The sequence below is a fragment of the Citrus sinensis genome, chromosome 4 (genome assembly GCF_022201045.2).
Source record: "Citrus sinensis cultivar Valencia sweet orange chromosome 4, DVS_A1.0, whole genome shotgun sequence".
In the NCBI taxonomy this organism is placed as follows: domain Eukaryota; kingdom Viridiplantae; phylum Streptophyta; class Magnoliopsida; order Sapindales; family Rutaceae; genus Citrus; species Citrus sinensis.
The window spans coordinates 294,105-423,159 of NC_068559.1; the positions used below are offsets into that span (position 1 = coordinate 294,105).

Sequence of the window (129,055 nt, forward strand, 5' to 3'; positions counted from 1 at the left end):
AAACATCTAATCTTTGTTGAATTTACTCTTTTTTTTTTCCCATTTTTGTTAAGTGTTACATTTACAATTTGACATGGCATAATTTGATCCTTTTTTTCTTAATAAACATAAATTTCTTTCACTTCAAGTATACAGACTATAAAAACAAGTTTACAATAAATTTATTTCATGAGCTATAATTATGACATCTTTGTTAATCTAAAAATTAAATAGTACTAAATAAATTTAGGGAAAAAAAAAATAAGGATGGGGGTATCACGGGGAACCCGTGAGTCCGTAGGGGATCAAAGCATTTGCTATTGCTACGTGGCAAATTGGCAATAATGGAATCTGAATCTGTTGAGTGACGTGGCGTCATTGCAGATTCGGCAGTTTAATTGTCACTGTCCTCACTGTAATTTCGCCTCCTTTAACGGCAGTCTTCATGTGCCGGTAACTAACGCCTCTTGATAAAAGTGTAAGCACAGGTCTTCCCTCGTTATAACGCCTGTTATCCCGGACTCCAAACTTTCGTACGTTGGATTTAATAAATTTTCCCGCTAAAACTGGTGGACTGTGAAAAGAATATAGAAAATTGGAAAAAAAAAATAAATTGAAATTTAATTAGGAATGTGCGCAGTGGGGCCTTTAGTAAGTTCCCTTCTGAAAATGACAGCACATTAGTCATCAGGAAGGCGGGAACATATTTTTCATTTCATTTCATTTCTTTTTTTGGAAAAATAGTGACAATAAATTGATTTGATGTTTGATTGGATGGGATGAGTGATGATTTAAAAAAAAAAAAAAATCTTTTTTAATTATTTAAACAATTTCCAAGCAATATATCAGCATCACATGTTTGCCGCCCACTCTGTACAAACTAACTTCCATACGTCAACTGTGTGAGTATGTGTGCGCACAAGCATCTCGTCTGGGTAGGGTAAATGTAAAATCTCTTTATCCTCGTAATTTTGGGACCAATTATTTTTATTTTTATGAGAAAATTATAAGAGGCACATAATTTTTTTTTGTTTTAGCTTAATTATCCTTGATCTAAATAATATGTATTACATTAATCTTATATGATTAGGAATATATAATTATTACAACATCATCTTAAAATCTAAACATTTACATTCTCTTTAATATTTTTCTCTCAGTTTAATTTTTATAAATAATGATTTGGTAACAACTATGAAAAATAAATTATTATTTCAAGCAACTTTAAAAATATTTTATTCCATATAAAACCTTTAATGTAACACAACATTTATTTTTTACAATATACAAATAATTATTATTATGTGGACGTAAGTTAAGTTTTTTAAGATAGGATTCAAAAAAATATAATTTATCAATATAGGGTTTATTCTTATTTATGATTAATCCAAATTAGGGCCAAATTTTTTTGTAAGTATAGAGTACCACTATAGGGAGGTTTTAGTGTCTATCAATTATCTACCAAAAGATTGAAATATCCTTAAAAATAACCAAAACTATAATATCTGTGTGCTTATGTTTTATCATTTTGTGAAGATAATTTTATCTTTCTGGTGGATGATTGATACACATCGTAAATAATGGGTACAAAATAGAACAAATTCAAATTTTTGAAACTTTTTTTTTTCATAATAGAGTAATCTTCTAGTAGATGGTTGATAATTTCCATAACACACACATATAATAGAGAGAAAATGATATTTGAACGCATAACTTGCATAATTTACAGTTAACACTTTTATTTTTCATTGTTTTCAAATTTAACATTCAAATTATGTTTATAAATAAATATTAGGCCTATTTGATATTGCGGTTGAAATACTATAAGCAGCTTATTTAATAGGTTTTGATAAAAAAAATGTTGTTTGATAAATTTTTTAAGAGCTGTTTGTTTCATAATTTCTCCATTTTAATAGCATCTTTTAAAAGTATATAAGAGATTACTTTTTATAAGCAATTTATCAAATAAACTATCACATCTTTTAAAGTTTTTATTAGAGGTGGCAAAATGAGTTACAACATGATTTGTCAGTATTTGTGTTGGTAGATATATAACATGATTGATAAGTGTGTTGACATGACACGATAAAGAAGTACGTCGTATTCGTAGTGAACCACCTCGACATGATTACATGTTTATGACACAAATATCAATTAATATGTGGTAATATATATATATATATATATAAGTCTTGTTAAATTATGGTTACTGTAACTTACATCCCATACAAAAATTATGCGAGCCCTACTGCATGTTGCTACTTTTTGCATGTTTTTGTGTAGGATGTAAGTTACAACAGCTGTAACTTAGCAATTGCCTATACATATATTGAAAAAAAAATTAACTATTCATATCATATGCATATTGTGTTATACATTTATTCATGTCATATTTGTGTCGCATTAGTTTATTAATTTGTGACATATTTTTAGAGATAATATTGATAATACTTGTTTTTAAACTCACAGCAGCAATTGTAAGAGCACAATTTACTAAACACCGAACTGTTTTTTAATCAACAATTTATTTTTATCAGCATAACAAAAATAACTTATTTGATCAACCACCATCATCCTAAATTGACCCATTGTATATATGAATGAAAATAAATGCACTACATTATGTTAATCTTAATAAAATAAATATTCTTATTTTAATTTAAACAGACGAAATTTATCTACAAAATATTACTTGTCTCCTCAATTTCTCGAGGAAAAAATTGATTTACACGAGAAAATTGTCATAACTTTGACTTAGCAAAGCAAACTAGCGGCAATGTCGTCCAAGCGAACTCACATTCCGGAGTCAACATCAGTTTCCGAAAAGAGGGATCGAAACCAATCATACCAAATATATGTTCACTTAAAAGGTTCGAGTGTTTGTTTTTCTCCCTCCTTTTAATCAATCAAATATGTGTTCACTTAAAAAAAAAAAAAAAAAAAAAAAACCCAAATATATAAAATTAAAATAAAACAAATATCTTCATTATGATTTTCGTAGAGAATCCATGATTGTGAAGTGTAAACAGACCTTTGCTTTTGCTTCCCGCAAAATATTTTGAATCTCCCGCCGAAAGTCCCACTCAATCAACCGTCACTTTCAAATAACTACTCAGCGTGAAAAGACAGAAATATTTATTGTTTTTTTTTTTGTGGGGATTTTAGTTTTGTTTCTGCTTGTTGATTTTTTACTGTACTTCTCTTCATTCGAAATTTGAACTCAACGGTAATTTTTCTCTTTTTGGTCATTAGAAGCCAAAGTCCCCGTGCGTTGCCATGCTTTGTTTTCTTGTTGCCGCTGACCTTTTTTATTTATTTTTTTACGGAACAATGCTGACTTTTTATATAAAACAAGAAAAGAGCCAGGTAAGATTTGCTGTAAATCTCGTGGGCGATTATATGTTTCAAATTTTGAACAATTTAAAGGTTAGTTTGTTATGGAGGTAATCAACACAATACAGGGAGATAATGACGTATAGAAATGTTTCAATGAGATTCATGTACTCGATAACGACTACCTAACATAAAACTATAGTGACTTTGACGGAATACATGGCCGATTTAATGGGTTCAATCAAATAGCGATAATGAGTCTAAAAGACTGAATCAAACTTAAAAGGGACGGATACGCGTAGACTTAATCATAAATGTACAAATCACTTCTATTAGGGAGCCTTTAAGTTACAATAATTGTACCATACATCTCTCATGTGAACCACACAAAATTATAGGACCCACAATTTGTGTGGTTCACATGAGAGATGTATGTTACAATTATTGTAACTTAGCATTTGCCCTTCTATTATACTTCGACTCAAAAATATGTGTATCAATATTCTTACTATGCTATCTAAATAAAATGAGAGAATACTTCATCACATAACCTTCGTATGTATGGCGGTCAGTGGTGAAACTGCTGAAATTAGGGACTAAGGTTGAAAGCCTCGAGCTCTACTGCCTTACTAATTGATTTACCGCATAAGCAAACAAGCCTAAAGAATAAAAATTTATGCCATTGCATTTAAAAATGTTATTTTGAATTAATTTTGATAAAATTTTAGGTTTATATTGTAAAAATACATATGTATTTAGATTCTCAAATTACCACCACATATTTTACTATTTAATATACTTATAGATTGTAACAATTTAAGGGAAAAAAAGCCTAAAAATTGTTCCATTGAATTTAGCCGTTGATGTGACAGGCTTATCTAAAATTCGACACTAGATCTCGAACTCCATTTAGTTTTTGGACATGCACATTTCACACGCACAATGAATCTAAATCAAAGTGTTTTTTTTTTTTTTGATTACATGAGACTATTGCTCAAATAACAACTCATATACATGAGACTATAACTGATATTTACAAATCAGACTATTACTGAGATCGACTTACATCAATGCTAATGGAGCTCTGCCCAGATTTTAATCATCACTAATATTTGAGGGATGTCTACTCCTCACTCTTAGGTAAATAAATACCCCCACATTGCACTTGTGGGGGTTCGAACTGCTGTCCTCCAACTTGGAGGGCAGCAACCCTGACCACTTGCCCAAAGGCCTCAGAGTGTTTCTTTTAGAACGGCAGTTCTTGGCGCATTATTATTCCTTATAAGGATTGAGAATGTTCATCAATCTGGCTTAATGAACTCGGACTTCAATTTCTCATCTGAAGAATATCATATAAGACAGAGATGCATGTTTCAAGCGGACGACATGTTCAAGTCTTAAGCTTCTGTCTGGAACGCAAGCAGCAAGCTTATGTGCTTCCAACTTCCAAGTCGTAAACTGATTTGTTTATGTCCATGTAGGACTAGATTTAGGCCTCGTTTGAGATTTGCTTTTGGGAGGGTTAAAAGTGATTTTAAAAATCTAAAAGCTAATTTTGGTGTTTGGTAAAAAAAAAATCAAAATCATTTTTGCCAGAATCAGCTCTTCCTACAGCTGATTTTGAAAAGAAGTGAATAAGTAACTTTTAGATTCTGATTTTGAGAATCAATTTTATCCTTTAATATAATTTCATAAATATCCTTACAATTATTACTTAAACCCGAAATTATCCTTATTTAAATTGGAAATAAAATCAATATTTTAATATTTTTTATTATAATTAACGCACACCTTTCGTTTACCCTATTTCTTCATATTTTGTGTTCTATCAAAACTTCTCTAGTGCAACAAAGCAAGATCCAGTACGTGTTCCTAGTTATGTTTGTTCCAATTTTCAACAAAGTCCGACCCAACCCTTACATTTTTTTATGTTTATTCTTGGAATACCTAGTTATACTTTATTTGATGTTATTTAATGAAAATTGTAGTTGATTTTTTAAATATCAATTGTTTTAAGATTTAAAAAAATCACTATAGCATAAATTTTATTTTTAGTTAAAATTATTATAATACACAATTAAAGATAATAGCAATTATTTTAAAATTAGTTAAAATTATTTTGAATTCTTCACTTTGAATCAACAAAACATATTTCTTATAACTATTTAGGTAGCTTCTTTTTTAAAGTATGATACAACGAAGTAGATACATTGAATTAGATAATGTGGGAACCAAACACGTTTTGCAGGTTATCAATAAAATAATAGGCTTCCTTGACCAAAGAATTTTACTTCAGAGATATTATAAAGAGTTAACAACTGGGGAGCTGAGGCAACGTGTCATAAGGGAAATTCCTTCAACTATCAAGACACTTCGTTTTCTCCATAAGAATAGTTTGTGTAACTAAAGATACTGGACACAAAGCTATAGAAAGTGCTATATTTATGCTACTTGGCAAGAAGTTAATATGCCAATTCCACATTTTGATTAAAAAAAAATTGTTTGATTCAACGAGATATTGTACGTGTACATTTTTATATGTATAAGTAAATTTCATCCTACATTATGTACATTTTAGTCATTTATTTTCTTACAGCAGTTTAACAATAAGATTTACTAAACACTCATAACTGCTTTTAAAATTCACAATACTTTTGAAAATAAAATTTACCAAACACTTAACTGATTCTCTTCACAGCTGATTATTTCTACAGTACAGCTAACAACAATTATTTTAAAAGCTGCAGCATTACCAAACTGGCCCTTAGTGGATCATGTGCATGCTTCCTGCTTTTTATTTTTTTAACCTTTGTAAATTGGAAGCACTTTCACCGCTACAAAGTGATTGTGGTTTGATTAGTTCCATTGGATGAGTTTGATGAGAAATTTGGTCTGTGGAGAGCAACCTAGTACCATTTTTTATTTTTTATTTTATGCTCCTAACTCATGTCTATCCGTCTTGTGATTGGTGCCATTAATTTTTGTAGGCAAAACCAAAGTTCACAATTATAAATCTGTTGATGCTAAGTCTTGATCCTTAAAACTAATCATTATGAGCGTAACTTGAAAATAATATTTCATTTATGCTGGGCACAGATTGGTTCGATTCAGATTTTGACGACACCCATTGAAATCGGTTATTTTATTAAAAAAATCGAACAAGAACCAAATAAACCACAATAAGAGGCAACTTAATATACAGATAACATGTTATTAAATTCATTTTAAAACAGTAAATCATTACAACAAGAGTTAATATAATAACAAAGTATCAATATAAATCGACAATGAAGAGTATTTGAAGAAACTAAATTGCAGCATGCCGACTATAAAGCACACCAAGCGGTGAACGTACAATCAATCATCAATGGCAGCTAGAAGACAGAAGCTGTCACTTCTTGCGCAGTGAGTACTAAGTAGAATCTAAGAGCTGGGGCCGCTGGCCAGAAAAGAAGCAGCCGACGGCAGCAACGGCGGCCGTTGAGCAGAATAGATTAGCATAAGCAATTGTTCTTATTTTGAGGCCATGTTTGGTTGGGGGTAGAATAGTGGGGAGAGGAACATAATTTGATTTTGTTTCCACTTTCTACTGTTTGGTTCGATCAAATCAATGGGTAAGGATTTCAAATTCCCCACTATTACAATGGAAAATTTTCAATAGTCCTTTAAATAAAATTAATTTTAAATAAGTTAAAGTACGATTAATTTATATTTATTTTCTTAAATTAATAGGATAAACTTATTTGAAAATAAAAATTAAAAAAATGAATTGCCGAACACTCATCAAGTTTCACTGAAAACACGCTTCATCATCAAAACTGGTATCAATGGAATCCTCATGAGCCGATCTACAACTCTGTGGACGTAGAAATGCTAATATACGTTGTTATTTACCTCAAAATCTTGTTTAAATGTTTGAGAAAATTCTAACTCTCATATTTTCAACCATATAGTTTATTTTCAGTACAATTAACATTTTCAATGAGTAAATCATCTATTTCTAATCATTTTTATGTATTTAATGCGAAAAAAATGGTGATCAATGGAGGTCAACGGCGCCGCAGTGGTCAACAGTGGTCGAAAGTGGCAGCAACGGCAATTAACTACTGTCCATGACTTGATGCTGTAATTTTTTTAAAGAAATTAAAATTTCTATTTAATTAGATAATTTCAATAGCCTAATATATTATTGTTTTCAACAATCATAAATGCTTAGAAACTAAATTAAATATATAACTAGTCATGCAATGTTTGTTATTTTGATTATAAAATAATAATGAATTAATTAAAAATATGATATGAAATTAAATATTTTGTTGTTAATTTATTTTCTAGATTCAATTAATTCATAATTTAATTAATTTTTAGTTATTAATAAGATTAATATTTTAACACTAGAGACAATGGGTATATTTGTCCAAATAAAAAATATGTAATTTATTTTCCTTTCGAATTTAATATGAAACTAAACAATAACAATTAATTTTTACACTCCTCTCCTCTCATCACCTTTTCACTTCTCTCTTTTTTTTCTCCTCTCCTCTTCTCCCTTTTTTTAAAACCAAACACCAGCGCAGTCGTCGGTTGTAGTTAGGATGCACTAGAGGAGTGAATTAATTTTTGATTTAAAGTGAGCATATGCATAGAGTTTTTCTCTAGTGAGAACATTCTTACTTTGTTAAAGTAAAGATGTCATTAAAATTAAAAAAAAACCATAAATTTTAATACATAAAAAACTATACTTTTTGTTATTACCTTATTAAAATATGTGTTTTATTATTTATTGGTGGCATGGTTAAAGTGAGTATATACTCACCAAATGATTATATATATAAAAAAGAACGAGATTTTGTTCTCCTCCACTAGTTGTTCACTATAATAACCGAAACATGAAACCTGTTTCTTGCTCTATCAATATTATATAGTTTTTTTTTTGTTCCTTCCCAACCCACACATTGAGAAAAGAAAGCTATGACATTCATGCTGCGTTTACTTTTTGGATTGGAGTGAGAATCTTGAGGAGTGGAAATTTTTGGATTAGGAGTGTGGAGTGAAAGTGAGAGTAGGATGTTTACTTAGACTAAATGAAAGTATGGATTGTCAATCAGAATCTCAATTATTTGTTTACTTTATCTTAGATTGAGAGTAAATTATTTTAAATTACAATTTTATCTTTATGTATAGAATTATAATTTGTAATTAAAAAATATATTTGGAAAATAAAATAAATATTTTATTATATTTATAAATTAATAATAATTACTAATATTCTTAATTATGTAAATCATAATTTTTTATTAATTTAAATTTAAATTATGTGGATAAAAATTATTAATAATAGCAACACAAATGAAATATTATTATTGATAATATAGTACAAAATTAATATTTTTTTAGAATAAAATATTTATTATTATTAATTAAATAAATAATATTATATTTATTAAAATTAATGTTTAATATTATTAATTTAAATATAATATTTATTTTATTAAATTTAATAAAATAAATATGATATAATTATTATTTTTAATAAATATGATACTATTTATTTTATTAAATATTATTTATTTATTTTATTAAATATTATAAGGATAAATTGGGAAGAGGGGGGAGTGGATTCCCACTCCCACTCTTCCCTTTTTTAAGGTAAGTAAACACTGGAGTGGGAGGAATTCACACTCCTCACTCTCACTCCAGCAAGTAAACACTACCTCAAAGTAGTCATTTAATGGGTTTAGTAAGAGGAGCAGGGGATAATTATTCAGCCAAATGAGGATTCGGTAGGCATTTACACCAGGTAATGGGGTCTGTGTATGGAGAGACATGTCTAATTGTTCTGCGGGAAATATCAATGCGTACGTCGGGGAGCCTTGTTTTCTGAGAGATTCTTGAAATATGTTATGTTACGTCCTCCACTAACCAAAAAGAGGAAAAAAGGAAAAAGAAGGCTACATCACCAATCCGACTCGTGACTCTAATCTTCCATTTCTATGCCCATAACACCACCATCATCACCAAACACTACCGAATTAAATATTTCCTAGTTTATGATACTTTTCTGAGTCCTAAAACGTTTGAAGTTTAAGAATTCTCTAGTGTAAATTTGAACATGCATCCCTCAGCAAACTCTTAAATTCTTGCATATATCGAATCATAGTACAAATATTCAATAAACGAAATCATGCCACTCCTTTTTTTGTGTAAGTTCATCAAACTACTAAATTAGTTTCTTCCCCACACAGTGATCTCACAAAGTTACAAGTCATGCAGAATTTTTAAAATTAGAGCGTGTTTATGAAACATAGAATAATATACACTTCAAACCAAAAAAAAAAAACGAAAAGAAAGAAGAAGAAGAATACTATACATAAAAAATGTACATCCTAAATTTTTATGTGACAGTTGATTAAAACAATGGACACGAGTGACATGACAAACATGCATCATCCACAGAGCGCTAGTGCTGGCAGTTGCATGCTGCCAAAAAGTTTCCAAGGCATTTTTTGGTGCGTGGTCCTGCAGGTATGAGATATGCATGCAAAGCAAATATACTACAGATGAAAAACTTATATTACCCAAGTTGTAAAACTCATGTTTATCATATACCAATCTATTTTGCACTCGACAAACTACAGCTTCCATTTCACAACAGCTGAAACTACAAAATAACAGCACCTCAATAGCAAATAGAGCCTAATTATTGTGCAGTACTGTGATTATGGTACTCTTCCAATTTGAATCACTGCTCAAGATTGTGATACCATGCAACCTATGTGTAAACGGTCCCTCTCACTTTTTCATTACAAAACTCAAGTTTTTTGTCACAAGTCCCAAATTCTACAGATCCAAAGTTTTCCGGTGCATAACCTCAAGTTGTGGTTAATATAGAAACTATGTGACTTGTAATAGAAAATGCGAGGGGCTAGATTCTGTTGTATGGTAGACCAACCCTCATACTCATATTCTACCAACATACTAGAAATGTAAACAAAAGAAACAATGATAAAATCAGAACAGCAGCATTTACCAAAAAGAAAAGCAAAACAGAAACTTGCAAAAGAAAAGTGGCAGACTGAGAATGAAAATAATCAATCTTTAACTCATTTAGATGAAATCATACAACTGAGTTTTAAGAATTTGCTTAATGACAGCAAAATACAACTGCCCCTTCATTGATGGGCAAAAGAATACACAATTACTTGTATAATAATTTATAAGAATTATGTGTTAAATATACATTTAAAGTAAGCTGAATACTTACAAGCAACTGCTAGCAATCTGAAGGAAGAAGCCACATTAACCTGGTTAATGCTGAAGCAAATACTATATATTGTTTTGTCGTATATGCAAAGCATAATGCAATATACATGTAGGTGGTCAAATTGAAGTGTAAGAATTTATACAAAGGAATTGGATCTACTTCTCGGTCTTCTCCAGAGATATCTGTAAGATGGACATATTGAATCCAAAAGGCAATTATTAATACAAGTGCCTGATCAAATCTTTATTTTATTTTTTAATTTTTATTTTTGAGTTTATTGGATATTTGGCAAACAAAATTATATAGGCACATCACAACAAGTTATAGCACAAAACTAAGGTACTTGGACGCAATGCACTATGGAGCAGTAGGATAGCAAAGACACTTACCAGAAGAAGATCTTCGTCAGTACCAAAAGATTTCCGGGCTTCTTCTAGGCACTTCAATGTGACCTTCTCACGTTTCCTGCTCAAGTTTTTCAAGTTCATGTAAGCTAAATAAATTTTCATGAGCAAATTTAAAGAAATTATTATTGGTCAAATCTCAAGAAAAAGATTTAAGCCTCTGAGTATAATGATTCCAAAAATCTACCTACCAACAGCAAAAAAATGTGAATGTTTGTAAAATTTCCTGAACCCCATTCACAGGTCAAAACAAAGATGGTTCATTGTTGCACATATAAAATATGACTAATTTAGCCAATCAGCTGCATCCTGAGTAATATTTCTAGCAGAAATAGTGATCTCTATCAGTTTATCCATTTTAAAGAATGATATTAACCATAGGTCAAATTTGGCCAATCTGCTGCATCCAGAGTGATATTACTGGCACTCTCAAAAAAAAAAAAGAGCAATATTACTGGCAGATGTAGTGATCTCTATCAGTTCACCCATTTTAAAGAGTGTTTTTAAGCTTTACTTTCGCATCAAAAAAAAAAAAGGAGTGTTTTTAAGCTTAGATATTTAATTGATAAGCACGAATAACAATAATTCCCTCTCTTAAGAGTATACTTAGCTGGGTGCTGTAATTGATTCCTTAACATGAATACCATACTAGGGCAATGTATTGCAAGTAGATCTGGTCACTTAAACCAAGAACATCAGCACACAAGCTCTTACTTTAACATACTGTTTGAGAAACTGGATTTGTTTGCTTGGTAAGTGCACATTGGCAATATAGTTCATACATTAAGTTTACCATTCCAAATAACCCTGAATGCTCTAGTCTTTTACATACCGAAAAGATAAATGAATTTCAATATTAAACGCATTGAAAACACATTCATTTCTAAAGAGTTTCCTTTTCTGTGGCAATCAATGTAAGGGAAGTCAGAAATGAGAACAAAAAAGATAAGGGTTATACCTACAACTGGCAGGATCTCTGATTTCAAACTCATCTGAGTTGGCATCATAGCCACATATCAAAATATAGTGACCTAAAAAGACACAACATCAATCAATATTAGTTCCAAGCGTGGCATACACGTAAAAGACGGACAATGTACAATTGATTAACACCCCTCACCAGTATACCCAGAGTCACTGCCATAAAAGCCTGGGACAATGACATCCTCCATCCATGAGTGACTGCCATACAGAATTCGGCCGACCATTTAATTTAATATAACAGCATAATTATAATTTAAAGCCATAAAAGACTTAGAACAGCAAAAGAGATTCTTTTCCATTTTTTCTTTGGTTCGAGAAAGAAGAAAACACATGCATGGATACCATCAAAAAATTGTGTCAGTGAAAGGTAAAGGAGAAAGTACGCAGTCGTAATAACAATAATAATATAAACAAATGAATAAAAGCACAAATAGAAGAAAGATATCGTAGGAGCCTACCTTAATTTGTACTGGTCAACTAATGCAATTGCAATATAATTCCCTGACAATATCATGAGAGAGATTTCTACTCCACTGATTGATCCGCACTGTAGAAAGGAGGAGGTTCATAGGCTCATCCCAATAAATAGTTAAATCCCAAATGAATAAAGAAAAGGTAAGATTTTTGTTCGTCATAGCTTTTATTTTTTGAGTATTGCATTCCAAAATTGCATCTCAAATAATGAGTTATTCATTCACCCGTTGGTGAGATAATGTAATAATTCACTTACAATTTATGAGAAATCATCAACCACTTAATGAATGAAAAGTCACATGCCACGTCACTTGGGATGAAATTTGGGATAAAATTTTGGAATATTTATCATTACTGTTATTGTTTTACCAGTCAAACATTTTGACGCTCAAACAGACCAAAATACAAATAAACACTAGGGAGACCATCTTTTGTTTCCGCCAATTTTGCAGAAAAGAAAAACATTTTATGTTGCAGATGATAGTGCATTCAGATGACTGGATCACATGAAAGTGCATTCAGATGTCTAGATCATATGAAAGTGCATAAAGATGTCTGGATCACATGAAAGCACATTCAGATGACTGGTTCATACCTCTATTTTAATTCCAGCACTTCTTGCCTTCTGGAATAGCATATCCACTCGTACCAAATCAGTAGGCAATTGCTCCTGGCATAATGATAAGAATAATCCTCAGTTACAGAGGGACAGTGACACTCAACTAAGTTGCAAAAGGCAAAAGAATCATGGGAAGGCCATAACAAATACAACACAAATACAACTAGCAATGATTCAAATAGCAACAGGGAAGAAAATTTAATCCTGTTATTTTTTTTACTTACTAAATACTGCTAAAAGAAGCAGCATATAGTAACAGAGGTCTCATCCACTTGAAGAGTTGATCATCTTAGATGATATATGTCATCCATAAGCAAAACATAATTATCAATCAACTGAACTGCAATTCTAATCTGGCACAGAACCAATATGATCTACTTAAAACATGAGATTAAAATTGCATTTGGATTGACAATAACATCTGATCAGAAATATGACAACAATGCTTCCCAAAGTTTAAGCAAACAATATTAATGCCTATAATTGTTGGGGTTGAATAGGCAAAAAAAATTTCAACAGCAAATGAATTGCATAGACCAGAAATCAGACCTTGTAAAACGTCTCAACAGAGTAATTTGGGTTTGCTCCTAATGTTATTGTGAAGTAGGAAAAACCAACATTAAATTTCTGCAGTAAATACGCCAGATCAACGGTCCAAATGCTGAAAATAATATGTCAGAACAAGATTCATCAAAAAGTTTTCATGTCAGCTCATGATGAACTTATAATGGACTATCTTTGCATAAACCTAAATTCAAAAAGCAATCCACAGAAAACAGCAACCAATTTCCAGACTATAAATAGAAGAAGATACCTAGTCGTGCAGCATTGTTCCGCCAAACCTTGAATATTGCAATTGTTGATTCCAATTGTTCTCAGTACCATCAACACACATGCCAGACCACAATCCCAAGAAAATAGCTGATTTATGTGTGGGACCTACAAACACCAGCCCAGCTAACTGATCTATACATAAGTAGTAACAGATTATACATTGGCCCAAACTAAAGTTGTCATTCAGCATTACGAAAAGATAGGGTAAGAACATAATCGAGATTCGCTCACTTCAACAAAGTGTGCAGAGGGCAAGATTGAATCACCGCATTTCCGACCGCTTGGTGACTGATCGGATGGGCAGCATTCTACCATGTTTGCACCGTTCACATTAGCTACTTGATCTTCTTCTTCTTCCGTTCTAAGAATCTTGTTTAACAGAAAATAGATAGGCCACATCAATGACCAAATGCTCAGTAAAGCCTATAACCTAGACACCAAATAAGTGCAAGTAGTAGTAATGCACTTGTCAGCTTTGCCAGCAAGTCTTCCTGCCAATTCAGGTATTAGATACAAACAATAAGAAATCGGACTGAAATTCAACAAAGATTACAATTCCATGTTTCTCAATATTGAATAATTCCATGGAATTATCATTTCGTGAATTTACTACAACCTTATCAACAGCTTAAACACTGAATTTCATTCACTCCAAAAAAAAAAAAAATTCCAGTTGCATTTACAATCAGAATGATCAAGCCTCTTATCATGAAAATTGTCAATCAACGCCAATTACACAAAGCCAAAATTGAAATAGGAACAGCTTGATTTTGATGGAAACAAAGCGCTGATCGGGTAAATTAATGGTTGCAACAAGAAGGAATTCAAAGCTCAAGTTGCTTCACATACGAAAACAAAAATCATTATTAAGTTAAAATCTGGATCAGTTGAAGCATTTCTCAGCCAAAAGAAGTTGTGTTTGAAACATCTAGGTGACTATAAAAGGCAAACTTTTCATTAAAACGACAGCGCTTCAAGTATCAAATACGAATGAAGGTATTACGAACAATAACAACAGATTACAGAAATCGATCAAATACTAAGGATGAGAGATGTCAGCACAAGTGAATAATTAAGATCATAAATAATGAATATTCTTCAATTCAGTGATCTAAAGATATAATCCGAAGCTTTTGAAAAACATGTAAAAATAATAAATAATCGATCAAAAATTGTAAAAGTTTTTCTTACCTTTCCTGTCGTGCGGAGTGGGAAGAAAAATTGCTTTGCCTGCTTGTGCGACAAAGAAAATAAGCCTTTTCTTTTATGAGGAAATTATTATTTCGTTAATTTTTTCTCCGCTGACTATTTGACTTTCTAACTCTGTCTGCTCTGCGCTTCTTCTTGAACTTAAATGAAATTGAATTTTTTTTTTTTTCGTTTTTCTTGGTTAAATCCGTTCGCTCTTCGCCACCTCGGCTTCCACGTTTTTTTATTTTTTATTGATTGGTAGTCAATAGGAGTTAAAATGAGACAAAAAAAAAAAAAAGGAAAGAAAGTTATATGCATGCATGCTTCAAGTTCAGCCTTATCTAAATCTAAGTTACAGCGTATTACCTTTATTTTCTTTTTATCCGAACAAGGTAGTCTTAAATATATCTTAATTATGAAAGATATTTTTAAGTCGATACGATAATTTAAATTAATTTTTATTAGAGTAAAGTATTAGATAAAATAGTGACTCTATATAAGAGCGAGATTTGAAATTTTTCCTGATTTCTCTTAAAGAACGAGAGTGTCAAATCACTTACACCAGTCAACTTTAAATGTATTACCTTTATTTAGAAGACACACTCATACATACATACATACATACATACATACATACATACATACATACATACATACATGAGGATGCACGTATGGATGAGTATAGTATTTGGTTTTGGTTGGTCAATATAGGTGAGGTTGTAGCCCAAATACTTCACTGATTATTATTGCACGTTTATTTATGGGTGGCAAACCTCAAGAATGAGACAGAGGACCAATAACATCACCCCAACGCTGGTTCCACGCCGGCCCCATCTCTTCTCTTGATGCAATTCACTTCATCATGTTGGTTAATTTATGCTGAATCAATTCGGATCCAGGTCCGGATGTAGGTGCATCCGAATCCGGATCTGAATTGATATTTTTATATTCAAATCTACATTCGGATTAAAAAAAAAATGCGGATTCAAATGTGGGTACTATCCGCATAGATTACAGACGAATATTTTAAATGTCCGAATCTGTAAAAATTAAAATTCAACAATTTACCTAATAATATCAAATAAAATCCCATCATAATTCAACAATCAACAATTTAAAACCTAGAATAACATACAACACCGTAAGTCACAAATAAAAATACCACAACATAAATCAAACATCAAGAATAAATAAATTCAAGTCTAGTATAACCATAAATCCACAAATAAAATTATAAAAAGACCACAAATCCACATAAAATAATGTGGATCCTAATATATTTCTTAATTTAATTTAACTTCTATATTTTGTAATTAATCCTGTTATTATTTTTATTTAATTTATATATTTTTCATTTAATTTTAATTTAATAAGTAATTTAATTAAAAAATACTGATCTGGATATCCAATTTTTTATGCATCTGGATCTGGATCTGAATTTGCATAGATCTTAATTTTAAAGGATGTAAATGTGTATTTTTTAATATGCACTTTTCCAGACCCACATCTTTAGGGATCCGGACCAGATCTGAATATTTTTGCCAGCCCAAAATGGAGACTCGTGGGATATGAGCAAAGTGTTAACAACGGACCTCCAAAACGGAACCCTGGAAAATGGAAGGCCCATCATCGCTCTCAACAGCCGTCTGTTGTATGCTTAGTTGCATTGGTTGAGAGCGAGAGAGACATTATATTTTGTTTGTGTCAATACGCCAACAAAAAGTCGTAATTTCTGTCAGTCGACAAAACGGTAGATTGCGTCCGCCAAAAGCCTTCATTAAAGAAAGAAAAACAACCTCAGAGTTCAAATTTAATTGGCCGAAGGCTGTATGCTCACAAGCTTTGACCATACCACGAATCATCATTGAATTTCGAATTTGAAACCTAACCCACTTCAAGTTCAACATTTTCTTCCAATATTCAAAATTGGCCTTTGCAAACCTCACACTACATTCCTTTTCAAAATTTTGACGGTCTGTTGTCACCTATCTTGAACCGACACAATAATAATGCTCATAATCAAACAGAGAAATATATTTAGAGCACTTAAAATCACTTATCTCAAATTACTAATTTTATATACAAATGTTGATTATGATGGTTCACATCATATATACTATAAGAATGTTCTGAATAATCATACCTTATTTTCTTCTATACATATATATATATTAACATATTCTAATTTCCTAGTTTAGTTTTTCGATTATGTGAAGTGATCATGACACCCTCATATAGTTGCACAAGTAATTGTCGTAATTTATTCAAGTAGTTGAAGAAAATGTTGCGCTGCTCGAGTTGGTTCAAATCTTTAATTAAAACTATAAGCTTTAAGGGTTCTTATACAAAAGTGGTCGCCAATTAAATTATATCAAAATAGTATAACTGTTAACTGAGTTAGTGAGTTACTACTCCCAAAAAAAAAAAAGAAGAACAACTCGAAAGTTGAATAAACACATGCATTGTCTTGTTCACGTTGCAACGAATTAAAGTTGAATAATAAAGGCGGAGTAAGAGAATGCGAAGAATAAACTTTAGTGAGGGAACGACCATCACCACTCAAGTCACCATAACAGAAGTCAATAGTTATTATTTCGCTTTTACTTTATCCTCAAAATTAAACTTTTTTATCTTGGGTTTTGGTCTGGGATGTCAACAAAAGCTTGCTAGCCGTTGTCGTGGCTCATCTTTTTCTAGTTGGAAGTTGGATACAGAAGCTTATACACTAGTGGAAGATATATATATATATATATATATTACTGATATTACATCTGACATTATAATTAATATTTACAATCATATTATATAACTAAGACCATCGTCATACATTGACACACTGAAGTACTTGTCCAGCCTAGATATTTTAAACCCTCTCTAATATTCGATGGGTGCCTACTCTACTCACATATCGTAAGGGAGAGGCTGTTTTCACTCACATATTGTAAGTGAGAGACTGTCTTCACTCAATTATGTTGATAATTGAGAGAGTATTGAAATTAACCCCCATAAAATTTTTATGGAGGTTCGAACTCTTACACTCAATATTATAAGTGTAAGGTTTCTGCCATTAGACCAATAGCCCATTGCTCTAGTGCATGATATTTAATTTTGAAGTTCCAAATGATGATGATGATTATTATTATTATTTTGTCAAACTAGAATTCCACGTCTTGATATAAGTTTTTCTCTGTAAAATATAAATGAATGACTGGTCGTGAATAATTAAATTAAAATAAAAGAGTAATTGAGTTTCTCTTATACTCCGTTATTAATGAATCTGTAATATAAGATATTTTAAAGCTGGTGAAAGAAAAAAGAAGAGGATCATAATTAATTGTATATCAGAAACCTCAGCAGATCACCTTGAACGTTGTGGGGAGGATCATCAATTGACTGCCATTGAGTATGGTTGGATGGCCTAGCCCCAAGCGCACACTTGAAATAAAAACTAAAATAAAGAAAGTTTTTAATTTTATTAATTAGGGGATTGGTGTAAACTTGAAAGTTCAACCACTTCAAATAATGAGGTGTAATCATTTGAACGATGAATTGGGGCATTGAGAACTTACCAAGACAATAATCTTTGCTCCGTATTTATTTTTGAAAAATGCTTAGTGAAGAGAAGCATTTTTCAAATAAGAGAGAAATAAAGAAGAAAATGGTAGAGAGAGAGAAGACAAAATTCTATCGTCTTTCCCTCGTGCTTCTCTACACCTAACACTACTCTTTATTTATACTCAAAACTACAAATGAAAGATTGACGGCATGCAAAGTCAAAGGTATGTGCGCGCGAGCATGTGTACGTACACACGTGTATGTGTGCACGCACGTGCGTATGTGTGTCTAAAAAGATTCTTAGATGATAATAATAAAATACAAATTTCGTGCAGAAATAGATAAAAAACAAAAATTAAACATTGAAATATGTACATAAAATAACCGTGTTTAGACGAAATTCATACTTTAACATCATTATATAAAAGTTTTTATACTAGGGGCTAATATATTATCACTTTTAACTAAAATTCGAGTTCAAATTGTTCGAAAGTCTCACTTTTCGAGCAACCAAAACTAAAAAGACTCATTACATGATTAAAGAATAGAAATTCTATAAAAATCCACGAAAAGTGATAACTCATCAGTTCGTGCTTTGTGAGATATCTAACTGTTAATTAATGATTGTAAATTTTTAAAAAAAAATCTGTATTACTAATAACCAACTTAATAATATAGCAATAAGATTTGCTTTTTTAATGGACCGTTGTCCGTTGGTGTTATAATCATTGTGGGCCTCATATAGTTGAATATATGTTAAGTATTTGGCAACTGGCAAAAATTCAACTTGGACCTAACGTACCTGTTCCATTAATTCACCCCTTTTCCGCCTTTATTTTTAAAAATCATATTTTTCGTAAGCGAAATGGACAACTATAGTGAAAATTAATCTTTACTTATTGAAAAAACTGACGTGTTGTAAAAAATTATACATTTGTCAATTTAGCAACAAAATCTTATTGTTATTATCTTTTCAAAAAAAGAGTAGATACACACTTTTGGTTATTTATTTGAAGACATCTGAACTCTATTTTTTGAGATCAAATATCGATGAAGGAACGTGGGGAGCTGCACTGATAGTATTTTTCATGTCGCCCCCAGTATGTATATTAGGGAAAACCTTGAGGGCCTGCGTGTGATTTTCCATCTTAGACAGTGAATACGTGGCAGCGGCACGAGGTGGGGTAAAAATGTAATTACACGTATAGAGTATATGCACGCGCATACTACGTTCGCCAAAAAGCAAATGTACAGAAATATTTTATTGAAAATTTGAACGTGTACGACGACTACACTTTGTGATCAGCAAAGCAACCACTTTATTTTTATTTTTTTATTAATAATTTGAACGTATCCTCTACTCTGACAATGAAAGTGAAATAGAGACGTTGCTCTACATGCTTTGGTTAATCTCCTGGATTACACTCAAAATTTTTTTTTTTTGAAACAAGGGGAAGAATCAAGCTGTGTTGCATGATTTTGTTGCCTTTCTTGTATTAAACTTATCACTAGCCATATTTAATTTGATTCGCTTTCCATGTCAATGCTCACATGGAAGGGCACGTAGCTTAAGCTTAAGTCAAAACAATATCCACCCTCTTGTTTGTTTTAAACACTTCCCATTCAAAAATCAAATTTCATTTCGTTACACCACCAGCATCAGCAGCTACAAAAGTCTCATGTTTCTTTGTGAGCATTTACTGAGCTGACTGTTTAGCTTTTTGGTTAAATAGATTTGCTTTAATGGGGAGTTTGGTGGAGAAGAGCACGAAGACTGAGTCAGGGACCGAGTCAAGAGAGAACAGTAGTAGCTCAAGTGGGCCTGGTTCAAGCTGTGATGATTCAATTGAGCAAGTGAAAAAAATTGGTTCTTTTCATGCTCTTTTCGGTTGGCCTATAAGGAAAGCTCAAGTGTCCAAGAAAATTTCTCTTTCTGATGAAAAGAAAGCTGAAGAAAAAACCCATTTTCATGATCTCAAGTTCAAGAACGCAGGTGCAATGATTTCAGGTTTGATTTTTTTTTTCCTGATTTTGGGCTATTGGGTGTGTTTGGTTACTGAGAAAATGTGAGAAAGGAGCGAAAAGGAGAAACTTTTTTTTTTTGAATTAAATTTTGTTTCAGTGAGTCTAAAATGTCAAAAAGGTGAGAACTTTAAATTTTGAATCTAAAGAGGTGCTCCATAACGATTACATAAAAAAAATCCAAACTTTTTGATCTTTCAAATTTTCCCAGGTAGCAAAAAGAGTAATTTACTATTTAATGTTTTCAACTGTTTGTTGTTGTGACTTGTTGGTTAGGTGATCACTTACACTTTTTTTTTTTAATTTGATTTTTCTTTTTTCTGCCTTGTGGAATAAAATAGAGACTGAGATGATGAAGGAGAGGTTTGCAAAAGTTTTGCTTGGTGAAGACATGTCAGGTTCTGGTAAAGGTGTTTGCACAGCTATGGCTATCTCTAATGCAATTACAAATCTATATGGTATTTTCTCTTTGCCATGGTTATTTTCTTTAGAATTTCTGTTTTGCTTCTTCATTCTTGTAGTTTGTAATGATTTTGTATATTTTCAGCTACCATTTTTGGGCAATTGTGGAGATTAGAGCCCTTACCTTCTGAAAAAAAATCCATGTGGAAAAGAGAGATGGAGTGGCTGACTTGCGTCAGTGACCACATTGTCGAATTCTTACCTTCTTGGCAAACATTTCCTGATGGAAGAAGGCTTGAGGTATTGATATTTCTAGTCCCATTTTGATTCAGAATCACATATTTATGCTGCGTGTATAAATGTTTGAATTGTATAATTTTTTTGTCAAAAAACCCCCCCCCCCCCCCCCCCCAAAAAAAAAGAACTTTGGAACTTAGTTGTCAAAAATTCCCAAACAAAATTAAAAATAAAAATTGAACTTTGGAACCAACCATTTTGTACCTGAAATCACCAAGAACTCCAATGAGTTATGGCTTTTTGGATTTGAACTTAATAAGCATATTGCATATTTGCAAAACATGATTATTATGTTGAGTAAAATGGGATACTGGATCGTTGCTTATTTAATCTGATGCCTCTTCTCTTCAGCACCCCCCTCTACTTTTGTTTTTTGACCATCTGTTCTGCATCTTTTAGGTTATGGCTTGCAGGCAAAGGTCAGATCTTTTCATCAACCTCCCAGCTCTGCAAACACTGGACAATATGCTTATTGTAAGATTTAATTTTGATAATTCATATTCCGTTATTCTTAGACTTAGAAGTCATTTTAAGTTTACCCTCTGGTTTATACTATGACAGGATGTATTGGATAGTTTTAGCAACACTGAGTTCTGGTATGTTGATCAAGGGATTATAAGCCCAGAAGCAGATGGGTCAGCCTCTTTCCGCGAAACGTTACAACGACAAGAAGAGAAGTGGTGGCTGCCTGTACCCCGTGTTCCGCCTCGTGGTCTTACTGAAAATTCAAGAAAGCAACTGGATCACTTGCGAGAAAGCACAAACCAAATCTTGAAAGCTGCAATGGCCATCAACAGCATTGGCTTAGGAGAAATGGAAGTGCCTGAATCATACTTGGAAACTCTGCCAAAGGTTCGGACATCAAACATTGCTCATAATTTATATAAGCAACATTTTATAAGATTACCCAAATTAGTTCCTATGGAATCTGAATTAATTTTCATTAATTTGTTACTAGAATGGGAGAGCATCTCTTGGGGAATTTATTTACAGGTATATTACATCGGATCAGTTCTCCGCTGATTGCCTACTGGATTGCCTTGACCTATCTTCTGAACACATTGTTCTTGACATTGCAAACCGTGTGGAAGCCACAATATATATTTGGCGTCGAAGAGCTCACTCGAAGCCCCCTCTCCATTCAAGTCGATCCACTGCAAAATCATCATGGGGGATGGTGAAAGATCTAATGGTCGATGGAGATAAGAGGGAAATGCTTGCAGAAAGAGCAGAAAGCCTCTTGCTTTGCTTGAAGCAGCGGTTCCCTAGCCTGCCTCAAACTACATTAGATACCAGCAAGATCCAGTGCAACAAGGTTCAATTTCTCTCTTCAAGTATTAACTTGTTACTCATATTATTGCATTTGGTTTTTCACACATTACATGTAAACTTTACAGGATGTGGGAAAATCAATTCTTGAGAGCTATTCAAGAGTTCTTGAGAGTCTAGCATTTAACATTGGGGCTCGTATTGATGATTTAATATATGTGGACGACTTGACTAAAACTACAGAAAAATTGTCATCTGTTCCCACAAAGAGTATGATAGCTCATAAGAAAGTTTCAATCCCATATAGTGTGCCGGTCTCAAGCACTCCATTTAAATCAACTCTTGCATCACCAAACTGCTCACTGGGATCTCTCATTAGTCCTGCAAGAGGGGAGAGAACTCCATTTCTCCACAATAGCAGCAGCAATCAGAACAAACCCCAGCGCCGTGGATTGGGGGTGAAGAGAGTCCTGACCAATTATCTTGGTGCTGAGTCAAAAGCAAAGATAAGTGGCAACCCAACTGAGGATTCATGTACAATTCCAGCAAATGGTACTGAAGATAAGGAGAATCAAAATAACTTATCGGCACACCCAAATGGCACAAAAACAAGACAGAGTCAGCCACGATATATGGTCACTTGAGATAGTCAGTTCACTACCCTTTTTTTTTTTTTTAAAGGGGAGGAATGAAAGAAGATTGTGAGAGTCAGGGTTGTCAATGATAGAATTTATTGTTGTGATACGTACTCATGTGTTATATGAATTCAAATTTCATACTTTTGCCAAACCTCCTTGGCTTAGCGGTTGGTTGTTGACAATACACTTTTGCGTGGCTTGCGTCTTGTATTTGAATGTAATTGATACCGGATTTTATGGATGTAATAAGATCGTTACTTCAAGTGGATCTTCAGTGTGGCATTGTATCTGAATGCAGAAAAATGCTCGGAAACTGCAAAACAATAAATGATAGGGGGCATTCCGAGAATTCAACTCGGGACCTCTCGCACCCTAAGCGAGAATCATACCACTAGACCAAATGCCCCATAGTCAAATTAGGGTACTTAGCAACATTGATTTTTTTTAAAAAATTGAATACCAATTGCATGAACTAGGAAATTTCAAGATGAAATAGTTAGAAAAATAGATGTCTACATAAAATGAAGAGTAATAGAATCACAAACATGAATTCAATGTACTGCTACCTTTGACCTTTTCTTACGGCCACTCAAGCTAGTAGCCGGGTGGTAAATAACATCAACAATTCCCTCCCTCATGTTCGAGGTGACAAGTTCAAATTTCTTTTCTTCGAAATTTAGTTGTGAAGGTAGATAGATATATTCTCTAAATCATTTGAAGTGTCGATATTTGAAGTATACCATCACACAACCATAAAAATTTACTTGTTTATTTTTTATAACTTATGTATTATTTTTAGACATTTACATCTGAATAAAAAAGATAAACTTTTGTGATTTTTACCTGAACGAAAAAAAGAAGTCTAAATGTGAAGTAAATATCATATCTTAAAAGTATCTCTATTAATTACATTTATTTTCCTAAATTATAAAATATAATTCATTTTTCATTTTGTTTAAAAATGACATAAATGCCCACTAATTATTTTTTAAAATATTTTTTTATTCATAAAAACAATCAAGATGTTAAAAAATATATATATTATTCAGAGAAAAATTCGTATTTAGATTGGAGAAAAATTAAGACACGTTAAGATTTTAACCTTTCGAAAGAAAAAATACAGATGACCTTTAGTTCGCTTAAACAAATCTATTTATTGGTCTAACAGAGCACAGCAGTCGTTGTAGTATAGTGGTGAGTATTCCCGCCTGTCACGCGGGTGACCCGGGTTCGATCCCCGGCAACGGCGAACTTTTTGAATTTTCCTCGAAACCTCTTTGTGCGAGGCTAAAGGCTTGGGGAAAAGGAATAGCTTTTATTAAACACCTTCTCTTTTCCAGATCTTTAACTTACAATAAAATAACTTCATCCCCACGCTTTGGCCCTTCGATTCCAATTAAGAAAGCAATCAACTTTAGCATTGTCTTCTCTGGATTTTTTTCGTTTGATACCTCGTCCGATCTCCACGAGCCGCCATTTGATCGTTTGAACAATGACAACGAGCATTCACATCACGGCACTCGACGGCATCGTGAACGTGAACTCACTCTTCACACTCGCCGTCTTTCTGGGCCTAACTTGGAACCCTAGAGACCCCAGCAACTCCCTCATCTCGGACGCCGCCTGCAACCCGGACCCACACATAGCTGAGGACATGATCGCCTTCCACGTGTACTCCTTCAGCTCCTTCTTGTTCTCCAGCCTCATCGCTTTAAGCCTCAAGCAAGCCATTCGCCTCTCCAAGTCCAACAACTCGGACTTACCCCATTTTCTGGGTTTGGTCAACAAAGGTCTTGTTCGGGTCGGGATGTTGGTTTCGGGTCTCGGCTCGGTCTCCGGGTGCGTGTTTCTGATGTTGGCTTTGATTGATGTTGTGCAAATTAAGCTTGGGACTTTGTCCTGTGACACTGGGAGTGGCCACAGCCTCGCTGCTGTTGTGCCTTTAGTCATCCTGGTCCCTGCTGCTCTTTTGATTTATATTTCTCTTGTTTTGTATGCTTTTTTCACAAGCTAGTTTGTTTTCCCCATTATATGTTTTGTAATGCTTTTGGTAGATACGAGAGATTTTGATTTTGATGTTGATTTGCAGTATGTGTGGAATTGAAGCGATAAGGCTGCCAGACAAGAGTTTGTGTTTGTGCAACACTATGAATCAATAGTTGTTGTGCAATAAAAAAAAATCATTAATATAAATCTTAGGTAGTTAGTAAATATTAGCTGTCCAGCAAAAGTTTCTCATTTATCAAACACTTTTGGTGCCATTGCTTTTAATCAATAGCTGCTGGTAATAAAATCTCTAGTCATCGATTATAATTCCATGAGTAGTTGGCAACTCTAGTTGTCAAGCAAAAGTTGGTATTTCAAAAATATCTGTGTAGTAAAATCATTTGTTGTCCCATGAAAGTAAGTGGATAATCGGTAACCATTAGCTACCATGTAAAAGTTGACGATTATCAAACACTACTAGTTGAGCAGAAGCACTACAGTTAAAAGAGTCATGCTCAGCAAAGCTATTTGGCTTTGTTTGATTTTCAAGATAATTTCTAAGAAAGCTCCTCAATGTTAATCCATTTTGAATTTTTTCGGTGCAATTGTCACTTTCTTAGAGGCTAGAAGCTTATGCTTTCTACTAGATTGGTAATGCTACCGCGGTTGGTTTGTGCCACAAAATACTTGTGTTTTGCACAAATGTGTTAACATAGCTTGGTAGATTTCTGAAATAATCCATTGCTATGCTGTCAAATGTCAATTGCTCTTGAACGCTCTGCTTTGCACTTTGATTTTTAAGGATAAAAAGTTAGTGGAGTGGAATGGTGGCAAAAACTTTTTTCAAGCACTAACCGTCATTGGCTTAAAATAGTGAGGTGATCTTAATTTTTAACTATGAGGGTGTTGGTGAAGGAATAAACAAAACGACTTAGTGCTTCACCCACTATGATTAGTGGCTTTGACATGTGAGCATCCTTGAGCTCGTTGTTCTACTATAAGTACTACCAAATTGTTTAGTCTATGAATTGCATTGTAGAAATGGGAGCTGCAATGAAATACACTTGCATTCTAGTGTTTCTAGTGATTCTGGGCTGTGCTGGGTTCAATGGAGTTATTGGTGCTGGTGAATGTGGAAAATCTTCCCCTGATAGAGAAGCTTTCAAACTGGCTCCTTGTGCAATGGCGGCACAAGATCCTAATGCTGATGTTTCCAGCCAGTGCTGCATGCAGGTACAGAAACTTGGCCAGAATCCAAGCTGCCTCTGTGCTGTTATGCTGTCTAATGTTGCTAAGAGCTCTGGTATCAAGCCTGATGTTGCAATAACCATCCCCAAGCGCTGCAACCTTGCTGATCGCCCGGTTGGTTACAAGTGTGGAGGTATACAGAGATACTGCTACTGTTTCTAATTAAGCTTTTGATTCAGTTTCCTTTTTTTTTTAATTATTATTATTAATTTTATTTTTAAAGCTTCAATTGCAGCTTCCAGCAATTGACTGAACTGCTTGTTTCATATTTCAGCTTACACATTGCCTTGAAGAGGAAGGTTGCAAGTATGGTGCCTGTGTTTTTCAAGAGCGTAAGTTGTCTGTTATGTACTTACTGTAACATCCAAGCGTCTGAATAATATCTAATAAACGCTTTCTTGTCATTTGGTTTACTCCCTGTGCTTATTTCTTTCTGTATTACTCACTCTTTTAACTCCAGAATCACCCAGTAAAAGGCGATGTTGCTGAAACTGATAATGAAACAAAGTTTATTCCAATTTTAGATTTCAATCAAGGGATGCAATCTGCATATTTAACTGTTAGTTGCACGAACATGAACGGGCATGATTATGTGTACAAATCCCACATTAATGAATTAAGAATTGGTAGAGAAAGCCATTTATTTCAGTGCTGAAATGTCAGAAACATAGTTCCAACAACACAGAAAAGTGATGAGTTAGATTACAAAAGAGGGATTTTGTAATTTGTATACAAGATACCACATAGGGTGATAACGTTACATGAAAATTGATTATCAGCTCACACAAATATAATTAATAAAACTTGCCCAAATTGTCTAGTTGGAGAAAAGAATCCAACATAGTGCAGCAAGTTTTTGGCGCTTCTATTATCTAATAATACCACCAATCTTTATTTCCTTGGTATGAAAGCTTTATATTAGTGTCACCGTTCCTGCAAAATATTCAAACAAACCACTCTCAAGCAACTGAACAAAAACAACAGGCACAAAAGAAAGAACCCATTATCTTTAGGCATGCAAAGGTATTTTACACCATCAATCCCACCATACAAGTACATCCACAATGGTCGACATCAGGGTCATATTAAGGCATGCGTTAATTAAAAGGTACGCGTGAATACTAATTGTTAATGTTGAAATTTAAATGCGCAATAGTTAATATCCATATCATGATAAGGTATATATGTGCTAACAATTAGAACTGTGTAAAGCCAATTGTTGATATAGATAAGAGCATTGGTATATCTTTTTAATAACTTCGGGACCACGACTCTCTTTTAGGATGCACAATAATCAATATTAGGGACCTATTAAGGTATGTGTTAATTACGAAATCACATACAAAATTCATAAAGTAATGACGTTGATCTATATTAGAGAAATCACATACAAAATTCATAAACAATCAACTAAATTATTGAAGGATTAAATTAGAATATCTTACCATATATATAGGTGGTGAATTTGCATTATCATTTTGGGGGTAAGGTGTCAGTAATAGAGCGAACCTGCGTCATTAAGATAACAAATATTAATTACATGATTACTTTAACCAATGGTTTTTTGACAACTTCAATATATATATATATACTGAAGATTCTACAAAACAGCATACCCTGCCACCAATTCCCTCTCGAAGCACTGTTAGAATTGTTTCCGTTTGGATCATCCTCATCCCCATCTTTCTTAACCTGATAATGAAAGCGAAAACAGAAAAAAAAAAAAAAATTCTATTACAATACTAAATAGTTAAAAAAGAAAAACAAATAATTAATTGAAAAATAATACCAGTTTAATTGCTAATTTATTTATTTGGCCATATGTATATATTTTTTTAATGCTTAATGCATGCACGTGTAACTATTTCATAATATAACAGGTAACATGCTATACTCACAACATGATGATGAGATTCAGTAGTGGCTTTGGTTCTCGGAGAGTAATTTTCTTGGCCGCCATAGTAGATTGATGAGCTAAAATAGCAAGGCTCTGCGCTTTCACTCTGATAAATTGAACTCTTGTCTTTGCTATTAAAGATATTGCTCTCACCACCTTTGCTGCTTTCACCTTGCTTTCTCAGTGACCCTATTATTGATCCACTGTGGCTCGAGCCTCTCCCTTGCACCTAATTTTTTTTTTTTTTTAAAACGAAAAAGCCCTTAGAACTTTCCATGTAATTCATGCACTAAAAATAGTGGAAATGGATTCTATATATAGCTATGCTTATCTGTACAGAGCAAAATATAAAGCTGAGCTGTTGCCTAACAATTAATATACTGATGATGTAAATAAATGTACATGCAGTACGAGATCTTTTAAATTCTAATAAGCATGGTGCGGATCAGCACGAGATCCAAATTCATAAAATGTAACAATTGTTTTAAAGAAATCAAATACCGCTGTTGGTGGTGAGAAAATGGAGCCAAAACCTCCAGTTGTGGCAGATGAAGAGGAGTCCTTGGGGCCAAAAAGATGATCAAAATTGATGGGTGAAGAAGAAGAAGAAGCACTCTCTTGCCTTTTGTTTTCCATATGTATGTGAGAGAATTTAGAAGCTAATTATAATTAAGGCTTAGCTTTCTTTGTCAACCAACGAACAAAACTACTCTTTTGATAGTTTAGGCTTTAACCGGAAACGACCACACTAGCTCACTGACCAAAAGAGACAGACTGCTTTACAGAAATCTTATTAAACAGCAGTGGATAAGATTGCAGAGTTGCAAACAAACAAGAGAGCACGTGAAGATTGCAGATGTTGTTGATATTGCGATGAAACGGTTCCCTGATATTTATAGACCCCAAAAAGGAAAAAAGATGCAGAGTCTCTCTTATTAGGTGGCTGAGTGCTAACCCCCCCACCCCATGTGGGTTCATTCAATTTTCTCCATTGTGACACATGGTTGCTTTCTCTTTCCCTGATCAAGTGGATTTGATGCCAGCTTCTATCCCTTGCTGCCACGCGTCCCCGTCGCCATCCTTGTTCTTTGACCCAATTTCCAGTAATAAGATCATTATTGAAACTTTGTCTCTGATAACAAGTTGTTAAGAGATTTGGTTAATTATTGGCGTAGCTTTTTGATTCAGAATATTAAGATTCTCTTGCACAATCGAAGTCTTCTGTATGAGTCATGACCACCCCATGTGCAAACTCTATTTCAATTTTTGGACCTATTTGTTTTGATATCAGCTTTTAATGCAAGAAGCTTTTTAGTTTAGTGGCTTATCTCTCACATATTAATTAATTATTTGAACAAATTAATAGTTTTAAGTTATGGTTTCAGTTACTTTCATTGCGGGTGTTTGAAAGTTTTAAAGAAGTGCTTAGGCTCTACTCTACGGCTTTTTAGATTATTACAGTCCCTGCGAAGATAAATGGATAAGGTCGTTTGCTTTGCTTTATAGCAACTTGGTCTCATGGGGATATGCTTTGATTTCTCCCAAACAGTTGACCCCTGCTAACTATTCCTCATTCACTTTTTCTTTTGTTCTCAATGAAATCAACATAAGATACCAATATACCAACCGTTGCATTAATTCCAGAGATAATCATATTATTGCAATTAGTCTTTGAAAAATCAAAGAAAGAATATATGATTTTGAAAGATAGATGTTAGTGCGTGTGTGTCTCTGCTTTCCATTGAATCTGAGAAGTCGGTTAAAGGGTTTGTTTATTATCACAGCAGTGTGGATGCATGAATATGACTACTTCTTTCTTTCAAATCTCCCACCATCAATTTTTAGCATCAAATTAATCGGATATATTCTAGCTGTTATGCAGAGGGAAGCACTAGGTCGGCAAAAATCAAGCCAAGTTACTAGAACCAAACTAATGCTGAAGATTATGTTCACACTAGTCTGAGTAGCAACGTCATTGGGCAAATGACAAGCCTAGGTCAGATATAAAGTTAGTATGAGGAAAAGAATAACGTGAGAGTATCTTCTTGAATTAATAACGTTAGAGAGATTGAAATAAGAAGCAAGATGAAAATGTCGGCACTCATTTGTGCAGTCGCTGTGTTGACTTTTCAATGATTTTATGCCACATGTAAATTTATTACAATATTAATCGTCAGTTATATTCATGTTGTTATCTAATAAACATCAATTATATTTTCTTAAAAATCATTACTGAATATAAATCTGATATATAAATGGTCGACTGGGTATTAGTTTGTGGTCCTTCAGGGGATAAGTGGCCAAGGAATATAGCAAATCTGTCATTTTAACTGGTTATAAATGGATGGAGTGTTGGAAACTTTTTTTTTTAAAAAAAAGGGTAATTGTTTTAGATCATATTTGACAGGTTTCTTTGCTCTTGTTTCTGCTTTGAATTGTCAGATCCTTTCACCAAAAGCATAAAGTAAAAAAAGAACACATTGTGAACGTAATTTTCACATGATTTGAAAAATTTTCGAATATATTAGAGATAATACAATCATTTAATACATGCATGATATGTGTTACTAGATTTAATATAACCACCACTTATATGGTGGTTTTTCAAAATAAATACGTATGTCATAATATTATTTATTTGTTATATAACTGACATAATATTTCTGATGTCTTTTAAAATTTCTTCTCTACTGGCCACGCCTTTAATCATCCGACAAGCACCAAAAAGATTATGTGAAGAATCAAGCTGATCGCTTGTCCAATGAGCACCGCTCGTATTCATCTTTTGCTGCTTATGAAATCCCCTCCATAGGCAACAAATGCACTTTCAGCACTGCCCAGACAGTAGATACATGTTCACAGAGTCTCACTCTTTTGCGCCAAATTAAGTCTAAAAGAAGCTGTGATTGACTAGAATTTGTGCCATTATAGAGTCCAGATATATGTGTGTGTGTGCGCGCATGCGCGCTTGTTTATATGGTATATAAACAATCTTATTTATGTCAAGTCCCTTAATCTTGGCCTCTCTTCAAAGAAAAACGACGCCAAGTCAGTTTTAATATTACCCAATCCCAACTTCTCTAAGACACAAGAAGCGTAACCAACCAATTTAATACTAAAAAAATTAAGATGGTTAAACAAGACTCGACTTCTGTTACAGTACATTTATAATATAAAGGATTCTTCATTCTGATATGCTAGCTGCTTTTTTTTAAAATAAAAAAAATTCAAAACGTACGCAATTACAAAGATTTTGATGAATCAAATTAAATAATAGAGTCATTCTTACAAGCGAAGGATTTGAGGATTACCATCGACTTAATTATAATGGAGACTGTGGCCATTAATTTTGTTTAAGTGTGTAAAAGATCTTTGATTAATTTATTGATAAGAAAGAGTATTTTGTCACGTGTAATGCCATGCTAGTAGATCTTCAGTGAGATAAAGCAAGATATAGATATTCAATCAAGGGCTTATAAATGATTATATCATATGCATATTTTAATCAAGATACGGGAGATATGAGATTTTAGTTTCATAAATTAAAATTTTAAAGGTTCTTTCTGGATAAATTTGGATAGGATAAGTGCACAAATTGTATCTCTCCTTAAATGTGACAACTTCCCAAATGCAAACTAAAGTTGAGAATTGAGAAGTTTTCTAGAGGAAAGACTTGCTGAATCGAGTTTCATGGCATATTCTCCTAATCTTTTATATCTACTTCACTTTTACAAGAAGTTAATTAATTTAACTAAAACATATTATTCCCATATCCCCACTACTTCGCTTCTAAAATCGTATCGAATCATTTGAGTGAAACACATATTTACGTTAAGGTTTAATTACTTTTTTAATAGGGCAAATAAAATTCGCTACAAATTTAAAAGAATTTAAACGAATCTATTCCTGTAAAAATATATTGAAGCAAATTCCAAAGATGAGGAGGATACTAGAATATATATGATTACTAGTACATGTATGATTATAGTGTAAGGAGATTTCAATACGGATCAAATTAAAGATAAAGGCCAGCTAACAAATGTTTTTAAAATGTTGAAAACTTTTAGTTTTTAAGTTTTTTTTTTTTGAGACTGATTAATCATCAGATTACTGCATTACACAGATATTTACAACAACTGCTTATTGTAGCAGAGGTATTACACTGATATTTACAATCAGATATACATGATTGGGACTTACATTATTATAATGAATTCTATGAAGTACATGCCCAATACAAATAACCCCTCACAGGAGAGGATGTCCATACTCCACTTGCATTTCGCAAGGGAGAAGGATATAAAGAACATTTAGCCCCCACAATGCACTTTTAGTTTTTAAGTTAAGCGTACACGACAGGTTAAAATAGATTCGTCAAACAAAGTTCGATCATGGGGGTTTTTATTGTTAAAACTTACATCCTACTATTGTTATTATTATTTTGAAATATTAAATACTATTATTTGAACATTAACTTTCAAACTGAGCAGGTATTAGAATAAAGTGCTCAACGTATTCATCATAATCACTTAATACCTGAATTGATCACATGAGACAATGTTTGAACGGCAGCCCAGAAATAAATTAAGCTGCATTCACAAATCCAAAAATAAGTGGGTATTAATGGGCCATATTTTTTATGAGTCTTTCTCTAGTGTAAGTGTTCGCATTTCTTAAAATATGAATTTTGAATTTTACAATGTTGTAAAATTTAGAATATGTATATTAAAAAAAAAAACATGTGCTCGTGCTTAAGAATGCTTATATCTTTACTTAACCTTTTAGATATATTATATTATAGAAACTATCCAATCCAGATCTTGAACTTAATTTGATAAAGTTAAGAAAAATTATTATAGACCATATAGTGTAATAATGTAATGTTATAATAATATTATACCATATAACGTAATAGTTTCTTTTTTTTTTTTGGACTTTAATAAAATTTAGGATTTTAGATCTTCTTTAGCTAGATAAGCACTCCATCATATTATACAAGATGAATCTCTATATTTTTAAACAATTTTAACATTCCTCTTTGTGAGTAAAACCATGTACTGACTCGATTAAAATGAATGATTTTCATAATTAATCCGTCGAAAAAGCAAGTTATTTTAAAGTTAATTCGACCTCTGTTGAGTTTAGGTATTGGAACTCTGTGAGCTGATTTAGGTTTAGCTATATTCCAGTAGTCGAAAATAAAAACCCTGTAAGTCTATCTGTAAATGTATATATACAGCCACTGACCAGATTGCCATAAAAGAAGAAAAACTTTTGACATTTTTCAGGCTGTTGGGAGAAAAAAGTTTGAGTTGCACGTGCTTGTGTAGATTTTCAACACGTTTCTGTTATTGCCGATTGAATTGAAGCCCTTTGGTAACACTAAATATGTTTGTTAAATGTACTTTTCCAGATGACTATATTTTGGACTAATAACACGGACTTTTTCAAGTGTTAAGGAACTAAGTCTAAACAAAAGTTGCAACAATTATTGAATAACGTAATATTGACGGCGAGAAGAGACCTTTTTTTTATCAGGGGTTTGATATAATGACATATTTCATCCTTATTCCTTAAATAATAGTTCATTTTATCTCTATTTTTCAAACAATAGATCAAAATGCGTTTTTATAAATTTATAATTAGTTTACTATACTATTTATTAAGGGAAAAAGAGGATTTTCAATTAAAAAAATACAAATAATTTTAAAATAAAAATCTCAAGAACGATTAATTAATATCTACTTTTTTACATAAATTTAAAATTTGAGAATAACTTAATGAAACAAAAATAACACATAATGTTTGTGTTCACTAAATTTTTTAATGAAGCCAACTGAATTTTTTTAATATATAATAATAATAATAATAATAATAATAATAATAATAATAACAATTATCCAATCAAGGATCATTGACTAAATTAAAGTAAGGGATAAGAAAAAAGATTAAAAAAAAAAACACACTTTAATTCAATGTCTTTTGTCGTGTAATACATTAAATATGTGTTTTTATATCTTTAATGTGTGTTTTTTTAAATAAATGAAAGTCTGTGTTTATTTTTGGTAAAATAATTGTCCATTGATTATCTTTTTTTATCCTAAATATATATATATATATATATATATATATATATATATATATATATATATATATAATATTTAGTGTTATTATTTGTTTCTCCATTAAGTTACTATTAAATTTTAAATTCATGCAGAAAGTCATTTGTCATATAATTATGTTTGAGAGTTTTATTTTAAAATGGTTTGTATTCTCTTAATTAAAATTCTATTTTGCCCTCAACGAATTATACAATAAATTAAAGATAAAATAACAGAAGAGTGTGTTGGGCTATTATTTAAAAAACGTGAATGAAATAAGTTATTGTTTAAATAAATAAAATAAATAGGCTATTGTATCAAACCCTAAAAATAAAAAGGGCTTTTTCACTATTCAATGCTGTGGTTTATTTTGGTCCATATATATTACTTAGTCTTGCAATCTTGCTCTATATCTATTAGTTATCACTTCTCAAATTAACCAGATACATAATACAATACACTTATATTAAAATAATTTATTATTTTAATATAGGTATATTGTATTATATTATATTAAATTATTTTAATATAAGTGTATTGTTAAGTTAATTTACTTTTCATCCACCAGAATTTCCCATCACAAAAGTTGAATTATCTTCGAAAAGTAGAATCGACCTGCCCCACAGGTAGCTCCAAAGAAGTTTTAGTGGATTTTGTAACACGAGGACTGAGAAAATAGTCAATTTCATTGAATAAGAGGAGAATTTGGCTATCAAGTATTAATTTGAATTTCAAATAAAACTTGATGGATCAAAATCACAATTAATGACAAACGACTAAATTAGATGCAGCCACGTGTAGTGACGCGTGACAAATTGACCGGTAATTATCCGGTTAAAAGAAAACCAACGAACTTCTAATGCTTGGGTAAGGATTAATTTCATATTTACCCTATTATTATTATTAATCATTAGCACACACTAACTTTGATGTAAGCCATCAACCCCACCCCCAAATAGTCAAATTGCTGTCCTACGCGGTTAAGTTCAATTACTGGCCATTTCTAACTAGCACAAAGACATTAATGCCCTTAATTAGACATTAGGTCAATGTAAAAAAAATAAACATAAAATTATTTTTATAAAAACTAAGATTTATGTAAATAGATAGAAATTTATTTTTTTAAAACTAAAATTTAGACAAATTAGTAGTTTAATTAATGAATAAAATTATATTTTCTGTCATATGAATATAGGGGTAAATTTTATTGCATGCTCAAATATACCAATTACTGTTAATCTACTCCAGGTAAAGTATCTTTTTATTTTCATTTCTCTTTTTATACTTCTTTTTTTAATTTCTTCTTCAACTCCTTAAGACTTTTTTTCGATGAATCTCTCGAAAAACCATTTTGTTGTTCAAAATAGAAGAATACACTCATATCAGAGATTTTTTTTTCAACTTTAATAGTGGTGAGTAGAGGTTTTGATAGCCCAATAACGGTGGTTTTTGTGTAGGTTCTACAAGGAAAAATTTTGTAGGGCAAATTGTTATTGGGGAATTTTTTTTCTTGTCTACTTGTTTTTATTTTTTGTTATTTTTATGATAGCTTCAGACGTTCATAAGGGGAATTATTTGAATGATATTGATTTTGGTGAAAAAGTTGCCTTGTGTTTTGGCTTATAGCTTGCTAGTAAAATTGATTTATCTCCATTGATTGTTAAATCGGATTCGTTATTTGTGGTGTGTCAAAATAGGATTTTTCAGGTTCATTGTATCTCAAGAATTTAACATTGTACTTTAAGTTGTTCAAATTCTTAAGTTGTTCAAATTCTTTTATAAGGATGGAAGATTTTTCATTCGACTTGTAATCTTTAAGTTTTTTAATGATATGAATTGTAATAGTTTCCATTAAAAAAAAAAAAAAACTCTTGGTAGTTCAAACAATCATTACTCCAACTTCATGCAATTAGTTTTTTAGTTAGCTTGAATGGTCGATAACAATTGATTGATATATATTTGCCATCAATATTATTAACTGTCAATAAAAAGACAAATACACTTTGGTGATTTTTTTTTTAATTGGATAGATTTTGCATAAGAAGAATAGAAGAACATATTCTTATACCAATTAATATATTTCAAATTCACCAAATAATTAAAGAAAGGGTGGGGTTCTTTAAAGGGTAATTTTTAAAAACCTCCCCTGAGGTTTGGGCTTGTTGCAAGTAGATGGCGAGAATTGATTTATTTGTAAAAAACCCCCTACCGTCAGTTAAGTTTAACATTGACCGTTAGTTGACCGTGCAAAGACAATATTACCCTTAACAATAGTTTATAAACGAAAATAACTATAAAAAAAACCAAAATTATTAGCTATTTTACACTTTTTAAATTATTGATATTTTCTTAAAGTTCTTATAAAAAATTAAAATTAAAAAATTAAAAAATCCTCTTTAAATTATTGATATTTCCTTAAAATTCCTACAAGAAAGATAAAATTAAAAATTTAAAAATGAAATAGTCATAATCTTTACCTATGATATTGTAAATTTTTAGAATTGACAAGGATAAAATTGTCAAAAAATAGGGTTTGTGCTTTTTGCACCAATAATTTTGGTTTTTTTTTAGTTATTTTCGTTTACAAACTATTGTTGAGGGTAATATTGTCTTTCCACGGTCAACTAACGGTCAATGTTAAACTTAACTGACGGTAGGGGGTTTTTTACAAATAAATCAATTCTCGCCATCTACTTGCAACAAGTCCAAACCTCAGGGGAGGTTTTTAAAAATTACCCGTTCTTTAAACCCCTCAAATTTCTTTCCAAATCCATTTTTTAAATAAACCCATAACTAAAATTTTAAAATATTAATTTAATTTCTATTCATTTGAGAATTTCAAAAATAACCCTTCGTATAATTTCTATACATTAATATTTTTCTAATTGTTCTTGATTTGAATTAATAAAGAGACTTGACTTTGTCAAATTGAAAAACGTTTGACATCATGAAACAATAAATTTCAATTAATCATCTTCAATTAAACCTTGTTTGAATTATAAAATCAATATTCTAGGTTGGTATTTGCACGGATCATTCTTTTTGAAGGGGAGAGGAACTTGCGTGTTCCCAAATATTCGTTTAAAAAGTCACAAATCAAACGATTTACTAGTGTTTATTGTTTTACATAAACTCTAGGAATTGAAAAATTAAGAGATAGTTTCATCTTGTGACACATTTTTTTTAACCCACAGAAAATATTTTTGATATACCATGTATGCAATTACAAGAAACTATTTTATCTATAAATTTGAATTAGACTTCTCTCATCAACTATCATATTTTCAATATCAAACAAAAAAAATTCACACTAGTTTAAATAGATGGATGCTGAAATATGAAGTAATCTTGATACTAACATGTTTAAATAAGTAATTCTATCAAAGGATATTTTAGAAAAAAAATATGTTGATTAAAGATAAACTCTAGTTGGTTAGTAAACAAGTTCATTTTTTTAAATAGTATACGAGTTAAATTTGATTTTAGAACTTTTTTGTCAAAAAAATCTTACAACTAAATAAAAATAAAATTGATTTCACTAAATAAAAAAATTTGATTACTGAATAAAAAATAAATTTGATTTTACTAAATATTCGTATATTTTACTATAAAAATTGACAAGTTATAAGAGATATTTTACCTGATCAATTTAATTCGATTGAGGCATGATAGTTTTTTAATTCAATAGTAGAAAAGTTAACGGGTCGAGTATGTGGTTTTACATAAAAAGTTAAAGGGTGCATATTGATATTTGTCAAAATATTTGGGTGTACATGGAAATGAACCCTTCTAAATGTTAAAAACGGTTGCCCGTGATTAATTTCTATTCTGGCCTTTAATCCCAACCATCCAATTTCAGTCTCTAGATCCAACGAATAAAAAATGCATGGTTGTTACGTACAGTTTCTGTAACGTAGCCAGCTCCTAATTTACAACAACTTTTATATGTGATAAGCCAATGGATAAAGAGTAATGTTCCAGAACCCCCAGCATAAAAATATCTGTCCTGTCCAAATTACAGTAAAATTGTAATTTTCTTTTCTCAACACCCCCAGCTAAATGTTAATTGTTACCTATTAATCGGCCAAACGGGAAAAATCTTATACCTGCATGAGTCACGTGCGGGATTAAATTTTCTGCATTATACACGAATAAATCTGAAGCCAAGCTTTGATACATGAAAAAAATAGCTTAATTATAACAACGTTGTATTGCTGATCAAATCTGCATTTTTAAGGTACGATGAACTTTCGCAAGAAAGAAAGACTATATTTTTAATAATAAGTAACCTCTGTTATTGTGTAATTAATCTAGCATGCCTACTAAATGGCATTAAATCTTATTAGCCTAACTTATAAAACCATATGTGTATTAATCAAGTGGAATTTGTGACTGCAATGACAAATCATCAGTGAAATTTCCATGGAAGACACTGAAGCTTTGAGCAAGAACCATCCCATGTGCTTCTGCATTTACCACTTTCGCCATCGCAACACTTGCACACAATTCCAAGAGTAGCAAGCATCTTCGAATTTCCTAAACAATATAAATAAAAAAATCATGGAACTAGTATCATTACATTATTATTATCCTTTTCTAGAACACCCAAAAGCAGAAAGATAAATCAATGCATTTGCTTACCAAGTTGATGATTCTGTATTGATATTGGCCTGGCGCTGGAGCATTGATGAGGTACTGCAACAATAATCATCACCAAGAGCAGGAGAAACAGTTGAAAACGCCGAGGTTCAGCCATAATATACTTGCTTTTGTTTTGGGAAAGGATTAAATTGTATGCTTAGTTAAATCTTAAAGGAAATCATGAAAGCTTAAAAGGGCAGGTTTTGAATGATGTGATTGATGTTGTGGCTATTTATAATTGAGTAGTGGAGATCCTCTGAGGATAAGTGCTAGCCCACTTGCCACGCGTTTTCTTTCGCCTTGTTTTAAGAATTTGAAAACATATTTATGTCTCGTATGAAATTTTGGCTGCTTCCTTTTACTTTTGCATATGATATACCTTCTAGAGCACTAACATTTTCCTTTTTAAACAAAAGAAAAAAAAAATTTCTGTAAGTACACACATTCAATTCCCTGATTTAAGTTTAGAAGCACGCATATTTCAAATCAATCATTCATGATCTGAGCCTTAACGTGTACTCCGGATAACAGTTAACGACAAGTTTTGCTAGCTAGGGTATGAGTTTTTTTTTTTTTAATTCATCCCTTTGAATAATTTAATATTTACTTGTTTATATATATATATATGGGCATTCTCACTTTAATAAAATATAAATATTAGTTAAAAAAATAAATAATATAGATTTCAACACACTAATAGACAAAAAATACAGTTTTTAATATATGGAAATCTATTTTTTTTGTATTTAATAACATCTTTATTTAAACCTCACTAAAGAAGAATTATATATATATATTCAAAAGTTATAACTTAATTAAAAAAAATTGCCCCTTCAATAATTTAATATATACATGTTTAGTATTACAATTTTAATAACTTTCATGGAATTTAACAAATCTAAGATTTTGAATCAATAAAGTCTGGGAAAACTATTAAGTTGTACTATTAAACCATAAGACTTAATAGCTTTTCCAGACTTAACGCTAATAAACCATATAGATTAATATCTTTCTTAGAATTTAAAACATAAGAGATACTGATTGAGGCATACATATAATTCTTCTCTAATATGGAAGCCTTCGTTTTTTTTTTTTATACGGACATACTTTTAAATCATACGGTTTAAAAAAGTTAGTTTTTAAAATTATTAAATTACAAGACTTTATAGTTCATTAAAAAATAAACCTATTAAATTCCACAACTTAAGAGCGTGTTTGCATTAAAAAAAAAGAGTAATGATATAGTCACAAACTTTTGTACAAACTAATGTGGCATGGTAAAATTGTTGAATTAAATATCTCTTGGTCCACATGATTTATTTATATTATTCTATATTTTCATTCAATCAATGAATTAATGTCATATCAATTTGTACAAGAATTTGTGACTGACTGACTGTATCATCACTAAAAAAATAAATAAAGGCTTTTGCTCTTGAGAATGACTCTATATATATATATAATGATAATAATATAATGATATAATATATTATTATTACTATTATTATATTATTATATAATAATTATAATTATTTTAAAAAAGTTACTACATTACCAAATTCATCCTACACATGATCGTGGTCAATATTAGTAGATTGTATCATTATAATTATAATGTGAAATTGAAAACAGTAAGTCAAATTTGAAAATAAATGTTTGGTATGACTTTTTGGCTTCTTCCTTGGACTTTTTCTACAAAGAGTAATAATAAAACAAATTATAAACAAGTGGACTTACAGAGTTCAAGTAACCCATCCTTTAAGTTTAGAAGCATTCATCCATCTTTCAAATCAATCTTGTACAAGCCTTAACGTGCACTCCGGACAACGTTAATGACAAGTTTTGCTAGCTGGGCTTTTTAGTTTTTGGGTGTAAAATGGAGGATTTAAATTGCTTGAGAAATAATTTGTACTAGATAAGGTGCAGAATAATAATATGGTTACTATCTAAGCCTACAAATATGAGTAGATTGTATCATTGTGGTTTTTATTTATTTATTTATTTACTGAGCATTAATTTTATGATTAATTGCCTTGCATCAGTTTCAGGTGTCAATTGAAGTTAAAGCGGTTTACATTAAAACAAAATATTGTCAGTTTAGTTCTTAAATTCCAAATTATAAGAGAATTCAATGAACTTCAGCTACAATTGTAAAATATATAATCACTCTTTTTTCTTTTTTCTAATCCCTGAGAAGTGAGAATGTTCCATGATATGAACGTCAAAAGCAATTCTTTGACCTTAATATGAAGTTGAAGGTTCAACAGTAGCTCGTTTTATTTCTTTCGAAGAATGTTGAAGTAAATGGAGGGGATGTTTCAATGCAACTTTTATATTAAATGCAGCACTGTAGCTAGATGCATAGACTTTAACAATTTGTTTGAAGACTAAGCATATAATCTGTTGAAAAAAAACTCCTATATATGTTAACCAAAACATGAAATGAGGCCATTCAGTACCCCTTTTTGGTCAAGTAATATATCACGTTGTTTTTAATTTAAGTCATGGAAATCTGGACTTCTTTTAAGGGGACAAATTAGAAACGTGTGTATTCCAAATTCTAGGCTATTATAGTCAGATGCGGGTAATATCATAAAGGTTGCAGTTGATTTTTTGGATATCTGAATCTACATAATAAATTTAAATATAGTTTAGAATTCAATAAATTTACCTAAAAAATTAAATAAAATCCAATCATAATTTAACACCTAGAATAACATACAACAATAACATAAATTCACAAATAAAAATACACTATAAATTCACAAATAAGAATACCGCAACATAAATCAAACATAAAAAATAATATAAATCCAAGTCTAACACCACCACAATTCCACAAATAAAGTCATCACAACTCCACATAGATTCCATTTTAAACTATCACAAATGAAAACACCACCACAAATCCACATACATTTGATTTTTTTATTTAACTTATATATTTTTTAAATTTAATTTTAATTTGATAAATTAATTAATTAAAAAAATTGCATGTTTGAATATGTTTTCAAATGCATTGCATCTGGATCTGGATCTGGATCTACATGGATCTTTGATTTAACATCCGAATCCGCATTTCTTAATGTGTGGATCTAGATTTTTCTAGATCTATATCTTTCGAATCTTTGCTTTGTGCATCTAGTTCCGAATTTTTGTGCATCTAGGCGGAAACAAGATTTTTTTTTTCCATTTCTACCTGCTGGATTTTATATTTAATTAAATTACTTGTTTCATCCCTCTTGTTGAAAAGAAAATAGATTAAGTTCACATTTTTGTTCATTTACTATTCTACCACTCTTTATAGTTTTTAATGACATTTCTTGGAAGTTTAGTGCCAAAATTAAAGAGAAAAATGAAAAAAAAGGGTTTTATTCTCTTTAATTTTGGCGCTAAGGTACTTAAAAATGCCATAAAAGCTTATTAGGAGTGGTACAATAACAAATGAACAAAAAATGTAAACTTAAATCTACTTTCTTATAGTGGGAGGGATAAAATAATAATTAAAAAAATAGTGTGGTATGTAAGTGGTAAATATGAGATATAATAGGGATGAAACATGAATTCTTTCTTTTTTGAAAAAAAAAACATGTTTTAATGTATTAACAAATTAAAAAATATATTGGCTCGGTATTTTAGTGCCATCCTCACTAGAGAGAATGTATCATTATGTAAATTATAGGATTTCAATTCAAAACTAGAATCAAATAAAAAAATTCAAATTATTCTTTATATTTCAATAATGTAAAGGTTCTCAAAATTTGAAATAAGTAACTTAATTTGGGACTCAAATACTAAGACTCTCTGTTACTCTTCGATGACACATTTAAGGGAAGCAACATAGATTCTTTTTCAAAGTGTTTTTTTAATTTTAACTTAACCGAATGACAATCAAATCTCCTTTTTGCCCACGTGATTAGATTCTAATCCCAGATCTTGTTTCCTATATATCCAAATAATCTAATTTTTTTTTTTTTTTGTCTCACAACGAGACAAATAATAATGACATCGTAACTCAAATTGAAGATTCCCCTCCCAAGACAACCAAGCGCTGATCAGACTCTACGGCATTTTGACAAGAAAGGAAATTATTCAATGAAAAGTGGGTACCAAGTGGCTTTAAAGTTTACATTTCCTGACCAAGCCAGCATCTCAAACAAACCATAGTCTCCATGGAAAGCAAACTGGTCTTTGGAACTTCCAGAAAAGATGAAGATGTTCATGTGAAGAGCAGCAAGGAATCTGTTACCTACTGCTCAAAACCTTTGGAAGAAGAAAGTCGTTCCAAGCCCACGGTGTCAGAGATGTAGAAGAACAAAGGAGTCCATTTTACATGCACTTATTAGTTGCAAAGTTTCTGAAAATTTTGGAGATTAACCCCTTTTGAAGAACATGTCAGGCTTCTGGAGGGTAGCATTATGCTGTTTGGCATGCAAGAAGCAAGTCAGATATGGAGCTGATGGTTGCCATTTATTGGGCTATTTGGCACGCAAGGAACCTTCTTATCTATGAAAAAAAGAAGGAAGATTCCCGATTATTAGCTGCTAAAGCAGATGCTGTAGTGCATTCTTACAAAAAGATCCAGCTGCCACAATTACAGACATCGTTGAAGGAAAAGTCTAATGTAAATACCTAAGGGCGACGCCCCGCCAGCAGGTTGTTTTAAGATAAATGTGGATGCATCAGTTGTGGTTGAGCAGATTAGAGCTGATTTGGATGCTGTGATTAGAGATTCTAGAGCCAAAGTGATACCAGCGGCTATGCAACCTTCCGAGTTTCGGATGGAGGTAGTATATATATGAGGTTGCAGAAGCTGCAAGACTTGGGGTTGAAACTGCAGAAAGGGTGGGATGTTGGCCCTCGATCATAGAAGCTGATTCACAGGAGATTGCAGACCTGTTTTGAACAAGAAAAGTACACGAATGGAATTCTTTTAGGTTATATCTGATATGCAATCTTGTATTAGAAGGCAGCAACAAATCTCAATTCACTATACTCCAAGAGCCAGCAGTGTAATAGCTCACACGTCACAACTTAGCTAGACTAGCTTTGGACCAATCTGAAATTATATTTTGGGTGAATAACATTCCAACCCACCTTTTGTATTTTTTCACTAATTGAATGCTTAAAAGTGATACCTTATTGTAAAAAAAATAAATAAAAATCAAAATGTTACCTTTTTAACCTCAAATCTTTAAATGAAAAAACAAATGATGTTGGTGATTGTGCCTATAGAGTGATAAGGTATTCAATTTAAAAAAAAAAACAAACTTATTAGGTCAAGGAACTATCCTAATTATAAAGTTAAGTGATTATCTTATATTAATTAATATGAGATAAATGAATGTTGTCGCAAGAGAGATAAAAAAAAAAGAGGCTAGTAGTTTTCACACAACTCTAAGCAATGAAAATAAAAAAACTGATTTTTTTTTCAGCTATAATATTCATTGCATTATAATGCTCTGATAGTACTAGGTTCTGATGTTTGAGTTACATCAAGACCTAGAATCAATGGATATCAATACATCACAAGACATTACAAAGGTTGTTATAACAACCTGACACTGCAGTTTGTCTTCTTGTCTTCAGTTGCTCAGTCTCAGGGTCGGCTTTACAGTATTAGGGGCTTTAGGCGAACTTTTTCTTTTTTTTTATGAGGCCTTTTTTATTTAGTAATTTCAATACTCAATGAAACAATAAAGAACTGAAAATCCATTTCAGTTTTAATTCTTAAATTTCAACAAATAATCAAAAAGATTCTAAAAATTTTCAAAAACAAAATCTAAAATTTACCATTAGAAATTATACAAAAAGAAGCAAATGAATAAATGAGAACAATACTATTTTCAAATAGAATATTTAGAATGGTAGCACATAAAAAGTTAAAATCATGAATTGATGGTTAGATAATGGATATGGACTTTCTATTTCAAGTAACTAATTTTTTCTTTTTCTTTTTTGAATGAATTAATGCATGTAATAATCTTCATTGTCGAGAAGAGAACAAGAAATTTTTCATCTATAATTTTCTAGATTATAAGATTTTTAGTAGAAATTAAAAGGAATACTCAAAGTCAAAGATTCCAATGTTGAATAATTGAGCTTTTTTAAGAAGTTGAAAAGATAAAAAATATACTTATTTTTATTAGAAAAACTAATAATGAATAAATTAATGGTTAGAGAATATTATTAATTATATCTCTTTAACAATAAGATAACCAATTATAGGTTTTTTTATTAAAAAATAATTATTAATAATTATAGGATAATTATTAATAATTATAGGATAATTATTAATTATTATAGGATAATTATTAATTAGAGATATGTCTAATAGGCTTTTCTACCACACCTATAATTTTTTTAAAAGATTTTATTAACTAGAGAATTATTATTAATACCAAAACACTGAGGCCTTAGGTGACCGCCTTGCTCGCTTATACTTAAAGCCACCCATGCTCAGTCTTGTCTTTAACTAGTTGTAATAGCTCGCTCCTTCAACTTGATTACCATCCAATTCTGACCTTTAATGCTTCTAGCCGTCCAACGACTGATATTCAAATATCAGATGGCCTGCTTAATTCAAAGGATTCATGAGTTCCTGCCAATGCCTTCATTGAGGTATATTATCAAACAATTCTGCAACAACCTCAGACACATTTATTTTAACTAGGAGATGGAAGGATATTTCGTCGTCATGATAAATTTCTGGGGGCAAACATTAATTGAGCATGGGTGACTTTATAAGTAAAATTGTTTTCGTAGCTTAACATTAACAAAGAGAAACTATGGCTTATTCAATCCACCAAATTTTGTCTGATATTTTCTTTGACTTTAGCTTGTCCATTCTGTGGCCACCCTCCTTTACTCATCCCGTTCCAGGTCTGCTCTCTTTATTAATTATATAATTCCTATACAATTCTTGTAAGCAAATTTTATTTATTTTGTCCATTTCCGCACATTTTCCTATAACTTGTAGTTTGCAAGAAAATGTGTAATAGATCCCTTAACTTTTTCCAGGCATCAACAGTATTTAGAAGATTGATACCACACTGCTAGTAGTAATTATTTTTGTTAGGATTTTGACATATATCCTTTATCAAAATTTTAGCTAGTCTTCCCTGTATTCATTATTTTCCCTATTCTACAAGGATTTTGTCTAGTATGAGGGCTCAGTAGTTTATTACGTGTGGATCTCATGGAAATATGTGAGATATTATGTGGTAAGCTTGACTTGGTCTGTGTCATTATATGGAGCAAGTCTTAAAGAGTTTCAATTTAAAAAGACCGCTTCGTCACCAAGAAAATCAACTATATATTTGAGCAATCATTGGCTTTTGAGGAAGGGGATCCTAGTCAACCAAACAAACTCAACCATCACATGAAACTGGCATATAAAACAGATGGAAGATTAATTAAACATTCTTCATCAGACTGATCCATTTGCTTCCCACTTAAAAAAAGAATTAACAATGGAGAAATTTAAAATTTATATCTTATATATGCAATCAAGAAATTTCATATGATACTAAGCTACTAACGTAAATAATGCCTTTTTCATTGTTCTTAAAGGATTTAGGCAAGACTTCTGACTTCGATATTTATTTCATCATCATTAGATTAACCTGTACTCATAGCTAGTAGTTTTCTCTCTCTTTTTTCCCAGTAAAACTCAGTCGGGGTTTTATGCAAAATAAATTTAATCAACAATCACATTGCTTTCAGCCCTTGAACTGGTGAAATCTCGTCAAGTTCTGGTAATTTGTCGCGTCCCGGATCGTCTTCAATACGATAAATTTTGCTCCGGTCAACGGCCAATACACCTTGAACTCCTGCATGGGTGAATTTCAATTTGAGTGTGTGTATATATATATGCATAGATGGAAAATGGATAAATTAATTAAGAAAAGAAAATGACTTCATTTTCATGTGCAAAATTAATTAATAATATTAATCATACATAGAGTCTTTCTCTAGCACATTCAGGATTTTATAAATTGTAAAAAGCTCTTAAAACATTGTAATCTGATTTTTCAATTGTTTTCAATGTTGTCAGATTTTTTACAATATTGTTATACTCCAAATTTATATTATATATATATATATATATATATATATATATATGTAGGATCATACTTTGTAGCTTTTCTGCCTCATTTACAGTGAGTCTGGCTGCAAATCTTGAACCGAGGTTATTGTAACTGTTAGTGCAAATTTTGTCCCAACTTATGATGGTGAGTTCATTCTTTGGGCTGATCTTTATGGGCCTTTGTATATACTCTTCTGAGTCCGCTTCCTTAGGCAATCAAAAGGTCCTTGTCCTGTGATACTCTACAAACATAAGAAAATTATTAGAGGGCCGGCTTTGCCGGCGTATACCCTCCGACGGTCAAGTCAGTCATCGGACTTTTGAAAATATGAATTTAGAAAGAGAAAGATTAGAGGGAGAAAGTTAGCATTTTTCCCTTTTGAGTCTCTTTTTTGTCTTATCTTTTGATGTGAATGAAAGACATATTTATCGACCAAACTGATTTGACTTGGGTCCTAGTTATTTTGATGACAAATGTCATTGTTCTTGTGACATTTGACAACACTTGTCCTCTAGTGCCCATGTGGATTGACACATGGATATACAAACTTGTCTACAAATTAGAGGAATGAATGTTTTATCCTTAGGTTATTTTTACTAAGACCTTGGGATCATAAGAACCTTCAAACTTAGGAGGTTTGTCCTAGGGTAAGAGCCTAGAACCTCAGCACATTTTAAACTTTAAATCCTTACCACCTAGTTGATTTATCCTAGGTGATTTGTCTTAGGATAGGAATCTAGGACCTTGGCTCCTTTTGGGTTTTGAAACCTTGTTACTTAGGAGGATCATTCTAGGTCATTTGTCCACCACTTCGTGGGCTTAATTGGGAGGAAATCTATTAGATTGGCCTTATTTATTTGGGCCTTATTAGACTTATTTTAATTTTGGTCCAACAGTAACTGTACACAAGAGATTCAGATGGAGTGCTGTACATTCCCACATGCCATTTGAGACAACATCAGTATGGGTTAGAATCTAATGGCAATTTACAACAATTAATGAATTTAATTAAATATATGAAATTAAAACTTAGATGCCCTCAAGAACCTTGTCAAGAATTTGAAGATAAGCATTCCTTGTAGATCCTATAGAGGAGTCCAATGACACTATGTACACCTGCATTTATACATATGTATAATTGAAACGAATCAACAAGTGATCAGAACAGAGCATCATAAATTTGATGATGAACTTGCCTTTCTTAAGCCATTGTTCTCTGCATGGCACAGCAGAATGCCCAGAAATGTGAGGGTGATCGCTAATATTGGCAGCAGTAATTTTGCCATTCTGTTTCTTCTGCAGAATAGATTTTTTATATAGCCTCAATTTGCAGAAGGAGCCAGCCATTCAGGAAGGGGAAGTATTTAAAAAATTCCTTGGAAGTTATTCCATGGCTTTCTTAATAAATTTATTTGTAGCATTTATTAATGACTCGGGTTTATTTAATAAATTTTCAGTTTTTTTCCCCTCTTTCAATAAGGTTACTTTTTTTTTCCTTGTCAAACCTCCCCGAATAAATCACTGACGTTTTAATGAAACGGAGGAAAAGAATTTGCACTACCCGCAGAAATCATATACGAGATATATATAATTATTTGTTTACATTATAATTTTAGGGAGATCTCTTATTAAAATCAATATATATCACTTACTTCTTACTGTTTTTATAATATTCAAAACCCTCTAACATTTAAATTTTAAAGGAAAAAAGAGGTAAATAGGTAATTCGGTTGATAATTTATCATAAGAATATTAAATACTTTTTTATTATAAGAAAATGGTTAAATTAAAAAAAGTACAAGAAAAATATCTTCTTGTTAATTTTTTATTCACACCGAAACATGTATTTCTAATTTGTAATACTTAAATTTTTTAATTCAATTTACGTCTATATGATTTTTTAATTTATAATAAATATTAATAAAAGTGTATTTGAAGATAAGAATAATACTATAAAATTATGCCGCCAGGAGATTATTGGCTATTAAAAAATAATAAGAAGATAAGTGGAATATATTAATTTTAGTAGAAGAGAAACTGACAATCTCCCTATAATCTTATCTGAAGCCAAACTAGTGATGCAATGATAAAAAATAGTTGCAGTAAATGTTTTGTTGCACCTAAAGAACGCAAAAGCATATATAGGTTATTCATTCATATGTATAATGCATAGTCTTTGCTAGAATGTTTTTATATTTTAATTAAATGTGGATTTGAGATTTGATTACATAGCCTAGTTATAATTAATTATTATTTAAAAAAAAACATAATTGCTTCCATTGATTAGTTTATCTCCAATAGTTGAATCGAATTCCTTACATGATTACTCAATTGTTGAGAGGACAACATAATATTACTTATTTTAAATTAGGAATGGCACTAGTTTGGATCGGTTCAGTCTTGGAATAAATTGAAATTTCCTGTTCAGTTTAGTTTGGGAATTTCAAAATATCAGTTTAGAAATTTTCATTTGGTTCAATTTTGGTATTAATCCATTTAGTTTTTTTTTAAATTATAAAACACCAAGTCGAAACCAAAAAAAAAAAATAAATCAGATTTTTTCTTGAGGTTTGGGTCGGTTTGGCCCACCCCTAAACACCACGTGGCATTTTTTATTTAAAAATTATTTTTTCAAAATTTTTAGTTCAATTTTAAAATTAAAAACCAAACTAGAATATTTGATTTTATACTTACTTAGAATATTTAGTTTTTTCTAAGAAAAAATCAACCCTAAAAATCGAACCGATAATTTTTTTGATCCGGTTCAGTTCTCTCACCCCTATTTTAAATCATTCCAAAAGTGCAGCGTATATTTTTACTTGAACAAGATTTCAAAAGTGGCCATGTTTCTAAAAATTGTAATCAAGCGGGTGATGCTTTAAGTAAATATACTCTTAATTGTTATGATTGTAAATTAATTTTATGAGGTGCCACGTGAAAATTATTTATATTAACTTTTGGCTTCTTCCTTCTTTTTTGTCCTTATTTAATTCTTATTAAGTTTATCGACTACCAATCTAACATGGTCTGAATTGGTGGAAGTGGAAATACCCATTTCTTGCTTGTTTAATGTTAACAATTTAACCAAGATTCATTCACTTGATGCGAGATTAATCGTGTTCACTTTATTTCTTTAATATTACATATGTATATAAAATTATATTTGTTACATGTGGTGACTGTAAGACAACTTTCATGATCAGACTATGTGATCCATTAGCTTCTGGGTAAAGTAAAACGACAAGCATTCGATAAATTTAATTTTGCTACCGTTTAAAACAATAAAACCCGGCCCCAGTTATTTATTACATGAACAATTAAATTGCTTGCAGGTCACGCGTCGGCTGTAACTGGTAGGGATGGGTGTTTGGATCGGGTTAACCCGAACCTAACTGAACCCAAAATAGTATTTTCCTGGAAATAAAAAAGAGGCAACAAATTCAATATCATAGCAGTTTTTTGTCTGTAAAACTAATACCAAACATGGTAAATAAAATGCTGATCTCAATATCATGGTAATTTTATAGACTTGAAAGGGTAAAGTTCTTTGCTCCAGTCTGTTTTCTTGGAAGGGAAAAAGGGACTCCATTGCTTTCTTATTCAATAAATTGAAGAAATTTCAAAGTCGTCACCACAGTTTGCAATTAAAAAACAAAAAGCAAAATCTAGTTAATCATTTGTGGGTGGAGCTACAAAGGCAACAACGGGGCTTCTCACATGATGCACACCATCATCCCAAACCAAAGAAGCAGAGATCATATTCACTGATTTCCCCACGTTTGCTGTAACTGTCACAACAAATGACTGCTTCTGATAAAGAGACTTGAAATAAAGGACACTTGGTTGAACTTTGATCATAAGTCCAGGCCGAGTGTACACAACTGCCCTGTAAGTTGACACAGCTGACCCAACATTTGTGACCGTTCTATGGAAGACTTGAGTTGTGTTATTTCCAGGCTTGGTTGATAAAGCAAAAGAAGGATAGTTTAAATCCCACACAGTTGCATTTGTTGAATTGGAACAACTCCTATTATCCCCAGTAACAAGACTTAGATTTTTGTCACTGTACCCTTGTCCGCATAGAAATTTCACATAATCAAGCTCCCCAGCATCGTATACTAGACCCGGGTTAACAGCCATTGAAGGATTTAAATGACCGGATCCGTATGCAAACTCTGCATCGGAATTAGCTTCAACGCTCATGGGGGTAGCTGCAATTTACAATAGTTGTATTCTTGAAGATTATTAATTCAGTGCTAATTTTTAATTTGGGTACAATTTCTGATTGCAAATTGCAACATTACCTGTTGTCATTAGAGCAGATTTAATAGCAGCAGGTGACCATGAAGGATAGAATGACTTAACGTAGGCTGCTGCGGCAGTTGCGTGTGGGCAAGACATGGATGTGCCTGAAATTATGTTGAAAGGAGATATTCTTGGATCACCTTCCGATGGACTCGATGCTTGTGTCCACGATGCTAAAATGTCCACTCCCGGAGCTGTTAGATCAGGCTGCACAAAAACAGAAGTCAAAATTAAGAAACAGATGGGGCGCATTAAATAAAGTGGAGAAATTTTTTCCAATTTTTACCTTCAAAATATCATTCGTAATCGGGTTAGGCCCTCTTGATGAAAATGAAACCACAACTGGAGCAAATTCATTCGTTTCTGCAGTACTTTTCAATATTGTGGCTGTTGGTATACTGTTGATTTTCAACAAGAATGCAACTCTGTCAATAGGCATTTACCAGGTAGCTAGAATTGACAGAGAATTGATTCAGATAGGTACCTAGTTGAGTTTAAGTAGCTTGCAATCTTAATTCCATCATACAAATCCAAATAAGAATTAGGCAAAGGAAAGCTGTAGGCAACATCCCTATCATCATTTCCTTGCATTACGCTACCAACTGCTCTTGCAGTTGCTGCTCCAAATCCATCGTTCAACTCATCGCATAGAACAATTTTCCCTTGCACCAACTTCTCATCCAAGGAGCCTAGTGAGCAGAACCTGCAGCAATCATAACGAATTTACAATTTGGAAACATCAATTAGCACTTGCATTCCACATTTTCTTTCTTAATACCTAGAATTGGATCCTTGGTAACCTCCTGTTCTGTTTGGAGCATCTCCTCCATAGATGAGAGGAAACATTTTTCCCTTGTAGTCAATTGTGTTTATAGAAATTCCCTGCATATGGGAAAAAGGTTCAAGACCTTAGGTTTATGTTCACAATTTCAAGGTCTAATGCACTTTGAAATTGAACTCACCTCATAAACTTCACCATTACCCAACTTAACTCTAGTCACAAACTTTCTATCAACAGTGCTAGCAGCAACAGAGAGAGTCCAAGGTGCAACATTTGCGAGTGATGCAGCATCAGGACCCGAATTACCAGCAGAATTGGAGGTAAGGATACCCTTTTTCATTGCATGGAAAGATCCAATAGCAATTGTATCTTCAAAATAATTGACAGCAGAAAAACTACCAACCGAAATTGAGATTATATCAACACCATCAGCAATTGCATCATCAAATGCTGCGAGGATATCGGCATCTGCGCAACCATCAAACCAACAAATCTTGTATACAGCAATGCGGGCAGATGGAACCCCTCCAATAGCTGTGCCAAAACCAATGCCAAATAGACTTGCCTTGCTGACCAAGCCACCTGCTGCCGTTGATGAAGTATGAGTCCCATGGCCTTCTGAATCTCTTGGAGACTTGAAATCAAATGGACTAAATTTTTTATCACTTCTGTAGAATTTAGCTCCAATGATTTTGCTGTAAAGAGTGGCAACAACTTTTTCAGAATCAATTGCACTCCAAGCCCTTTCATACGTGTGCGTAAGTGTGTGCTTTCTTGTGTTTTAAGCTACTTACTTGTTACAAGTGAAGTTTGAAGATGTTTGGCAAGAACCCTTCCATTTTTTTGGAGGAGGACCAAAATTTTCATCGCTGAAACTTTGAGATTCTGGCCAAATTCCTGTGTCAAGCATTCCAACAATGATGTCACTTTCGGTTGTTGCTCTTTTCACGTGCTCGGAGAAACCCATGAAGTCCCATGATCTTGTTGTGTGAAGTTGCTTCTTTCCATTAGGGAAAACTGACATTACTCCTTGCATGCCTGAAAATCAAATGCTACTGTTTTGATAGAGGAATCTAGGAAAATTACGGACAAAGTCTAGAACTAGGGTTCATTTACAAAAGAGGCCAACTCGCCAAGTTGCCGTTGTTCTTACTTTAGAAGCAGCATTGGTTTTTTGGACATAAATGCCCGATATTTTTAACTCTGTATATTTATTATATATATACTCTTTATTTTTATTTTTTTAAAGTTGGCTTTAATTTTCTTAGGATTTTGTGATTTCTGAACCTCACTGATATAAGCTGTGTGATATTAGATATCATGTGCCAAACCTTTGAGCCTCTGAGCCTCATCGTGGGTCAGCTTGGCAACAAACCCATTGAAGCTTCTGTGGTAGCTGTGGAGTAAATGATCTGATGCGCTTCTGTTGAATGCAGCATAGTGACAAATTTTAGTTACAAATTTATGGAGATTATAATTCAATTAATGAATGGCAATTATATTTTATAATGCATGTTCCCTTGAAGACAGAAGACCATTTGAAAGTGCTGTATACGTTTATGTTCTTTGGTGTCGTGTTGTATTTACATGCTCGAAAATTAAGATTAAATAACCTTCCAAGAACTTGATGTAGCATGCTGGTGTGAAAAGATGTTGCAGAGAATTTGCCAGTGGGGCGGTCACCCATGTACACAATATATTCCTGCATTAAATGAGAGATTTTATCACAAATGATAAATTTGTATTTCCATAAAAATGAAATAAAATAAAATAAAATAATGATATTTGACCCCTCAAATTGTCTCACCAGCCTCATTTTTTAATTTATTCTAAGATTTTCTTTAATTTAAATTTACAATTTGATCCGAAGTTAATATTCAATTTAAATTATGAATTAAAAAAAAAAGAGAGATGATCTATTGAGAGCATGAGAGAGAAGATTTTTTTTTAATAAAGACGAGTTTTAAGATAAATAATATTAATTAAAAAATAAAAATTAATGAGATGAAATGAGATATTAAATATCACTACTAAACAAAAAAAAAAAAAATTAATGGCCTTTAGGAGCCCAATTTCATTAAATCAAGTAAACTCAGCTCACTTCATTTGTGGCCAGCGCTAGCCCAATCAATGAGCCAATGCCGAGCCACACCGTTATTCATTGTAAGCCCAGTGAAAATGAAGAATAACGTTTTCCATTAGAGTGAAACTTTTACCACCATTCTGAAATTCTCATAAAACCCCTTTTTTTCGAAATTTACAATTTTATCCCTAATTAAGCTTAAAATGTTATAAATTTTAGTTAAACCCTATCACTCTTATCGATCAATATATGATTCTTGAAGGCATGCCTAACTTAGTTAAACTCCTCCATTTTTTGTGGTTATTCTTTATTTTGTTATACTTTGTTGGCAAACGCCTGTTAAAAAGGTTGAAGGAAATTGAAAGTGATTCTCTCAAGGCATGATTTGCAAATTTAATCTGGTGAAAAAGTTATGTTACAAAAGAATTTCGTTCTTACTGGAGAAATAAAAATACATGGTTATTTGTAGAATTAAGGTGGGTGTTGTTAAGAGTAGTGTAATTTATGTATATAACTATATATTTAATGGGGTGCTTTTAGAAATGGTGTTTTAAGAAGTTTTCAAAGAGGTGTCAATAGTTCGGATTCTTTCTATTAATTTATAAGTATCTTGACAAAGGATTAAGATTCCCTCATAATGTGAATTACTCATGAGAAAAAATTAGTGGTTAATAAATAAAAATATAAAAATAGATAAATTCTAATCATATATTATTATTAAAAGACATATGACGTAACATTTCTGAAAACTCAAGAGAACTTGAGTAAGGAGAAAATCCTTACTCTTTGTCAAAACCTAAAGCACTTTGTAAGATACAACACTTGTAATAACAATGGAATAATAAAGAATACCTTTCGGTCATCAACCAGTGCGCCATTGCAGCAGACAAGCAAAGTAAAAGAGAAGCAAAGTAGCAGAAGGAATGGAAGAAAAGTTTTGCTTGCCATTTTAGGTTCTCTTAAGATCTGCAGGTTACAATTAATGAATATTAACTTATGCACTAACCAAAGAAATGAAGTTCGTATTATATATATATAAGTCAAGGTTCGCGTATATCACATCAAAACCCCTATTGTGAAGCTCGCCAACAAAGCCGGTCCGTACATTAGCCGGCATTGTCATCTAAAAATTTTGTGTTTTAAAGCAAATTTCAAAATCAATTTCATCATAAACCTACACATCCTTGCTAATTGACAAAAAGGGAAAAAAAAAAAAATTCGTACTTCGGGTAACATAGCATATTGGATGTACAAATTTCCTTTCTCCAAAACTTCTGTTTCCATCCTATTGTTTCATAAGTGAACATCCAAAGTCCAAACTCCATTCCTTTTATTTGGTTTCGAAAAAAAAGATAGTAATATACTGTAACATATACAAAGACTATTGCATTATGAACTTAGATCTAGTATTGACCTAAGATATGTACTAATCTTTGAAGATCTTGTGCCAATAAGCACCAATCACATTAGTGTAAAAAGTTAAGCACTGACTTTGAATTCAAAACATTGTCTACCAGAATTAATGTATAATATAATGTTGTTTATCTGCATCAAAATATACAACATTAAGCAGTAAAAGAGGATCTATTTGTCCTTTAGAAAAATAGTAAGAGTTTAACGATATATTTTTAAAAAGGCCTGTCTAGTTATTCATTGAGTTAAATGTTAAGAGTTTGGGTGTCATTTTTCATCTTAAAAAATATTAATAATATATTAACAATTAATTAATTGAAGAGTTCTTCTTTCAAAAAAGTTATTCCCTTAATTATTGCTTCTAATGTAACTTTTAAGTGACGAGTATTTCATGTTTTAGAATACCAATTTAAGACCAAATTAACCATGCTAATTCACAAAGGAGAATTGTTAATTATCGCTATTTATTTTAATTTTTATTGATTATATACTGTAAAAATCGTCACAGTTTATTTCCTATGTGCACAGCCACAGGACTATATTGTTGAGAATCAAATAAAACGACATTGAATGAAGTTTTCAAAGACGTAATCCGCACTTGTCAAAGGGATAATCTGCACTTGTCAAAGATACGATCCACGTCGAACGGATTGACACATTTCCTTCCGTATTCACATATGTAAACTTTGAAAAAAATGTAATCTCTGCATCTATAAATAACTCTCAATATATAATATTTTAATTTAAGAAATGAAAACAAGTTTCTTCGTATATAACCAACAGGACGGAAATTAAGATTCTTTTGAATATCTAATGTTTCTCCATTGGGTGCAACGAAAACCTCTTTGTTACACTTTTGTGCATTTTCCAGCAAAAAAACAAAAAAAAAGTATAGTATTCGCCGAATAGCCAGCACAAGTGCGGCAGCTGTCACTGTGACTTAGAATAAAGAAACGATGAAGTGAAAATGTATCTTCAAATTTTAAGATAGAATATAAGCAACAGTGGGGCTCCTTACTTGATGCACATCATGATCCCACACCAAAGCGGCAGAAACAATTTTGGATTCATTCATCGTCCATTCGCTTGTCAATACCTAAAAGACTGTTTCTTTCCAAGAGATGTGAAAGATAAAACGTCGGGATTAGCTCGTGTTCATAGCCCTGCTGGCTCGCAGAAGCTTTACAGGTAGACGCCGGCAATCCAACACAGTGGTGAGCCCAAAGCTTTTAATGAGCTTGGGCTAATTTATAGATTTACGGGAGGAAATATGTATTGAATATCCGTGTGTGCGTGTGTGACTCTATATATATGCCAAGTAAACTTATAATATAAATTATTAAAATTGCAACATAAAAAAATAATTTACGAAATTCTTTTTTATTTTATTTTATTGATAGAGAATGTGAAATACTTGAATAATTTGACATAATGAAAACAAAAAGAGTAAGTATGATTGTAAAGTAGAAAATCAAGAAATTATGAAAATATTGTTAATTATTACTATATTTCGTTTTGTAATTTTCTAATATTAGCGAGGATGTTACGATATATTAATATACTTTTCTTCTATTAGACCAAACCACAATATTTTTTGTAATAAGTTAAAGCAATAATAAATTTTTATCTCCTACTGATTTCAAATTCATTCAAGAAATATATGATGTAATCATTTTATAAAATAAATCTCTAACTACAATTTAAAAAAGAATTAGTAGTTGAATTAGGGGTGTAATTAAAAATAAAATAAAAACTCTATTCTTGTATGAAATATTATATAATCTAAAGGGTATTGATGAAATTTTCCAAGCCCGCTCCAGCCCTATAGGAGGTTCACCACTGCATCCAACATCCATGACAATTCGATCGGCTGCAAGCTCGAGGACTGAGGTTTATTAGACCAAAAGAGCGAGATTGGAAAAAGCAAATGAAGGGTAATTTCGGACTGAAACTGTTGCATGAGCGGCTTCAACGATATATTTTCACCAGTAATTGTAACTAAGGTTTATCTTGATTTTTTATTTTGACAACGATATAACATATCGGAGAAGTGTAGTGGTGCATCCTTGGGCCTTGGTGGCCGCCCAAAAAGTTTATGCATGTAATGAATGATCTCAGCATCATATACCAATCTAGGCTCTTTGTTCAGCTCAGAGGAGTACACATTTATTTTACTCAATGTTTGAAGTGAAACTGTATATTGATTAACGAGTGGTGCTGTTGGCACCCCTCTATATAACTGTTTTGAAGCCCTTGCTAGTTTTTATTTTTATTTTTTGGTAATAGAAGACGAGCCTTTTTTTTTTTTTTTTTTTGAAACTGATTAAGCATCAGGTTACTGCATTACACAGATATATATACAACTGCTATGACAGCAGGTCATTACACTGATATTTACAATCAGATATATATACATGGGACTTATATTATTACATTTTTATTCAATGAAGTACATGCCCATCCCAAATACCCCTCACGGAGGAGGGATGTCTCTACTCCACTCGCATTTCGCAAGGGAGAAAGACATTTATAGAAATCTCCACACAATTATGTTTAATTGGAGGAGGTTGAGTCTGTGGGAACTCGAACCATTGCCCTCATAGTCATGCTTAACTTTGAGGGCAATGGTCCACCACTGGGCTACAAGCCCAAGTGGCATAGAAGACGAGCCTAGCACAAACGCTAAGGGTTTACAACACGAGGGCCTTGCTAGTTTTTATTCCGATAATAACACTACGTTCTTCCTTTTCAATAAGCCTATAAACTTTTACTATAATCATTGCAAAATAATCCCGAGCATGTTTAGCATTCGACAACTTCGGACCAAATAAACCCACCCAGTGGCACTGAACAATTTTCAAGATGGAAGCCACTTTATTACTTTAATAAGAGACATGAATGGATTCTTGATGGATGCTTAAAGATCAAAAGCAAAAGGACAACATTAAATAAAAGAAAAGCACTCACACATATTCTACATTCATATGTTTTTGCAACATGACAGTGATTAAACTCATTAAACATAAATTTAAAACTCAACAGAGCAAATTTAGGTTTCAAAATTACAACTTAATAAACTAACATAGAGAAAAATATCAATCAAATTTCTGACTTTGGAAGTAACTTCTGGGAGTTTTATTCAACCAATTGCTGACGGGTGGAAATGATGTTAGAAAAATAATAGAGACACGAGAAGATTTTATTATTTTAAACGTAATTGTAAATAAGGTTAAAAGCATAAATTAATGGATTAATGTTGCAAATTCTGCGTAGTTTCTTTCCTTTCTTCATTGACGCCCATGGCCCTCGCCAAATCTTGCAATTTTACGATACAACATAAACAACAATAGGGCTCCTCACTTGATGCACCCCATCATCCCACACCAAAGAAGCAGAAACCGTGGATTCAATTATCGTCCCTTCGATTGTCAATTGAAAAGGTTGCTTCTGTCCAAGAGATGTGAAGGACAGAACGTTAGGATTTACTTGGATTTTAAGGCCTGCCGGTGCTGTCACAGAAGCTTTATATGTGGACAATGGCGATCCAACATTTGTGACGACTCGGTTGAAAACACGACTGCTAATGTTATTTGATTCGAAGGGAAAGACAGAAAGAGCTAATGAAGGATAGTTTAGATCCCAAACTGTTGCATGAATGGTTTCTGAGCAACTACTGTTATCACCAGTCACAAGCTGAAGAAGGTTAGTACTATATCCATGGCCACACAAAAACTTTACGTAATCAATGGCCTCTGCATCATATACCAAACCAGGATTTAGAGACTTAATAGGATTTACATGGCCTGAGCCGTATGCGAATTCGGCATCCCGGTTCTTTGCTGAACTCATAGGAGTAGCTGCAAAGAGAAGTTAAATGGAATAGGGTTAGCCAAAAGCTAATAAAATGACTATGCACATAGTGGAACAATGTCTGATGCAATGCCTGCGCTCTCTATTGCATATCCTAAGTTTTCACGTAAATTGTACGCATAATATATGGTAAATTAGCGGTCTAGAACAAAAACTTGGGGATCAATAACAAAAACTTTGGGAGTGCAATGAAATTTTTTTAACATAACCTCGGAGCGCTGTTACCAAACAGTATTCCACCATAAATATTCCCAGATGGATATATATACCTGTGGTCATAAGAGCAGATTTGATGGCAGCAGGAGACCATGTCGGGTGAAATGATTTGATGTAGGCCGCTGCACCAGTAACATGTGGGCAAGCCATTGATGTGCCTGAGATTATATTGTATGGAACAAATCTTGGGTCACCCTTAACTTCAGATACTGGGTTAACGGGAGACCATGCAGCCAAAATATCAATTCCTGGGGCTGAAATATCTGGCTGTAATACACGAGATTAGATGAACTGTCTTAAAATTTTAAAAAGTCATATATATATATATATATAATAATTAACCAATTAATATGTATCCTTTTTGTTTTTCGAGAAAAATTAACATGTATACTTAGTACAGACGTTAACATAACTCTTAATAAATTTACCTTGAGAATATCAGGTGTGATGGGGTTTGGGCCTCTGGATGACAATGAGCCAACAAAAGGAGCCAGTGTATTGTTGCCCTCAGTACTCCTATATATTGTCGCAGTCGCATTTCTTTTAAAAAAGAAAATTATTAGGACATAAAATATGTGTATGTTTTACACAATGCCAATTACCAGTATTAATTTTCGTTAGCAGTTCTCAAGAGCAGGCATTCAAGCGTTCTAAAACAGAAAATTGAGGCTAAATACAATTCTCTAATTATATTTTAACACTAAATGTAGCTAAAGAATGCTATATGTATGTACAAAAATTGGTACCTGGTACTGGTAGAGTTGATGTAGAGCAAAATGTCGCTTCCATCGTTGGTGTCAACGTAAGAGGTGGGCAAGGGAAAAGAAAAGGCTCTATCTCTGCGTCTCTGGCCTTGCATTAGCGCACCGACTGCACCAGCAGAAAATGGGCCTTCTCCTGAAACTAGATCATCGCAAACCACGATTTTACCTTTCACTAAATTTTGGTCCAGTGAGTCCTGATAGCAAAACCTGCTTTAATTTGGAAATGTAAATTAACTTCTCATTCGAATTTCCCATTATACATAATATATTTGTGCTCCTTTCTCTCCAACCCCATCCCCCAAAGCCTTTTTTTTTCAAATTACCTTGATGAAGAATCTGTGAAACCTCCACTAATGTTTGCTGCATCTCCACCATAAATAAGAGGATATGTAACATTCTGAAGGTCATATGTGTTTATTGAAATTCCCTGAGAAAAACATAATAAATAAATATAAATTCTTGTTAAGATGATGATGATGATGATGATAATGATAATAATAATAATAATAATAATAATAATAATAATAATTGACTTTCTCTCTCTCTCTCTCTTTTTAAATCTAAAAAATTAATATTTCTATTCCTTTGCAAGATCATTTAAATACTTTATTTCTTTGGGATTATTAATTAATGAAAATGCTCAAAAGTAGACATCCAAAAGAAATTTTCTACCGATGTTCATACATTAATTAATAAGGTCTCTTATTGAAAAAAGGTTATAAGATTGATTGATCTCACCATGCTAACTCAAATAAAAAGATTGTTTTTTGGCATTTCTACCAATTAGATCCTATATAAATATTTAATACTCCATTTTCATGATGTTAATGAAAAATACATATATTTTGATGGTGTTAACAATGAAAGAAAAACATATTGTTTAAAGTAAATGTGACATTTTAATAAACAATTATTGAATTAACCTTTTCTACCAATTAGATTCTATATAAATATTTAATACTCCATTTTGATGATGTTAATGAAAAATACATACATTTTGATGGTGTTAATAATGAAAGAAAAACATATTGTTTAAAGTAAATGTGACATTTTAATAAACAATTATTGAATTAACCTTACTTGCAACCATTTGATTTTTTATTAACAATTTAATGTTTGGAATAAAATAAAAGATTAAAAAAAAATACTAAAGTATCAATCTTCCAAAATTAAAATTAAAAAATGCTGTGAGCAGTGACCGAATATACCTCGTAAATGTTGTTGTTTCCTAATTGGACTTTAGTGGAAAATTTTCGATCAATAGTGCTTGCAGCCACAGAAATAAACCAAGGTGCAACATTTGTAATAGTTGAACGGGAAGGGCCGTCATTACCAGCCGAAGCCGAGGTCAATATTCCGTTTCTCATTGCATGAAAAGTTCCAATGGCAATTGAATCGTTGAAATACTCGTGCGGATTTGATGATCCAAGTGAAAGGGATATGATGTCGACGCCATCGGCAATTGCATCATCAAATGCTGCAAGAATGTCCGCATCGTCGCAACCATCTGACCAACATATTTTGTACACCGCAATTCGGGCAGACGGGACGCAGCCGCGGGCTGTCCCGGAGCTGAAGCCATACAGGTTTGCCATGCTAACCAAGTTGCCAGCAGCTGTTGATGCGGTGTGTGAGCCGTGTCCATCAGTATCTCTTGGAGAAGGTAGGTCATCTGGACCAAATTCTCCATCACTTTTGTAGTATCTTGCTCCTACAATTTTGCTGCATTAAGCATGACATGAACGCGGGAATTATTAGACTGAAGGTTTTCTCGGACACACATGTGATTTTCCTGAGAAGGTTTTGTATATCTCTATTGTGGTATCACTGAACATATCCAAAAAAAATGCATCTCAAATGATATGGTTTTCATCATATGAAGAATAAGTAAATTAAAAATTATACAAAATTAATTACCATTCTCAAAAATGCTACGTCACATGACACATGAATACATGATTGTGATAAATTCTTTTTGATAATTATTGGGTACGTATCAAGCATTATTATTGTTATTAAGAGCATGATTATCCTATGATATTATGCTACTCCATTTATTGGGAACCCAAGGGGGGCGAAGTGTCAAAGTGATAAAGATAGGGTGTGAAATAATCTTAACAAAGCGATAAACTGGGGTAGAATGTTATATTTCAAAAGAAACCGAGGCTAAAGTCCAGATTTATCTGTTATATAGATTCAAGTTATAGAGAAATTCTACAATACCTCTGTATAGATTCAAGTTATAGTTATTTATTTTGGTTTATAAATAGAAATAAAAATATACGCGAGTCCTGAGCGACCCTCCGAGCCCTGCTGCTGCACTTGAACCAGCAGTTTTCAAAATAAATAACACCCCCCCCCCCCTCCCTTTTTGGTGGCAGGCTAAGAAAACAAATCTTTAAAATAAAAAATAATGTTTTACACATAGTTTTAGTCTATTTTAGAGACACTTCAAATTCCATTGTTCTGAGTACCTTAATTCTAATGTTTCTAAGGACGGGCAACCCAAATTCTAATTTCTAGTTCCACCCCTACATATTTTTAGAAGCTTATTTATTTTTAAAACCATGATGTAAATGTTATTATTATTGTAAGCTTACGATGAGTTGAGTACATACTTGTTGCAAGTGAAATTGGCTGAGACCTGACAGCTGCCTCTCCATTTGGTAGGTGGTGGACCAAATCCTGTGCCATTAAAGCTTTCAGACTCTGGCCAAATTCCAGTGTCAAATACTCCAATTACTATATCACTTTCTTCAGTTGTTGATCTGTCAACTTGTTGGGAAAACCCCATGAAATCCCATGATCTTGTTGTGTGAAGCTTTCTCTTTCGGTTTGGAAATACAGATACTACGCCTCCCATTCCTATGAGAGAGAGAGAGAGATTTTTCTTTTTACTAATTAAATTATTGTAAAATAATAATTAGATGGAATACGCATTGCACCATAATTTTTTTTGAGAATATTGCACCATAATATTTATTATTAAAGAAATAAAAAATATTACATTTTATTACTTTTCTATTAATTGACCATTAGTTGACCTATAAAAAAAATTAATTACTTTAAAGGAAAAAGAACTTAAATTCTAATTAAGCTTATTAACTTTCAATACTGTATCAAAAGCCCAAAAAATTAAATAAAAGTTTGCTTTTACACAAGAAGATTGTAACATATATAAAGTTTCCGTAATGCATTTGTTACATTAATTTTCACTCAATTAGTTATCATGCTAATTTTAATTATTAATTATCGACAAAAAAATTGACAAACAGACATATAAACAAAGACATTCATAAATATAGCCATGCATACACATATTCAAATAATCACAAACATTTCAAGTATTAAATAATAAAGTTTATATTTAAATCGATAAAACAAAGTTTATATTTAAACTGTTAACATATAATAAAGTTTATAATTTTTTAATTTTTAATCAAAATTAAATTAATATTCAATATAATGATTAATATTTAGTTAATAATTTATTTTTATTGATAATTAATATTTTTTCCTTTTCCTTAAAATAAGGGCAAAATTGGTATTTTATATGTCGAATAATAGAAAAGTAGTAAAATACATGGGGATTGTAAAATCTGGATCCAAATTAATATTTTGATATCTGCATCCGCATCCGAATCCGAAAACTAAACAATATGTTGATTCGGATATAAGTAACCCATCTGGATTGCGGGCAAATTTTTCAGATATCTGGATCCGCGTAATAAATTAAAATATAATTTAAAATTCAACGACTTTACCTAAACAAAATCAAGCAAAATCCAATCATTATTCAACAATCAACAATTCAAGACCTAGAATAATATATAACAACACCATAAATCCACAAATAAAAGTACCACAACATAAATCAAATACTAACAAAATAATATAAATCTAAGTCTTAAATCTACCACAAATCCACATAAGTTGAATTTTTTTCATATAACTGAGGGAAAAAGATAACTACACCCACAAGGTTTGGAGAAATAGTCACAAAAACTTCCAAGTTTTAGAAAAGGGACACCAAAACTCTTTTTGACCATAATACCCTTTGAATATAGTAATTACAAAATTGACTTTAAAGATTTCTAATTGTTTTAAAACATATATATTATTTAATTTATTTTAATGCCATATTTCTATTTATTATAAAATTTTGAGGTCAAATTTTCAGGGTTTATAGAGTTAAAACGTATTATGGTCAAAAGAGATCTTAGTGTTTTTTTTATTGAAAACTTAGGGATTTTTGTGACCATTTCCCCAAATTTTAGGGGTGTAGGTGACATTTTCCTTTAACTTGTATGTTTTTAGTTTAATTTTAATTCATTAAATAATTTAATTAAAAAATAATGTGGATTCGGATATCCAATTTTTTGAATCTACGCGGATCTTTAATTTAGCATTCAAATATGTATTTTTTAATATACGAATTTGATTTTTTAAAGATCTGGATCTTCCAGATCGTTGCGGATCTAGGCCAGACCCAGATTTTTTTGCCATCTCTAAAACTACAAGATTTTGTAATCTTTAATAGTAAAATATTAGAGTTCAATATTTGTTAAACCATTTGTTATTTCACAATAACTTAAGTAGAAAAATAACCCATATATATAGGCCTTTTCTCATGTGGATATGCGAATTTGGCATTTCGCAACGGTCTAAAAGGCTTTTACAATGTTATGAAATCTTAAATCCACACTAAAATTCATGCAAATATCCGCACTTTATATATATATAGACTTGGAGTTCACACCGGTGTAAATGACTTTTATAATGTTGTAAACATCATTTATAACGTTGGAAACTACTTGATGACATTGTGAAAAGTCTTTTAGACCATTGTGAAAAGGGATGTCCACACAAAAATTCGTGCAGACATCCACACCTGAGAATTTATTATTCGAGCTTTACTCGTGCAGACATTCACCTACCAGCCATTATTCGAGCTTCCTCTTCTGTTAACTTCACAGCGAATCCATTAAAACTCTTCCTGTAATTACGAAGAATAGATCCTGGACCAATATTGCTGAAATCATTCACATAATTACATATAATAATTAGTCAAAGTATTAATTGGTATTTCTTAAGAAATACATTAACAATTTTGATGCATTGAATGATCATGTTCCTCTCTGTTTTTTATTTGCCACGGGAATTGACTATAATTAAAATAATCCATAATTTAATCTACAAGTTGCTGCAGCAGGTTTAAGTTTAATTTAATTGGTCCAAAAAAGAAGTTTAATTTAATTAATATTTCTTATCGTGAGAAAGTTGACGATACAAATGGGAAGCCTGCGCCTGTGTGCACTAGTTGGTTGAAGCAAAATGAAAGGGCTTTGTGTGAATATTAGACTTTGAGTTTTAGCTGAAACTCTGTCTATTATAATTTAGGGAAACCGCCAGTTTCCTTTCTACTAAAATAATATATACCATTTACTTCAATTATTTTAATAATTAAGATATAAAAAAATTTAAGGAAAACGAAAAGTAAATAGATCATTTACTTAATAAGATAGATATAAAATATATATTTATTATAAAAAATTATAAAATAATAAAAAATATAAGAAAAATATCTTAATATTAATTTTTGTATTCGAATCAAAACCTATATTTCTTGTTTTTAATTTTTAAGATCTTTTGTTTTAATTTCTATTTATATGATTTAATTAATAATAAATATGAATAAAAATATTTGAAAATAAGGATAATATTATAAATTATGCTATGAGGGGGTTATTGGCTATCATGAAAACAATAAGGGATAAGTTATATATATTGATTTCAGTAAAGAATAACTGACAATTTCCCTATAATTTATTAAAATATTAATGGTGTGACCACAGTTAAGACATAATAATTCTACTAGGGTTTTGTTCTATTTATTCAGTACTTGTTATGTGAATATGCATATTATCATGATTGGTTAAAGCATGCACGTGCCAAGGAATTAATTGAAAAAGAGTTTGTGCTCCAGTATCACCTAAGACTTTTACACTTTAGCTAATTCGAACATAAACACACAAATAATAGTCTTTAGACTTTGATATTCTCAATTGTGGTAGAGTTTGTGCCAACAATTTCAAAGAAAATGAGTAGAAAAAAAGAGTTAATGAAAAAGAAAAAGAAATTAATGAAATAAGTTAATATATAATTGACCTGCGGATGACTCGTTGTAGCATGCTCATGTGAAGAGACGCTGAAGAAAGTTGGCTTTGTAACTGGGGTTGGTTGCCCATATACACGATATATGTCTGCATGCATTCATCAAAGATATTTGTATATTATTTGTAAACGAGGATCAATTTAAAACAAATTAAGAATTGTTATTGAATAGTAATTGATGAATGGAAGTGTTTGCCTTTCGATTGTCTTGAGAAGCAGTGAGGCTGATAAGCAAGGTAATAGTGACACACCGCAGGAGAAGCCATGGGAGAAGAGAGATTGATCTGCTTTTCATAATTGTGACGATCAACCAAAAGCTTTTGCCTAGTTTGAAGAAGGGGAGGGGAAAAAAAAGCCAAACAAACAATGAAACAAAGTACTTCAAGCAAGCATAAGAAAAGTTCTTAATTATATATATATATATATATATATGAGATAAAATGAATGTCGGTGGAATGTCTCAAATGAAGACCTAATCGATGTTAGGTACGTAGCAACTTCGACGATGATTAGAAGTTTCTTTGGCATCTAATTATGAAGTCAAAATTCTGAATAGGCATTAGTTACGTAGCAACTTTGATGATTATTAGAAGTTTCTTTGGCGTCTAATTACGAAGTCAAAATTCTGAATAGGCATTAGTACTCGATGTTAATATGTAGCCTCTTTCTAAACCATTAGCTTACACACTTGCATTTTTTTAATTTAAATAATTTTAGCTAACAAGACGTATTTTGTTCACAAATTCTTTAAGAATTTGAATGTGTATGGTCAAAACCACGCTTTTGAGTTTTGAGACTAATTCTGACCATTAACATACAAATTGACCGGTGTAAATGGTCGGTTGAATTTTAGAGCAAAAAATTTAATCTTTGAATTAGTTTCCAAGGAAAAACGCGTGGACGTTGACTCATTATTTATAGTGATGATTATGTTAATAAGAGAAAATATTTAAACACATAACTTGATTTAGTATTTCGCAACAAATAATTGCTAACACCGTATCAGATGAGAAAATATTAGAAACATCTCATGGAGCTGTACGTGTCCAATTATGGTTGGGAGAGTTGTAAAGTGCAACCTACAGCTCTCGCAATAAGAGCCGAACACTTGCGACACCCCTTTTCATAAGAAGAACGACATTGCTCATGTGATCATTACCCTTAGAACACAAGTAGTATGTAAAAGTGCAGACTCAATAATCTACACTCTGACCTGTAATGTTAAAATAATAAAAGAAAAATATTGTTCACTTTTATATTAATGCCAAAATATTTTATTTCAATAGTCTACACTCTGACCTGTAATGTTAGAATAATAAAAAAAAAACATAGTTTTCACTTTTATATTAATGTAAAAATATTTTAGGAAAATTATCAGTCATATAGTCTTAAATGACACTAGTATCAAACGTATTACAACACTTTTTGTTTATATCACTCGTATACCCTAAGTTGACAAAAGAATTTTGGCGTCCACCTTTCTGTTTACTACCGTTAAGAACTTAACAGAATTTGAACAAAATGACTATTTTACCCTTTAAACTCAAAATGAGATAAAAAAATAAATTTACCTTGAAAATTAATGTAAATTTTTAATACACAATTTTTTTATTTTGTTATTAACAATACATTTTTTATTAAAAATGTAAATTATTAATGGCACATATTATTAATAATTATCCATAAAAAATATTCATCTTATACCATAAAAAATTACTAACAATATATTATTTACAATTATACATATTATACCATAAAAAATTCAAGTTTGAGCTTGGATGAGTAGATCTTCAATAATTTAGGTTAAATTTTGGAGGAGTAGATTCGGTTGTAAAGTAGCTTTTTTTTATAGCAATTATTAACAATTATCCGATAAATGAGATGACATGTCATTTTTATCAAAATATATCATATGACATGTCATTTTTTACTAGGTAAATGGGATGGCATGTCGTTTTTTAAAAAGACTAGATTACCCTTATGATGTCAGCGCTCGCAAACGGCAGTTAACGGATTGATGGACGGTAGAAGTGTTTTGTCAACTTAGGGTATACGAGTGATGCACTTGAAAATTGTTGTAGCACGTTTGATATTAGTGTCATTTAAGGGTATATGGCTGATAATTTCCCAATATTTTATTTCAGCAAGGATCAATCTACAAAAAAATACAAAAAGATATGACCATATCATATTGTTTCTCAAGAAAATAAAATTGGAAAGAACATGCACTACTGGAAAGCACTTTTTGACATTGCGTGTTTCATCTAGTGTTTCGTGATTGGAGTACAGTATCCCACAAATACCATAGAGCACACCTAAACATAATATGCTAACTAATGAATTTGTGGGGTTCAAGAATAGCTTCTACTTATTGATGTTGATTGACTTAAGTAAAGATGTTATAACATTTTTTTAAATTATCATCATCATCATCATTATTATTTTGAAAGAAAAGGTATCACATTTATATATTAAAATAAAAATTACCTGATAGGCCTAAGAAATGTTTTTAATTCTTGATTTAGAACATTTGAGTTAAAAAAAATTACAAGATCATGTTCTCCCTTAAAATTCACCCTTACATATGTGTGTGTTAAAAGAAGCATATCATAAACTAAACAAGAACATCATATGCAACTATAGAGCTATACAAAGACGCAATCAAAGAGCTGCTTTTGGTAGATTTTTGAGCAAAATTAAAAAAAATGATGATGAACTTATTGGATCATAAACTTGATCCAACATGAAAAAAATTCAAGCCCAATTCATAGAATCTTCTTGTGGTAGATAAGGTTGATGTGGTTGGTGAAGTAGGTGAGTGGTAGGTTCTGATGAATGGTGATGATTTGTGTGGTAGTTAAATAAATGAATAGCTGTGATTGGTTTGTTTCATGTATAAATACCCCTCCCCCTTTGTTTTATGCATCAACTAGAAAATAGAACCGCGCTTCACGCGGCTTTGAAAAAAAAATTAGTATTATCCTTTTTTCTTACTTTACACTTGATGAAACTGATAAAAAATATGAATTGATTTTTTTTAAAGATGAGGCAGCCTTATAAAAGATAAAAAAAGCTATTAGCCAGCAATACAAATAAAGAAGCAACGCAAGATAAATAATAAAATGAGAGAATATATTATAGAGTGATTTTATTCATTCCAATTGTGTGTGTACAAAACAAAAAGATGAGCTCTCCTTTTATAGTTACATAATCACTCCATGAAATTAATGAAAAATTATGGATCATAATTCCTTGTGAGATAGTGGGAGTTATAGGGAAGCTAAAGGTTGCTAATGGGAGATAGTGAGGAGACTAAGAGATATATGTTATGAACATCTACATTTATTTTAATAAATTCATAACACTCCCTCTTAGATGTTCATTAAAAAATATGCCTCATTAAAATATTTACATAATTGTTATTGTGTAATAACAATCAAATTAATTATGAGAAGATGAAAAGCTAAATCTAAAAGAAAATTTCTTTATTTATTAGATAATAGAGAATATACAAAGATGAGAAATGGTGATGCCACATCACCTCCTCAAGTCTCAGCTTTATATATATATATATATATATATATATATATATAGATTGTAAGAAGAAGAAAGCATAAGAAGCAAAACAAAGCTTCAAACAGTGATTTGTGAGAGAGTGTGAATTGTTCTTATAATGTTCTTGAGCATTTTCTAATAAAATTTGTGTTTTATCTTTCAAATTAATTCTCCAATAAAGTGGTATCAAAGCTAGTAATCGGTGTTCTACATAGTAGTGTAGCATATCAAATTGAAGAGCTCAACAAGAGGAACCTGGCACCGTAAAAATCAGCTCGATCGTAGTTTGAACACGCCCGCAATCGCCATAAAAAATTTGTTGTCCTAAAATTGAGTTGACTCATCGAATTAAACCAAGTTGAACCAACCGAGCTGAGTTGAACCAAACCGAGTTTGATCCATGTCAAGTCAACAGAGTTGAAATGAATCGTTGACCATTTACCAACGTTGACTGTTGACTGTCAACTGTCAACGTTGGTAAATGGTCAACGATTTATTTCAACTCTGTTGACTTAATTGATCATTGACTAAAGTTTGACCTGAGTTCTAAACAAGGTTTTTCGACGTTTCGGGTTCATCCGTGCATTTAAAATCTCTAAATTCTCACTCAATTTTTGAATTGCGACAAATGGCGGCATGATGTCATTCTAAGTTCCACAATTGAAGGGAAGCAAGTTTAACAACTAGAGTATTAAAATAAAGGCTCTATTAGGTGCACATGATGTACGGGAAAGTCATGGAAAACAGTTTTACTGTACCAGAAACTGAAGCAACTTTAACTGCAATGCAAAAGGAGAATTTGAAAGACTTTAAAAAGAAATAGAACAAAACAAAATGTCTTATCTTTTAATCATTAGATAAAGATGCTTTTGAACATATTACTAATGTAACCTCCTCAAAAAAGGCATGGGAGAAGTTAGAGATATCTTACAAAGGATCAAAACAAGTTAAGGAGGTTTATCTCCAAACATAATTACGATGAGAATTTGAGTTATTACACATGAAGGCATTCGATTCGATTTCTGACGCAATGTTTTGCTAGATTTCACTATAACTTGCGTTTACAAAGAGAATAATGCATAACAAGTTCACAATTAGAATTTGAAATGAGAAAACTCAAATTTTGATTGAAGATGGGTTGATTATTAGAGAAAGTTTAGTACATATTTATAGTACTTATATTCAACTATACCTAGTACACTCCATTCAACAGACACATCAACTACAATCCACCAAAGAACCTACTTTATTCCATTGTTTTGGGCCCCTATGTCTCATACGGCATCAATCATAGTTGGTGTGATTGTTGAATGGAGTGTAGTAGGTATAGTTGAATATGAGTACTATAAATATGTAGTGAACTTTCTATAACAGTCAGCCTATTTTCAATCAAAATTTGAGTTTTCTCATTTCAAATTCTAATTTTGAATTTTTTATATCTTCTTTTTTTCATGAGAACGCAAGTTAGAGCGAAATCTAGCAAAACATTATGTCAACAATCTACTAAACAAACTACACTCACTCTATGCCATTATTTTGTGCCCTCATGTTTTATATTGTATTAATTTTTTATTATTTTTCTCAGGTTGTAACCGTTTCTAATGAATTAAAAAGAAATGATAAGAAGTTAAAAGAGGTTGGGATCATTGAAAAGATACTTCGATTAGTAGACTCGAAGTTTAACTATATTGTTTTGACAATTGAGGAAACAAAAGATTTGAAGGCTATAACGATCGAGCAACTTCAAGGAAAGTTACAAGCTTAAGAAGAAAAATTGAAAAAGAAGTAAGGAATTGAAGAACAACTTCTCAAAATGGAAGTCAATTTAAAGAAGAGAGAAGAAAGCTCTGACAATGAAAGAATGCATTATGTCCGAGGTAGAGCTCAAGGACGAGGTAGAGGTCATGGTCATAGACGAGGTTGGAATTTTAACAACGACAACTTCAATTATGAAAAAAGAGAAAGCTTAACCAGAAGACGAGGCAAAGGTAATTCAAGATCAAGATACGACAAAATCCCAAGCACAATACTATAATTGTCAAAAGTTTGGGCATTATGCTTTATAATGTAGAGCTCAAAGTACCAAAATTGATGAAAGAATGAATTATGTTGAAGAGAAGAATGGTAAAGATATTACACTTTTACTAGTATGCAATGATACTAATGGAGGTCAAGAAAATACATGGTATCTTGACATAGTGTTTGTAATCACATGAGCGGAAACAGAAGTATATTTGTGGAACTAAATACATCTATGAATAGTAATGTTGCTTTTGGAGATGATTCAAAAGTATTAGTGAATGACAAAGGTAAGATTCTTTTTTTGCAAAAAATGATAACCACCAGTTCATTTCCAATGTTTTCTATGTTCCCAATATAAAAAGTAACATCTTTAGTTTAGGTTAATTCTTAGAAAAAGATTATGATATTCACTTAAAAAATTATATTCTTTTTTTAAGAGATGAGAGAGGAAACCTAATTACAAAAGTGAGAATTTCAAAAAATAGAATGTTTCTTTTAAATATTCAAAATAATGTTGCAAAATGTCTCAAGATTTGTCACAAAGATCCAACTTGAATTTGGCATCTTTGATATGGGCATTTCAACTTCAATCAATCATCTCAATCAACTTTGTGAAAGATGTATAATTGGTAAGTAATTTAGAAAGAGATTTCCAAAAGAGTCGAACTCAAGAGTTCAGAAGCTACTTGAAGTTATAAATACTGATGTGTACAATCCATTCAAGCTAAGCTCCCTTAGCAAAAGTAACTACTACATTTTCTTTATTGATGATTTTTTTAAAAAAACTTGGGTATATTTTTTCAAGCAGAAGTTAGAAGTTTTTGAAACTTTAAAGAAGTTTAAAGCTGCAGTGGAAAAAGAAGATGGGCACCAAATTAAAGTCATGAGATTTGATCGAAGTAGAGAGTTCACTTATGAAGAAATCATAGAGTTTTGTGAATTCGGTGCCCATTAACAGTTCCAAGATCTCCCCGATAAAATGATGTTGCAGAAAAAAAAGAATAAAATTATTCTCGACATGGCAAGAAGCATGCTCAAGAATAAGAGATTACCGAAAGAATTTTAGGTTGAAGCTGTTGCATGTGTAGTCTATTTATCTAACCGATCACCAACAAGAACTATGTCGGGTAAGACACTATAACCAGCATAGAGTAAAAGAAAGCCCGACATCGCCCATTTGAGAGTTTTTGGAAGCATTGCCCACGTGTATATACCAGACGAGAGAAGAGGCAAGCTTGATGACAAAAGTAAGAAGTTCATCTTCATCAGTTATGACAACAATTCCAAAATATACAAATTGTACAATCCAAACAACAAAAAGATCATGATCATTCGAGATGTAATTTTTTATTAAGAAGGAGAATAAGATTTTGGCTCTAGTATGAATGATTTCACCTTCTTTCCTATTGAAGAAGATGATCATACACAGATAAAATGAGTAAAAGAACAACAAGAACCAGCTGCTCCATGTATCTCACCGGCATCAACCACAAGTGAAGATTCACCACCATCGTTCTTAATGAAAGAATTGAAGAACGTACAAGGAGTCTTTAAGATCTCTATGAGATAATTGAGAGGCTTGATAATCTCACTCTTTTTTGTCTCTTTGTTGATTTTGAACCTGTGAAATTCTATGAAGCTGTACAAGACAAAAAGTGGAGAAAAACAATGAATGAAAAAATCAAAGTTATCATGAAAAATGACATTTAGGAACTTGTTACTCTTTCTAAAGGTCACAAGGCAATCAGTGTCAAATGGGTGTACAAAACGAAAAGAAATGCGAAAGGAGAAATTGAAAGGCATAAGGCTAGGTTAGTTGCAAATAGCTATAGTCAAAAGACTAACATAGACTATGATGAGGTATTTGCTCCTCTAGCCCGACTTAAAATTATCAGACTTATTATTTCTTTGGTTGCTAAAAAAAAATCGAAGATTTTTCAAATGGATCTGAAGTCTGCTTTCTTGAGTGGATTCTTTGAAGAAGAAGTTTATATCGAACAACCATTAGGGTAAATGGTAAAAGGACATGAAAAAAAAATTATGATATCGAAGAAAGGTCTTTATGGGTTAAAGCAAGCACCAAGGGCATAGAATAGCACAATTGACAAGTATTTTCAAGAGAACGGCTTCACAAATGCCCATATGAACATGCTCTCTTTGTCAAAGAAAAAGATGAAGATATTTTGGTTGTGTGCCTGCACGTGGATGATCTCATCTTTACTGGAAGTAATCTAAGGTTATTTGAAGAGTTCAAGAGAGTGATGATCAAATAGTTTGAGATAACTGATATTGGGTTGATTGTGTATTACTTAGGCATTGAAGTTAAGCAAAAGGAAAAATGCATATTTATCTCCTACGATAGCTATGCAAAAGCAATTCTGAAGAAGTTTAAGAGGAATGATTGCAAGCTTATAAGCACACCAGTAAATATATGGAGTCAAGTTATCCAAACATGATGAAGGCAAAGATGTAGATCCAATATTCTTGAAGAGTTTGGTCGGAAGCTTACGTTATTTGACATGCATGGAACTAGATATCCTTTATTCTATTGGATTTGTGAGTTGATACATAAAGAATCCAAAAACTACCCATTTTAAAGCCGCAAAAAGAATCATGTACTACATCAAAGGTACAATTAATTTTGGCTGGTTATGCTGATTTTCTAATAACTACAAGCTTGTTGGATTTAGCAATAACGATTGAGGTGGAGATATAGATGATCGAAAGAGCACCACAAGATTTTTGTTCTTTATGGGAGACACTACTTTCACATAGATGTTAAAGAAGCAACCTATTGTTACACTTTTAACTTGTGAAACTAAGTATTTAGCTGCTACTTTATGTGTTTGTCATAAAATTTGGTTAAGAAATTTGTTGAAGGAATTGGGTATACCATAAGTAAAGCCAATCGAAATTTTTGTTGGTAACAAATCAGCAATTGCCCTATCTAAGAACCTAGTCTTTCATTATCGAAGCAAACACATAGATATTCGCTATCATTCCATAAGAGAGTATATTACAAGAAAAGAAGTGCAAGTCAAGTATGTGAAATCACAAGATCAAGCAGTTAATATCTTCACCAAGTTGTTCAAGCAAAAAGACTTTGTAAAACTTAAAAATTTGCTTGGTGTCACATGATCAAGTTTAAAGGGGGTGTTGGATCATAAAATTGATCAAACATGAAGAAATCCAAGCTCAATTCATAGAAGGTTCTTGTAGTAGGTAAGATTTGTGTGATTGACGAAGTAAGTTTGGTAGGTAAGGTTGGTGTAGTTGGTGAAGCAGGTGAGTAGAAGGTTTTGATGAATTGTGATGATTTATATGGTAGTTAAATAAATGAATATTATGATTGGTTTGTTTCATATATAAATACCTCATTTCCCTTTGGTTTATAGATCAAATGTAAAAAGAAGAAAGCATAAGAAGCAAAACAAAGCTGCTAGGAGTGATTTGTGAGAGTGTGTGAATTCTTCTTGTAATGTTCTTCAGCTTTCTCTGATAAAATATGTGTTTTATTCTTCAAATTCTCCAACAAAACTATCTTAAATGTTAAACAAGTACAAATTGTGCAGCAAACGTGCACACAATGTAAACTTATTCCTAAACTCTTGAGATTTTGAATTTTAAAGGGGATTTGATTAGCAAACACATGTTTTGACTATTAAAGAGTACGTAGAACATTTCATTATTCTTTTGATATCTTACTTTTGGAATCGACCTGGTTAAAAATGTAGAAATAAAAACATTCAAACTATTTCGCTTAGTAATAATGTCGAAAGTTAAATATGCTATGTAGACCCTAGTCTTATATATTTAAAAGTAATAATAGATCTACAAACTATTTGTATAAATTTGTTTGTAGAAAATCAACGTGTTTCTCTCAAATTGATTGGATATAATGAAAATAGTAATGTGACCCTTATAATGTTTTTATCCAATCAAGATGATATAATCACATCAGTTTCTACAATCTATTTGTACGACTAATTTGTAGATTGATTCTTACTAAATTACAGTAGAACTTTTATAAATTAATAGGGTTGGGATCTTATAAAATCCATTAATTTAAAGAGATATTAAATAACTGATAAATTAATAATTTATTTATTTACATATTTATTTATGATTCAATTAACATATATTTAATAACTAAATATCTAATGTGCTTTTACCAATGTTGAATATGGATTAAACTATGCATTCAATAAGAAAAATAAGAGATGAGATCAACTTGATTTAAATTTAAGAAAAAACAAGTAAACAATAGAATCATATTTTATATAAAAAAGTAACAATAGAGTCATATTTTATGTAATTAAAATATCATAGTCAACTACATTTGTAATTTCAATAAATTATTAATTTATGATTTGAATGGGAGAACAAAGTTATTTAAGATTTTTCTACCAAAGTATTATCATATTATTTTATTAAAATTATTAATTTAGTTCATTGGGCGAAGTCGGGACAATAAAAATTTATTATATAATAGAAATTATTAATTTATCTAGTATTAATTTATAGAGATTCTACTGTAAATATTTTCACATGTAATCAGTGGCGGACCTGAAAAAATCATTTATATCCTTATTTTTTATTAATTTAGTAAAATAATAGAATTTTTATTTTTTTTTCATATATGTCCCTAATTCAATTGCCCTTATGATTTCATTAATTTAGTATAACAATAGAGTTTTTATTTGATATTCAAATATGTCCCTAACTCAATTACCCTTATGTTTTCATCAATTTCATATAACAATAGAGTTTTTATTTTATTTCCAAATATGTCCCTAATTCAATTATATTATTTTCAATTGAAATTAGTGACTTATTTATAAAATGATTAAATTATATATTTATTGAATAGATTGTAAATATTAGGGAGCTAAAATTTTATTACTGCTTTAATTTATTTTTAAAAACTTCTAATTGAAAAAAAAAGTATGTCAATGTAATATAACATCATCAATAGTATTAAAAATACTTATAAAAACAACATATAGTAACAATTATCAACATTTTCATAAATTTTTTATATGAATTTTCAGACTTTATTTTTTAGTTCCGTTAAGTAGGAGAACAAGTTAAAAAATAAAATTTGAATATTTTAAGGAGCTTTTGATAGAAGGATTATCGACATTTAGTTCCTTAAAAAGAGTTAGAGCACCTGACAAAGAAACAACTGCATCCAAGTATCTTTTTACTGAATTGAGTTTAGTTTATTATTAAAATTTTTAACTAATAATACTTTTATAATTTAAATGGATGAATAAATTTTACTTGTTTAATTTATTAAGCCTGGTAATTTAGTACTTGATTTTAAACATAAAAGTTTTACTTGTAATTTTTAATTGATTGTAATTACATAAATTAATATATTTTAGTTTGGAATTCTTAATTGATTTCTTAATCCTTGTATAATTACATGTTATTATAGGTTGCAATGCCTGATTCCATAATTAAAAAAATAGTGTTTTGATATTTAAATTATCTTTTGTTTTCTATTTTTTATAATTATTTTTGTTTATAGTACATATTTATTGGGATAGAGTTCTTAGTGTACCCCTTATTTAATATACTTATTTCTACTTATAAACTTTTGTATTTGCTTCAAAATTTAGCTTTTAAAATTTAACCCGGGATAATAATAAGTCCTGGGTCCGCCTGAAATGTGAAAGTGAAAACTGAGTTTTTATTTTTGTTATTTTAACATTGCAGTATAGGGTATAGACAACTGAATTTGCACTTTTACGTACTGCTCGTAGATGTTCTAATGTATTTTCTCGAATTATACACTGTGTTGTCAATTATTTGTTTCGAAATGCCAAATCAGGTCAATTATGAATATAATCATCACCATAAAAAAATTAGTCAACGTACACGGGTTTTACCTTAGAAGCTAATCCAAAGATAAAAGAATTTTTGCTTTAATAATTCAACCATCCATTTGCACCAGTCAATTTGAATGTTAATGGTCACATTTACTCTGAAAACTCAATCTGTAAATATTTTAGTGTCACAAGCCAAATTGATATTAAATTTATATTTTATAATGACCTAGGTGGTGCAAAGGACGAAAATTGCAAATAACCCTTCTTCGAATATTGTCTTTCCATATATTTTACTCAACCAGAAAAATTTAAACTTTCTTGAATTATCACATTTTTGAATAGGGAAACAATATTATTTAAATATACCGAGTTTGGCTCATTACACCCCACATGAAAAGCCGTTTTAATTGCACTTCCTTGAGTTATTCTGTTTTTTTTTTTTTTCTCAAATGGCTATCCCAAACAATGGTCTCTCTCTCTCTCTCTCTCGCTTTTTTCTCCACCTGAATCTCTTTCTTTGGAATTTTTTCACTAATCAATAGATCTGGAGTCTTGCCCTCAATCTTGTTTATGGTGAGTTTCCTTCTTTCTCTCTCACCCCGTGTTTGTTTCTCAAGAAAATAAAAATGGAAAGAACATGCACTACTTGGAAGCACTTTTTGACATTTTGTGTTTTGTGTAATGTTTCTTGATTGTGTGATTCTTTTTAATTAGTAATGCACATAATTATTAGATGTTAATTGTGATCGGTCTATTAGGTTTAGGAGATACATTGGAGAGATCAGTGAAAAATGGCGTACAAAGTTGATCATGAGTATGATTATCTCTTCAAGATCGTATTAATTGGAGATTCAGGCGTCGGAAAATCCAATATTCTTTCCAGATTTACAAGAAATGAGTTCTGCTTGGAGTCCAAATCCACCATTGGTGTTGAATTTGCAACCAGGACTCTTCAGGTAATTGATTTTTTGGTTTTTCTTTCCTTACTTTCTGAATTTTTTAATTTTGTAGTTTTGGTATTTGATTAACGCTATTTGATTGCCCTTTCGTTGATGTATCTTAGCTCACTTGCTTTCTCTCCTAGAAATTGGATAATAAGGTTCCATACTGTGTTGTTTTGGGAAATTGCCATTTTCCCCTAAATATACTTGGTTTTAACCAATTATCCCCACTATGATATTCATAACACTCCCTTACTCTATTGACAATTTTTTTTTTTTCTGTGAAAGTTTTGATTTATTATAAAAATTGTGGGAGGTAAATGATAAAAATTAACAGAAAAATATTAGGGAAAAGTCTTTAGTTCGTGTATACTTGACGAATTACATATCAATGCGTTGTATAACATTAACTAATTCTTATAAGGTTTAATTTGATTTAGTATAGGAAGAGAAGGAAACTGTATGTAATTGATATAAATTTTGATTGTATTTCTATTACCGATTTTTTAATTTTATGAAATTTTAGAGAAAATATAATGTTTGATTTAGATTAGAAACCATATTTTATAGAAAAGAATGATGGTCACTCAATTCCATTCCCACTCATGTGACATTTAAATTAGAAACTTGACAACACATATTTTTCATTCAAAGTTTGGGTGCCAAATTAAGAGTAATAGAAATATTGTTAAATTGTTGATCGATTTTAATTCGTTTTTAAGTAGCCCTAACGCTAGAAATACTTAAAGGTTATATAATAGGCGGTAGAAGGTTTTTAATATTGCTGGTATATATGATTCAATTCAGGTAGAAGGGAAGACGGTGAAGGCACAAATATGGGATACGGCTGGCCAAGAAAGGTATAGAGCAATCACAAGTGCTTATTACAGAGGAGCTGTAGGGGCACTTTTGGTTTATGACATTACCAAAAGACAAACATTTGACAACGTCACAAGGTGGCTTCGGGAGCTGAGGGACCACGCAGACTCCAACATCGTCATCATGATGGCCGGAAACAAGTCTGATCTCAATCATTTAAGAGCAGTCGCCGCAGAAGACGCCCAAATCCTGGCCGAAAAAGAAGGCCTCTCGTTCCTTGAGACCTCTGCGTTGGAAGCACTTAATGTGGAGAAAGCATTTCAGACCATTTTGCTTGATATCTACCACATTATAAGCAAAAAAGCACTTGCTGCACAGGAAGCAGCTTCCTCAACCGGCCTTCCTCAAGGCACCACGATTAACGTTGCCAGTCTTTCCGGTAATGTTAAAGGGAAAGCTTGTTGTTCCAATCAGTAGAAAGTTATAAGGCAATTTTTTTGAATTTGGGGCACAAATGAGCATTACTTTTTTTCTTTTCACATTTTTTTAATATAAAAAATATATATAATTAATTAATTCTTTTAAATGCATTGAAAGAAACTGAACGTAGGGTTCTAGTTTAACAGAGTTAATAGATTTATTTTTAATTTGGTCTGGGACTAGTACTGTATTATTGATGCGGGTCCGAGGGGATGCTTGAATTAAGACATTGATCTAAGCGTCCCTCTTCATTATCATTACTTATTCATCATTTTTGTACCTTTTATTTATTCTGTCTCTTTCAAATGGGGACATTGATTAAAGTAAGTTATTCATCATTGATCTAAGGAATTGGAACAATTTTTTAATTAGTTCTGAATTTTTTTTTAGAACTAATTGAAAAATTATATTTCACACACACACACACATATATATATATTGAGCGAATGATATATTTTTCTCCAAAAAAAAAAAAATAGTATTCATACATATAGAGAGACCAGCAGCAAATATAGAATTAATTGAAAAATTATGGCAATCTCTTACGTTATCCCATATTTTTAATTTAATTTTTCAATTAATTATGATTAAAACAATTATCAATTAATTAAATAATTAAAGTGTTTATATTCCTAGGACCAAAGAGCTACCAACAATAAAATAGAAATATCAGCAAAAAAGGTTGACATTCAGGGCCGGGGATTTAGATGTATTTTAGAGTATTATAGGAGTTTCGATTAGTTTTGTCAATAATCAAGAGTTTTGCTCTTTTTTCCAAATCAGTTTTATTTGCTTAATCGTTCAAATTTTAGAGGAGATAGGAGATTAGAAAAACTACTTTGAGCTTTGACCACCACTAACTGATAAAATAATAAACATTAGGGATTTCAAAAAATTAAGATCCTACTATTTATTGAGTCTATAATTGAAAAGCCATTAACATCTTTTGTTGCATTTATAGACTCAATAAATAGTAGTGAAAAGCCATTAACATCTTTTGTTGCATTTAACTTCCCCAGGCAGCATGATTTGAGATAACCCAATGTGCCTTCATTAGCTATCTTTGATGTTAAGTGCCTTTAAGGATCTGCAGATCAGTCTTTCGCGGCACGATTTTGTTTGAAAAAATAAAAGGAAATGAGAGGAGAGAAAAACAGAAAAGGGAAAATAAATAAAAAGAGAAAATATGAATTACATGTCAGATTAAATAATAAAATTGAGATTAATTTTTTTTTCCTTTATTTTCTCTCCTCTTCTCTCATTTACATTCTTCTACCCTTTTCTTGTTCTATCAACAAAACGTCTTCATGACTCCATCGACAGGCCAAGAACCAACAAGAGAATCATATATCTGATCACTTGTGGGGATCAGCCTGCAGTACCACAGTGGCACCGTGCCACACCCTTTTGTCTTTTGTGGCAAATTGTCATACAATCCCTTTCGCTCTTTTCTATTTAAACTTTACTTTACAAATATTAAATTAATTTCAACTGTATCCATGTGAACATTACCGAAATACCCATGCCGACCAACGGTGACCGGATTTCAACTGACGGAGATGGGAAACTCGAGTTAGACACTTTTGGCCGAGCTGAGTCCAACGGTGGTGGTGGTGACCGCTCACGCGTGGTGATGGCGCCGGATCGAGCTCCCAAAGCCGTGAATCCTTCAATGACCGATCAACGGCAAATCGGCTCCCCCCGGTGGCTGTGATTGGTCGGAAAATACAGAGGGAATCGTGGGGAGCAAAACTCAAGTGATAGCATCACCGGAAATCGGAGAAATCACGGCGAATTGAAGCGGCGGTTCCGCGGCTTTTCACGGCTTCAATCGGCAGCTTTCCGAACGCTTTTCGGCGACAAGATTGGCATGGAGATGACCGGCATCGCACGATCTTCCGATCGGTAGCAACCTTGGCCGGTGAAGTGGCCGGAAATGGAAATAGCATCCGGGTCGGGTTTGTGGGTTTGGCATGGGTATTTCGGTTCACAGAGGGGATATTGTGATATAAGTGCAATATATAATAAGAATTTGTAAATAATAAATAGTATAAGGTGCTAACTAAAATGTCCATGTGGATGTAATAGATATTACCTTAATATTTATGAATTAAAGTTTAAATAAAAACGAGTAAAAGGGGATTATATGAAAATTTACAATATTAGAGCCATAAAAGACAAAGGATGTGCCACGGTACCGTAGCCTGATCCCACTTGTGGACAAACATCCACTTAACTTTCTGACGGTTTTGTTTTTGGCCTCTGATGAAAAAAAAAAAAAACTCGAAAATGGTAAACTAGCTGAGCTAGCACTGATACATTCTTTTTTCCCATCTAAGCCTGACAAAGTTACTTGGTTGATAAATTTGAATCAGCTCTTTTCTTCACAATTCTTGCCCCAACTGTGGCCCACCAATTTTTTGCTCCACATCAACTTAGCGGAGTACCTAAACACCAAGTACTTACCCAAGTGATGACCAAGAGGCAAGAGCAAATAAAATAATGGATTTACGTGGCTAGGCCCTCGCCAGCTACCATAAAGCAAAGTGCAAAGCATCGGCTGCCAACACTCATAAACACTTTCTTTGTTTTGTAGAATATTATTCTCATTGATTTTCATCTTTCTATAGTTTCTTGTTAGGTTGAGCTTGGAAAGATGGAGCAAGAAATGTAGAATAGTAACAGAGATGAATGATAAATGGGTTCATGATTCGTCTCTGGATCATAAAGGAATGGTTCCTATTAGAGCTTCAACGGGAGAATGGAAAGCCTTGCTCTTTAATCTTTATCATTGAAATATTTTTCATTTATATAATAATAAGATTTATCAAAAAAATATTCTCTTAGTTTTAACTTCTCCATAATTGAGGGTTTTGTTGGAATGCTTTTGAATTACTTCATCATTTTAAACTCAAACTCGCTCTCTTGGACTAATTTACTTCATTTTAATCACTTAAAGGGGTCACAAAGTAATTTTACCTAAATTGTTAAATTTCAATGAAGATCCTTAACCTTTTTAAATTTTGTTTTGACCTGTGGTGGCCAAGGGCTAAGGTCCCCAGCCCATATCCTAATTCCAGCCTTGTATATAATGTCACAATATGTACTTTAAAAATGAGTTTCACCAAAGAAATATAATCACTTGTGAATTTTAAATACTCTTAATAGTCTATTTGAATTTAAGATTGGGCAACTGTAATTTAAGAGTTATAATATTAAAGTATTTGATAAACACTAACTAATGTAATTTGAAAGTTAAGTTGATTTGATTTTACACTTGTATAATGAAAAATCTATTATATTTTTACTAATTTTTTCAAAAATATTATTTAAAAATTATATTTACTACATAATATTAATTTTTATCTCATAATTATAATTTTTTTCTACAATATTTGTGCTTTAAAAGATACAACATCTCAATACTAAATAGTACCTTAGCATCATACATTTTTTTTTCTTTTTAGGGAAAAGGACATAGAGACCCCCAATGTTTGAATAAGGGACACAGAGACCCCCAACATTTGAAAAATTAACACAAAACCCCCTAATGTTTAAAAAAAGACACTCAGACCCCCATTTATTAACAGAAATTATAATTTTAAAGTGCAATTACCATTATACCCTTATAGCATATTAAAAAATAATTGTTCATTGTCCAATTTATTCCTATATTATTAATAAAATTACGAATATAACTTCATTATCCAATTTTTCCATTTAATTTTTGTCAAATTTTCTCTTCAACTAAATAAATTTAATCCATTGCTCAAGAATAAAAATAAATTAAATTGATTACTAATATAATAAAAATAACAATTCTCAATAACAATTCTCCATTTAAACTTATATAATCAACAAAATAAAAAAAAACTGGTTACAACAATAATTACAAAATCGTAATTGTACTAAATAACATATTCAATAAATTGACATATGGAGAATTTTTATTTTTATTATATTAATAATCAATTTAATTTATTTTTATTCTTGAGCAATGGATTAAATTTATTTAGTTTGAAGAGAAAATTTGACAAAAATTAAATGAAAAAATTGGGTAATGAAGTTATATTCGTAATTTTATTAATAATATAGGAATAAATTGGACAATGAACAATTATTTTTTAATATGCTATAAGGGTATAATGGTAATTGCACTTTAAAATTATAATTTCTGTTAACAAATGGGGGTCTGAGTGTCTTTTTTTAAACATTAGGGGATTTTGTGTCTCTTTTTCAAACGTTGGGGGTCTCTGTGTCCCTTATTCAAATATTGGGGGTCTCTGTGTCATTTTCCCTTCTTTTTAAATGATATTGCAGCACACCCCTCTTTACCATTAAATTAAATGTATGCACTTAAACTCGTGAACTCTTGCTTCTACTATAAAAATTAAACCAATAATGATATTCCTCAAGGATAATTAATACTGTAGATTCAAACCTTTCTAATAGATTATCTAGAAAAATTGGTATTCATAAAACTATTGAACGGAAATAAAGTTAAAAAGACTAATCGATGCAAGCATGGAAATTAAATTAAATTTTATCAATTCTTAATTATAATTTATTTATCTACTAAGTTGAAATTAAATTTATCATTAAGAATTGATTTTTCTGATTATAGTTTTTTTTGTAAAACACACACAAACATATGGAACAAAGCCTTTTTCACCAATGGGGTTTGATACAATAGGCCAAAATACTCTTATGTGTATTTACAACTAATTTAATCTATAACTCATTGAGAGCAAAATAAGATTTTCAACTAAATAAATGCAAACCATTTTAAAATAAAAATCTTAAGAACAATTAAATAACATCTGACTTTCTGCATAAAATTAAAATTTAAGAATAAATTAATGGAACAAAAATAACACTAATATATATTTTCTATAGTATTTTTAAATATGTGCTTTTATGTCTTTATCGTGTGTATTCTTAAGTAAATGAAGGATTATGTGTTTTCTTTTGCTAGAATAACATAACTAATTGATTATTCACTTATTTATCTTCACTACATTAAAGTTAAAGGACAAGTTAAAAGATAAAAAAAAAATCTCTAGTATTTGTAAAATCTATATTTTTATATTTTATGCTAAATATATATTTTACATATTATTTAGTGTTATTATTGTTTATTCATTAAGTTGTCCTAAATTTTAAATTTATGCAGAAAGACAGAGCTTTTTAATTGTGCTTGAGAGTTTTATTTTAAAAATAGTTGGTAAATCCTTATTTAAAAATCATTTTTTACTCTTAATGAATTATTCAGTATACTAACCATAAATTAACAAAATGGTACTTTGGGCTATTATTTAAAAAGCACCAATGAAATAAGTTATTATTTAAATAAATAATAAATTTTTTGTGCATGTAGAGCTCGATCACAGCAAAGAATAAAATCAATCTATTTGATTGCGACAGTATAACCTCGCGCTTTGATAAATTACAAGCAAGTTTGCGCTTGTGTGATGGTATCTTCAATTTAAATGTGATCATATATTTGATATTTAATTCAATCAAATAAATAAGTTTAAAATTACTAATATATCCCAACATAATGTGCCTCATGATTACCTCTTACAATATCAGTTTAGGAGAAAATGATATAAATATGTCATTTACATTTGGTGCAGCGATTGAATTCAGTAAGATGCTTAGCTTTTTTGCAATAGTAACAAATCTGATCACTTACCTGACAAAATCACTTCACCAAGATATTGCAACAGCAGCAAAGAATGTAAATTACTGGTCAGGAGTCACCACATTGATTCGTTTGATTGGATCATACTTAGCTGCACCTACCCAGGCCGCTTCACAATGGTCCTGTTTGCTTCCTCATTTATTTCATGGTAAGTTAATTTCTCAACGTTGCCTCCAAAATAACTCATAAACTTTAAAGAAGTAATGCATTCGTTCTGTTGAAAATAGGGAAATTTACAAAACAAGCCAAAAAAATAAGGTATTTTTCAACTTTAACCCCTCAAATTTTTTTCTTTCAACATTAGCCAAATCACCAAATTATGGACGAAATTATCCTCCTCATTCTCACGTTTCCCCAAGCAAATTCCTTCCCCTCTCACCAAAATCTCATCACCGGAAGTTCTATAGATTGTCGGTGGCGGCGTAGATCGGCAGCGGAGGAAGTTGTTGGCAGCTGAAAGAAGCTAAATCATGTTGAAAATCTTCGGAGATCTCCAAAATTAAAAAAAAAATTGAAAACCCTAGGTGAGTTGTTATTGCCATTTTTCTTGTGGTTGTTGTTGCTGTTGTTGTTTGGGATGTTGTTGTTGTTGGTGGTGTTTTAATGGCGGTGGTGGGTGACATGCATGTGGGAAAGGGAAGAGAAGAGAAAGGGAAGGGGAAGCCAACTCGCTCGCGCGAGGGCATGGCGTCGCGCGCGACATGCGCCTGTCGCACTCGAGATGCGCGCGGCGTGCGCACCTCGCGCGCGCCAGATGGGCGTGCCGTGCGCATCTCGCGTGCGACATGCGCATGTCGCGCGCGCGAGGTGCGCATGCCGCGCGCGTGAGGTGCGCATGCCGCGCGGATCTTGCGTACGACAGGCGCTGCGTCGCACGCGAGATGCGCACATTGCACCCATCTCGCGCGCGAGGCCGTGCCCTCTCGCGAGCGAGTTGCGCGTAGGCTTGCGCGACGAAAGCCAAGCGCGCGCAAGTTGTGCGTAGGCTCGCGCGACGGAAGCCAAGCACGCGAGAGTTGCGCGCAGGCACGCAGCTCGCGCGCGCGCTTGGCTTCCCTCGCGCAAGCCTGTCGCACCAAGAGGCAGTGCGTAGTGTTTCCTTAATTTTTTTTTCTTTTGTTCATAATTTTTTAATGTGTGATACTTTTATCTTGTACCAGATAAATGAGCAAATCAAAATTAGCATTGCATAACCCACCCGGACCGATTAAAGAACTGGGAATGATGAAGATACCTTATGTTGATCACTTCCTTGGGCGTATCACGAGTATGTGCAAATTAGATGTCGTTGTTAATGCCATCCGGGAAAAATTAACAAGGCAACAGTTGAAACTGTTCAAAGACGATATATTTGGGCATTTCCTACAGTGTCGGAGCTATCCATTCAGTGGCGTAATTGTGCACAATATATTGCTTCGGCAAGTGTCACATGGCGATGGAAATGACAAAGATGAGTTATGGTTTCAAGTTGGCGACCATTTGATACGGCTATCGATTGAAGAGTGGTGCCTAGTAACGGGACTTTGCTATAGCGAAAAAGTATTCCTGACGAAGCATAAAACAAAGCATAGGTTACTTAATAAGTACTTTGGAGGCAGGAATTGCGATATAAATCTTGGCCAGTTCGAGGGAATATTTATGAACTTACACTTCAAGACTATGAATTACACTGATGCGCTAAAAATTGCCATGTTTTACTTTGCTGATAGAGTGCTACATGGAAGAAAGGATCATTGTCAAATCAATTTCAATTTGCTTAATGAGGTAGATGACATATATCACTTTCGAAGTATTCTGTGGGGTCGTTTGTCATGGGAAACAATATGTAAAAGCATTGATAATGTATTGAACGGCAAAGCCAAAAAATTTAAGAAGGCAAGCACAGAAAATCCATTGCATAGAATTGAGAAATACAACTTTTACGGCTTTACGTCGGCAGTGCATGTGAGTGAAGAAGTTTTTTTTATAATTTATTTTTGTTATAATAAATATTTAATGACACGTTTTTTTACTTCATATCTTTCCTTGTTGAAGGCATGGATTTTTGAAGCGATTGAAGGACTACCATTAGAGTGGGTGGAGAAAATTAGGAGGAAGGGTTCTCGGATCGTGCGATGGAAGCCCGTGGCTTCTTCAAATATTAACTTCGGCGAAGTGTATTAATACCTGAACGAGCGTCTTGTAAGTCATTTATATGTATGTCTGTATATAACTATTACATAATATATGGTTATACTAATTGGAAATTTGGTAATCTTTACGACAGGATTGCACCATTTTCCAAAACCTTAAACCGGATGCAAAGGAGAGAGCCACAAATTATTGGAAGAGTGTCGAGGATTACGTGTCATATTTGCCAAGTTGGGTCTGTAATGTGGGTATCATCTACAGTAATATCATACTAATGCTCATCCTCATCATTGATAGGAATATCGGAATGACCAGTGTCCCTATCATCAACTTCAGTATTGGAGTTCATGCCTTGCACATTATCAGTTTCTGTGTTGTTGGTGTTATAACCAGGATCATCATAACTGCGGAACTCATTATTCTGAAATGGAGAGTAATGTTGCCCTAACGATGTCCCTAATGGTAACACATTATCTTTAACATCCGCTAACGTAATGCCATTATCATCAATAGTGTCATTGTTTTCGTTGACTGGTGAGTAATGTTGTTGGAACGACATTTGTTGTGGTAACACCTCTTTCTCAATATCGGGGACAGACTCGTTTGCTCTAAATGAACTTTCACTTTCCACAAGTGGCTCAGGATTTTCGGCCGGAACTCGAGGATGTGTGGTGACAAATATAGGGATGCATCCATAATTGACCACATCAGAGGCCATGTGCAGCACAACATTAACCATTTCATTATTAAATATATCCATAGGTAGTGAACATGCACGATACATTGTGTTACTAGATCTCAAAGTTGTCTTCATCGACAAACTATATTCAATAGGATTTATCTGTAAAACTTCATACACCCTTGCCATAAATTGCTCAAACGTACAATCTTTCCGAACTAAAAATACTGTATTCTTCGCATTCACGTACTCCGTACGGCCATCTGCTAATGTCTCCCACCAACCGTCATAACATAATTGAAGTACAACGGAATCTATTAAACCTAAAAAAAAACAAAAGAGATAAGATTTCACGCTACAAAACCTAATAAAAATGAATATGCAGTACATTTATGTGGATGAAATGAAGTATACAATTTTGGATTTACTTCGTTTCATCGTAAGCTTCGAAACGATATATTATACGCCTAAAACGGACACATGTAGCCCAAGTTATTACTTTCGGAAAATAACTTAAATTTTGTGAGACAGGCAGTGGGACAAGTGCTTGTCTCACATAAAACCAGCAGATTTATGTGAGACAGGCGCCTGTCCCACTTGCCTGTCTCACATAAAACCAGTGGTAACAAGTGAGACAGACGCATGTCTCACACGCCTGTCCCACTTTCCTGTCGCACATATTTTGGTGAGACATGCAAGTGAGACAGGTGTCTGTCTCACATAAAACCAATAGATTTATGTGAGACATGTGTCTATCTCACTTGTTCTGGGCTTCTGTTTTACTCGATTTTTCAGGGGTTTCAATGATTGATTTTCATTTCTCAACTCAAACTAACTACTTTAACAAGTCACATTGTTTTGTTAATGAAAACTAACAACATTTGCAATAAAAACTCACTTCAATTTCGAACTCAAATGATAAAATCAATAGATTAAAAGTTTAGGTTATGGTAAGAGTATAAACTAACCTTAAAAAGCTCTCCAATTGATAATTATATCTTCAATTATGTAATGCTTGTTTGATGAAATTTGCTAATTTATTGAGAGTAATGGAGTTTGTTGAGTGATGAAGTTTGTTAAGTTGAAAAGAGAAAAGTGGTGGAAGTGCTGGAATTGAAAAGGGAAAGTGGCATGCCTTTGTAAATTTGATGAAAATGATGAGGGTAATGTAGTCCAAAAATAGGGTGTTTGGCTAGTTATGATAGAAAAAAGTTTGAGGGGTTAAAGTTAAAAAATGCCTAATTTTTTTGGCTATTTTTGTAAATTTCCCTTGAAAATACGGGGCTTAACCCTGTTGGCAATGTCTCAGTTAATCCCAAGTTTAAAGCCACGCAATATGGGGGTGTGTTTGGAAGTCGGGGGATAAAACCTTGCTTAGAGAGTCTTGGAAATGAGCAGTTTGATGATCATCATTCCGAAGAAAGGAAAAGAAAATGTCGTACTCAATTGGTGGAATTTTCCTCTTGTTTATGGCCTCTTGCTTTGTATAACGTACGGCTATTGTTCACGCGGAACATAAATGCGTTGGGGCATTGCTAGCCTTATTCTAAGCACAACCATGGCTGTGTCAATTGCAGCCTTTTACATTCGAAAGACTTGTTATCGATTTCGGGTACCAGAAGGGTGCCCTTTAACACCCTTGTTTCATGTTGCGGTTGTTGTCTTCATTTTAATTAACTATTAAACTGCACACAAAAAAAAAAAAAAATTAAGAGCGTCCGTACTTTAAAATAATTATATATATAAATAATCTAATTATATATAATTTGATTGATTTCAAGTTTTCAATTGGTCATTCCCCATTTCAATGCACAAGACACTATAATAGAAGAAGATGAAAACATGTCAATTGAGACCAGTTATAGTCCACGGAGACTAGCAACAGTCACAAATGTTTAAGAGATGAAGCTTAGGGATGGCAATGGGGAGGGGAGGGGAGGGGAGGGGACCAATCTCCCCATACCCATCCCCGATATTTTGCATATGTCCCCGTCCCCTCCCCGTCCCCGTCAGAATTGCTTGAGAGAATCATCATCCCCTCCCCGAATAATAACAGGGGATCCCCGAGGGTCCCCGATCCCCGAATAACTAATAGTCTAATACATTTTTTTATTTTCGATTTTAAATTAATCATATTAAAATAAAAAATTCAGATAAAAATAAAGTTCAAAATATATCTTACATTAATATTGATCCATTACAAAGTCACATTCAAAATATAAATTATTAAAATAATTATCTTTATCAATGACTCAATCTTCATAATCCTACAATAAAAAGAAAAAAAAATATTTTTATATCGGCAATAAAATAAATGAAATAAATGTAGATACTTAATTAATATTTTTAATAAAACTATTTACTTCCTGCTCGTCCTGCTCATCTGTTCTTCCTCGAGAAATGTGGCAAATTAAGAGATAGCCTCAGATTTCAAACCTAAAACAATGAAAATAATATAAGTAACGTAACTTATAAGTGCAAATATTAATAAATGTATAATATAATTACAATGTAAAATAAACTCATACTGCTATTGTAAGCTCGTAACCAACTTTGACAGCACATTAAGGCCTCCAATGTACTTGGATAAAGTTTGTTACCGTATGGGCTCACAACTCTACCACTGGTGCTAAAAGCTGATTCAGAAGCAACTGTTGTAATTGGAATTGCCAAAATATCTTTAGCAATTCGAGCTAATGTAGGATACCTATTAGCATTTGTCTTCCACCAACTCAAAATATTAAAATCTTCCATCCGGGATATAACTTTCTCATCCAAATACGAATCTAATTCATCTGCAACAACTGCACAATCTCCATTGTTTCCATAATCATCAAAACCTGTCATCCATTTGGTTGCTTTCTTATAAGAATCCCCTGTAGATCTAGTAGAAGAACTACTACCAGTATAATCAAAGCAATAAACAGTTGGTGAAAACTTCAATTAATACTCTTCAACTAATTCCCGGCAAAGGGTGACCACTTTCCCAACATACAACTATTTTGATATTTATTATTTTTAACAATATTTATAATTTTGTTATTTCTTTATTAGTAATTTTAAAAATAAAAATAAAATTAAAAATTAAAATGGGAAAATGGGTAGGGGATGGGGATTCCACCTCATCCCCGTCCCCTCCCCGAATAAAAAATTGGGTAAAACATTTTTCCCGTCCCCTCCCCGAATAAAAAATTAGGTATAAAATTATCTCCGTACCCTCTCCGAATGGGGAAAATCCCCGAGGGTACCCATCCCCGTGGGAATTTTTGCCATCCCTAACGAAGCTTGTTCTAAATACGATCCCTATATGGGTAACTTCATTGACATTTAGAATTAGTGTAGCACAAGCATCAACATCCTCTGTTAAACAAGGTGCCACAATGAACCGAAAAGTCGGCAACAATTTCAGAATTCCACCAGCCTCCATTTACTCTCTTGGAGCCGTAGCAAATCTAGTTTTAATTATCTTCTATGACAAAGTACTAGTTCCATATCTAAAGGAAAGTTAACCGGCAACGAAAGAGGGATTAAAATTCTTCAGAGGATAGGCATTGGCATGGGGTTTTCAGTTTTGGCAATGACTGTTGCGGCCTTTGTTGAAAGCAAGGGGCTAAAAATTGTTCCCAAGGAAATTATACATGGAGGGAAAAGAGGGCCACTTTCTATGATTGTATTTTGCCTGGTTCCCCAACATTTGATTCTAGGCTCAGAAGATGGATTCACTTTGGTTGGATTGCAAGAGTATTTTTATGCCCAAGTTCCTGCTTCAATGAGAAATTTGAGCTATTTAAACAGTTTCCTAATCATAATTGTGGATCTAATCGGAGGGAAGGGTGACAAAAACTTGGATTGGTAAGGATTTAAATGTGAGCCGTTTGCACAATTTTCTGTCCGTTGCTAGCAGCATTAAGTGGGTTGAATTTATTTGTCTATGTGTTGGTGGCAAGGAAATATACTTAGAAAATGTGCTAAGTGTTGTTGAAGCTGATTACAAAATTAAGAGTAGCGATGCGGTGGATGTGATGCCTTGAAATTTTGTCTGTATTTTTATTTGTGAATGATGAAATATATAAGTAGTTTTTTTTTTCATTTATTTGTTTAGATGAAGTTTAAAGTACATCCCTTGAGTCAAAAAAGATACGCGCGCGCACACACACTTAAATGAATATATATACACTTGAATCACGAGATTGATTTAAAACTGACTTTAATTCCAATATTATGACAATAGACATTGAGCTCTATAGCTTAATGATAAAGAACTCACTCACTTAATGACGGAATGATTTTGATGTTCCCAACACTTTCGTGATTGTAAACTATCTAGTTATAATTAAAAAAAAAATCCTAGAGAAAATTACCATGACAGTCGGATGTTTGGAAGATTCAAAATATTAAACCCAAACTCAAGCTATAAGTTAATGTGCAATATAATGGGAAATTATCTTTCATGTTCAAGTTCTCTTGTATGTATCCGTAAGAAAGATGTATTTTAAAATATTTATAGTATTTCCACAACTTGTCAAATAACTAAATAACATTTTTAAAAAATCCAAGTGCAATGTGCTTATGGTGTATGCTAAGGCGGATGTGACTAGATTTGAGGTTGAAACACTCTCCCCTGCAAACATTTGTGTAGTAAACAAGATTGTGATTAAAATACCCTTCAAGTTCAACATCTCCTCTCACCCCCCACTCTCGCGCTCTGTCTCTGAAACTTAAGTCAAGAGCTTCATTCATGGCAGAAAATCTCAAACCCTACAATGCGCCACAACAAAACAGAAGAAACAAGCGTAGATTCACCACCACCACTCAAACCAACCAACAAGAACAACCACAACCCACATCACATATCTTCCAAACAAACTTAACATCGTTTCTTCAACTAAACCCACCAACAAAACCACCTCCTGCTTCTTCTTCTTCTTCGTCGTTACAGTCTCTTCACCAGACTAATTTTTACACACCCTTTGACCCATTTCCGCTAAACATGCATGCACAAGCGCAACACTATTATTCAGGCTTTGCAGATTCTTTGAAGCTGCAGAAAAGTGAAGTGAGAAGCTCAGTTCCTTGGGGTCCCTTTACCGGCTATGCTTCCATATTAAAACGTTCAAGGTTTCTAAAACCTGCTCAGCGGATTCTAGACGAGTTTTGTGGCACCCTTTATTTTGATTCATCAGGGTCTCAAGTTGATAGCTTTTGTGAAAATCCAGTTGTTAGAGATTTCATTGCTTTTAGTGACAGAATTGAACGTTCATGGAAGACTTCTAAGCTTGTTTTGATGTTGGAAGAGGTAAGTATTTGTAAACGTTCTCCTGATTTTTCTTTAAATTCTGTTTGGTCAATAAGAAAATGATGGGAAATTGACCCAAAATGTTTCTTTTCTTTTTATTCTTTTAATGATGACATGATATTGTATATTGAAACAGTCAATATTTTGTGTTTTAATAGACTAGGTCATTTATTAAAACCTTCATTCGTGTGTGTGTGTGTGTGTGTTAGTATTCCTTTTCAAAAAAAAAAATAATAATTCTTTCAAAATGAATTGAAAATAAATGAAACTGATTTATTTTTCTTGTTTTAATGATGACATGATATTGTATATCAAAATAGTGAATACTTTATGTTTTTATAGACTAGGTCATTCACCAAAGCTTCACATGTGCGTGTGTGTGTGGATATAGAATTCAAGTAATAATTATTCTCAAAAAAAAAATAAAAAAATTCAATTAATTCTTTCAAAATGAATTGAAAATGAATGAAACCGATGATTTGATTGTTCTGTCAAAGACCAGTATCTTGGGATAAGATATCTGATTTTTTTTAGCAGGGAGCATGACCAAAAGGTGTCTTGTCTTATCATATTAAATCATTCTACTGTTCCTTTTTTGTTCTGTTTTATTTTATTTGTTTGTATTTATTATTTTTCTTTAATTTTCCTTACCCGCTTCACTGTTCACTCCTAGTAGCCTTGGTAGTTTGTGCTTCTGCCAGTACGTTTTTGAAAACTGCTTTTAGGTGTTGCCTAGAAATCAATTTAACTTGTTCCATTACAAAAATGCATATATGCCCTCTTTCCTACAGAGTGAACCTCAGTTGATACTGGTCCAATGATTAGTTAATAAGGTAATATTTTTCATTATGTTGTATTAAGAAATGCTACTTTACCTAGAACATGGATGTCCAAAATGGCCGAAACTATGGAAGGACCAAATTAAAATGCTTCGTTTTTTTATTGCAAATCGATTTTAATAACTCTCTTAAAAAGTGAGGTGGAATTTTACTTTAATGTATGCTTTTGTTGCAAGTTAAACACTTGGCATTTCATTCTTTTTATAGTTTCAGGCATTGAGGCATCATATGTTTCGAGCAAACTTGCATGGCATGAGTTACAATTACTGGCCCTAAAGGTAATTCGGGCTCCATTGAGAATATCTGTGATCATTGCATTTGATTTCTATCAGGTATACTGGAAATACAAACTATATTGCCAACAAATGCAATCAGTAGTTGCATCATTTGAAACTGTTGCTGGCCTTGGACACGCTGCCCCTTACATATCTTTTGCATTCAAGGCCATATCTAAGCACTTTTGTTGCTTGAAGAATGCCATATTGGACCAAATTCATGTCTCAGGCAGCAAGACTGTTAGTGATAAAAATGCTAACAATGACACCACGGAACCAGGCTGCAGTAGCCACAAGCCAGTGCAAAAATTAGGCTTTCTTCGGCCTCCTCACTGGCGGTCTCAAAGGGCACTTCCAGATCATGCAGTAGCTGTGCTTAAAACGTGGCTCTACGAAAACTTTCTACACCCGTAAGATTTATCATTTTTATTTTTATTAGAATTTATTCAGTGCAGTACCCTAATACCTAGATGTTATATAATTGGTGTTTGTTCATTTCAGATATCCTACCGATTCAGACAAGCAAATATTGGCTAAACAGACAGGTCTATCAAAGAATCAGGTGAGCAAATGTTGATTCCTCAATTACCATTATTGTTCGCAGAGCCATAAATGAAAACTTTGTATTATATTGTTTTTCGTTATTCAATATGTATCACTGATGTCAATTTGTGGACAGGTTTCGAATTGGTTCATCAATGCAAGAGTAAGACTGTGGAAGCCGATGGTGGAAGAAGTACACATGCTTGAAATTGGGCAAACTCAAACCACAGCAGAAGCTACAAATTCCAACTTTGGCGTGCCATCTGATCACTTAAACACACTCTTCCCAGAGAAACTTTACCAGGCAACACAAATCCTACAAGCTGAACATGTCCCAACTAAACACTGCAGAAACAAACGTGCCCAGGCGCCCGAGCAGAATGAGGAGCAGAAGAATGCATGTTTGAGTAATTTGCCAAGTGATCAGCACATTGGTTTTAGCGGAAGCAGTGGCGTGACTTTAGCTTTGGCTCTCAACCAGAACGATGGAAATGATCTCTCAAGGCCCTTTCCTGTAAGCATACCTCGCCAATTCGACCTGGAAATGGCAGCTGAAGCAGATACGGAAATTGCTTGTGAACCACAAAATAAGCATCTTGGATAAGGATTTTAAAGAGCACCTAATGCCTTAAGTTTGTTGGCTGACAGTTTCCTTCAGTGTGCTAGTTTTGTTTAAGAAACAGGAATTTACCACATTTTATTGGAATTTTTGGTTAATGTAATTGAAAAATGTTCTTGTTATCGCTAGTACCCATTAATGACTTAGAACTGGCTATCTGTCTGTGCAATCTATTTTCAACTGAAGAAAAAAAAAACAAAAAAACTTAACAAACTTTCTGATGATTAATTTGTTTCTGGAATATATTGAACTATTGAATTGAAACCGATAACTTTTTCTTTTTACTTTGACAAGAAAGTGATGATCCTAGTTTGAAATTAGAATTCCATTGCTTATCTTAAAAGAAAGGAAGAAGCATCATGCCTTTGCTTGTGATTCAATAAAAGGGCAAATGTGTCAGGTTCATTATCTTTTAATTACATATTATTGAATGTTTTACTGATATTGCAATTAAAAATTTGTTAACCAACAACCGGCCTTGTGTAATTTAAGCTAAATATTTTTCTTTCATAAACGTCCGGCATGAGGAAAACTCTTTTATATATTTGTTGTGGGTGGTTATCACTTATCATTTATTTTAAAAAAAAAGATAATTTTTAAAAACCTCCCTGAGGTTCGAAGCTGTTGCAAGTAGATGGCCAAAATCGTTTTATTTGTAAAAGACCCCCTACGATTTTGTTCCGTTTGGTTGCCGTTTGGCTAGTTAGGGGCGTTATTGACATTTTGCAAAACACAGAGGAAGTCGTCCGACGGACTCGCTGCAATCGTTGACCATTTTCAAGTAGCGGATAAAAGTAATATCCGCAGCTTCTTCCCTTTGTCTAGACCCCCAAACTCTCAATGGCTGGTGTTCTGAACTACACTAGTGAAAATGGTTGCTCCTGCTACCTCGACCAACTTCATGGGGATGAAGCCGCAGTTGCTTGTGGAAGCATAGAAGGCTACTGGCTCTGTTCAGTTCTACGAGACAGCGTTTGGTGCTGTGGAGATCAGCCGCAACATGGATTTGCCTGGTCTTGGATGGTTGGTGCCTAGTGAAATCTTCCCTCTCGAAATAAGATCAGCGGCACAGAGTGTGAATGTTTCTGTCAACATGTTGTTCACATTCTTGGTTGCGCAAGTGTTCTTGAACATGCTGTGCCACCTCAAGTTTGGCTTGTTCCTTTTCTTCGCGTTCTTCGTGCTGGTGATGTCATTCTTCATCTACTTCTTCTTGCCGGAGACCAAGGGAATTCCGATTTGGTTTTTTTTTTCAACAATGAGTTGCGAATTACAACTAAATTTCAAAGAAGTGCCAAGAACATAAGAGCAGTTTTCAACTATATTCATTATAATGGGATTCCTCTAGAGTGCAAGGAAGATTGTTTAAATTCAACCATAATGAATAGAAAACACAAATTTATTAAAACTTCAACAATAAGACATCAAAATCAACAAAAAAACTGACAGCCAATTTCAGCAACTTCTCTTTGTACCATGTTATCTAACATGAATACAAGAATGAACTACAATCATGATTCCCGAGTAGAATTTCTACACAATAATAGTTTTCTTTTTTTCCGAGAATATTAATAATTAATCCTAGCGAGCTCTGTATTATTTTCGAACTCGGCCAGATGCCCTCAGTTTCATTTTTAAGTTTTTCCTTTTTTAAATATGACTCGTTAGTTTGCATAATTAATTCAAAGGAAAGAATGAATGTTCGATTAAACTATGAACAAGTTTTGCACAGAATAATAGTATAACTCTAACTATGACCGTGAAGTGTGAAAAATCAAATAATCTTTACTGCTACTTTTGCAACCACAATAAATATGAAATCGTCATTCATTAATGGAATTTTATTTACGGCATTTAAACATGTTATAAGTAACGGAATTTTTACGCCTAAGGGAAGTTTTTTCCATAAATGATATGAGAATGACGGATTGATTTTCATTACAGACGTTTACTTTTTTAATTATTCCGCGGAGAAAACTAAAGTTTACCTGTGATTCTCATTTCTCAAATTCATTGTCACGATAATAACTTACAGTTGCTGCAATATTGCACGAAGATTCCTGGAAGTTGCATGCAGTTCAAATAATTTTCATTTGTACAAAAACCGTCCAGAATTTTCAAACCCAAAAGATGCTTATAATTTTTTTTGTTTCCCCTATAACCCACCCATCAAAAACTTTTTTCATTTATTGTAACTTTGCAATTTCCTTGGAAGATACTTGGAACTGCCAATATCTTCTAATTATTGTTTTAAAAATAATCTCAGTTGCATGCCCAATTAACAAATCAGTAGTTGGTGTTGGTTCTTTATGTTGCACGCGCAATACCAGTTGAAGAAGATGCGGATATTACTTTTATCCGCTACTTGAAAATGGTCAACGATTGCAGCGAGTCCGTCGGACGACTTCCTCTGTGTTTTGCAAAATGTCAATAACGCCCCTAACTAGCCAAACGTCAACCAAACGGAACAAAAACGTAGGGGGTCTTTTACAAATAAAATAATTTTGACCATTTACTTACAACAGCCTCGAATCTCAGGGGAAATTTTTAAAAATTACCCTTAAAAAAAAATATGTGAGATTAATTGTAAATTTAAAATAGTCGGTTTATCGTCGCTCCTCGGGAGAATAATTGTGACCATTAAAAGTATATAATTCTTTAAGAAAATAAAAAGTATTGCAATTATCAAATTCCACGGAATTTTTCTAATAAAAATCACACAAAACGACGGTCAAAAACACTGCATGCTACGTGGCGTCATCACAGTGGACAGCTTCAAACACCTCATCCGCGTGGCCCGCCCACATGTTATTTACTTTCATTGAAGCTAACGCAGTTGTTGGATGACGCGACTGCTTAAACTCTACTTCGAAGAAGAATATTCGAACTAAATCTTTGGACAATTAAACACCCAACTCCTGTTCGTATTGTAACTCAAAAATTCCTCCACTCTTGGCCCAAAACGTCATTACCTTTTCTCCCTCATGTACTTTTTCGGAAAAGACCCAATATTTACTTCAATTTACAAAATATTCTAAGTTACACTAATATGAAAATATTATGGGACAATAGACTGTGAAGAATTATAAATGAATTTATAAAATGAATTTTAATTATGTAAATTAAAAAAATTTATTCCTCGATAAGATTGGAATATTAAATTCTTCCTCTTCTAATTTAGTTTAAACTCGTCACAACTATGAACACTTTTTATTGAAAGGTAAGACTCTATCTTTTTTTTAGTAACTATTTTTGTTTAGAGAAGATCTAATAGTTTGGACTGCTCCTCTTAGTAAAGATTCTTTAATTAGAAGTATCAAAATCTAATGATATATAATCTCGAATAAAAAAAAAGTGAACAATAATATCATTAAGTACAATACAAACCGAATAGTATTCGTCTATTACAGTCAATATGTATCTATTGTAGTCAACAACATTATCAAATTATAATCTATCACGATCAACACATTATCTATTGATGGGTACAATATATTGATAATTAACACTATCTTACTTAAGAGTATAAATTTTTTAAAATGGTCATTTTTGCAATAAAATTAAGTCTTGGTGCAAATTAAATTTGATTTGGTAAATTGCCCAATTATGTTACTTTTGCTAATGTTATGGTACCACCTATCGCAGAGAATCTCTAAAGTCGGTTTGTTGAGTGTTAGGATGACGCAAACCCTAACTTAAAGCCTCGACACCTAAAAGATCAAATTCCAACCGCACCGTTTTGGACCGAACGCTGTCGTTTAAACGAACCGACTTTTCTCTACCTGTGTTTAAAGTAGGCAGGTAAAAGAAGAAATATAGACCTGAAACCTTTAAACAAAAGGAAGGAACGTTGTTGATTTATTGGCTAAATTTTCGAAAAAGTTCAAATTTTTTACTCTGTCATTAGCGTTTCCAGAAATGGGTTTGTGATTTTTTACTCGTTTGTTTGCTTCTTTTGTCGCAAATACGATTACTTTGATCTTTCTTCATTGCAAAGGAATCGTTTTTATTTACATTTTGAATAAAAAACGCAGAGCTTGAGGGTTTTTGACTTACATTAGGGATGCAAACAGAAGCAAGAGTAGGGGTGGTGGTAGAAGGAGGCCAAAGAGGTTTAAGTTCAGGCAATGGAAGTGTTTCTGTTGATAAAATAACGCTGCAACAGCAACAGAAACAAATGTTGCAGAATCAGTCCCAGATCGGGACAATATCCCAGCTTTTAGCTGGAGGTGTAGCTGGTGCTCTTAGTAAAACCTGTACGGCTCCTCTTGCAAGGCTTACCATTCTCTTTCAGGTTTGTTTTTAGAAGAATTATCAATTTGGTATTTTGTGGGTACCAGTTGTTTCGTGGGTTACCTTTTGTTTGTTGAGTTTCGATAATGTTCACTGATGTTAATGAGGCATAACATTGTAGTACGTGGGTTTAGGGGGGATAATGCTGGGGGCAAGAGCAAGAATGAGAATGGGATTGTTCGGTATTGTAGTGTGGGGCAATAGGATGTGAAAATATTATAATTTGTTAAGAGTGGCAAGTACTTGTAGTGAGGGGCAATAAAAAATATGTTTATGTTTGCGGTTATGGAGGCTATGAGTTGAATTAATGTGAGAAATAAAGCTGCTACATTGGAGGGAATAAGGGGTTTTCAGGTGTTTTGAATTGATTCTTAAGACTAGCATTTGGATAGCAAATTACCTAACTAGGCTTCGGTCAGCTGGTATAGCAGTAGTGGAGTTAGCGAGATTGATTGCAAATGGCTTTGAGTAATGATTTGTTTCACATGTCATAATCCTTATAATGTTTTCAGTTTTTTGAAAACAAAATGCAAATATATGGGGGTGAATGCGTATTCATGCTTTCTTATATGTTATGTGTTTAAGATTTTCTTGCTGGCTTACACCATCAAGCCTGCCTTTTTGATGTCGTTATATTTTCTTCTACAGGTGCAAGGCATGCACTCTGATACTGCAACATTGAGAAAGGCTAGCATATGGCATGAGGCTTCCCGAATCATTAGTGAAGAAGGATTTAGGGCTTTTTGGAAAGGGAATCTGGTCACAATTGCTCACCGACTACCATATTCTTCTGTCAACTTTTATGCATATGAACACTATAAAAAGGTCAGTATGAATAATTGACTTCTATGCAACAAAACTTTGTCCATAGATGAGTTTGCATTATAGTGTTCTTTCTGACTTCAGTTGCTACACGCCATTCCAGTGGTGGAAAGTCAAGGGGAAAATATGAGTTCAGATCTTTTTGTACATTTTGTAAGCGGTGGTTTAGCAGGAATAACAGCTGCCTCTGTTACATACCCATTGGACCTTGTGAGGACACGCCTTGCTGCTCAGGTACAGTCAGCATAACCTCAGTAGAATGGGCTGGTGACAATTTTTTCCTTCCTTACTTTTCACAGTTAGTTGTAAGCTTGCTTTGCAAACTATTCGAAATCATTTGTGATGATTCTTCTGCTTTATGTTGTTACAATTAGGGCAGACCTTTTCTTTACTCGTATATACTTGCAAGGAAGGTGGACAATTTTCTAGGATGTTTTTGATTGATGCAGGGTCCTTATCATTTTAATTGACCTTTATTTGTGGTCCTTAGTGGCTTCAGTCTGCTCTTATGGTTGACTCGAAAAGCTTCTATTTTTTAAATTCATTTATGATAAGAACAGGACACCTGAAATGTTTCTTAATCTCTTTCAAACTTGGTATTGCTAATATTTTTCTCCCTCTTTTTTACTTGATCACTTGCTCCTTCATTATCTTTGGTACAACTTTTGCAGACAAATGTGATCTACTACAGAGGTATTTGTCATGCTTTACAAACTATTTGCAGAGATGAGGGAATTTGGGGCCTTTATAAGGGCCTTGGTGCAACGCTTCTGGTAGGTTTTTACTTTCAATTACTATTTATGTGAAATGTGAAAGCTTTTTTGGCATGTAGTTGACTGCAGTTTTGACACTAATGCAGGGTGTTGGACCCAGTATTGCAATTAGCTTTTCTGTATATGAGACCTTAAGATCTTTTTGGCAGTCACAAAGGTGATCATCCGGCAATTTGATTCTGCAAATTTACTGTTTCGAGTTCACAATTCTTATGATCATTGAGCATGCATCTGTATCTTAACCATTAACAGGCAGAATGATTCCCCCGTCCTGGTCAGTCTGGCATGTGGCAGTCTTTCAGGCATTGCATCATCAACAGGTGAGTGATTTTGGTCATGGTACCTCAGAAATTTCTAGTGGATTTTGATTGACCTATATTTTCGTTTTATAATTTCTTTTTTGATTTATAATTCTGTCCGTTTTATGCATATTGAAAAATGAGAACCTATTCATTTGAGTTTACATAAGTCCATCTCTTTTCAAATATTGATAAGCAATGGTGTCATTATTCCTTCATACATCCCTCAACTTTAACTACCTTACTATATAGGTTGAAATACATTCCTTTGTTTGATTAAACATTTCCAATTTCTAACTAAGGAAGTTAATACATGCAGCTGTTTACCGTGCTTTTGATGCAGAGACGGAGGATGTGGGGCTGGCTCTGCATCAAGTATTTAACCAGTCTGACCCCTACTAGAGCCTTCGAACGAGTGCTGTAGTATTTTAATCTGGCATTTGAAAATTCTTTTAGTAAGGAAGTCGACAAGAAAAAGAAAAAAAAAATGTTTTTTTATCATTTGCCTATCCATATCTTTTTGTGTGAAGATTTTGATTGGATTAACTTCCAACTCTCATTTTTCAATAGCTTGTCTACCCTAACATTGCAGTTGGTGGTTCCATCATAAGGTAGCACTACTCTCAGGTGAACCTTACTGTTAATTTTACTTATCAGATGTGAGATGTGTACTCTTTGAGGTATGCTTCTCACTTAGGCTTCAATGTCGTTTGCTTGGCAGATTGGAGTCCTTTAAGCCTTGCCAGTGCCTTTTTGTGGAAACCATTCATGATTCGGAATGATACATAGATTAATCATAGTATTTATCTCTCTTTCCAGTTACTGACACCATTTTTTGCTAGATATGAAACAGTGATGCAAATGCATACTCATATATCAAACTATATTAAACTGATGGTACTAAAACTAGAAACCTGTTACTTCTGATAAGTTCTGCTGCATGGTTAAAAAATCATGCAACAATTTACAGATTAATGTGATTTTATGTATTGTCTGATTTACAGCCAGCCAAAATTACTGGCCTTTACAAAAGCAGGAGAAAATTTTCGATATAAATACTGCATGCAGCCTCTTTAATTTTGTTGTCTTCATAATTTGCAGCAACATTTCCTCTGGATTTGGTGAGGCGAAGAAAGCAACTTGAAGGGGCGGGTGGCCGGGCCAGGGTTTACACAACGGGTCTTTTTGGTACATTTCAGTACATATTCCGGACTGAAGGCTTCCGTGGTCTGTACAGAGGAATTCTTCCTGAATATTACAAAGTGGTTCCTGGAGTCGGTATTTGTTTCATGACATATGAAACACTGAAGATGCTTTTAGCAGATATTTCTTCCTGACTATAGTCGCCATCAGCTCTGGACTTCACTGACTACAATGGTAAGGATGAGGTGGTTAAGAGTTGTGATGTAATAGCATATAACCATTCATTTTGATCTGCTCTCTCATGGTGATTAATATGTGATTCTTACGTGAGAATTATATTTTTTTCGTGTATAAATTAGTGAAACGTAAATCACAGTTTCAAGTGTACTTATTATAGTTATTCACATTTCTCAATAACATCAGTTTGACCAGAGATCATTTTTTAGTTACTTTTTCAGACTTGAAACAGTGGTGCCATGTAACTATAGCACCAAGTTGAAGGAGATAATCTTATTTGCTTTCATAAGTTTGATTGATCACAAGGAGATCTTTCTTTTTGCATATTTTTGAGACATTTGTGGATTGTGTTCTAGACTTAGAATATTGATCTGAAAAGAGTGGGGAGGCAGAAAAAAGATTTTAGTGATTTGACTTCAGTTGGGAATAATGTATAGATAATTTTATCAGGCATCTCTTCTGGTGCACATAATTCTTTTTTTATTTATGTTTAAACGTATTATCAAGTGCGGTAAGATTCTTTCTTTCTTTCTTTTTTCTTTTTTTCTTTTTTGGTATTTTTTTATATATATGATTAAACCTTTTCTTACTAACCGGACGGCCGGACGACTGATCTTTTTATGAGGTTGTGATGGGTAGTTATTAGATTTTTTTCCTGACTGACGCTAAGTTACGTGCACTTAACTTGCGTCCTCCTCACGGCTACAGTACCCGGGCCCATCATAGATACTCTAGCTGTGAGGGGAACGTAAGTTACGTGCACGTAATTTAGCCCCTCTCTTTTTTCCTTAATTTTTATTATCTATAGATATATACAATTTGAAATTTATTACATTGGGATTTTAGACACATACATTTGTAGTGTAGCCGTTGACCTGGTAAGCTTTAGCTCTAAAATCTACTTTCATCAAATTTAGGGAGAAATTAATTCTTAATCCACATTTTTGGGATAAAAAAATACATGTATAATTAAGTTTTAATTATATATTATCATAAATAAATACGTGGCACAGGATCTTCAAAGATCAAGACTAAAATTCAGAACAAAAATAACCAAAAGAAAAACCTTAACTAGGAAGAATCATCGTCATTCTGATGACACAAATACAACGATGGAATTGCATATTATTAGCCGTTGAAGAGTCAATTTGGACGTGTAACCGTAGATAATCATTTAACGCAGTTAAGATTTGGGGGGAGAAGCTGCTTAAGCGTCTCTGATGAGCTCACTCTTTTTAAATAGACCGCAATCCTGAAACTGAGAATGGTGATACTGACAGACGCAGACCAATTTTTGCTAGCATTACAATGGGAAATTCCCTGTAAGGCGAATGTGCTCCAGGGTTCGGCGTAAGCCATATTTATTGACTGCTGCATTAGCAGCTCTGAATCCTTCCCCATACGCAGGAGAAGCATCATGGGCAATTTGATGCATGAAAAACTCACCCAGTTTCTTCTCAACCTCAGATTTTCCGCCTTTCTTTGAAGACGATGACGATGTTGAAGCAGATGATGTGGATGGCATGTTTCTGTAATCTGGCAAAACTTCTGATTCAAGCCACATGTATGAAAGCACCTGACAGATACCTTCCTCTACTTCAGGATTAAGATTGCAGTAGCCTGCATCGGCTCAGCAAAAGAGAATGGAAAATTTTTTAAAAGCATTGCACATTGGAAGATCATTAGCAGAAACCCAAAAAGCGGCTTTGTACCTTTAAGACGTAACCATCCGTGCATCAATTCATGGGCAAGAATAGCACCCGTCAATAGTCTGCATTTTGTCACAAGAGCAATAAACAGGGTATCAGAAAAAATTTCAACCAAAAAAATTGTGCATAAATCATAGAGAAACATTACCTTGGAAGGCCATAAAGAACAAGAATGGCAGTAACTTCACATTTTCGAGTCAGCTTCTGAGGTTGAGTCCTCATCCCCACCAATCTGTTGCCTCCAATTCTCGGTCTCCTGAGTATCTGGACATAATCAAATTGAAAACTTAAGATAAATGTTTGAATTTTGAGGAAAAAAATCTTATCAGTCTTTATGACATCATACACTTGTGACTGTCTGCTCCTCAGAAAGACACAAGCCCCTTGTCTCAGGCATGTGATGGTAGCCCTGGAAAACAAACAATTTGAATCAGAGCAATGTTTTCAGAAACCAAAATCCTGAAATTCAAACAAGAGTTCAATTACTACATTCTTCTCTCCAACGATAGCTTCGTTAAGTGCTTGTCTTTCGACAAGAAGCATTGGAATTTGCTGATCGAGCTTCATATTCATTCCTTCGTAATAGTCTCTTATGGCATGGTACAGGGGCTGGCAATCACCAGTGTCCATAATTGCGGATTCCATGCACTCTAAGCATAAACTCCGCCCGTCTTCCAGTGAATAGTACCTCGTATTCCAAGACTACAAGCACAAAACATTTGCTTAGATTAGTACCTTACCTTATAAACTCTCCGATAAATTTTGCTTTATACTTGATTAATTAGTACCTCAAGACGCTCACAACTACAGCAGCGAGATGTGTGATCATGTTCATGAGATGGGCAATACTTTTGGGCCCAAAATGGATGGCACCTATACTCTATCAAACCAGCTCCGTTTGTGGGAATCTGAAGATTTGTAAATAAATTATCAGTCGATAGTTACATCAAGTAATATAATTACGACGAGCTGAGTTAGAAATTAAAATATTTTCTTACGTATTGGTGACAAACTTCACATTTGGGATGTGTTAATTCTTTGAAACAAGACTTGTGGTAAGGGTCCTTCCCTGATAAAGAGAACTTGAATAAAAAAAACAAAATTAACCATGTTAAAGGACATGTGCTTAAGTTAATTTGATTAAATCAAAATCAAAATTAAATTGAGTAATCAAAATATATACCTCGTGCTCAGTGATTGGGTAGCCACAAGAACGGCAACGGAAGCAATTTGGATGAAAATATGTGCCCATGCATCCCAAGTAATTGCCATAGCCAATGTCACAGTTGCAGCCACCACATACCCTGCAAGTTAAATGCATATGCATGCATAAATTAACCTAGGATTTGCATTGATCAATTAGAACTAATTATTTATATTTTTACAAAATTTTACTTGTAACTTCTGGGATAATAATGAGATGGGTCATATGGAGGATATGAAGGATTCAGCTGGCTATCCTGAAGTGCCCAAGCGTAATCTTCATCAGTGTTTGACCTCCATCTTTGTCCTGAACATGAAAGCACTCGACATAGTTAAATGTGAGTCTTTCTTTCTAATCCATCAGTAGGTTTTTAAATGCAAATTTGAGGTTATAGTGCACTGACTAGTTATAATAGAAATGTCTCGATTCTGAATTTGATACAAGTATTAGAAAATTATTAAACCGTGACCACATGATTTGGTAGTGTAATGACATTGTACTATTAAATCATATGGTTTAATACATTTTTCGAATTTTAATAAAATTTTAAGATCCTAGACACACTCCTAATCATAATAATATACAGTATTAAATTACAGTTAATCAGTGCGGTCTAATCCCAAATGAACATTTTGAAACCTGTGAATTTTCGGATGACATTGTGAAATGCTAGGTAGAAGTAGAACAGAAAAGGAGAAAAATAATAAATAAATAGTTACCATTTGGTCTCTTCAAATCTTCAGCCAAGGACAGTGCAATTGCATGATCTAATTCCTCTTTCTCCCTGTCAGCTCTAGAGCGGTCATCCTGATGACAAATAGTGAAAAATTGCTATAAAGGTCGCATTTCTCTACAAAATTGATACGGCAATAAATTATAATGAAAAATGATACACACCTCAGGAATGAAATTTTACTAAGACATATTTCTGTGGCAACTTTTTCATTTAATTCAAACCTTAAGGGTGTTCCTTAAAATATTCCAACATTTATTTATTCTCATGCGACGTTGAGGTGGGAATGGGATTGGAGTAGTTGTCACTTAATTAGAATTAAACATCAACGTCCAATCTTAAATTTGTCTGCATTTTTAAAGTGTGCGTACGTTCACACTGAAGAAAGATTAAGTTAAAAAAAAAAAAAAAAGTTGATCGTTAAAATTAAAAAAGGTGAGTTATATTTTTAATGTTACCAGGGACCGACGCGGTGCAGGCCAAACCATGCTTTCCTCGCCAAGGAACTGCGGATGATGACGGCCGCTCGTACTACCTCCACCGCCGCCACGATTAGAACCAGTGCTTTTGAAGAGCTTGCTGAGCCATTTCATAAAGCGAGACTTTCTCTCTGCGTATGAAGAAACAAAGTCCCCTGCTTACCATAAAAACATTATTCCAATATAAAACCACCCCCACCAGTTGAAAATTTTCGGGGCTCTTCACTGGGCTATACTATGTTTTTAATAGAAAAATGATAAATGGACATAGGAGAGACAAGATGGCGACAGAATAGCCAGAAATGAATTAATTATTAATCAATATATTTTTAAAAATAAAAAATAAAAAAATTCGGGTTATGCAATAACACAACCCTGTGTGAAACTACATGAAAATTTCAACAACATTTATAACCCCCCAAAAAAAAAAAAAATCGTATAAAGGACGCGAAGGTATAATATGAACGTACCATAAACGCAAGGATTGGAGATATGGTTGATGCTTGATGACGGAGGAGCCATGAGAGTGTATGGAGTTATTATGCGCAGCTAGCTATGGCTGGCAATGGGAGGAAATGGGAGAAAGAGAGAGGAGAAGAGTGAAAATGGGCATCATTAAAAGAGGAGTTGAAAAAGAAAGAAAGAAAGAAAGAGACAGAGAACTGAAAGGAATCTGAAGAGGAGAGAAAGGAAGTGAAGAGAAAGAGATTCTTGGCTTGAGAAAGCAAGGAAGAGAAAGTCGTTAAAGAGAGGGAAAGATATGTGGGGAATCTGCTGCGGAGGCTTCAAAAATTCGAATAAAACAAATAAATAATCAATTTTATGGACGGCTCATAATTAAAAGAGTTTAAAAATTTTTGTTATTTGCACGAATGTGTTGGATGAAGCTGGAGAGAATTTTCTTTTTCTTGCTTTGAACCTGAAGATGATAAAAGACTGAGAGAGGGAATTTGGTAGAAAACAATAAAAGCTCATTCATGGAGTTCGTTAATTAACATTCTCTGTTGATCCAAGTTGTTTTAATTTCAATTCTTAAAGAGGATGATTAAAATTTAATTAATGCTATATTATTCTTACCGGTTAATTACCAATATTTTTACTGGACGTTGTTCAATAAAAATTTAGATCAAGAGATAATTCGATAATCATGATGGCGTGATTAAACTTTACCTCTTAAAGAAATACATAAAGTTATAAAAAGAAATAGATAAATAGTCTATGATACCATGATTTTCACTCTTTTCATTATATTTTACAAATTTAAGGGACTTATGACTTTAAATATAACGAAAAACTTTCAAAAGTCCAACATAAACAGAGTCGGAGTTTACTAGCTAGACGCAGCCAAAAACAAATATGGAAACCTCTAAACATGTAAAAAAAAAAATATAATAATAATAAATGTATGTTTAACAAATATATAAAATGCATTAGATTAACATATATAGCTTAATTATAACCGAATTGTACCAAACCAATCAGTTGAGTTTAAACAAAAAATCAAACCAAACCAATCTGGTATTCCACCCTTTTCTCCTATGAAGAAGTATCCTATATATATATATATATATATGGGGTCAAGATTGATCATTTATTTCCTTTTTATATTCTCATTTATGAATGGCTTAGTATCAGGGGAGAAACCTAGATCAAGATATTTATTCTCTAAATCTTATTGTCAACCGTTTATTTTGCGATATGGGATCAGTCTTAAGTTCCTGTAAAAGCCAATACTTGAGTTCTAGTTCTAGACAATGAGAATCCATTATAATAACTTTGATCTCTCTCTCTCTCTCTCTGTCTTTTTTCTTTCTGATCCTTTTGTTTCAACGCACATTGATGATTGAATGGCGGATTGAGAAATTTTTCCCCGAAAGTCAATGCTCGAGTTCGTGTCCGTGTTATTCTTTTTGTTGTGTGGGACATTACACGCAGACAGACAAAATTTGGACATCCTATAAAGTCATTAAAATGGTCATAAAGTGGTTCATGATGGTGAGTGAATTCGAATTTTCAATTCTTTTGTTAAGGCCCAATTTCTATATATAGAAATAGGCGATGCGATGCATACATTTCAATTAGGGATGGCAAAAATTCCTACGGGGACGGGTACTCTCAGGGATTTTTTCTATTCAGGAAGGGTACGAGGATAATTTTATATCTAATTTTTTATTCGGGGAGGGGACGGGGATGAGGTGGAATCCCCATCCCCTACCCATTTCTCCATTTTAATTTTAATTTTAATTTTAATTTTTAAAATTACTAATAAATAAATAACAAAATTATAAATATTGTTAAAAATAATAAATTTCAAAATATTTATATTATTAAATGCTAATAGGTATCCTACATTAGCTCGAATTGCTAGAGATATTTTGGCAATTCCAATTACAACAGTTGCTTCTGAATCAGCTTTTAGCACCGGTGGTAGAGTTGTGAGCTCACACCGTAACAAACTTCATCCAAGCACATTGGAGGCCTTAATGTGCTGTCAAAGTTGGTTACGAGCTTACAATAACAGTATGAGTTTATTTTACATTGTGATTATATTATACAGTTATTAATATTTGCACTTATAAGTTACTTTACTTATATTATTTTCATTGTTTTATAATTATTTTAATAATTTATATTTTGAATGTGACTTTGTAATGGATCAATATTAATGTAAGATATATTTTGAACTTTATTTTTATCTGAATTTTTATTTTAATATGATTAATTTAAAACAAAAAATAAAAACAATGTATTAAACTATTAGTTATTCGGGGACCGGGGATCCCATGTTATTATTCGGGGAGGGGATGAAGATTCTCTCAAGTAACTCTGACGGGGATGGGGACATACGCAAAATATCGGGGATGGGTATGGGGAGATTGGTCCCCTCCCCTCCCCTCCCCATTGCCATCGCTAATTTCAATTCAACGATTTATAAACAGTATTTTAAAAACTTATAACACATGAGTGGGCAAGAAAGTAGGCTATAACTTAAAAAAAAAAAATTAAAACCCTCTAATCATAAAATTATTAACATATTTCAACAAGTGTAAATTCTCTTTTAATACTAATAATTAAGCATTAATCTCTAGTTAGTCTATGTATCTGCAGTTAACATTAGGGGCATATTTAAATATAGGCGAACTAGCCAGTCACCTAAAGCCTCATATGTTAGAAATTTCTTATTGTAGTCATCTAGACCCTATATGTTAGAAAAACCTATCAAACTAATAAATTTTTTAAGATACTTATAGTTTAAAACCCTATTTTTTGGCCTCTCTTTAATTAATATTTACCCTACAACTAATATTTTTTTTATATAAATTCTATATTTGATAACTTTAATGTTAAAGAACTATAATTAACAGATCATCTAACCATTAACTCATTATTAGCTTTCCCAAAAAAAAAAGGGAATAAATTTTTATCAATTTAAAAAAAAACCTTAATTATTTAACATTATAAACTTCTTGTGCGCTTCTTTATAAAGAAAATTATTATATTTATTGGCTCACTTTTGAGGTAAAAAAGAAAAATATAATTTCTTGAAATAATAGTTATATAGAAAGAAAAAGATATCTTATTGACTGCTCTTCTTTTTTAAATTTTTTTTACTATCTTGTTGGTTGATGACATTCAAAATATAGTTAAAAATTGATAGAATTTTCAATTATTTCTTATTTTCTTGAGTGTTAAAGATATTCAATGTAAGAAGGTCTCATAAATAAATTTTGCCTAAGGCTCCTGTATTCTAGAGCCGGCCTAGTTACCATTCATGTTTTAATTGTTATTACTCTAAAATACGACACAAACTGGAAATTGATCAAAATTACAAATTACCATATTATTGAAACTTTACTACAAAAGCTGTGCCAGCCTGCCTAACGATACGAACAATATAAATCGAGTAAGATGCTGCAATATTTTATGGAAACGTTGAGATCTGAACTGGAGAAAACGAAAAAAAAAATCAACATATTTTAGAGGGTTTTATTTATTTATGTTTACAACAAACTGTACCATGAAAAAGGGAACATACGCCCCAATCCCTAAAGACTGTAAGCTCCGACTTTCAAGAAAATAAAGCCAGCAATTATCTGTTTGTATACATACCATCAACAAACGGCTGCTTTGGCAGCCTTAATGAAGCCATTTTCATTTACAGAATAAAAGAAAAAGTTAAAGAAAGAAAGAAAAGGTTTTGATCACTGAATACAGGTTGTTTGTGAAAAAGAAACTCAAAGATCATAAATCTCAAAAAAAAAAAAAATCACTTTTTTTATTTTAAAAAAGAACATCACTTAATTGCTCTCTATTTGCACTTTCAATGTAGAGTTTTCCAAGTTTCTCAATTGTGCTTTTCATGAATATTAAGAGAAAACTCAATCTGATTACGGTAATAACATGCCCTTACGGTATTATTAATTAACTTCTTCAGCTGACAAACAAACTTGTTCGATGGCTTGATTTCAACAAACTATGTGATCGAGGAGGACTTAAGTGATGCATTTATGAAACCTTGGATCCCTTAATTTCTTTCTACAAAGAACAAGGACTTGAGTGATAAGAACACTTTTAAAATTAATTGAATTAAAAAAATAAAAAAAAAGTAAAGATCATTACAGGTAATAAAGTTATGCTCCCTGTTGGCGTATGACATGAAACTTAAAGTGATAGCATTTTTACTTTGATTAATTAATTATGATTTTTTTTTTTTTTAAAAAAAAAGGCAGCTTATTACCTATGAGTTGTGAGTTGTGACCAAAGACAAGGTGGGAAATATTCCTTTGCGTGTTTGCATAATATTATCCGCCGTTGGTTGCTTTCTAAAAGCATTTTGTAATCTGCAAATAAATAAAATGCGGCTGTTGTTGCGAGCTGCTTTTTACGTCATTTCATTAAATATTTAGGGATTGAGCATTTGAGCTGGGTCAGTTCGACTGTTGCTTTCCTTCTAAATAATCTTTTCGGTCACTTGATGATCGTGATTTCTGTTGCATATGTCAAGCTTTTGAGATTTTAGATGCCTTTTACATTATGCAGAATCATATTCTTCCGCATTGTTTTATTAAAATTCCATATGCTATAAAAGAATTTTTTTCTCCCTAAAACCCTATATAACTTAGAATAATTATTCTTTTTTCACTTGGTAGATACATGGATTTTTTTTTTTTTTTGGTCTGAAACACGAGGTGGTCCTAAGTGAGTCTCAATTGTGGGAGGCATCTTTAAGTTCGTATTATAACCCAGACTAATCCCCGCTCGCACCGAGTCGGCCCATAAGAGGTAAAGTGCTGGTAAAAGTGGTGACTTCATAACCACAACTCAGACTAATCCCTGCTCGCACTAGGTCAGCTCATAAGGAGTAAAGTGCTGGCCAAAGTGGTGACTTCATACGAGAGCGGAGCTTGAACCCCTAACCTCTCTTGAAAAGTGAGAGTGTCGAACCACTCACACCAACAAACTTTGGTTAGTAGATACATGGATTTAATTGGTAGCTAACAAAGAAAAATAATAAATCTTGAACCCGAATACCTAATGTTTAGATGTGTCAATAGATCCTTTACTTTATTTTTATATAAAAATATTACAATGTAATTCTACAATTAAAAACTTATATGAGAGACTTGTCTCTTGGATTGTGTTGTTTCAGATATCTAATCATCGTTGGCGGAATATATGTGCAGGCATGGGACTAGGGCCCTGTGCTAAAAAAATTTCAAGAACAACAAGAGATTAAATTGAAATATTCCCAACTTTATCAGGCATATGTTTCGTGTGCCACCTTCGCTGCTATAGATTTTATGTTATGGCGTACCTAATTTTCTAGTTTCCACGTTGTGGTACGTTTGGTTGGCCCTCTCATTTTTACTAATTCTATGTTATAATCTATTTAGATGCATGATTTTTTTATTATGGACCCGGACCCGTTGAATAAAAATCCTAGACCCTTGATACTTCAAATGATAAGTCAGCTTAGTGTTGCGGACCGCCCAATTCGCTAGCCCAATTGCTCCAATTTCGGGCTAGAGAGCCAACACAAGGCCAAGAGTGCTAACTTGGCCCAATTCCGGAAGGTTCTAGGCAACTCTAGCACATGTGAACATGTAAATATTCTAGAATACTTTATACAATTTCAGCACATGCAAATAGCTAGGAAATTGTAAAATACTCTAGAGTTTGACAAAGTTTGGCAAAGTTAGGTAAAGTTAGGCAAAGTTAGGTAAAGTTAGGCAAAGTTAGGCAAAGCCTCCCCTATAAATATGGGATGGCATTAAGCATTTGTATCCAACAAGCATTGTAATCTCTCTTTGTGCAATACAAGTTTCTTTGGCTCAATTGCTCTCTTCTCTTGTTCGAGAATCTCTAGGCTTACTTAGCATCATTCGGCAAAGTTGTTTAAGTGCCGCACGGGTTAGCTGCGCAAAACACTCATCCCGTGACATTAGACACAAAAAGTATCCTAATTTCCCTCGCTAGCTACAAATATTATTAATTATTAATCATTACTATTATTATTGCCATAATGTAATAGCACTATGTGAAGGGGAAACCCCGAGTTTTTATTATCATAAGCCTTGGGCTTATTGGGCATCTAATTCAAAAGTTCACGTCAAATAAATAAAATTTTAGAACATCATAAAAACTCATCTAATTTTCTTATTTAAATACTTATTACTGATCTATATATCAAGCAGGAGAGTAAAAAGACAAGTTTTTCCATAAAAGACTCTCCAAATAGAAAAGAAATTTATCTTATTTTAATCAAATTCTTTCCTCACCAAATTTAACTACCCTCTATTTCTTCAAGAATAATAATAGATATACTAAATTTTTTATTTCAAATTTCATCCGAAATAATGCATCATTAATTAAATGGTTGGTAGTTTTTTACAAGATTCAAATGAATTAATTGTATTATTTCGCCAACCAATTAATTTATACCTTATCATTGGATAAAAAAATTAGAATATGTAACACTATTCTTTTTTTAATAATGTAGTTGTAGTACGTCTCTATAAAATAATGGTAACATAACAAGTAGAATAATATTATTTTTTTAAAAAATAGAGAGAGAGAAGTTACTCTTCAATATTGAAAAGAGAGAATGACAATATCATTTACACAATCTCATTTCAAGAGCCCTTTATAAATTTTATTATTGATGTAGCCTCCAAATGATGTGAAGTATTATTTAAAAATTTTTTTGGTGATACTCTTAAGTCAAGATTAACATGAGCACATTGCCCTATAACAAGGTAAAGAAAATGTTTACCGCTAAGTTAGCTGGCTCAGAAGAAGTTCTATAGTACATTAGTGTTTCTATGTTATAATATGATATGGAACTACCGACTAATAATATTTTGACACCTGTCAATTTTTTTTTTTTGAAATTTATCAAATATTTTAAATAACTTTTCCTTCACTTTTATCCTTTTTCCATTTTGAAATTTTTGTTTAGGAAAATGGTATTTGAGAGCACAAAACACAAAGTATAAAAGCTTCATGTTCGTACGTGCAACAACACACACACATGCACACAACAAACATACACAAATCTCACCACATAGCGACAACATCTCCCTCCTTTCTCCCTCGCCACACAACAACAGCATCTTCTTGGGTCTCTCTCTCCCGCCTCCACGCAAGGTCAATCTCAGCTCTATTTTGTTTCACCTCACAGTAACAGTGATAGCTTTATCTGTCTCTCGTCTCAAGCATCTTGTTCCCTCACTCGCTCGGTCTTGTCAATTTGTTTCAGTATATTTTCCATTCCTCAAGTTACAGAGGTATTGTATACATTTATAGAGAGATTTGCTACGTTATTTTTGGGCTATACAGATTTTTAGTGCTAGAATATTCCTGAAATCTCCCTGATTTGGTTAACTCCTATAATCTCTCTGATTTATCTCTTAATTTACAACTCACGCCAACACTCCCCCTCAAGTGCAAGCATCCAAATCTTCAATGCGCAACTTGTCTAGTGAGTTGTAAAACTCTCTGCTTGATACGGCCTTTGTAAGAATATCCGCTAGTTGATCTTCGGACTTCACAAATGGAAACTGAATTATTTTAGCTTCGAGATTTTCTCTAATAAAATGTCTATCAATCTCCACGTGTTTAGTGCGATCATGTTGGATAGGATTATGAGCAATAGCAATCGCTGCTTTGTTATCACAAAAGAGTTCCATTTCACTGATAGGTGCAAAGCCAATTTCTGTTAGAAGTCTTCTCAGCCATAGAAGTTCACAAAGTCCTTTAGCCATTCCACGGAACTCTGCTTCAGCACTTGACAGTGCCACCACCTTTTGCTTCTTACTCCTCCATGTAACAAGATTTCCCCCAACAAACATGAAGTAGCCTGAGGTGGATCTTCTGTCTATGGTGTTCCCTGCCCAATCTGCGTCTGTATAACCATTAACTCTGAGGTGGTTATTCTTTGCAAACATAAGTCCTTTTCCTGGGGAGGATTTTAAGTATCGCAAAATCCGTATTACTGCTTCCATATGATCCTTACTCGGTTGGTGCATAAATTGGCTTACAATACTCACTGCATAAGCAATATCAGGACGGGTATGCGAGAGGTAAATCAGTTTCCCAACTAACCTCTGGTATCTTCCTTTATCAGTTGGCACTTGATTTAGATGTTCTCCGAGCCTGTGATTCTGAACAATTGGAGTGTCTGTTGGCTTACACTCCAGCATTCCAACCTCACAAAGTAAGTCTAGTATATATTTTTGCTGAGATAAGAATATACCTTTCTTTGATCTAGCAACTTCTATTCCCAGGAAATATTTAAGTCCTCCCAGATTTTTCATCTCAAATTTGATTGCCAATTGTTTCTGAAGTTTATCCATTTCCTCTGTATCATCCCCTGTAATGATCATGTCATCAACGTATACAATTAAAGCTGTTACCTTGCCCCGTTGATGCTTTAAAAATAATGTATGATTTGAATTGCTTTGGCAGAAGCCATACATTTTCATTGCTTGACTGAACTGTCCAAACCATGCTCGAGGTGATTGTTTCAGTCCATACAATGCACACTGCAACTTGCATACTACTTCAGTTTTTGAAGATGCTGTGTAACCTGGAGGAGTGTCCATGTAGACTTCCTCTTCAAGATCGCCATGGAGAAAGGCGTTCTTTACATCCAACTGATGTAATGGCCAATCAAGGTTGGCTGCGAGTGATAGCAAAACCCTGACTGTATTTAGTTTAGCCACTGGTGAAAAAGTTTCTTGGTAATCTACGCCATATGTCTGGGTGTATCCTTTTGCAACTAGCCTCGCCTTATATCGTTCTATAGATCCATCTGCCTTATGTTTAACTGAGAAGACCCACCTGCACCCACTTTCTTCTTCCCTTGGGGTAGTGGGACCAAGGTCCATGTTTGATTCTTTAGTAGTGCGCCCATTTCTTCCTCTATTGCTTTAGTCCACTTAGGATCCATTAATGCCTCCTGAACTGTAGTAGGAATATGGCATGCAGAGAGCTCCTGTGAAAAACTCTTGAGTGGCTCAGGCAATTTTTCAGTGGAAACATAGTTGGCAATTGGATACCTCAACCTTCTTTCCTCCATTTCTGGGGAGTATCTGTTTGGTGGTTTGCCCCGGTTTTGCCTGAAAGGTAAGTTATACCCAGTATCTATAGCATTGATAATTGAGGGTGTGCCAATATTACTTACCTCAGGAATATTCTCAGGAGATGTGCTTGTAGCGACCAAGAGGGGGGATTCTTCTTCTTCGAATGGTATAGGCTCAACTGCCAAAGGTTCTTCTTCAGATGGTATAGGCTCAGCTGCCAGAGGTTCTTCTTCTGATGGTGTGTCATTCTGATCCTCAAACCACTCAAAGGTTAGCCACTTCAGCTCTTCATCTAGTGTCTCCCCCTGAAGAGGAGTAGTGGATACTGAGGAAGGGTAAAAAGAAGCGGACTCCAAAAAAGTGACATCCATAGTCACATAAGTACGCTGAGTAGTAGGGTCATAGCAGCGGTAGCCTTTTTGGTGGGTAGCATAGCCCAAGAAGAGGCATCGAAGGGCACAAGGGTCAAGTTTGTTACGCTGGTTCTTATGAAGATGAACATACGCCACACAACCAAAGATGCGGGGTGGGAGCATGAGGGTAGAAGGTAGAGAGACCGAGGCTGACAAGGATTGGAGTGGGGTTTGGAAATGTAAGACCTTGGATGGAAGGCGGTTGATCAAATGGACAGCAGTGGTAACAGCATCGGGCCAATGTCTTGTGGGAACATGTTCGCCGAGAAGGAGGGCTCGGGCAGTTTCAAGAATATGTCGATTTTTCCTTTCAGCTACCCCATTTTGTTGTGGTGTCTGGGGACATGAAGTTTCATGAATAAGGCCGTGGAGTTGAAAATAGGACTGAAAATGGTGATTGACATATTCTCCACCATTGTCAGAACGAAGGATTCGAATCTGAGCTGAAAATTGAGTCTGAATCATAGCATGAAATGACTGAAAAACCTTAAATACTTCATCCTTATGTTTCAGCAAATATAGCCAGGTCATGCGTGTGCAATCATCAACAAATATTACAAACCAACGTACACCAGAGACAATAGACACGGGGGATGGTCCCCATACATCGGAATGTATTAAAGCAAAAAGAATGTCACTTTTATTCATGCTTAAAGAATAAGTAGCCCTATGACTCTTGGCTAAAATACAAGTATCACAGTTTAACTCAGAAGTTTCTACATCAGAAAATAAATCAGGAAACAAATGCCTTAGATACCCGAATGATGGATGTCCCAAACGGCGATGCCACAACCAAATCTGTCGAGTCTTGGAACTTAGTGAAGAAGACACGTGATGAGCTCTCCCCATACTGAAATCTTCCATGTAGTATAATCCCCCCCCTCTTAGTACCACGCCCAATTATCTCCTTGGTGAGAATATCCTGTATAAGACAAAAATCAGCAAACATGAGTACCACACAATTCAGGTCTGTGGTAATTTGACTCACAGATAGTAACTTGTGGGATAATGAGGGAACAAGTAAAGTGTTGAATAATTGAAGAGAGGGTGATAATGTCACAGAACCAGCTCCTGTGACAGGAGAGACCACTCTATTGGCATTTGCAATGCTAGTGCGCCGTGGGGATGAATCGTGAAAAAGATCCGCAGGATCAAAGGTCATATGATCTGTGGCCCCAGAGTCAAGTAACCAATTATCACGGTTGGTATTGCAGTGAGAACTAATTAAGGCATGACAGGGATTACCTGGATCCACAGAAGAAAAATTCTGTTGAGGAATTAGAGAAAGACACGGTTCGACTGCTGCTACAGCAGCCTTGCCTATGCCTGTACTTGTACCAGCAGTGTCTTGTTTCTTTCGGGCTTGGAGTTCATGCCACCAGTCTGAATATCCATGCAGTTGGAAGCAATTTTCCCGTGTGTGCTTCATATTGCCACAATGAGTGCATTTTAATCCGTCAGATGATGATCGGCCTTTAGAGCCAGATTTTCCAGCATGCTGTGGGTTCGATCCATGGATCCCAAGCTTGAGGCCTCTCGAAGCAAGCACTGCTCCTAGAGGGGGTTCATGGTCACCTACGTTCATCACCATCTGACGAAGAGCCTCTCTACGGACATAAGCATAAGCTTGCTCTATGGTGGGAAACAGCTGTAGATGTAGCACGTCACTTCGGATGTTATCCAGCTTGTCGTCAAGACCATCCAAAAAAACGTAGACCCGATCTTCCTAGAGGAGATTATTATACCTTTGAATATCAGCAGGGCATTCCATTGGATTTGGACGTCGAAAATCAATTTCACGCCAAAGACCTTGCAAGTCAGTGTAATATTTTTCCAGGGATCCACCTGCTTGACGGAGACGTGAAACACGGCGCCGGAGATCATAAACTTGGGATGTATCACCACCATCAAAATAGGTGGTGGCAGCAGAGTCCCACACCTGTTTGGCTGTGGGAAACCGAAAAAAGTTTCCAATTAACGTCGGATCCATGGAGTTGATAAGCCATCCTTTGACAATGGCGTTGTCGGTGCGCCATTTGCGAAAGGACGGGTCGGTAGGGGATGGCGGGGTCAGTTCGCCGTTAATGTAGCCCAACTTGTCTTTGCCGGAGATGTACATCTCGACAACTTGGGACCACAAGCCATAGTTGGAGCCATCCAACTTGATGCCAATCGGTAGAGCTGCAGGTTCTGAGGTCACGGTTGGGGCCTGGGCTTTGGACAGAGCTTCGGCCATCTTGGAGGTGAGTAATTCAGAGAGAATCCGGTCGGTGGTGGATTCCTCTGTCTGGATTGGTGTTTCGGTGGCTTCCATAGGTAGATACGAGGCTAAATCTTAGGACTGGGCGCGAACAAGGGACCAGGTCGTAACTTGCTCTGATACCATGTCAATTTGTTTCAGTATATTTTCCATTCCTCAAGTTACAGAGGTATTGTATACATTTATAGAGAGATTTGCTACGTTATTTTTGGGCTATACAGATTTTTAGTGCTAGAATATTCCTGAAATCTCTCTGATTTGGTTAACTTCTATAATCTCTCTGATTTATCTCTTAATTTACAACTCACGCCAACAGGTCTCACTGTCTCTGTCTCCTAAATCCACAGTGGTGTTGCTCTCTCATCCTGTGATTTCAGCTGCGTTGCTCTCTCTCCCCCAATACAATTGGCTTGTTAAGGTTAGTTGTTTCAATTCATTACCCTAATTTTTAATTTGGTTTTTCAGGGTTTTGAATTCCATAATCCCAAATTCTATATTCTAGATTATATTGCTCATTGTTTCAATAGATTTAAAAAAAAAATCGATTGAGTGTGACAAATCAAGGATTTACTCTATGATAATTGTTAGAAGTATGAACCTGAATTAGAATACAAGAACAAACAATGATGTAGGTTATAGCTGTGAAGCATGTGACAACTTGTCACTTGTAACTCCAAAGTCTCATTATGACATGCTTTTAGTGTCAGACGAGCATGTTCCGTGAAGTGTGCAACTCACATGATTCAGTTAAAACATTATATAAGCTCAAAACGGCAGTTAAAATGTCGTTTAGCTTACTTAAAGATGTCACATGATCAGCAAGTGTACAATGCTATTAGAGACGGTTAAAAGAAGCGGGAAACAAGCAGATAGCAAGCTGGCTTCTAAACCGACTTGAGGGAGGCTTCCAGATCCTGCCTATAAGCTCTTAGTTGCTGTTATTTGGTTGAAAGTATTCTTTGTGACTCTCTAAAGATAAACTTGTTATCTTGATTTGCAGTAGTGGAAGCCATAGCTCTGTTTCTCAAAGAGGGTGTAAGCCACCATGGCTGAACCGCTGTAAATTTGTCTCTGTTATGTATTACTCTTCATCTCTGTTGTTTTCTATTTGATTAGTTTTAGATTGGTTTGTCATCCATTCTTGGTCAATTAATCAATGTGCAGTCATTGTTCTTGGGGTACAAGATCAGATGAATACTGATCTTAAGTATAACAATGACAGTTATAGTTTTGGTGATAGAGACAGTACTGTACTGCTCCCAAAGTTTATGGTTAAAAAAAATTAATTGATTTATTGATCTGACCAGGTGCAATTGCCAATCTTAATTCGTTCTCCAGAAAATTATTGATTTATTGTGATTGTGATGTTGGTGAGACCTTTGAATTTGATTGTGAGACTTGCAATTGCAATTTGTAATCCATTCTGATGTGTGTTGCCGAATCATTTTTGGATGTTATTCACTTGAAAGCAGGATCTAGTCATTTCGCGCACCAATGGCATCACTGGCAAATTATTAGTCATATATCTCCCTCTCCCCACTCTCCCTTCCATTTCATAAAACCTCTTGCGTACAAAACAAACCCACTACTCAATAAGCTTCTTGCTTCATTGAGACATTTTCAGAAAAACCTTTCGATGGTCGAGGAGGATGGAGCCCCATAATAGTCTACACTAGCAGCACCATCACTAACGCCAAGGAAAAGTCCATTTTCAATCGAAGTCAGCCTTACTCAAATGCTACATGGCGGGGCCATTGTTGAAGTTTCCAATTGGACCAAGTCAAGAATGTAGAAGAAATTGGCAAAGACAAAGATGGACCAAGCTACACATGTACACAAAATATATTAATGAAAATGACTGAGTTGTTGGGCAAAACGGAGGACAGACGAAAGAGAATTATGAGAAATTAGGTGCTAATGGAGTATGAGAGAAACATAATTAATGCTGGATCTTTTATTTTTTTGAAATTTGGAAATTGTAGAGGGAGGAGAGAGCACATCCACGTCGAATAAAAATTTTGATGAAGTTTTAAATATTTGATAAAAGTGAGGGGAAAGATATCTTAAATATTTAATAAATTTTAAGAAAAATTTCGACGGATGTGAAAGCATTTTCATGATTAGGCAGCCACTTTCTCCTTTGTAGTGCCAGCAAGTAAAACATCCACATCAAAATTTGTTTGTATCTCTTAAAAATCCAAAACTTGCAATAATACTTTCATTTTAATCCTAAAAGAAACAATATCCATCTTCATTTTTAGTTCATTGGAAAGTTTGTTTCCCTTACTTAGGACGGCAAAAGTATGAAGACTAAACTACCAAACTCCACTCAAGCTAACCTATCTTGGTAATGTTGTTTGTGTCTTTTTCTTTTATCTCTTTCTGTAATTGGAATTTTCCTAACCTAAATTTTGAAACAAATAGGATAAATAGCTACTACCAAATGGTGTGATCACATTTTGTTCTTTAGTTTGCTTCTAAATTAACGTCATTCGTAATCTTGATATGTATGTGCTCAAGCAAAATTCAAAAGCAAGAAAAAAAATGTCCACAATCTGCGTTCATAGGAAATTAATTAAAAGTTATTCTCTTGAGAAAACGAAATTAATTAATATTTATTTTCCTGAAAATGTTGCTTTTAAATTGCTCAACATGATTTATTTTTATTTTCAGTTTCTCATAAATTTTTTATACCTATCATTCTATGCCTGACGACAAAACATTAGTAGGAGTAAAACACTTTTAATAGGTTAATGTTGCATTTGATTATGAGTAGAGATACAAACTCTTATATAAATTTCTTTTTTGTAAACCGTAGTGGTATTATTAAATTGGTTAGAATTAAATACTTTTTGGTCCATATAATTTATTTTTATTATTTTTATTTTCATTCACTAATGAATTTATGCTATATTAATTTGTATTAAATAAGTTTGTAATTCTATCATCACTCTTTTATTATTGAATAGACTATTTTTTGAAATAAAAAATTAATATAATTTTTGGATGAGACTGTGGAATAGGTCCTAACGTTAAATCAATTCCGTTTTGCTTTTTTAAAAACAATTAAAAAAAACAATGGAAAGAGTTTCGCAAAATAATAATTGTCGAAATTTCAGGGATGAAAATAGGCCCAAAGAGAAAAAGGAAACACCGAAACGACGTTGCATAAGGTCACGGACTTGTTTGCCACCTCTAAACGACGTCGGAGTGAGACACCCCATCAAATGAAGAAAGCTAGCAAATAATCATCAATAATTCTAATATAATCATATCTTTATGAAGAAAGCTTGCATAAGGTCACGGACTTGTTTGCAGTGCTGTATGGTGGAATAATTCTAATATAATCATATCTTTATTTTTGAGACCCATTGCAAATTTATATATGATTCTTAAAAAGTTCACCGTTGAATTGATTTGTAGTGGTGTAGTGTAATTGCTATAAATCTTTTCAGTTGTCCTTGTGTACCCAGTTAATTAATTAACATAAGAACACATAGCTTGGTAAAAAAAAAACTACAAAAATAATTCACATATAAAATTAATTATTCAATATCTTTCGCTTTTGTTTTCCAAGAATGCCATTTTTATTTTTGAGTCCACGAAAACTTGTTTCTGTATTTTTAATTTATGTTTTCAATATCCCCCCAAACAGAAAAAAAAAAAAAAAAAAAAAAAAAACCATCGCAAAGAAAACGTACACAAACAGAACAAGAAGACCGAAAGCTAACAAAAACTGAAACTCTCTCTGATTCTCTCCTTGTGTGTGAGATCATCTTTGATTTTTTAATCAATCAAAGCCATTGAAAACCAACTATCAAATGGCAACAACACAAGGGCAGCAGCAGGGTACCATCATGGACCCGAATGCACTGGATGACATAATCCACCGGCTTACGGAGGTTCGATTCGCCCGACCCGGCAAGCAAGTCCAGCTTTCTGAGTCTGAGATCAAGCAGCTTTGTGTTGCCTCCAGGGACATCTTCATGAGACAACCTAATTTGCTCGAACTTGAAGCCCCCATGAAAATTTGTGGTACTTTTAATAAATAAATAAATTCATTAATTTTATTTTGTGGGTATATTCAGATTGTTAACTGAATCAATAAAAAGAAAAAATTGAGTTTTATGATTTATTGTGCTAAAATTTATGTCTTTTTGAGGGTTTTTTTTTTGGGGTTGATATGGCATAGTAGCAACATGGATGGTTTTTTTTTTTTGGGGGGGGGGGGGGGTGTTACTTAGAAAGTTGAAAAGAATCATTGGCTCTACAAGTATGCAAATTTTCACACAGGTCTTGTAGCCTACGTCCTTTTATAATGTACAACATGTTTAGGTTTGGAATGTGAACTTAATAATCAGTCTGTTGATGGGCATTGATCCTGAATCCTCGTGTGTGCATTGTTTGATTGCTAAGAAGCCATAAGAATTGGAACTTAAAATTTTTCAAGTGTAAAATCTCTAGTACCCATGTTCATTTCATTTAGAAAATTATTCTGTACAAAGTTAAAAATTTCAGGTGGGGTTGAGATGTTTGATGGCCAAATAGGTTCAGACAAAGCTTAAAGGCTGTTGACATACAGTCCTAACGTGAGCTGTTTGTAGCAATATTCCTTTGGATAAAATGCAAGGTCTTCAATGAGTACAGAGTGCAATGCAATCTCTGCCTCAAGTCCAGAAGTGATATGGTATGAGAAATTAGAATACAGTCTAAAGCATTGAACCTCTGTAGATATTCCAAGTAATCACAGATCATATTCCAAGTAGAGTCCTGCTTTCCAGCTCTTTTCACATTAGAAGAAGTGGCTTATTTGCTCTCTTCTAATTATTCTTTTGAATTTTTTTGTTGTTATAATGAATTATCCTAAGTTTCTTCTTTTCAACTTCACAAAACCTTTATTTGTGTTTGCAGGTGATGTACATGGACAATATAGTGATTTATTGAGGCTTTTCGAATACGGAGGTTATCCTCCTAAAGCCAATTATTTGTTTTTAGGGGACTATGTTGATCGTGGGAAGCAGAGTTTGGAAACAATATGCCTTTTGCTTGCCTATAAGATTAAGTATCCAGAGAACTTTTTTCTTTTACGAGGAAATCATGAATGTGCTTCTATTAATCGGATTTATGGATTTTATGATGAGTGCAAGCGACGGTTTAATGTGAGGCTTTGGAAAGCCTTTACTGATTGTTTCAACTGCCTTCCTGTGGCGGCTCTTATAGATGAAAAGATATTGTGCATGCATGGCGGTCTTTCCCCTGATCTCTCACACTTGGATCAAATTAGAAATCTACCTCGTCCAACTGCTGTTCCCGACACTGGTTTGCTCTGTGATTTGCTGTGGTCGGACCCTGGTAGAGATGTCAAGGGATGGGGAATGAATGACAGAGGAGTTTCATACACGTTTGGTCCTGACAAGGTGTCGGAATTCTTAAAAAGGCATGATTTGGACCTTGTCTGCCGTGCCCATCAGGTGGTCGACTTTCCTACTCTTTCTTTTTCCATTTTTTTTCCTTTTCTTTCAGTACCGGAGGGCCGGTAAAAATGTTCCGTTAGCTCTTGCAACTTCAATCATGATGTGATTTGTTCTAGGTTGTGGAGGATGGGTATGAGTTCTTTGCTGATAGGCAACTTGTTACCATATTCTCGGCCCCCAACTATTGTGGTGAATTTGATAATGCCGGAGCGATGATGAGTATTGATGAAGAGCTGGTGTGTTCATTTCAAATTCTCAAGCCCGCAGAGAAAAAAGTGAAGTTCATGGTGTCAACAAAAATGTGATCCTTGCAATATCGTTAGCTTTTACCAAGGTCAGCTGAACATTACTTCTTATTGCTTTGGTTTCCTTGTTTTGAATATCAATGCTGGTGGTTTGTGGCTATGGTGGCTGTGTATGCGTTAATTTTATCGCTTGCTGTTGATGTCCTCTCTTTCTGATTTTCTTGCTCTTTCTCTTTCTTGAGGGGATGGGGGTGTAGGGGCTTGTTTGGAATTTAGAATTTTCTTATTATTATTATTATTTATTTTTTTAATGTTTAACTAGAATCAATCTGTAATTATGAGATCATCTTTGTAAAGGGTTGAGCTGCTTTAGGTCCTCAAAAACATGTATTGTGTTGGGATAGAAATTTGGAGAGAAAAAAAATCATCTACTCCTGAATTTGTTCTATTGTTGGAGAAACTTCAGTGTGTCATAGTTGGCACTTCTGTTCATCTAAATCATACACTAGAGTGTTAATTTGTCCATTAAAATTGGAATTTATTACCTGTTTTCAAATCAATTAGTGGATAAGTCATGATTGGTTTCTCGATCCTTAAGACTTGGTTCACTGGGAATCTCAATTGGTTCTCTAATCCGTGGAACATCTGACAGGCATGTTAGTTGCAAAGAAGCAGCCACGCGTAAAGTGCTGTTTGTAGAACATGTTTGATGCGTGTATTCCGTTTTACTGTTGGCGGAAAAAACAGACAAAAAAGCAATTCATTCGCTTTTACCATATAAAACAAAATGCGTACTTGATAGGTTTTGATTCACATCCAGAATATTTGCTTATATGGTACTTATTAGTTGCAATTGTAACTATTCCGGCCCCTCTTTTACCAGTATTATATACTACCATCCACCTGTAACTGTGTTTTTCCTTTCCTGTGTTGCAGACTTATTTCTCATTTCCTTGGGGAAAAAAAAAGCCCAAATAAAGAACTGAACAATGACTTCAAGGGATGCAATGCAAGAATAGGCTCTTCACTGGAGGAAAAGCTCTCCTGATCCTGGGACAAGCTTATTAGGAAAAAGCTGGAAATTTCTTGATTTAATTTTTTCTGCCTTATTTTTGCCTCTCTGGTGATAGTTATTTTGAACTACCTATGTATATAAATATACATTTGACATAGTGCTCGGAACTTATGCCTTTTAGCGTATACAATTGGCCGTATTCCATCACAGTTTGCGGTTTTCGGCTTTTCCTTGATGTTGAAGATAATGTGATAGCTGTTGGTTGCAATGGTTATTGTATTTAGAGCAATAGATCATAGTGCCCTGTTTATTGTATTGTGTTTGCCATTTCGGGTAAATGGCTTTCATCTGAAGCTGGGGTCTTCATGCAGAGTTAAATTTGATGCTTGGAAGGCATTACCACATTCTGTCTGTTAGCTGCTACTCTATTAAATTTTAGGCTTCCAAGAGGCTGCCGATTACATAAATAAATAAATGACTAATTTGATGTTTTCATGGGTACCCCTGAGATCTGATTGAATATAAGTGATACCCTCTGAGGTTTCAAAGCTAGCCTTCAATGCCCTTACCGTTACTGGATTCTGTTAATTTTGATGTCCTACAACAGCATAATTTTTGCATAGACGTATTTACCCTATTTAAACGATCTTTCTTTCTATTCCTTTTCTCTTCATTTTTCTTCTATTTTTAATTTACTTCGAATATATTGAAATAAACTTTTGGAAATTTATAAACATTTCCATTTAATGGTGGATTTTTTTTTATACACATGTTTCAAGTACTTTTCTCTACAAAAAAAAAAATGCTTTAAAGCTCTAATTCCAGTGGAATTGATCATCTTTAATTATTTCATTTTTTATCTTATGTATTTCTCCTATTTGTTGTTAATGAAATTAAGAGGAATTTTCAAAGAATAAAGGAAACTTTCAACCTTTTCAGATAATTAAATATTTGAATCTAAACAATACATTATTTTATTTTTTGTTTGAATCTCTGAAAATAAGTATTAAATTATTTAATTTTTAATTTTAAAACTTAAATACATGTACTTTTATATTTGTATCATTATTAAATTAAAATATTAAATAAATAATATATGTATATATATATCTTAAAAAATATAAGTATTATAATATTTTATCATAAATAAACAAAAAACCACATTCAAGAGAATATATAATAATTTTAGAATTATAATATATAAAATACTATAAGTCTCAAAATTTATCACAAATTCTCGATAATAGTACAAATCTCAGGGTACCGATGAAAATAATGGACGCAAACTATTTTATTTTTTCAAGTAAATAATTAAATAATAGGGTAATTTTTAAAAACCTCCCCTGAGGTTTGGGTTTGTTGAAAGTAGATGGCGAGAATTGATTTATTTATAAAAAACCCCCTACCGTCAGTTAAGTTTAACATTGACCGTTAGTTGACCATACAAAGACAATATTACCCTTAACAATAGTTTATAAACGAAAATAACTATAAAAAAAACCAAAATTATTAGCTATTTTACACTTTTTAAATTATTGATATTTTCTTAAAGTTCTTATAAAAAATTAAAATTAAAAAATTAAAAAATCCTCTTTAAATTATTGATATTTCCTTAAAATTCCTACAAGAAAGATAAAATTAAAAATTTAAAAATGAAATAGTCATAATCTTTACCTATGATATTGTAAATTTTTAAAATTGACAAGAATAAAATTGTCAAAAAATAGGGTTTGTGCTTTTTGCACCAATAATTTTAGTTTTTTTTTAGTTATTTTCGTTTACAAACTATTGTTGAGGGTAAT

General features: G+C 32.9%; 14 protein-coding genes, 1 long non-coding RNA gene, 2 other non-coding genes and 1 pseudogene across 33 annotated transcripts; 11 read left to right on the forward strand and 7 right to left on the reverse strand.

Moving 5' to 3' along the window:
- Positions 1-10,388: 10,388 nt before the first annotated feature.
- LOC102614576 (guanylyl cyclase 1) lies at positions 10,389-15,314 on the reverse strand. 4 transcript variants are annotated; one of them, XM_006486375.4, is made up of 10 exons: positions 15,083-15,314; positions 14,123-14,382; positions 13,872-13,996; positions 13,607-13,718; positions 13,034-13,108; positions 12,423-12,511; positions 12,101-12,162; positions 11,939-12,011; positions 10,966-11,041; positions 10,389-10,758 (listed from the first exon to the last, which is right to left on the reverse strand). In XM_006486375.4, exons 2-10 carry the CDS (start codon positions 14,288-14,290, stop codon positions 10,732-10,734), a joined length of 807 nt encoding a protein of 268 aa, XP_006486438.1. In that variant the 5' UTR covers positions 14,291-14,382; positions 15,083-15,314; the 3' UTR covers positions 10,389-10,731. The 4 variants fall into 4 exon arrangements, with proteins under 4 accessions (XP_006486438.1, XP_052295988.1, XP_024957024.1 ...); XM_052440028.1 differs by having other exon boundaries at positions 14,123-14,260; positions 15,083-15,313; XM_025101256.2 differs by lacking the exon at positions 15,083-15,314 and having other exon boundaries at positions 13,872-14,018; positions 14,123-14,271.
- A 4,638-nt stretch (positions 15,315-19,952) lies between these two features.
- Positions 19,953-23,533, forward strand: LOC102614089 (rop guanine nucleotide exchange factor 5). The gene is made up of 7 exons (XM_006486373.4): positions 19,953-20,645; positions 21,001-21,117; positions 21,207-21,361; positions 21,758-21,832; positions 21,920-22,210; positions 22,317-22,673; positions 22,756-23,533. Exons 1-7 carry the CDS (start codon positions 20,381-20,383, stop codon positions 23,269-23,271), a joined length of 1,776 nt encoding a protein of 591 aa, XP_006486436.1. The 5' UTR covers positions 19,953-20,380; the 3' UTR covers positions 23,272-23,533.
- Positions 23,534-23,599: 66 nt separating this feature from the next.
- On the reverse strand, positions 23,600-23,671 carry TRNAP-AGG (transfer RNA proline (anticodon AGG)). Its single transcript has one exon. It is a non-coding gene; the product is annotated as a tRNA-Pro (tRNA).
- Positions 23,672-24,438: 767 nt separating this feature from the next.
- On the forward strand, positions 24,439-25,831 carry LOC102613493 (uncharacterized). Of its 2 annotated transcripts, XM_052440084.1 has the most exons (2): positions 24,439-25,104; positions 25,355-25,831. In XM_052440084.1, exons 1-2 carry the CDS (start codon positions 24,758-24,760, stop codon positions 25,422-25,424), a joined length of 417 nt encoding a protein of 138 aa, XP_052296044.1. In that variant the 5' UTR covers positions 24,439-24,757; the 3' UTR covers positions 25,425-25,831. The 2 variants fall into 2 exon arrangements, with proteins under 2 accessions (XP_052296044.1, XP_052296043.1); XM_052440083.1 differs by lacking the exon at positions 25,355-25,831 and having other exon boundaries at positions 24,445-25,347.
- Positions 24,443-24,514, forward strand: TRNAD-GUC (transfer RNA aspartic acid (anticodon GUC)). The gene has a single exon. It is a non-coding gene; the product is annotated as a tRNA-Asp (tRNA).
- A 146-nt stretch (positions 25,832-25,977) lies between the features above and the next one.
- LOC102613787 (hypothetical protein) lies at positions 25,978-26,912 on the forward strand. Its single transcript, XM_006486372.4, has 2 exons — positions 25,978-26,632; positions 26,774-26,912. Exons 1-2 carry the CDS (start codon positions 26,275-26,277, stop codon positions 26,788-26,790), a joined length of 375 nt encoding a protein of 124 aa, XP_006486435.1. The 5' UTR covers positions 25,978-26,274; the 3' UTR covers positions 26,791-26,912.
- Positions 26,913-27,122: 210 nt separating this feature from the next.
- Positions 27,123-29,316, reverse strand: LOC102613199 (uncharacterized). Its single transcript, XM_006486370.4, has 5 exons — positions 28,898-29,316; positions 28,398-28,625; positions 28,116-28,191; positions 27,945-28,008; positions 27,123-27,432 (listed from the first exon to the last, which is right to left on the reverse strand). The coding sequence occupies exons 1-4, from the start codon at positions 29,030-29,032 to the stop codon at positions 27,992-27,994; spliced, it is 456 nt and encodes a 151-aa protein (XP_006486433.1). The 5' UTR covers positions 29,033-29,316; the 3' UTR covers positions 27,123-27,432; positions 27,945-27,991.
- Positions 29,317-38,796: 9,480 nt separating this feature from the next.
- On the reverse strand, positions 38,797-39,425 carry LOC102613003 (uncharacterized). Its single transcript, XR_371495.4, has 2 exons — positions 39,139-39,425; positions 38,797-39,033 (listed from the first exon to the last, which is right to left on the reverse strand). It is a non-coding gene; the product is annotated as an uncharacterized LOC102613003 (long non-coding RNA).
- Positions 39,426-50,779: 11,354 nt separating this feature from the next.
- On the reverse strand, positions 50,780-55,458 carry LOC102621997 (cucumisin-like). The gene is made up of 10 exons (XM_025101440.2): positions 55,250-55,458; positions 53,928-54,016; positions 53,646-53,737; positions 53,109-53,352; positions 52,496-53,009; positions 52,312-52,415; positions 52,018-52,236; positions 51,820-51,931; positions 51,533-51,740; positions 50,780-51,439 (listed from the first exon to the last, which is right to left on the reverse strand). The coding sequence occupies exons 1-10, from the start codon at positions 55,343-55,345 to the stop codon at positions 50,898-50,900; spliced, it is 2,220 nt and encodes a 739-aa protein (XP_024957208.1). The 5' UTR covers positions 55,346-55,458; the 3' UTR covers positions 50,780-50,897.
- A 3,333-nt stretch (positions 55,459-58,791) lies between these two features.
- On the reverse strand, positions 58,792-67,239 carry LOC112498848 (cucumisin-like). 2 transcript variants are annotated; one of them, XM_025100569.2, is made up of 10 exons: positions 67,031-67,239; positions 66,829-66,923; positions 65,598-65,692; positions 63,279-63,525; positions 61,869-62,382; positions 60,984-61,087; positions 60,643-60,870; positions 60,325-60,436; positions 59,950-60,163; positions 58,792-59,667 (listed from the first exon to the last, which is right to left on the reverse strand). In XM_025100569.2, exons 1-10 carry the CDS (start codon positions 67,127-67,129, stop codon positions 59,135-59,137), a joined length of 2,241 nt encoding a protein of 746 aa, XP_024956337.1. In that variant the 5' UTR covers positions 67,130-67,239; the 3' UTR covers positions 58,792-59,134. The 2 variants fall into 2 exon arrangements, with proteins under 2 accessions (XP_024956337.1, XP_024956338.1); XM_025100570.2 differs by having other exon boundaries at positions 58,794-59,667; positions 60,643-60,867; positions 67,031-67,238.
- Positions 67,240-78,649: 11,410 nt separating this feature from the next.
- On the forward strand, positions 78,650-80,786 carry LOC102621419 (ras-related protein Rab11C-like). The gene is made up of 3 exons (XM_006486478.3): positions 78,650-78,818; positions 79,004-79,201; positions 79,994-80,786. Exons 2-3 carry the CDS (start codon positions 79,037-79,039, stop codon positions 80,480-80,482), a joined length of 654 nt encoding a protein of 217 aa, XP_006486541.1. The 5' UTR covers positions 78,650-78,818; positions 79,004-79,036; the 3' UTR covers positions 80,483-80,786.
- A 6,567-nt stretch (positions 80,787-87,353) lies between these two features.
- Positions 87,354-88,352, forward strand: LOC127901753 (uncharacterized). The gene is made up of 2 exons (XM_052439303.1): positions 87,354-88,133; positions 88,224-88,352. Exons 1-2 carry the CDS (start codon positions 87,354-87,356, stop codon positions 88,350-88,352), a joined length of 909 nt encoding a protein of 302 aa, XP_052295263.1.
- A 2,488-nt stretch (positions 88,353-90,840) lies between these two features.
- LOC127901754 (protein NRT1/ PTR FAMILY 5.7-like) lies at positions 90,841-93,104 on the forward strand (annotated as a pseudogene).
- A 609-nt stretch (positions 93,105-93,713) lies between these two features.
- LOC127901755 (BEL1-like homeodomain protein 9) lies at positions 93,714-94,357 on the forward strand. Its single transcript, XM_052439309.1, has one exon. The coding sequence runs from the start codon at positions 93,737-93,739 to the stop codon at positions 94,355-94,357; it is 621 nt and encodes a 206-aa protein (XP_052295269.1). The 5' UTR covers positions 93,714-93,736.
- Positions 94,358-94,755: 398 nt separating this feature from the next.
- LOC102620847 (BEL1-like homeodomain protein 9) lies at positions 94,756-96,689 on the forward strand. The gene is made up of 4 exons (XM_052439310.1): positions 94,756-94,795; positions 95,341-95,818; positions 95,910-95,970; positions 96,088-96,689. Exons 1-4 carry the CDS (start codon positions 94,756-94,758, stop codon positions 96,553-96,555), a joined length of 1,047 nt encoding a protein of 348 aa, XP_052295270.1. The 3' UTR covers positions 96,556-96,689.
- A 3,573-nt stretch (positions 96,690-100,262) lies between these two features.
- On the forward strand, positions 100,263-104,349 carry LOC102611606 (uncharacterized). Of its 11 annotated transcripts, XR_001508899.3 has the most exons (10): positions 100,338-100,492; positions 100,632-100,864; positions 101,512-101,688; positions 101,770-101,919; positions 102,357-102,458; positions 102,545-102,615; positions 102,711-102,778; positions 103,077-103,384; positions 103,479-103,556; positions 103,859-103,998. XR_001508899.3 is itself a non-coding variant. In XM_006486368.4 (8 exons), exons 2-8 carry the CDS (start codon positions 100,634-100,636, stop codon positions 104,092-104,094), a joined length of 1,035 nt encoding a protein of 344 aa, XP_006486431.1. In that variant the 5' UTR covers positions 100,263-100,371; positions 100,632-100,633; the 3' UTR covers positions 104,095-104,349. The 11 variants fall into 11 exon arrangements, 5 of the variants coding, with proteins under 5 accessions (XP_006486431.1, XP_006486430.1, XP_024956907.1 ...); XR_003066370.2 differs by having other exon boundaries at positions 103,077-103,212; positions 103,350-104,349; XR_371491.4 differs by having other exon boundaries at positions 103,479-103,999.
- A 746-nt stretch (positions 104,350-105,095) lies between these two features.
- LOC102611112 (protein DA1-related 2) lies at positions 105,096-109,046 on the reverse strand. Of its 2 annotated transcripts, none has more exons than XM_006486364.4 (12): positions 108,733-109,046; positions 108,242-108,417; positions 107,770-107,857; positions 107,242-107,356; positions 107,030-107,150; positions 106,845-106,928; positions 106,635-106,754; positions 106,336-106,548; positions 106,193-106,255; positions 105,995-106,110; positions 105,850-105,908; positions 105,096-105,757 (listed from the first exon to the last, which is right to left on the reverse strand). In XM_006486364.4, exons 1-12 carry the CDS (start codon positions 108,782-108,784, stop codon positions 105,441-105,443), a joined length of 1,524 nt encoding a protein of 507 aa, XP_006486427.1. In that variant the 5' UTR covers positions 108,785-109,046; the 3' UTR covers positions 105,096-105,440. The 2 variants fall into 2 exon arrangements, with proteins under 2 accessions (XP_006486427.1, XP_006486428.1); XM_006486365.4 differs by having other exon boundaries at positions 108,242-108,393; positions 108,733-109,045.
- A 15,060-nt stretch (positions 109,047-124,106) lies between these two features.
- LOC102610810 (serine/threonine-protein phosphatase PP1 isozyme 4) lies at positions 124,107-127,462 on the forward strand. The gene is made up of 4 exons (XM_006486363.4): positions 124,107-124,554; positions 125,431-125,990; positions 126,110-126,327; positions 127,175-127,462. Exons 1-3 carry the CDS (start codon positions 124,341-124,343, stop codon positions 126,296-126,298), a joined length of 963 nt encoding a protein of 320 aa, XP_006486426.1. The 5' UTR covers positions 124,107-124,340; the 3' UTR covers positions 126,299-126,327; positions 127,175-127,462.
- The last annotated feature ends 1,593 nt before the right edge of the window (positions 127,463-129,055 follow it).

Coding starts and splice junctions, on each gene's coding strand:
- LOC127901753 (XM_052439303.1), top strand. CDS start 87,354: ATGAGCAAATCAAAATTAGCATTGCATAACCCACCCGGACCGATTAAA. Junction 88,134..88,223: donor GCTTTACGTCGGCAGTGCAT/GTGAGTGAAGAA, acceptor TCCTTGTTGAAG/GCATGGATTTTTGAAGCGAT.
- LOC102614089 (XM_006486373.4), top strand. CDS start 20,381: ATGGGGAGTTTGGTGGAGAAGAGCACGAAGACTGAGTCAGGGACCGAG. Junction 20,646..21,000: donor CGCAGGTGCAATGATTTCAG/GTTTGATTTTTT, acceptor GGAATAAAATAG/AGACTGAGATGATGAAGGAG. Junction 21,833..21,919: donor CACTGGACAATATGCTTATT/GTAAGATTTAAT, acceptor ATACTATGACAG/GATGTATTGGATAGTTTTAG.
- LOC102613199 (XM_006486370.4), bottom strand. CDS start 29,032: ATGGAAAACAAAAGGCAAGAGAGTGCTTCTTCTTCTTCTTCACCCATC. Junction 28,626..28,897: donor TTTTCTCACCACCAACAGCG/GTATTTGATTTC, acceptor AAAAAAAATTAG/GTGCAAGGGAGAGGCTCGAG. Junction 28,192..28,397: donor CTGAATCTCATCATCATGTT/GTGAGTATAGCA, acceptor TTTCATTATCAG/GTTAAGAAAGATGGGGATGA.
- LOC102613787 (XM_006486372.4), top strand. CDS start 26,275: ATGAATTGCATTGTAGAAATGGGAGCTGCAATGAAATACACTTGCATT.
- LOC102621419 (XM_006486478.3), top strand. CDS start 79,037: ATGGCGTACAAAGTTGATCATGAGTATGATTATCTCTTCAAGATCGTA. Junction 79,202..79,993: donor TTGCAACCAGGACTCTTCAG/GTAATTGATTTT, acceptor GATTCAATTCAG/GTAGAAGGGAAGACGGTGAA.
- LOC102611606 (XM_006486366.3), top strand. Junction 101,689..101,769: donor CATATGAACACTATAAAAAG/GTCAGTATGAAT, acceptor TTCTGACTTCAG/TTGCTACACGCCATTCCAGT. Junction 102,616..102,710: donor TCTTTTTGGCAGTCACAAAG/GTGATCATCCGG, acceptor AACCATTAACAG/GCAGAATGATTCCCCCGTCC.
- LOC102613493 (XM_052440083.1), top strand. CDS start 24,758: ATGACAACGAGCATTCACATCACGGCACTCGACGGCATCGTGAACGTG.
- LOC102621997 (XM_025101440.2), bottom strand. CDS start 55,345: ATGGCAAGCAAAACTTTTCTTCCATTCCTTCTGCTACTTTGCTTCTCT. Junction 53,353..53,645: donor TGAGGCTCAGAGGCTCAAAG/GTTTGGCACATG, acceptor TTTGATTTTCAG/GCATGCAAGGAGTAATGTCA. Junction 52,416..52,495: donor GTAATGGTGAAGTTTATGAG/GTGAGTTCAATT, acceptor TCCCATATGCAG/GGAATTTCTATAAACACAAT.
- LOC102610810 (XM_006486363.4), top strand. CDS start 124,341: ATGGCAACAACACAAGGGCAGCAGCAGGGTACCATCATGGACCCGAAT. Junction 124,555..125,430: donor AGCCCCCATGAAAATTTGTG/GTACTTTTAATA, acceptor TTGTGTTTGCAG/GTGATGTACATGGACAATAT. Junction 125,991..126,109: donor TTGTCTGCCGTGCCCATCAG/GTGGTCGACTTT, acceptor GATTTGTTCTAG/GTTGTGGAGGATGGGTATGA.
- LOC102611112 (XM_006486364.4), bottom strand. CDS start 108,784: ATGGCTCCTCCGTCATCAAGCATCAACCATATCTCCAATCCTTGCGTT. Junction 105,909..105,994: donor GTTCTTTATGGCCTTCCAAG/GTAATGTTTCTC, acceptor GACAAAATGCAG/ACTATTGACGGGTGCTATTC. Junction 105,758..105,849: donor CGGATGGTTACGTCTTAAAG/GTACAAAGCCGC, acceptor GAGCCGATGCAG/GCTACTGCAATCTTAATCCT.
- LOC127901755 (XM_052439309.1), top strand. CDS start 93,737: ATGGCAGAAAATCTCAAACCCTACAATGCGCCACAACAAAACAGAAGA.
- LOC112498848 (XM_025100569.2), bottom strand. CDS start 67,129: ATGAAAAGCAGATCAATCTCTCTTCTCCCATGGCTTCTCCTGCGGTGT. Junction 65,693..66,828: donor CTACAACGAGTCATCCGCAG/GTCAATTATATA, acceptor GAATGATTTCAG/CAATATTGGTCCAGGATCTA. Junction 60,437..60,642: donor ATCAACTCTACCAGTACCAG/GTACCAATTTTT, acceptor CTTTTTTAAAAG/AAATGCGACTGCGACAATAT.
- LOC102614576 (XM_006486375.4), bottom strand. CDS start 14,290: ATGTGGCCTATCTATTTTCTGTTAAACAAGATTCTTAGAACGGAAGAA. Junction 13,109..13,606: donor CTGTTGAGACGTTTTACAAG/GTCTGATTTCTG, acceptor TCATTATGCCAG/GAGCAATTGCCTACTGATTT. Junction 12,512..13,033: donor GTGCTGGAATTAAAATAGAG/GTATGAACCAGT, acceptor TCCTTTCTACAG/TGCGGATCAATCAGTGGAGT.
- LOC102620847 (XM_052439310.1), top strand. CDS start 94,756: ATGAATGAAACCGATGATTTGATTGTTCTGTCAAAGACCA. Junction 94,796..95,340: donor GATTGTTCTGTCAAAGACCA/GTATCTTGGGAT, acceptor TTCTTTTTATAG/TTTCAGGCATTGAGGCATCA. Junction 95,819..95,909: donor TACGAAAACTTTCTACACCC/GTAAGATTTATC, acceptor TGTTCATTTCAG/ATATCCTACCGATTCAGACA.